At 47.9% G+C, this 144179-nt stretch overlaps 2 protein-coding genes across 10 annotated transcripts in view; both read right to left on the bottom strand.

Moving 5' to 3' along the window:
• Nucleotides 1–20416: 20416 nt before the first annotated feature.
• Nucleotides 20417–67001, bottom strand: pnkd (PNKD metallo-beta-lactamase domain containing). 4 transcript variants are annotated; one of them, XM_078204703.1, is made up of 10 exons: nt 66828–66990; nt 57520–57635; nt 54360–54472; nt 52021–52079; nt 50469–50561; nt 32177–32340; nt 29326–29412; nt 24043–24158; nt 22766–22913; nt 20417–22218 (listed from the first exon to the last, which is right to left on the bottom strand). In XM_078204703.1, exons 1-10 carry the CDS (start codon nt 66980–66982, stop codon nt 22040–22042), a joined length of 1230 nt encoding a protein of 409 aa, XP_078060829.1. In that variant the 5' UTR covers nt 66983–66990; the 3' UTR covers nt 20417–22039. The 4 variants fall into 4 exon arrangements, with proteins under 4 accessions (XP_078060829.1, XP_078060830.1, XP_078060832.1 ...); XM_078204704.1 differs by having other exon boundaries at nt 21309–22218; nt 22776–22913; nt 66828–67001; XM_078204706.1 differs by lacking the exon at nt 50469–50561 and having other exon boundaries at nt 21309–22218; nt 22776–22913; nt 66828–66983.
• A 21419-nt stretch (nt 67002–88420) lies between these two features.
• LOC144486705 (transmembrane protein 198-like) overlaps nt 88421–144179 on the bottom strand; it is a 251192-nt gene continuing 195433 nt past the window's right edge. For 3 of the 6 annotated variants that reach the window (XM_078204707.1, XM_078204711.1, XM_078204710.1), the window contains 6 exons: nt 139744–139816; nt 104649–104891; nt 102733–102968; nt 99853–100428; nt 96152–96309; nt 88421–89713 (listed from right to left, as the gene is read on the bottom strand). In XM_078204707.1, the coding sequence (XP_078060833.1) occupies nt 89564–89713; nt 96152–96309; nt 99853–100428; nt 102733–102895 (1047 nt within the window). In that variant the 5' untranslated portion in view covers nt 102896–102968; nt 104649–104891; nt 139744–139816 and the 3' untranslated portion in view covers nt 88421–89563. The remainder of the gene's footprint in view (nt 89714–96151; nt 96310–99852; nt 100429–102732; nt 102969–104648; nt 104892–139743; nt 139817–144179) is intronic. The other 3 variants (XM_078204708.1, XM_078204712.1, XM_078204709.1) reach the window with 3 other exon arrangements.

Consider the following 144179-nt stretch of genomic DNA (forward strand, 5'->3'; position numbering starts at 1 on the left):
TGGGATGAGCATTATGGAGTTGAGTAACTTCATTGGCTGTGATTGAACATAGAAATCATAGAAATCCTACAGAGCAGAAGGAGGCCATTCGGCCCATTGAGTCTGCACCGACCACAATCCCACCCAGGCCCTACCCCCATATCCCTACATATTTACCCGCTAATCCCTCTAACCTACACATCTCAGGACACTAAGGGGCAATTTTAGCATGGCCAATCAACCTAACCCGCACATCTTTGGACTGTGGGAGGAAACCGGAGCACCCAGAGGAAACCCACGCAGACACGAGGAGAATGTGCAAACCCCACACAGACAGTGACCCAAGCCGGGAATCGAACCCAGGTCCCTGGAGCTGTGAAGCAGCAGTGCTAACCACTGTGCTACCGTGCCGCCCATTGTGATTGGTTTCCGATGATATCATTGACTGAGTGCCAGAGAGCTTTCTGGAAGATTGGGAAAGTTTGGGGATAAGGTGGGGGGTGGGGGCTGGGGGGAGGGGGATGGGGGGGGGGGGGCGGGGGCGTTTCAGCCTTTGTCTCCAACGACGTGTGCCCTGAAGAACATCTTCACAGGAGACAACCACGAGGAAGAATCTACATCGGGAATGGACCTGGCCAGTTTGCTCAAAACCGGGGTAGTATTTGTTTTCAGTTAGAGTTAATGTTAAGAGTTGAAGTGTAAGAGTTAAAATGTTGCAACTGTTGTAAGTTTTAAGAGTTTGGTATCTCAGCGAAAGTTTGTTTAAGTGAATTTGTGTCAACCCCTGTCCTTTGGTCTGTTATACTAAACCTGGAAAGAAATTTAAGTTTACAGTCGGAAAACAGAGGCATAGCCTGATAGTTAGAACCAGACCACTGAGGGGTGATGTCAGGAAGCAAATCTTCATAGAAAGTGTGGCGGAAATCTGGAACTCTCTCCTCACAAAAGGCTGTTCAGGCTGGGATCAATTGAAGATTTCAAAACTGACAGATTTGTGTTAGGCAAAGATATAAAAAGATTTGGAACCAAGGTGAGTAGATGGAGTACAAATACAGACCAGCCATGGAGGGGCTGAATGACAACCTCCTGTTCCTATATACACAAGCATTTTTCCTCATTCTGAGGATGCTGATGGTTGCTGGGGTAGTGTTGTACAGGTACTGGCAATCTCAGTCACTTTGCCCTACTTCCTGTTCATTAAACAGACAGTGGGTGTGGAACCATCATAGAAACACAGAAACTAGAAGCAGGAGTAGACCATTCGGCCCTTTGAGTCTGCTCTGCCATTCATTGTGATCATGGCTGATCATCAAATTCAATATCCTGATTCCCCCCTCCTCCCCCGCCATATCCCTTAATCCCTTTAGCCCCAAGAGTTAATCTAATTTCTTCTCGAAATCAGACAATGTTTTGGCCTCAACTACTTTCTATGGCAGTGAATTCCAAAATTCATCACAGGGTGATAAAAGGCTGTCTTTATCCACAGTCTGTGTATATGCATGTGGCTTCCAGCAGCAAATAAAAGACTTACACTCATAGAATCATTGGACCTTACAATATAGAATGAGAACATCATGCCTGTGCGTGAAGGAGCTATCTAATTAGTCTCACTCTCCTGCTCTTTCCCCTCAGCCTTGCAAACTTTCCCCATTTAAATATTTATCCAGATCCCCTTCTGAAAGTGTTTTGATCCCAGACCAGACTCCCCAATTTTTGTTACGATCCCAGAGAAGACCCCAATCTTGTTATGATCTCGCTCCCATTAAATCTGTTACAGTCCTGGAGGAGGCCCCTAAAACTCTGTTCCAATCCCGTTAGTGACCAATAAATTTTGTTGTTAGAATAGACAAAATTTGAAATCAATGTTAGTCAGTTAGAGAATAGAGCCACAATATACCATGGTTTTAAACAAACAGAAGGAATTTTACTGTGGAAGAGTCACCAAAGCAAACAGTTGATATTATTTATTTTATACTCTAACGTACAGAATTAACATGAGGTAAACCGGAATTAAAAGGCAATCTGTGATTGAATACACCACAGGCTGCACATTAAATGACAGACACCAACAAGATTCGTCCCCAAATACCTTCAGTAACCCACCCAGACGTCAGTTATCACTGAGTCACAAAAATTCTTTAAAGTGTCTGGGCCATAGCTTTTTGTTATGATCCCAGCTGATGTTACTACTGGGCAATCAGATCCCAGAGTGGAACCTTGGCTCGGTAGATGGTAACATTTATTTCTTGTTCAATGATGTGGATAAGAGTGGGGGCTCAGTTGAGTCAGGTCAGGCCTGCAGAATGATCTGAGGTTGTGGGGGGAGGAGGGGGGGTGGGAGGAGGGGGGGTGGGGAGGGGGGGGGGCGTGGTTTACGCAGGGCAGAAATGCTTGGAGGGAGGGGTCAGGGTGTTGGGGAATACCATGACAGATGTAGTAGTTGGGGGGGTAGGGAGTCCAGTGGGAGGGTTTGGGCATGTCCTCTGGGGATCAGGCTGGGTGTTTATAATAATTATCCAGAAGCATCTATCAGGAGAGAAACAGGGTTAACGTTTTGAATCCTTTGACTCTTTATCAGACCTGAATGTTAGAGCAAAATAAACTGGAACAAAAAGTTTCGCCTTGTTGTTGCAGTTTCTTTTGCACTAACATTGTCCCGCCTTTCAATTCCAATGAAGGGTCCAGACTCGAAACATTAACTGTGTTTCCCTCCTGATCGATGCTGGCAAACCTGCTGAGTTTTTCCGGCTTCCTCTGTAAAATGTATCAAGCCTTGGTACATTCCATACCCGAACCGTTCCAGTCTCCAGCCAACCATGGGTCATTCCCCATATGTGGGAAATTACAAAACACACACCATAAAACTCAAAAAGATATTAATTTCCCATACAAAAGTTATTATTGAATCTGTTTCCGCAGCCTTTTCAGACAGAACATTCCAGATCATTACAGTGCTATTCATCTCCCACCAATAAGGGCGGCACAGTGGTTAGCACTGTTGCCTCACAACTCCAGGGACCTGGGTCCGATTCCCAGCTTGGGTCACTGTGTGGAGTTTGCACATTCTCCCCATGTCTGTGTGGGTTTCCTCCGGGTGCTCCAGTTTCCTCCCACAGTCCAAAGATGTGCGGGTTAGGTGCATTGGCCATGCTAAATTGCCCCCTAGTGTCCCAGGGCGTGTAGGTTAGAGAGATTAGCAGGGTAAATATGTGGAGTTATGGGGATAAAGCTTAGGTGGAATTGTTGTTATGCAGACTCGATGGGCCAATGGCCTCCTTCTGCAAAGAACAAAGAAAGTTACAGCACAGGAACAGGCCCTTCGGCCCTCCAAGCCTGCACCGATCATGCTGCCCGACTGAACTAAAACCCCCTACCCTTCCGGGAACTGTATCCCTCTATTCCCATCTTATTCGTGTATTTGTCAAGACACCCCTTAAAAGTCACTATCGTATCTGCTCCACTACCTTCCCCGGCAGCGAGTTCCAGGCACCCACCACCTTCTGTGTAAAAAACTTGCATTGTACATCTCCTTTAAACCTTGCCCCTTGCACCTATGCCCCCTAGTAATTGACTCTTCCACCCTGGGAAAAAGCTTCTGACTATCCACTCTGTCCATGCCCCTCATAATCTTGTAGACTTCTATCAGGTCTCTCCTCAACTTCCATCGTTCCAGTGAGAACAAACCAAGTTTCTCCAACCTCTCCTCATAGCTAATGCCCTTCATACCAGGCAACATCCTGGTAAATCTTTTCTGTACCCTCTCCAAAGCCTCCACATCCTTCTGGTAGTGTGGTGACCAGAATTGAACACTATATTCCAAGTGCAGCCTAACTAAGGTTTCTGGGACGGTGTTGGGACCCTTGTTCTTCCTGATATATATTAATGACCTTAACTGTGGAGTACAGGACATGATTTCAAAATTTGTGGATGATACGAAAATTGGAAGCATTGTCAACTATGGTGGGGATTGTCTTCAAGCTCAAAAGAACATAGATATGTTGGTGGATTGGGCAGGCAAGTGGCAGAGAAGCTCAATGCAGAGAAGTGCATGGTGATTCATTTTGGCATGACGAATATGGAGAAACACTATAGAATAAAGGGAGAAACTCTAGAGGAGGTGCAGAAACAAAGGGATCTTGGTGCGTATGTACATAATTCATTGAAGGTGGCATGTAATGTTGAGAGAGCAGTTAATAAAGCATATAGTATTAATATTAATAGACTGTATTAATGGGCCATTGAGAATAAGAGTAAGGAGGTCACGTTGAACTTGTGTAAGATAATGGTCATACCTCATCTGGAGTACGGCATCCAGTTATTGGTGTCAGACATGAGGAAGGATGTGAAGGCATTGGAGAGAGTATTGAGGCGATTCACAAGAATTATTCTGGGATAAAGCACTATGAGGATAGATTGGAGAGATTGGGGCTGTTTTCCTTGGAGAAAAGTAGGCTGGGAGGAAATTTGATTGAGGTATTCAAGATTCTGAGGGGTACCGACAGGGTAAATTGTGCAAAACCGTTTCCTATTAAAAGTATATCAGGAACTGGAGGGATTCAGAATAATGAACAAAAGGAGTAGAAGTGATATGAGAAAAAGTTTTTTCACCCAGAGGGTGGTTGGAATCGGGAATAAACTTCCTGGGAGGTGGGTGAAGTCTGGAATGAGCTTCCTGAGAGGGTGATGGAGGCAGGATCAATCAAGGTATTCAAGAGAGAATTGGATTGCTATCAGAAAAGATGTGCAAGGTAACGGGGCTGAGGCAGAGGACTGGGACTAGATAGAATGTACATTCAGCGAGCCAGCGTAGACTCGATGGGCCGAAGAGTCCCCTTCTGCGTTGTAAAGATTCTGCAATTATTAGCCCAGGTCTTTATATTACTAGCCCAGTAACATAACTATCATGCGAACCATCATAAAGGCACAATACAATCTAAATTAACGCCTTTTTTTCCAAGAAAGTGAGAAGTGCGACACCATCTGCATGTTATGCACTGCTGGCAATCCAACAATCAAATTCATGCCTTCAATATGCTCCCTGCCACACAACAACCCGTAAAACTGAAGAATTAAGGGTGAGAGAGCAAGTGTACTGCAGCGGTTTTAAACAGCAGATGTGGCCTCGAGCTGTAATTACAATTGTTTCTGCACTCTCAGTGAGTGGGTGAGACCCCTAGGCTACACAAGTACAGTAATTACTGCAGCAGAAATAATTGTTTCAGATAGAGACATGCCTCAGAATCAGTGGCTGTCTTCCTGGTGTGTTCCTCTGAATATAAATTAAGCTGCAATGTCATTTTAACCTTTATTCTGCGATTAACACCTACTCTGGATGAAAGCTTTCAACTTCAGAGTTATCATTTCTACTTATTCCATCATGGGCCCAATTCTCCCAAAATTCTCCCAAGGAGGAAATGGCCGAGTGAGGGAACCGTGGTTCACAAAAGAGGTGGAATGTCTTGTGAAAAGGAAGAGGGAAGCTTATGTAGGGATGAGGAAACAAGGTTCGGATGGCTCGATTGAGGGTTACAAGTTAGCAAGGAATGAGCTGAAAAAGGGGCTGAGGAGAGCTAGGAGGGGACATGAGAAGTCCTTGGCAGGTCGGATCAAGGAAAACCCCAAGGCTTTTTACTCTTATGTGAGGAATAAAAGAATGACCAGGGTGAGGTTAGGGCCGGTCAAGGACAGTGGTGGGAACTTGTGTATGGAATCAGTAGAGATAGGCGAGGTGATGAATGAATACTTTTCTTCAGTGTTCACCAAGGAGAGGGGCCATGTTTTTGAGGAAGAGAAGGTGTTACAGGCTAATAGGCTGGAGGAAATAGATGTTCGGAGGGAGGATGTATTGGCAGTTTTGAATAAACTGAAGGTCGATAAGTCCCCTGGGCCTGATGAAATGTATCCTAGGATTCTTTGGGAGGCGAGGGATGAGATTGCAGAGCCTTTGGCTTTGATCTTTGGGTCCTCACTGTCCACGGGGATGGTGCCAGAGGACTGGAGAGTGGCAAATGTTGTTCCTCTGTTTAAGAAAGGGAATAGAAATGACCCTGGTAATTATAGACCGGTTAGTCTGACTTCGGTGGTTGGTAAATTGATGGAAAAGGTCCTTAGGGATGGGATTTACGACCATTTAGAAAGATACGGATTAATCCGGGATAGTCAGCACGGATTTGTGAAGGGCAAATTGTGCCTCACAAATTTGATAGAATTTTTTGAGGAGGTAACTAGGTGTGTTGATGAAGGTAGGGCGGTTGATGTCATATACATGGATTTTAGTAAGGCGTTTGATAAGGTCCCCCATGGTCGGCTTATGATGAAAGTAAGGAGGTGTGGGATAGAGGGAAAGTTGGCCGATTGGATAGGTAACTGGCTATCTGATCGAACACAGAGGGTGGTGGTGGATGGAAAATTTTCGGACTGGAGGCAGGTTGCTAGCGGAGTGCCGCAGGGATCGGTGCTTGGTCCTCTGCTCTTTGTGATTTTTATTAATGACTTAGAGGAGGGGGCTGAAGGGTGGATCAGTAAATTTGCTGATGACACCAAGATTGGTGGAGTAGTGGATGAGATGGAGGGGTGTTGTAGGCTGCAAAGAGACATAGATAGGATGCAAAGCTGGGCTGAAAAATGGCAAATGGAGTTTAACCCTGATAAATGTGAGGTGATTCATTTTGGTAGGACTAATTTAAATGTGGATTACAGGGTCAAAGGTAGGGTTCTGAAGACTGTGGAGGAACAGAGAGATCTTGGGGTCCATATCCACAGATCTCTAAAGGTTGCCATTCAAGTAGATAGAGCTGTGAAGAAGGCATATAGTGTGTTAGCTTTTATTAACAGGGGGTTGGAGTTTAAGAGCCGTGGGGTTATGCTGCAACTGTACAGGACCTTGGTGAGACCGCATTTGGAATATTGCGTGCAGTTCTGGTCACCTCACTATAAGAAGGATGTGGAAGCGCTGGAAAGAGTGCAGAGGAGATTTACCAGGATGCTGCCTGGTTTGGAGTGTCGGTCTTATGAGGAAAGGTTGAGGGAGCTGGGGCTGTTCTCTCTGGAGCGGAGGAGATTGAGGGGAGACTTAATAGAGGTTTATAAAATGATGAAGGGGATAGATCGAGTGAACGTTCAAAGACTATTTCCTCGGGTGGATGGAGCTATTACAAGGGGGCATAACTATAGGGTTCATGGTGGGAGATATAGGAAGGATATCAGAGGTAGGTTCTTCACGCAGAGAGTGGTTGGGGTGTGGAATGGACTGCCTGCAGTGATAGTGGAGTCAGACACTTTAGGAACATTTAAGCGGTTATTGGATAGGCACATGGAGCACACCAGGATGGTAGGGAGTGGGATAGCTTGATCTTGGTTTCAGATGAAGGTCGGCACAACATCGTGGGCCGAAGGGCCTGTTCTGTGCTGTACTGTTCTATAAAAAAAAAATCTATAATTCTAAGTGCTGAATTCGTGGGAAAACTGGTGTAACTGTTTTTTCAGTGGGAGTTCAGGCTCGAATCTGCCACACTCTGTGCAATGCAGTGGTCACAATCGTGAATATCATTAAAGGTTCGGGGGGCAGGGTCAAATCACACCAGAGTTTGACAGCTCCAGAACTCTGCGCGTGCGCAGTGGCCCTGTTCTGTCAACCTCATGTTTGCTGGACAGCTCGATCACTGGCCAGCCCGGGACCCCCTCAGTGCTGTCCCTCCAACCACCCCTGATCCCGGCCCCCACGACCATTCCCGGGCCAGGCCCAACTCCCCCCTCGCCGTCCCAGAGTGCCCTGATCTCCAGCATCCTCCCCCCCCCCCCCCCCCAGCAGTGACAAACCCCTCCCAAACCCCGGCAGACCCCCCACCCCGGTAGACACCCTCCATGGGAGGCAGACTCCTTCAGGATTCAGACCACCACCCCCAGCCTGCACTCATCACTGACCTCCCTCCAGCCCTGACCGATCCCCATGCAGAGTGGCAGCGGGACCTCTCACCCCACCGATCAGCCTAAGCCCTGCCCACAATAGGCCCCACCCCTTTGGCACTGCTCGATGGTGGGCAGGGCCAAGGTGTCCACTGGGCATGGGCGCAGTGCCATGGGAGCACAATCTGGCACTGTCAGGGTGCCCACCCCCCTCGCTGCCCGACCCTCTGGGGGGCCCCGATTGCCCCCCCTTCACTCCAGCGGGGTCTCCAGCTAATTCCCCGAATGCGGGGAGCTACTCTAAACCCCGCCGGAATGAAGGGCTCCTGGCGGGGTGGAAGATGCTATCGGGCCCGGAGAATTCAGTCCCGGGCCCGATAATCACATTAAAATTACATTAAAAATAGATTAAAATGACTTACCTGGTCTTCCCGCTGGTTTCCAGTGCAGTCCCGACTGCGCCTGCTCTCCAGCAGTGAGAGACCCACATGTGCCGGGAATGCATGTTCGAATCTCGCGAAATGGCCAACATGAGCATCTCCCAACCCGACACGCCAAACAATTAGCACGTCGCGATGGGAAAATCGGGCCCCATGTGTTTCATGACATCCCTGTCTTTTCATCTCTGCTGCTCTCCAACCTATCCCTGACCTTCCATTTTAGTCCACTTGCCCTTTTCTCCCCCCCAACATTTCTCAACAACATAAAACCCATCACATTTCTACCTCTCTCCAGTTCTGAAGAAGTCATATTGGATTCAGTATGAGGTCATCAATCCTCAAGCCTAGTCCGCCATTCAGTAAGTTCATGGCTTTTTAAAAAATTCATTCCTACATGTGGACATTACTGATTAAGCCAGCATTTGTTGCCCATCCTTCATTGCCCTTGAGAAGGTGGTGGTGAGCTGCCTTCTTGAACCGCTGCAGTCCATGTGGAGTAGGTACACACAGTAAGAGGTCTCACAACACCAGGCTAAAGTCCAACAGGTTTATTTGGTAGCAAAAGCCACAAGCTTTCGGAGCGCTGCTCCTTCGTCAGGTGAGTGGGAGTTCTGTTCACAAACAGGGCATATAAAGACACAAACTCAATTTACAAAATTGAGTACAAAATTGGTCTAATTTCTTGGAACCAGTCGTGGCCCATTAGATATAGTCCTTGCCCAGACACCATTATCAATGGAGGTTGGGCAGATGGCTGCCAATTTTGTAAATTGAGTTTGTGTCTTTATATTCCCTGTTTGTGAACAGAACTCCCACTTACCTGACGAAGGAGCAGCGCTCCGAAAGCTAGTGGCTTTTGCTATCAAATAAACCTGTTGGACTTTAACCTGGTGTTGTGAGACCTCTTACTGTGTTTACCCCAGTCCAACGCCGGCATCTCCATATCATGAGTAGGTACTCCCACAGTGCTGTTAGGGAGAGTTCTCAGACTTTGGCCCAGTGACAGTGAAGGAATGGCAATGCATTTCCAAGTCAGGATGGTGAGTGACTCAAAGGGGACCTTGCAGATTGTGGTGTTCCCGTAGATCTACAGTCTTGTCCTTCTAAATGCTGGGGGTCATGGGTTTGAAATGTGCTGCTGAAGAAGCCTTGGTGAGTTCTTGCAGTGCACCTTGTAGGTGGTACACACTGCTGCGCCAGTGGTGGAGGGAGTGAATGTTTGTGTATCGGGTGCCAATCAAGCGGGGCTGCTTTGTCTTGGATGGTGTTGAGCTTCTTGAGCGTTGTTGGAGCTGCACCCATCCAGGCAAGTGGAGAGTATTCCGTCACACTCCTGACTTGTGTCTTGTAAAGGCTGAACGGGGTTTGGGGAGTCAGTAGGCAAGTTACTCGACACAGGATTCCTAGCTTCTGACCTGCTCTTGGAGCTACAATATTTATATGGCTAGTCCAGTTCAGTTTCTAGTTAATGTTAACTCCCAGGCTGTTGATAGTGGGGAAATTCAGTGATGTTAATGCCTTTGAATGTTACAGGGTAATGGTTAGATTCTCTCCTGTTGGGGATGGTCATTGCCTGGTGCTTACATGGCATGAATGTTACTTGCCAAGTATCAGCCCAAACCTGGATATTGTCCAGGTCTTGCTTCTATGGCAAGTGCGGTTGTGAATCTTATCTCAAATAGCTCCATCCATTTGGAGATGGGAATCTGCCAATAGTAGAAACATGGTGCCCAAATATAGTCCTATATAATCTATGTGGACTTACACCCATGGCTGATCTGGGTGTTTCTAGGGGCTGATTCCTCTGTTATTGCCCTCACTTTGTCCTCCATAAGATGCAATCCCTGGGCATCCACACGGTAGCCGAGGAAAGCTACTTTGCTGGCCTGGAAAGTACAATTTTCCCTTCTTAGGCGAAATCCCACTTCCTGAAATTTTCTCAGTTCTTCTTCTAGATTAGTCAAATGTTCCTCGTCGGTTGCATCAGGAATCAATGCATCATCAAATATACAATGACAAGTGGAAAGCCCTGTAGTAAACTTGCCATGGTTCTTTCAAAAGGCACAAGCTGACAAAGACACTGAAAGACAAGCATGTATAATCCATTATGGCTGTTAATAGTCACATAGCCTTTGAAAACATCATCTAACTCCAATTGTTGACAGGCATGACTCATAGCTAATTTCATATATGACTGTTCTCCAGCAGTTTTGCACATAAATCCTCTATTTTTGAGAATATTTGTCTAGCTTTGCAGCCTAGTTTAATGACAATTTTTGGTCTCCACAGATGGGGACTGTTTTATCTGATTTTTACCATGGGCACTATGGGTGCTGCCCATTCTGCAGACTGGACCAGCTGTATAATAATCAGTTCTTCCAGCTTTTTTAGTTTGGTTTCGACTTTCTCCAACAGAATGTCGGGCACAGGCCAAGCCTTGAAACATTTTGGGGTGGCTTCCGGGTCTATGTGAATTTCCAGCCTTTAATCTTTCCAGGTTCATCTTGAAAAACATCCTGGTACTTTTGGATTACCTCATGCAGGTCTCCTTCCTTTATTTGGAAAATATCCAACCAGTTGAGTCTAATTTCTTGGAACCAGTCGTGGCTCATTAGATATAGTCCTCGCCCAGACACCATTATCAATGGAGGTTGGGCAGATTGCTGCCAATAACTCACAGGGGCTTTGGTTGGAAACATAATCTTAATAGCAGGCCCCCGCCACCCCCCCCCCCCTCCCCCCACCACCCCTCCCCATGTATGTTGCCAGTCTTGTTGCGGTGTTCTTTAATTTCAGAGGCTGGACCCCTTCTCGCTGATATCCATCGGCCTGCTCCCCTACTACATGGTGGCAGAGGCTCCCAGGTTGACTTCCATTCTCAATGGTCTACGATTGGCTAATAGTACCACTCTGATGGGGGCTACCTTCTACATTACCTTTAACATTGCCTGCTTTTACATTAATGATAGGACATTCCTGTCACTTGCAAGATAATCTTCCACAATATGTACTGGTGCCGAGCTGTTCACCCTGCTGCGACTAGGCAGGCTCTGCTTACTCTTGCATCTGTGCCTCCTGTGGCACATGAAGCACTCGTGAATTTGCACATCTCTGGGGAGTGATTTCCCCCACACTCTGTCCGAACCTAGGCTGTTGATTCATTCTCATGAATCTTCTAAAACTACCAGTTTCTGTATTTTTTCTTGGTTTAAACTGACATCTTCTCTTTTGGTGTCACTGCTGCCTGCAGCTTCCCACCCTAACTGGTGGACCACACTATTCTGTGCACTCTGAAGTTCCTGGGCAGCCTTCTCAGTGCTCTCCATCACTAACACTATATCCAGCACCTTTTAAAATTTAATCTCAGCTTCTGCCAGCAACGTCCTCTGTATAGCCTCATCATTTACTCCACAGACCAACTGATCTCTCAGCATGTCATTTAGTGCTGTTCCAAAGTCACAATGCCCTGCAGTCTGAGCCTTGCTATGTATGCTGCAATGGTCTTCCCTGGGGCTCTCCCTGTGGAATTGAATTTAAATCGTTGCACGATCACAGCGGGCTTTGGATGGTAGTGCCCCTTTACCAAATCCACAATTTCTGCATTGGGCACATTTGGGGACATTAGACTACGGATCAACTTATAGGTTTGGGTCCCATGCGCACTTAATAACATCGCCTTCTTCTTTCCCTCATCTTCTATTCTGTTTGCTTTGAAGAAATATTTTAATCACTCAACATACTGTACCCACTCTTCAGTGGACATGTTGAAGGGATCCAATCTACCAAATACAGGCATCCCTGCAGCTCAGATCTACTTTGCAAGCTTGATTTCAACTGGACCAGGTTCTGTGCTGATGATCTTGTAATCGCATGTGCTGATTTGTACCTTGTCGTCAAATGTAATAACTTGGCTCCATCAGTTCAGAACAAACTATAAATGTTTATTCATGACAAAATCTATTTACAGAGTGAATCAGATTCAATGCTTCTAGACATGACCCCAGGATCTAACTGCTGGGACAAGCCCAGACAAGTTGGAGTGAAGCCCCAACTCGGTTCCTAATTGATCCCTCGGTGTACCCAAACAGGCGCCAGAGTGTGGCGACTAGGGCATTTTCACAGTAACTTCATTGCAGTGTTAATGTAAGCCCACTTGTGACTAATAAATAAATAATAAAAATCATGTGATCCTTTCAGAAGACCACCCCTTAAAGGGGCCAGACATCACACCCTTCAAGGCATATTACAACAGTTTTTTTCACTGTCACTGGATCAAAATCCTGGAAGCCCCTTCCTAAAAGAACTGTGGGTGTACCTACTTCTCATGGACTGCAGCAGTTCAAGAAGGCGGCTCACCACCTATGTCCGAAGGACAATTGTTCCTCTCTGTTTCCTACCAGGAGATTTGTAAAGTAAAGTTTATTTATTAGTCACAAGTAAGGCTTACATTAACACTGCAATGAAGTTACTGTGAAATTCCATTGACTCTGTCTACATTTCCCGCTGCCTCGCCAAAGCAGCCAACTTAATTAAGGATCCCACACACCCCGAACATTCTCCCTTCCACCTTCTTCCTTCGGGAAAAGGATACAAAAGCCTGAGGTCACGTACCAGCCGACTCAAGAACAGCTTCTTCCCTGCTGCTGTCAGACTTTTGAATGGACCTACCTCGCACTAAGCTGATCTTTCTCTACAGCCTAGTTATGACTGTAACACTACATTCTGCACCCTCTCCTTTCCTTCTCTATGAACGGTATGTTTTGTATGTATAGCGCACAAGAAACAATACTTTTCACTGTATGTTAATACATGTGACAATAATAAATCAAATCAAAAATTCCCCTAGTCGCCACAGTCCAGCGCCTGTTTGGGTCAATGCACCTAACCAGCACATCTTCCAGCCTGTGGGAGGAAACCAGAGCACCCGAAGGAAACCCACGCAGACACGGGGAGAACATGCAAACTCTACACAGACAGTGACCCAAGCCGGGAATCGAACCTGGGTCCCTGGCACTGTGAAGCAGCAGTGCTAACCACTGTGCCACCAATTGCTGTTACGGTATGTCACACTTGTCTGTCTTACACCATCCTCGTGGGAATTAGGGATGGGTAATAAATGCTGGGCTCTTCAGCAATACCCACAATCCCATGAAACAATAAAATAGAAGAGGACTGGCCATTTCAGGTAAGGTGAAGGAAGGAAGCCGGCACAGATGGTACCAGACCCCAGGGGAGTGACTGTCACTGGGAGAGCAAGAGGGAGGGTTAGGCAATGGGCTGTCTGGCGCCTTCGAGCTGGTGGGCAAGCTGAAAGGGAACATCCCCATCTCACTGCGAACAGAGCCCTTTGCATTGCCAAAGGCCAACTGCTGACCCCTTTGATAGACAACCCAATGGGCTGGGTCAAGGCGTTTGATGAACAGCAAATCCAACCAATGGGCTTGGTCAAGACGTTTGATGAACAGCAAATCCAGCCAATGGGCTTGGTCAAGACGTTTGATGGACAGCAAATCCAACCAATGGGCTTGGTCAAGACGTTTGATGGACAGCAAATCCAACCAATGGGCTTGGTCAAGGCGTTTGATGGACAGTAAATCCAACCAATGGGCTGGGTTAAGACGTTTGATGGACAGCAAATCCAACCAATGGGTTTGGTCAAGGGGTTTGATGGACAGTAAATCCAACCAATGGGTTTGGTCAAGGGGTTTGATGGACAGTAAATCCAACTAATGGGTTGGGTCAAGACGTTTGATGGACAGCAGATCCAACCAATGGGCTTGGTTAACGTGCTTTATGGACAGGCAAAATGGGCTGGGTCAAGCCCAATCCAACCAATCAGATGACAGATGTGGATCACTACCCCACCCCGCCTTTCCTATTCAGCCAATCCGCGTGCCGCAGGGGATTAATGGACAGCTCCGGCAGCCAATCAGCAGACGGGTCCGGTCGCCGGGACAACCGGAGTGACCAATCGACAGTGAGATGTCGGGCCGGTAAACAAGACAGGGTGACAGGAGGAGTGGGTGAGTTTTAATTTAAGGGTTGAGATTAAATGTCAGGACAGGCGGGTGGGGATGAGGGGATGGGAATCGGATCCCGTATTCCGGTAAATTTAACTGTAAAGTTCCTCACCGCCGCTTCGCTGAGGGGGTTTGCGCTGCCGCTGCGGGCGATCGGCTCCGAGGCGCTCGAGCTGCTCCACGCGCTGCCGGCTGCGGTCACCATGGAGACAGTTACCATGGAGACGATCACCACGGAGACGGCAACGTCCCCGCCCGCTCTCCCGTAGGACCCCGGCTTTCACACAGCTGTCTACCTCCACTGCCTGCTGTCACCATAGCAACCAGGGCCCTTCGGACAGGCAGGCCATTCAGCCCATCTAGCCTCAGGCCTGCCCAACTGTGATTCCGTGTCAGCAAAATACTGCGGATGCTGGAGATCTGGAATAGAAACAGAAAGTGAATGATGAACTCAGCAGGTCCGTTTGCATCTGTGGAGGGAGAAAACCCTGAACAGGAATCATGTGGACTCACAATGTTTCTCCCTCCACTGTTGCTGTCACAGCTGCTGAGTTTTTGCAGCATTTTGCACTTTATTTACGATGAAAAGGTATCACAGATAGGCAGGAAAGAGGCCCTTCAGTCCATCGTGTCCATGCTGGCCATCAAGCACCTATCAATTCTAATCCCATTCTTTTCTTTAATTAATTCATGGGACATGGATGTCGCCGGCATTTATTGCCCATCCCGAGGGGCGGCTCGGTGATACAGTGGTTAGCGCTGCTGCCTCACAGCAAGAAGTCTCACAACACCAGGTTAAAGTCCAACAGGTTTATTTGGTAGCAAATACCATAAGCTTTCGGAGCGCTGCTCCTTCGTCAGATGGAGTGGAAATGTGTTTCCACTCCATCTGACGAAGGAGCAGCGCTCCGAAAGCTTATGGTATTTGCTACCAAATAAACCTGTTGGACTTTAACCTGGTGTTGTGAGACTTCTTACTGTGTTCACCCCAGTCCAACGCCGGCATCCACATCATGACTACCATCGACGCCTCACAGCGCCAGGGACCCGGGTTTGATTCCAGCCTCAGGGCACTGTCTGTGTGGACTCTGCATGTTCTCCCCGTGTCTGCATGGGTTTCCTCCGGGTGCTCCAGTTTCCTCCCACAGTCTGAAAGACGTGCTGGTTGGGGTGCATTGGCCATTCTAAATTCTCCCTCAGTGTACCCGAACAGGGACCGGAGTGTGGCGACTAGGGGATTTTCACAGTAACTTCATTGCAGTGTTAATGTAAGCTGACTTGTGACTAATAAATAAACTTTTTAAAAAAACTTTTTTTGCCCGAGGGCAGTTGAAGATCAACCACATTTCTGTGGCTCTGCAGTCACAGGTAGTTCAGACCGGGGAAGAACAAAAGCAAATTACAGCAGATGCTGGAATCTGAAACTAAAACAGAAAATGCTGGAAAATCTCAGCAGGTCTGACAGCATCTGTGGAGACAGAATAGAGCCAGCATTTCGAGTCTGGATGATCCTTCATCAGAGCAAGTTTTCCTTCCCTAAACAACATTAGTGAACTAGATGGGTTTTTCCAATAATCAACAATGGTTTCATGGTCATCAGTAGATTATTAAATCCAGATATGTTTTATTGAATTTAAATTCCATCATCTGCCGTGGCCGGATTCAAATCCCGGTTCCCAGAACAGTAGCTGAGTTTCTGGATTAATAGTCTACGATAATACCACTACGCCATCGCCTCCCCGTTTTCAGTACTCAATCTGTAGCCTTGTATGCTATAGCATTTCAAGTACACATCTAAATGCTTCATAAATATTGTGAGGATTCCCACCTCTACCACCCTTTCAGGCAACGAGTTCCAGAATCCTATCACCTTCTTGGGTGAAAAGGTTTTTCCTAACATGTCCTATATACCTCCTGCTCCTGAATTTAAATCTATAACCCCTTGATTATTGCCCCTTTGCTGAGGGGGAAACTTCCTTCCTATCCACCCTATCAATGCCCCTCACAATTTTGTATATCTCAAGCAGGTCGCCCCTTAGCCTTCTCTGCTCTAAGGAAAGCAATCCCAGCCCAGCCAGCCTCTCTTCATAGCTAAAGCACTCCAGTCCAGGCAACATCCTGGTGAATCTCCTATGCATCCTCTCTAGTGCAATCATTTCCTTCCTATTGTGTGGCGACCAGAACTACACGCACTACTCCAGCTGTGGACTAGTGAGCATTTTATACAGCTCCATCATAACCTCCTTGCTCTTATATTCAATGTTTCAGTTAATAAAGGCAAGTATCCCATTTGCCTTCTGAACTACCTCATCTACCTGTCCTGCTGTCTTCAGGGATCTATGGACATGTACCCCAAGGTCCCTCTGATCTTTTGCACTTCATATGGTCCAACCATTCATTGTATATTCCCTTGCCTTGTCAGTCCTCCCAAAATGCATCACCGCACACTTTTCTGGGTTAAGTTCCATTTGGCGCTGTTCTGCCCATCTAACCAGCCCATCTATATCATCCTGTAATCTAAGGCTTTGCTTCTCACTGTTCACCAAACCACCATTTTTTGTGTCATCTGCGAACTTACTTATCATACCTCCTACATTCACATCCAGATCATTAATGTACACCATAAACAACAAGGGACCCAGCACCGATCCCTGCGGAATACCACTGGACACAGGCTCCCAGTCACAAAAATAGCCTTCAACCATCACTCTCTGCCTCCTGCCACAAAGACAATTTTGGATCCAGTTTGCTAAATTGCCCTGGATCCCATGGGCTCTTAGCTTCTTCATCAGCCTCCCATGGTGGGACCTTGTCAAATGCCTTACTGAAGTCCATGTAGACTACATCAATGGCACTACCCTCATCTATACACCTAGTCACTTCCTTGAAAAATTCAATGTAGTAAATCATGTTCTCCCTTTGACAAAACCATGCTGATTATCCTTGATTAATCCTTGCCTCCCCAGATGGAGATTAATTCTGTCCCTCAGAATGTTTTCCAATAATTTCCCTACCGCTGATGTTAGACCCACTGGCCTGTAATTTCCTGGTGTTTTCTTGAATAATGGTACCACATTAGCTGACCTCCAGTCCTCTGGCACCTCTCCAGTGGCCAAAATTATTGTCAGAACCACTGCAATCTCCTCCCTTGCCTCCCACCCTATAGCCTGGAATACATTTCATCTGGGCCTGGGGATTTATCCACTTTTAGGCCTGTTAAAACCATGAATACCACCTTCTTCTCAATGTTAAGTTGTTCAAGTTACTCACAGTGCCCCGCCCTGGGGTAGGTGAGAGCCCAGCAGAGGTTTGACAAAGATGTCATGGACATAAGACAAAGAGAGTATTATTAACGGCAGTGTTAAAGACTAAAGCAGGTGCTAATAGTGGCATAAAGATCAGATAGCAGAATGTGTTCATTGCAGAACAGAGGTCAGCATTCTCTGAATGCAAAACATAATAACAAGTTATAGGCATATAAAAACACAAACGCCAGCCATTATTTGGACAAAGAGAGTATTATTAACGGCAGTGTTAAAGACTAAAGCAGGTGCTAATAGTGGCATAAAGATCAGATAGCAGAATGTGTTCATAGCAGAACAGAGGTCAGCATTCTCTGAATGCAAAACATAAGAACAAGTTATAGGGTATATAAAAACACAAACTCCAGCCATTATTTTGTAAATTGAGTTTGTGTCTTTGTGCCCTGTTTGTGAACAGAACTCCCACTCACCTGATGAAGGGGCAGTGCTCCGAAAACTTGTGGCTTATGCTACCAAATAAACCTGTTGGACTTTAACCTGATGTTGTGAGACTTCATACTGTCTTTTTCAGTCAGCAGGCCCACAACAGGTGAAATGATCTTCTGTGCCATTAAATGATTTGTCTCTGGATGTCTGCCTCTTTTTAATCATTGCTGAAACAAGTCTTTTTTTTGTCAAAGTTTTTCATCTTGCACTCATCCTGACAATCCACAAGAATACCAAATGTAAAGGGAACAACAACTTATACTTCATGAGAAGAATGCTGATTGGTAAAACATTGCCATGGAGAATGCACTAGTTGATGATGACAATTAACTGCCAAGCAATCTTTGAAATTCAAAACAAGGCAGCTTGACTCTGATTGGTCAAGGCACCTCTCTGAGGAATGAACCAGCGAATGGCTGATATCTATTTTGTTTAGCTGTAACAAATGTAATGTGTGTACATGTTATTTTTGCAAAGAACAGGGCACTGTATATTAACATGTATAGCTTCTGGTACATGTGAATGTGTCACACTGGGTCCCTTGAAGAGGAAACCCTAGGCTGAAAGACAATCCACTTCTGACCCCCATGAATTCCACCGACACTAGCATGGAGTGTGTGCCACCGGAGGTGAAGGCAAGGTCAGTGTTACTTAGATCAACTCCCTCGCTTGGTCTGGTACCACCACCCCCCCGCCCCCTGCCTTCTCTGGCAATCAGGAATTGGGACTCAGACTGTCTTTTTAACTATGTTTCTGAAGCAAAATGGCAAAACACATGGTTTAATTGGTTAACTCTGCCACTTGATACTTTTTAATAATTACTTAATAATCAATTTATTACTTAAATTTATTTACAGAAAAATCAATGTTATGTTTAACGTTTGCTCATCAGTCCCTCGAGTGTGAAACCCAACACCCCACCCGTCAGCCTGGTGAAAGGTTGGATATTCCTGGTGTAAAGCTTATCATATTAGTACGGGTGGAGGATTGGTTCACTAACAAGAAACAGCAAGTAGGGATCAATGGGTCATTTTCGTGCTGGCAAGCTGTAATTAATTTTAAAAATTCATTCATGGGATATGGGCATCGCTGGCCGGGCCAGCATTTGTTGCCCATCCCTAATTGCCCGAGCTGGCCATTGCAGAGGGCATTTAAGAGTCATCCACATTGTTGTGGATCTAGAGTCACATATAGGCCAGAGCAGTACAAGGGAAAAGAAAAATAGGCAAGAAATGCTGGCCTTGCTAATGACACAGTAAAGAAGTCTCACAACACCAGGTTAAAGTCCAACAGGTTTATTTAACCTGGTGTTGAGAGACTTATTACTATGTTTACGCCAGTCCAACGCCAGCATCTCCACATCCTTGCCAATGACACCCATATCCCAAGACTATTTTCTTCTTAAATATAGCTAGTTAATTTCTTCGGGTGGTGTCAGTCAGGGGATGAATACTGGCGATCACACAGCAAGGATTCCCTGCTCTTCTTCACATAGAAACAGTGAAATGCCAAGTTAAAGTCCAACAGGTATATTAGGAATCGCGAGCTTTCAGAGCGTGGCTCCTTCCTCAGGTGAGTGAGGGAGGAGCAGTGCTCTGAAAGCTCGTGATTCCAAATAAACCTGTTGGACTTTAACCTGGTGTTATGACACTTCTTACTATGTTCACCCCAGTCCAAAGTCGACATCTCCACATAAAAACATGTTGTTTCTATCTAGATGCTCTGGAATCAGAGCAAGCCTAATGTCTCACCAGAACGCTCGCACTCCTGACACACTACTCCAAACCAGCCCTGAACTGCAGTAGGATAGTGTCTGGAACCCTAGCACCGAAGAATTAAAACGCCAATTATAAAACTACATTTAAATATTCTGGTAAGAATTTGGTACCAGAAAATTACCACAAAAACCTGAAAATTGCTATTAAAAAAAAATCACATCTTTCAAATGAATGGCATAGAACTGAACCCTACTCAGTCGACCTTATTACAAACACAAGTGATTCCACAGCATTCTTCCCAAGAACAGGTGAGTTTTCCCTTGTCAATATTTATTCCTCAACTGGAGTCAATGTAACAGAAATGATGATTATCTCCTGTGTTGTGCGGGAGCTTGCAGTGTGCAAATTGGCTGTCGTTTCCATAATCACAACTGTGACCACGCCACCAAAAGTGCTTCATTGGTTGCAGTATTTCAGGATATTCTGGGGTTATACATGGTACTGTATAAATCCAATTACTTCTTTCTTTGCCAAGGTGCAGTTGTGGTTTGTCTCAAGTTGTGTGGTGGAAATCCCAGAATCAATTAAAGACAGATTGATTTGTTGGTAGTACAGAACTTTAATATCACTGAAGAAGAGACATGTTCCTGAAGCTTCTCCTCTTGCACTCATCAGGACAAACTCAAGAACGTCAAATTTCAGATCACAACAGTTTACACAAAAGGAGAAAAGGGTATTGATCAGTTGGCAAGTCAACTCTCACTGACTGAGGCACTGCCATGGAGAAAGCAATGGGGAGCTAAACGTCTTGCTAGATGTGATTCCACAATTGGACAGCACTTGTTGAACAACCCGGAGTGTGCTAATAGCTACACTAACAGCCAATTTAAGATAATCAGTCCAACTTGTAACACGGCTCATTTACTCTTGCTTGAAGCAACATCCTTCCTCCGGTTTCCCCTCATAATCTGAAAGACATGCTGGTTAGGGTGCATTGACCCAAACAGGTGCCGGAGTGTGGTGACTAGGGGAATTTCACAGTAACTTCATTGCAGTGTTAATATAAGCCTTACTTGTGACTAATAAACAAACTTTACTTTTACTTTATACATTCACATGCAATGACCTATTTTCTGCAAACAAAAAGAATACGTTCAAGCCTTGCACCTTTTTTGAATTACCCAGGAGCTTGGGGAGCTGAAAAGGTCCTTATTGCTATCTCCATGGCAATACCTCAGCCAGTATCGGCTTGCAAGCTGATGAGCACCCCTTTCCCCTGAAGTACAAATTGTGATTGTTTGAAATTAGGCACTCTGACATTTGTCCTCATTTCAAGCCCTAAAGCTTTGGCAACCCATCTCTCTTTTCAACAGCATTCAAGATCAATTTCTATTGCTGTGTGACAGAGGCTAGAAACATTTCCCCTTTCCTGTCACTGTGAAACAATTGACTTTCTTTTTCTTAACATACTGGACATCATAAAATAGCACTGAGGAAGGCTATATACAAGATTTTTTTAATAGAAATTTGATAGTACAGTATCACTGGAGCACATTAAAAGATATGACATTCAAAGTAAAATTCAAAATCTCTACATCTGAATTTGCAGCATTATGTTCAGTTCCAGTGAAGTAAATAAAATTCAGATTTCATACCTAGAGGCCTCCATTGTGATTCCAAGACCAACTTACTGCTGAGTGGAAGAACAGGCCCTGTTAATATCTTGCTGTTTCAGGGTAACTATCGAGAGAACCATCCTGAGACAGAGGGCATAACATGGCACACAGCACTGCCTTCCTGCCTCTGAAGTGCAAGTGAAGTATGAAACCAGGGACCCTATGCTGGGAGAAGTCCCATCCTCACACACAAAATGCAATCCAACGCATGCTACATTTCGCTTTACATGTCCGTGCAAGTGAGCGAGGGGTGTTCGTGCTGGGCATGGAATGATTTCCATTTCAGGCACCCAGTGTCTCGAACACTCCCAGGGCAGGTACAGCACATGTTGAATATGGAGTCAAGCTCCCTTCCACATTGTCCCACACTCCTGGGAGAGGTACAGCATGGGGGGAGGAACGGTACAGCACAGGTTAGGTACAGAGTAAAGCTTCCTCTATTCTGCTCCAAACATCAATTCCATGCCAAACAAGCAACGACATGGTGCTATGACCTGCAGAAACTGAGAAATTCATGTTAGTTCGAACCTAACAGCAAACAGGTGAGATTTTTTACAAATTAATTTTACTTGATTTTGCCTCTACACCCATTCCAACTTGACTACAAAAAAAAAACACAGAAACAGTGGCAAGCACATCATGTATTTGAGTTTCTAGTGGTAAAGGCTTCATGTAAAATATACTTTGGACATTCCTCGTACCTTCACGGAAGTTTGTTTGTTTTTGGTGATCTATAAATAAAGGGAGAACATCTTTTACATCAGCGTGATTCATTTTTGGTAAATGAAGTTCTGAACAGCTACAGTGATAAAGATACAGCTTTTACACATCTGATCTTACAGTACATCACATAAAAAATAGATAGAATTGATATTTACACTATAGAGGGAATGATATGCCAGCAAAAGTTCCCTGATTTGATCAATCAACAAGGTTAATTGATCGCAGAAGTACTAGAACAGTGCTGATAGAGTGAGTGGTTCCCGGTTTCATGCAACCTCCTGGATTTGTCTTTGCTCAAGTTTCCATTTGATTCTTGGTTGCACGTTGATAAAGTTTCCTGTACAAAGATAGAGGGGCATGGAAGACCAAAAGTGAGCAAGAAAAAGGAAGGGGTTGGGGAGGGGGAGGGAGAAGAGAGGGGGAAAGAGGAGAGGGGGAGAGAGAAGAGATGGGGAGGAGAGAGACAGAGAGGGGGTGGGGGGGGGGGGGGGGGTGGAGAGAGGGGGAAAATAGGAGTCTCTTCCAAATGCTATCTATAATTGAAAATATCTTTACGCTTGCGGACCTCCTCCAGGACCCTGGATCTGAAGGAAGTCAAGTCTTCGTCAAGATCTCGCTCGATCTCAAGAGCATCGTGTAAATCGCTGGAGTGAGTTCGCAAAAACGGATTGTACTCTTTCTCTTCCCCGATTGTCGATGGGCACTACACAACAAGACAAAGAATGGAACAGTTTCACATTGCTTTTCGTATTCCAGCTGAGAAAAAGAACACACATGCGAACACCAAGGACAGAATTGGACCAAAGTGCAATGTCTTCTGTGGTCGAGTGTCTCCACAATTTTTAGTCTCATGCATTTAGTGACATGGCGTCATACTGGAGAGTGACCATGAAACAACAGAGGCAGCATTTCAAGCAAGAGGACAGGGCATACATAGCTGGGTACAGCGCATGGCTGGGTGGAACGCAGGGAAGACTGGAACAGAAAGAGACGTCAGGACAGGTGACTAAAAACCTGTTCAAAGAGGTGGGTTTTAAGGAGCATCTTAAAAAGGAGAGAGAGGTAGATTGTTGGAGAGGTTTATAGAGGGAATTCCAGAGTTTGGGGCTGGACAGCTGAAGCCATGGTCGCCAGTGGTGGAGCAATTAAAAATCAGGATGTGCAAGAGGCCAGAATTAGAGGAGCACAGAGATCTGGGATGGGTGGAAGGGTGGGTGAGGTTACAGAGATAGGGAAGTCAGTCAGCAGCTGGACGAGGAAAGGCAGCTTTGATGTTTCTGGCGTACAGCCTGCACAGGGCAGGAGTCAACTTCCAGCTCAGTCATTAGCTTCTTGCCTCAAATCAGAAGCTGCAGAGCTCAATCCTGGGAACCAGGGATCAGGCTCCAAGTTCCGATTTCACATTCCAGTGGAATACATGAACTATGTAGCTATGGGTGGCAGTCACCATCCCTGCAGACACACCTGCCCCCCTCCCTCCCATTTCCACTCCCCCCCCCCCCCCGCCACCCCCCCAATCCAGCTCTAAACTTGTTTGCCCAGATACAGGGAAGCTGGATAAACGCACGAGGGAGAAAGGAATAGAAGGATCAGTCGGGTGGGAGGCTCGAACACAACATAAACATTGACAGAGTAGCTGGGGCTGGATAAACAGTAAGAAGTTTAACAACACCAGGTTAAAGTCCAACAGGTTTATTTGGCAGCAAATGCCACTAGCTTTCAGAGCGCTGCCCCTTGGTCAGGTGGAGTGGAGAGCTGTGTTTACCCCAGTCCAACGCCGGTATCTCCACATCTGGATAAACAGGTCAATGTAAAGATATCCCTTTACTCACGGTGCAATGCTTATCGTGCCTCTGGTGCAGAACCCAGTCGAGTTTGTTGAAGATAGCAGGATTGTTTGGTTCAACTGAAGCAGCAAACATCAGGTTATCTTGTGCATATTCATGACCTGGAGATGTGTGGACAAACAATTCTCAATCACATGGGGGATAATCTAGCACTCTCCCAGACAAACTACATCCTTCCAACGCAGTGGCAAAACCATCTCTATTTCAGATTACAGATTCACCCCAACTTGCTCGGATTTCATTGCAAAGGGCAGACAGCTTTTATCTCACCGGTGGATAAATCCTGATTTTGAATGTGGAGAATGATCACTATAAAAGGTATAAAAGGTAGGCTGCAGTATACAGCGGGCAGCGTCGGGAGTGGGCTGTGGAGTGAGTGGGAAGCAGAGTGCGAGCTATAAGGGCTTTGGCTCACAGGGCTTAGGCAGAAAGGGCAAGCAGGGGTGAGTTTAATTCATTTTTGCTGTTTCTACCTGGTACTGGCAAGGTATCCAGAGGGGATGGGTGTGCAGGCAGTGCAAAGTTCCTCTTGCACTATTTTTGAGGTGAGGGACTCCGTCAGTGTCCCTGCTGATTACACCTGTGGGAAGTGCACCCATCTGCAGCTCCTCCAAAACCGTGTTAGGGAACTGGAGCTGGAGTTGGATGAACTTAGGATCATTAGGGACGCAGAGGTGGCCATAGGCAGAAGCTTTAGGGATACAGTTACTCCGAGGAATGAAAACAGATGGGTGATGGTGAGAGGGGCTGGGAGGAAGCAGTCCGTGCAGGGATCCCCTGTGGTCGTTCCCCTTAGCAACAAGTATTCCACTATGGATACGGTTGAGGGGGACGACATACCAGTGGTGAGCCGCAGTGAGAGGATCTCCAGCACTGTGTCCGTCTCTGTGGCTCGGGAGGGTAAGGGGCAGAGCGGGAGGGCAATAGTTATTGGGGACTCGTTAGTTAGAGGGATCGATAGGAGGTTCTGTGGCAGCAAAAGAGACTCACGGATGGTATGTTGCCTAACGGATGCCAAGGTCCGTGACGTCTCGGACCGTGTTTTCCGGATTCTTAAGGGGGAGGGGAAACAGTCACAAGTCGTGGTACACATCGGTACCAACGACATAGGTAAGAGAAGGGACGGGGATTTAAAATAGGAATTTCGGGAGCTGGGCTGGAAGCTGAGAGCCAAGACAAAACATGTGGTCATCTCTGGTACGTTGCCGGTGCCACGTGATAGCGAGTTGAGGAACAGGGAGAGAGTGCAGTTAAACATGTGGTTGCAGGGATGGTGTAGGAGGGAGGGTTTCAGATACGTGGATAATTGGAACACATTCTGGGGAAGGTGGGACCTGTACAAACAGGACGGGGTGCACCTGAACCAAAGGGGCACCAATATCCTGGGAGGGAAATTTGATACGGCTCTTCAGGGGGGTTTAAACTAATTTGTCAGGGGAGTGGGAAAAAGAGTTGTAGTCCGGAAGTCAGTGTTGAGGGTGGTGAGGTATTGGGGAAGGTATCAGGGTCAAGGGTGGGTACCGGTAGACAGGAAAGTGGGTTGAACTGTGTCTACTTCAATGCAAGGAGCATCCGGAACAAGGTAGATGAACTTGGGACTACGATGTTGTGGCCATTACGGAGACGTGGGTAGAACAAGGACAGGAATGGTTGTTGCACGTTCCGGGGTATAGATGTTTCAGTAAGTGTAGGGAAGCTGGTAAAAGAGGTGGAGGAGTAGCATTGTTAATCAAGGATAGTTTAACGGCTGCGGAAAGGCACTTCGAGGGGGATCTGCACACTGAGGTAATATGGGCTGAGGTTAGAAATAGGAAAGGAGCGGTCACGTTGTTAGGAGTTTACTATAGGCCCCCAAATAGTAATAGAGATGTGGAGGAAGAAATTGCTAAGCAGATTATGGATATGTGTGGGGGTCACAGGGTAGTTGTCATGGGGGACTTTAACTTTCCAAATATTGATTGGAACCTTTGTAGGTCAAATAGTTCGGATGGGGCAGTTTTTGTGCAGTGTGTGCAGGAGGGTTTCTTGACGCAATATGTGGATAGGCCGACAAGAGGTGAGGCCACATTGGATTTGGTACTGGGAAATGAACCGGGCCAAGTGTTAGATTTGGTTGTGGGAGAGCACTTTGGAGATAGTGACCACAATTCGGTGTCTTTTGTTATTGCAATGGAGAGGGATAGGGCCGTACGGCAGGGCAAGGTTTACAATTGGGGGAGAGGTAATTATGATGCGATTAGGCAAGAATTAGGGGGCATAAGTTGGGAACAGAAACTGTCAGGGAAAGGCACTAATGAAAAGTGGAACTTTTTCAAGGAACAAATACTGGGTGTCCTTGATAGGTATGTCCCTGTCGGGCAGGGAGGAAATGGCCGAGTGAGGGAACCATGGTTCACGAAAGAGGTGGAATATCTTGTGAAAAGGAAGAGGGAAGCTTATGTAGGGATGAGGAAACAAGGTTCAGATGGCTCGATTGAGGGTTACAAGTTAGCAAGGAACGAGCTGAAAAAGGGGCTTAGGAGAGCTAGGAGGGGACATGAGAAGTCCTTGGCGGGTCGGATCAAGGAAAACCCCAAGGCTTTTTACTCTTATGTGAGGAATAAAAGAATGACCAGGGTGGGGTTAGGGCCGGTCAAGGACAGTAGTGGGAACTTGTGTATGGAGTCAGTAGAGATAGGCGAGGTGATGAATGAATACTTTTCTTCAGTGTTCACCAAGGAGAGGGGCCATGTTTTTGAGGAAGAGAAGGTGTTACAGGCTTATAGGCTGGAGGAAATAGATGTTCGGAGGGAGGATATCCTGGCGGTTTTGAATAAACTGAAGGTCGATAAGTCCCCTGGGCCTGATGAAATATATCCCGGGATTCTTTGGGAGGCAAGGGATGAGATTGCAAAGCCTTTGGCTTTGATCTTTGGGTCCTCGCTGTCCACGGGGATGGTGCCAGAGGACTGGAGAATGGCGAATGTTGTTCCTCTGTTTAAGAAAGGGAATAGAAATGACCCTGGTAATTATAGACCGGTTAGTCTTACTTCGGTGGTTGGTAAATTGATGGAAAAGGTCTTTAGGGATGGGATTTACGACCATTTAGAAAGATGCGGATTAATCCGGGATAGTCAGCACGGATTCGTGAAGGGCAAGTCGTGCCTCACAAATTTGATAGAATTTTTTGAGGAGGTAACTAAGTGTGTTGATGAAGGTAGGGCAGTTGATGTCATATACATGGATTTTAGTAAGGCGTTTGATAAGGTCCCCCATGGTTGGCTCATGATGAAAGTGAGGAGGTGTGGGATAGAGGGAAAGTTAGCCGATTGGATAGGTAACTGGCTGTCTGATCGAAGACAGAGGGTGGTGGTGGATGGAAAATTTTCGGATTGGAGGCAGGTCGCTAGCGGAGTGCCACAGGGATCAGTGCTTGGTCCTCTGCTCTTTGTGATTTTTATTAATGACTTAGAGGAGGGGGCTGAAGGGTGGATCAGTAAATTTGCTGATGACACCAAGATTGGTGGAGTAGTGGATGAGGTGGAGGGCTGTTGTAGGCTGCAAAGAGACATAGATAGGATGCAAAGCTGGGCTGAAAAATGGCAAATGGAGTTTAACCCTGATAAATGTGAGGTGATTCATTTTGGTAGGACTAATTTAAATGTGGATTACCGGGTCAAAGGTAGGTTTCTGAAGACTGTGGAGGAACAGAGAGATCTTGGGGTCCATATCCACAGATCTCTAAAGGTTGCCACTCAAGTGGATAGAGCTGTGAAGAAGGCCTATAGTGTGTTAGCCTTTATTCACCGGGAGTTGGAGTTTAAGAGCCGTGGGGTTATCCTGCAACTGTACAGGACCTTGGTGAGACCACATTTGGAACATTGTGTGCAGTTCTGGTCACCTCACTATAAGAAGGATGTGGAAGTGCTGGAAAGAGTGCAGAGGAGATTTACCAGGATGCTGCCTGGTTTAGAGGGTAGGTCTTATGAGGAAAGGTTGAGGGAGCTAGGGCTGTTCTCTCTGGAGCGGAGGAGGCTGAGGGAGACTTAATAGAGGTTTATAAAATGATGAGGGGGATAGATAGAGTGAATGTTCAAAGACTATTTCCTCGGGTGGATGGAGCTATTACAAGGGGGCATAACTATAGGGTTCATGGTGGGAGATATAGGAAGGATATCAGAGGTAGGTTCTTTACGCAGAGAGTGGTTGGGGTGTGGAATGGACTGCCTGCAGTGATAGTGGAGTCAGACACTTTAGGAACATTTAAGTGATTATTGGATAGGCACATGGAGCACACCAGGATGATAGGGAGTGGGATAGCTTGATCTTAGTTTCAGATAAAGCTTGGCACAACATCGTGGGCCGAAGGGCCTGTTCTGTGCTGTACTGTTCTATGTTCTATCCGTGAGACTTCAGCTAATTAATAACACAAGACATCAAGGGCTCAGTCAATGAGCCGTGGAAGCAAACTGAGACATGACTGCACAAATGTTTTTCCTCTACTATATTCAAAAATAATTTATGTACTGATTTTCAGCACAGTGTGTTTGATGGGGTCAGTGCAGAGGGAGCTTTACTCTGTATCTAACCCCGTGCTGTACCTGTCCTGGGAGTGTTGATGGGGACAGTGTAGAGAGAGCTTTACTCTGTATCTAACCCTGTGCTGTACCTGTCCCAGGAGTGTTCATTTATTAGTGTCACAAGTAGGCTTACATTAACACTGCAATGAAGTTACTGTAAAAATCCCCTAGTCGCCACACTCCGGCACCTGTTCGGGTACACTGAGGGAGAATTTAGCATGGCCAATGCACCTAACCAGCACATCTTTGGACTGTGGGAGGAAACCGGAGCACCCAGAGGAAACCCACGCAGACACGGGGAGAACGTGCAGACTCTGCATGGATAGCCACCCAAGCCAGGAATCGAACTCGGGTCCCTGATGCTGTGAGGCAGCAGTGCTAACCACTGTGTCACTGTGCAGTGTTACAAGGATAGAAAAAGAGACACTTACGCTAAATGAAACTGACAATTAAGCATACAGCTCAAAGACATTTAAAAACCAAAAGCTCTATTAAGTATACATCTGTTGTTTCGGTTAGGCAATGTTCCCCAAGTGTTTAGTTTTGGCTGATAACACTCCTCTGAAACCTTGCTGCATTATAGGCACTACATAGATCCAAGTTGTGGTCACTGCAGGCTGACCTTACCCCGACCATCAACACAGTCCTCGATTAAAACCAGCAAACCCAGAGGAGTCCCATTGCATCCAGTGCTTCTAATACCAATTACCTGGCCATAGCAGCGTCTCGTCACTGAGTGAGGCCACAGTGTCCAGCGAGGACAACATCAACGAGGAGCTCCCCTCAAAAATCCGACCTACATTTACAGAAAGCACATAACAGCAAATGGGCTTCACAAGAAGACAGCAGCAGAGATGATGACGGCACACATACATGACCTTGCTCAGCCCCTGTTGAACAACAGTATCCAGCTGTCAGTCTCTTCACATCATGGGTCATACGGAGGCCCTGGGAGCAGTGCTAATGTGCAGCACTGAATTATTTCCCAGCATAAACTATCATGATTATCAAGATAGACTGGAAGAACTGCGTCTCGATACGCTTCAGAGAAGCGTGCACTTACAGGGTGATTTGAAGAAGGTTTACACGATTATAAACAACCAGAATAGATCATGTTTGAGATAGTAGTTAGTTCCAATTAGTCAGGGAGGGCACATATTTAATTTACACAATGCTGGATTAGTTTGAATTGCCCAGTGGGATTAAAGAAGAATTTTCCAGATTTCCATCTCTCCGCTCCTCTGGATTTTCATCCAGGTTTTTGCCTCTTCCAGTATTTGCTTATTAACGGAATTGGAAATTGGATTCAGGCAGTGAGTATTAACCGGGGCTTCACTTGTGCTCTGATATATAGGACTGAAATGCGGACCGTTGGGTTTGGACTGCATGCTTGTAACGTGTGTTGCTGTAAATAAAAGCTCATAAAAATATCTAACGACTGGCTCCATCTCTATCTACACTATCCCTCTCAATCACTCCCTGTGATAGTGACTTCCACAATCTCTGGCTCCAGTTCTATCCTTCATTTCCGTGTCTACACGGAATAGAACATCCAGGAGATCACTTGGTATTGGGTGGGGTGGAGAGTGCACAAGGATGTCCTGATTGTGTGGGACAGGCTGTGTGGAGTACTGAATCTTTTTCTGTCAGTATTGTTGGTGCACTGTAGCGCAGGTTTGGCTGCCAAATCAATGTGTTTAATGTTGCTGACTGCTACTAATCTGTAAATTGTCCAGCACACACTTTTTTTTCTTCCATTATTTATTCTCAGGATGCGAGTGTTGCTGACAAAGCCAGCGTTTGTTGCGCCATCTCATACTGCCATTGAACTGAACATTTCAGAGGGCAATTCAGAGCCAACCACATTGCTGAGGGCCTGGAGTCACATGTCGGCCAGACCAGGCAAGGACAGCAGATTTCCTTCCCTAAAGGACATTAGTGAACCAGATGCGTTTTTACAACAATCAACGATAGTTGCTATGGTCACATTCATTTGTATTCCAAATTTAGAAATTGAACTTAAATTCCACCAGCTGCTGTGGTGGGATTTGAACTCCGGACCCTAGATAATTAGCCTGGGCTTCTTGATAACTAGTCCAGTGACGTTACCAGTCAGTCACCATTACGCTCATCCCTCCTCAACCCCCCCAGACTTTCGACAAGGGGAACACACCCCTCCAGTTGCGAATTGACAACAGTTACTGGGCGATTTGCGTCACTCTGCTGTTAGCTTGGCAACAATGGCAGCCCGTCCTCAACCTTCCCAGGAGCTGCTGCATTTGTGCTTCCATTACAACAATGTGCAGCAGGAATTCTGGTCAAGTCCCCAAACCATCTTCCCTCACTACCTCCCCAAAACTCCCATCCCACCTAACCAGCAGTCTGTCAAGGCATCAGCTAACTCGGCAAAGTCCGTAGATGAAATCTGGGGCTCCCTGCAGCAACACTATATCAGGTCGCGCCTGTGATTACTGAAAGAGTTACAAAGGATGAAACTGGCATCATGATTTTATAACCAGACAGGGCTAGGGGTGACTTGATAGATTGCGAAGTGGTTTTACACAGTGGACAAGGAGCTACAAAATGTCGTGAATGTAGCCCAATCCATCACGCTATCAGCCTCCCATCCATTGACTCTGTCTACACTTCCCGCTGCCTCGGCAAAGCATAATTAAGGACCCCACGCACCCCGGACATTCTCTCTTCCACCTTCTTCCGTCAGGAAAAAGATACAAAAGTCTGAGGTCACGTACCAACCGACTCAAGGACAGCTTCTTCCCTGCTGCCATCAAATTTTTGAATGGACCTACCATGCATTAAGTTGATCTTTCTCTACACCCTAGCTATGACTGTAACACTACATTCTGCACTTTCTCCTTTCCTTCTCTATGAATGGTATATTTTGTCTGTACAGCGCGCAAGAAACAATACTTTTCACTGTATGTTAATACCTGTGACAATAATAAATCAAATCAAAACATAAGGATGTTTCCACTTGCGGGATTGTCCAAAACTAAAGGCCATAAACAGAAGATAATCACTAATAAATCCAATAGGGAATTCATAAGGAATTTCTTTACCCAGAGATTGTGGAACTCACTGTCACAGGGAGTGAATAATAAAGATAGATTAAAGGGGACACTGGATAAACACACAAGGGAAAAAGGAATAGAAGGAATCGGGTGAGCTGAAGAGGGGTGGATGTAGCAGAAACACTAGTATGAACCTGGTGAGGTAAACTTTTTGTGCTGTGAAATTCTATTGGCGGGCTTCTCCAGCCTTTTCCAAGGGCAGGGCCAACCGGTCCAGCTGAAGGAGACCCCCTGCGATGTGTTCCCCGGCGGTTGAGTGGGGCAAGCCACGCAAAATGCCGTAGACATCAGCTGGACTGGAAGATCCCACCGGCGGCTAATGGTGGACCTCCACCACCGCTGGAAAACATGCCATTGGGGAGCTGGAAAATCCCCATTCATGTAATTAATTCAATTTTATTTTTAAACAAAAAGAACTCCCATGCTGACATTGCGTGCTCGAACGCACCTCATGGAACTTGTACTCACCACAGCCGGAGAGGAAGATCAGGTCTCCGGAGAAGAGGCAGGCGGGACTGTCAGGAGGGTTCCCCGCCAGGACATAGATCACATGACCCACGGTGTGGCCTGGGGTCAAGAAGGCCTGAAACCGCAGGTTCCCCACTTTGATTGTCTCTTTATCCAGAATGGGGCTGATCAGGAGGAAAAGCATCAGGGGTTAATCTCAAGCTGCAGTGCAACACCGTCACCCACACCCCTTAAACTGGTCTCGTGTTCCTATTGCCTCGAGTGAGGGGGCAGTGAAAAACAGAGGCCTAGAATCTTAAGTTCAGAGCCAGGCCATTCAGGAATGATGTCAGGGCTGCACACAAAGGCTAGAGGAAATCTGGAACTTTCTCCCCCCCAAAAAACTGCTGAGGCTGAAAGCTTCAAAACCAAGACTGATTGATTTTCTCTTCGGCAATGCAGGTCGGCACAGTGGGTTAGCACTGCTGCCTCACAGCGCCCAGCACTGCTGCCTCACCGCGCCTAGCACTGCTGCCTCACAGCGCCCAGCACTGCTGCCTCACAGCGCCCAGCACTGCTGCCTCACAGCGCCTAGCACTGCTGCCTCACAGCGCCTAGCACTGCTGCCTCACAGCGCCCAGCACTGCTGCCTCACAGCGCCTAGCACTGCTGCCTCACAGCGCCCAGCACTGCTGCCTCACAGCGCCTAGCACTGCTGCCTCACAGCGTCCAGCACTGCTGCCTCACAGCGTCCAGCACTGCTGCCTCACAGCGTCCAGCACTGCTGCCTCACAGCGTCCAGCACTGCTGCCTCACCGCGCCCAGCACTGCTGCCTCACAGCGCCTAGCACTGCTGCCTCACAGCGTCCAGCACTGCTGCCTCACAGCGCCGAGCACTGCTGCCTCACAGCGTCCAGCACTGCTGCCTCACAGCGTCCAGCACTGCTGCCTCACAGCGTCCAGCACTGCTGCCTCACAGCGTCCAGCACTGCTGCCTCACCGCGCCCAGCACTGCTGCCTCACAGCGCCTAGCACTGCTGCCTCACAGCGTCCAGCACTGCTGCCTCACAGTGCCCAGCACTGCTGCCTCACAGCGCCTAGCACTGCTGCCTCACAGTGCCCAGCACTGCTGCCTCACAGCGCCTAGCACTGCTGCCTCACAGCGTCCAGCACTGCTGCCTCACAGCGTCCAGCACTGCTGCCTCACAGCGTCCAGCACTGCTGCCTCACGGCGCCTAGCACTGCTGCCTCACGGCGCCCAGCACTGCTGCCTCACGGCGTCCAGCACTGCTGCCTCACGGCGTCCAGCACTGCTGCCTCACAGCGCCTAGCACTGCTGCCTCACAGCGCCTAGCACTGCTGCCTCACAGCGCCCAGCACTGCTGCCTCACAGTGCCTAGCACTGCTGCCTCACGGCGTCCAGCACTGCTGCCTCACTGCGCCCAGCACTGCTGCCTCACAGCGCCTAGCACTGCTGCCTCACAGCGCCTAGCACTGCTGCCTCACAGCGCCAAGCACTGCTGCCTCACAGCGCCTAGCACTGCTGCCTCACAGTGCCCAGCACTGCTGCCTCACAGCGTCCAGCACTGCTGCCTCACAGCGTCCAGCACTGCTGCCTCACAGCGTCCAGCACTGCTGCCTCACAGCGTCCAGCACTGCTGCCTCACAGCGCCCAGCACTGCTGCCTCACAGCGCCCAGCACTGCTGCCTCACAGCGCCTAGCACTGCTGCCTCACAGTGCCCAGCACTGCTGCCTCACAGCGTCCAGCACTGCTGCCTCACAGCGTCCAGCACTGCTGCCTCACAGCGTCCAGCACTGCTGCCTCACAGCGCCTAGCACTGCTGCCTCACAGCGCCTAGCACTGCTGCCTCACAGCGCCCAGCACTGCTGCCTCACAGCGTCCAGCACTGCTGCCTCACTGCGCCTAGCACTGCTGCCTCACTGCGCCTAGCACTGCTGCCTCACTGCGCCCAGCACTGCTGCCTCACTGCGCCAGCACTGCTGCCTCACAGCCCCTAGCACTGCTGCCTCACAGCGCCCAGCACTGCTGCCTCACAGCCCCTAGCACTGCTGCCTCACTGTGCCCAGCACTGCTGCCTCACTGCGCCGAGCACTGCTGCCTCACAGCCCCTAGCACTGCTGCCTCACAGCGCCCAGCACTGCTGCCTCACTGCGCCGAGCACTGCTGCCTCACAGCCCCTAGCACTGCTGCCTCACTGCGCCTAGCACTGCTGCCTCACTGCGCCTAGCACTGCTGCCTCACTGCGCCTAGCACTGCTGCCTCACTGCGCCTAGCACTGCTGCCTCACTGCGCCTAGCACTGCTGCCTCACTGCGCCCAGCACTGCTGCCTCACTGCGCCCAGCACTGCTGCCTCACTGCGCCCAGCACTGCTGCCTCACTGCGCCTAGCACTGCTGCCTCACTGCGCCCAGCACTGCTGCCTCACTGCGCCCAGCACTGCTGCCTCACTGCGCCCAGCACTGCTGCCTCACTGCGCCTAGCACTGCTGCCTCACTGCGCCCAGCACTGCTGCCTCACTGCGCCCAGCACTGCTGCCTCACTGCGCCCAGCACTGCTGCCTCACAGCGCCCAGCACTGCTGCCTCACTGCGCCCAGCACTGCTGCCTCACTGCGCCTAGCACTGCTGCCTCACTGCGCCTAGCACTGCTGCCTCACTGCGCCCAGCACTGCTGCCTCACTGCGCCGAGCACTGCTGCCTCACAGCCCCTAGCACTGCTGCCTCACAGCGCCCAGCACTGCTGCCTCACAGCCCCTAGCACTGCTGCCTCACTGTGCCCAGCACTGCTGCCTCACTGCGCCGAGCACTGCTGCCTCACAGCCCCTAGCACTGCTGCCTCACAGCGCCCAGCACTGCTGCCTCACTGCGCCGAGCACTGCTGCCTCACAGCCCCTAGCACTGCTGCCTCACTGCGCCTAGCACTGCTGCCTCACTGCGCCTAGCACTGCTGCCTCACTGCGCCTAGCACTGCTGCCTCACTGCGCCTAGCACTGCTGCCTCACTGCGCCTAGCACTGCTGCCTCACTGCGCCCAGCACTGCTGCCTCACTGCGCCCAGCACTGCTGCCTCACTGCGCCCAGCACTGCTGCCTCACTGCGCCTAGCACTGCTGCCTCACTGCGCCCAGCACTGCTGCCTCACTGCGCCCAGCACTGCTGCCTCACTGCGCCCAGCACTGCTGCCTCACTGCGCCTAGCACTGCTGCCTCACTGCGCCCAGCACTGCTGCCTCACTGCGCCCAGCACTGCTGCCTCACAGCGCCCAGCACTGCTGCCTCACTGCGCCCAGCACTGCTGCCTCACTGCGCCTAGCACTGCTGCCTCACTGCGCCTAGCACTGCTGCCTCACTGCGCCTAGCACTGCTGCCTCACTGCGCCTAGCACTGCTGCCTCACTGCGCCTAGCACTGCTGCCTCACTGCGCCTAGCACTGCTGCCTCACAGCGCCTAGCACTGCTGCCTCACAGCGCCCAGCACTGCTGCCTCACAGCGCCTAGCACTGCTGCCTCACAGTGCCCAGCACTGCTGCCTCACAGCGTCCAGCACTGCTGCCTCACTGCGCCCAGCACTGCTGCCTCACAGTGCCTAGCACTGCTGCCTCACAGTGCCCAGCACTGCTGCCTCACTGCGCCCAGCACTGCTGCCTCACAGTGCCTAGCACTGCTGCCTCACAGCGCCCAGCACTGCTGCCTCACTGCGCCTAGCACTGCTGCCTCACTGCGCCTAGCACTGCTGCCTCACTGCGCCTAGCACTGCTGCCTCACAGTGCCTAGCACTGCTGCCTCACAGCGCCCAGCACTGCTGCCTCACTGCGCCCAGCACTGCTGCCTCACCGCGCCTAGCACTGCTGCCTCACAGCGCCCAGCACTGCTGCCTCACTGCGCCCAGCACTGCTGCCTCACCGCGCCCAGCACTGCTGCCTCACTGCGCCCAGCACTGCTGCCTCACTGCGCCCAGCACTGCTGCCTCACTGCGCCTAGCACTGCTGCCTCACTGCGCCTAGCACTGCTGCCTCACTGCGCCTAGCACTGCTGCCTCACAGCGCCCAGCACTGCTGCCTCACAGCGCCCAGCACTGCTGCCTCACTGCGCCCAGCACTGCTGCCTCACTGCGCCTAGCACTGCTGCCTCACTGCGCCCAGCACTGCTGCCTCACTGCGCCCAGCACTGCTGCCTCACTGCGCCCAGCACTGCTGCCTCACTGCGCCCAGCACTGCTGCCTCACTGCGCCTAGCACTGCTGCCTCACTGCGCCTAGCACTGCTGCCTCACTGTGCCCAGCACTGCTGCCTCACAGCGCCCAGCACTGCTGCCTCACAGCGCCCAGCACTGCTGCCTCACTGCGCCCAGCACTGCTGCCTCACTGCGCCCAGCACTGCTGCCTCACTGCGCCTAGCACTGCTGCCTCACTGCGCCCAGCACTGCTGCCTCACTGCGCCCAGCACTGCTGCCTCACTGCGCCTAGCACTGCTGCCTCACTGTGCCCAGCACTGCTGCCTCACAGTGCCCAGCACTGCTGCCTCACAGTGCCCAGCACTGCTGCCTCACAGTGCCTAGCACTGCTGCCTCACAGTGCCCAGCACTGCTGCCTCACAGTGCCCAGCACTGCTGCCTCACAGCGCCTAGCACTGCTGCCTCACAGCGCCTAGCACTGCTGCCTCACAGTGCCTAGCACTGCTGCCTCACTGCGCCCAGCACTGCTGCCTCACTGCGCCCAGCACTGCTGCCTCACAGCGCCCAGCACTGCTGCCTCACAGCGCCTAGCACTGCTGCCTCACTGCGCCCAGCACTGCTGCCTCACAGCGCCCAGCACTGCTGCCTCACAGCGCCCAGCACTGCTGCCTCACAGTGCCCAGCACTGCTGCCTCACAGCGTCCAGCACTGCTGCCTCACAGCGTCCAGCACTGCTGCCTCACTGCGCCTAGCACTGCTGCCTCACAGTGCCTAGCACTGCTGCCTCACAGTGCCCAGCACTGCTGCCTCACAGTGCCCAGCACTGCTGCCTCACAGCGCCGAGCACTGCTGCCTCACTGCGCCCAGCACTGCTGCCTCACTGCGCCCAGCACTGCTGCCTCACAGCGCCTAGCACTGCTGCCTCACAGTGCCTAGCACTGCTGCCTCACAGCCCCCAGCACTGCTGCCTCACAGTGCCTAGCACTGCTGCCTCACAGTGCCCAGCACTGCTGCCTCACAGTGCCCAGCACTGCTGCCTCACAGTGCCCAGCACTGCTGCCTCACAGTGCCCAGCACTGCTGCCTCACAGTGCCCAGCACTGCTGCCTCACAGCCCCCAGCACTGCTGCCTCACAGCCCCCAGCACTGCTGCCTCACAGTGCCCAGCACTGCTGCCTCACAGCGCCCAGCACTGCTGCCTCACAGTGCCCAGCACTGCTGCCTCACAGTGCCTAGCACTGCTGCCTCACAGTGCCCAGCACTGCTGCCTCACTGCGCCTAGCACTGCTGCCTCACAGCGCCTAGCACTGCTGCCTCACTGCGCCTAGCACTGCTGCCTCACAGTGCCCAGCACTGCTGCCTCACTGCGCCTAGCACTGCTGCCTCACAGTGCCCAGCACTGCTGCCTCACCGCGCCAGCACTGCTGCCTCACAGCGCCAGCACTGCTGCCTCACAGTGCCTAGCACTGCTGCCTCACAGCGCCCAGCACTGCTGCCTCACAGCGCCAGGGACCTGGGTTCAATTCCGGCCTTGGGTCACTATGTGAAGTTTGCACATTCTCTCCGTGTCTGCGTGGGTTTCCTCCCACAGCCCAAAGATGTGCGGGTTAGTTTGACTGGCCATGCGAAATTGCCCCGAGTGTAGGGGGATCAGCAGGGTAAATATGTGGGGCTATGGGAATAAGGCCCGTGTGGGATTGTGGTCGGCGCAGACTCGATGGGCCAATGGCCTCCTTCTGCACTGTAAGGATTCTATGATTCTAGGTCAGCATGGTTTCATTCCATGGGCAGACGAGTTCAGAGAGTTAATTTTTCAAAAAAATAATTTACAGGATGTGGGCTTTGTTGGTCCAATCAAATGATTTGCTCATTCGGAATGGCCGTCGAGAAGGTGGTGGTGAGCTGTCTTCTTGAACAGCTGCAGTCCACGTAGTGCAGGGACACCCATAGTGCTGTTAGGGAGGGAGTTTCAGCGACAGTGAAGGAACGGCAAGATATTTCCAAGTCAGGATGGCGTGCAGCTTGGAGGGGAACCTCCAGGCGGTGGTGTTCCCAGATATCTCCTGCCCTAAATCTCTCAAGGCGGGAGCAGTCATGGGTTTGGAAGATGCAGCCGAAGAAGCCTGTGTGAGTTACTGCAGTGCATCTTGTAGATGGTACACACGGCTGCCACTGTACATCGGTTGTGGAGAGAGTTAATAGCCAGGGTGTGGAGATGCTGGGATTGGACTGGGGTGGGCACAGTAAGAAGTCTCACAACACCAGGTTAAAGTCCAACAGGTTTATTTGGAATCATGAGTTTTTGGAGTGCTGCTCCTTCATCAGGTGAGTGGAGGTTAGTTCACAAACACGGCCAACCTCCACTCACCTGAGGAAGGAGCGGCGCTCCGAAAGCTCGTGATTCCAAATAAACCTGTTGGACTTTAACCTGGTGTTGTGAGACTTGTTACTGAGAGGGTAATGTTTGTGAATGGAGTGCCAGTCAAGTGGGCTGTTTTGTCCTGGATGATGTTGAGCTTCTTGAGTGTTGTTGGAGCTGCACTCGTCTAGGCGAGTGGAGAATATTCCATCACACTCCTGACTTGTGCCTTGTAGCTGGTGGACAGGTGTTGGGGAGTCAGGAGGTGAGTTACTCAGTGTTTCTGACCAGCTCTTGCAGCCACAGTATTTATCAGGATCGGCCAGTTCAGTTTCTGATCAATGGTAACTCCAGTATGTTGATAGAGATTCAGTGATGGTAATGCCATTGAAGGTCAAGGGCGATGGTTACATTCTCTCTTGTTGGAGATGCTCACTGCCTGACATTTCAAAGTTACTTGCCACTTGTCAGCCCAAGCCTGAATATTGTCCAGGTCTTGCTTCACTTGGACCTGGACTGCTCTCCTGCTGTCCCTATACTCATGACCAACATCACTGACTCGCATCTCTTATGGGCTATTCTGTATCTAACCCCATGCTGTACCTGTCCTGGGAGTGTTTGATGGGGACAGTGTAGAGGGAGTTTTACTCTGTATCTAACCCCATGCTGTACCTGTCCTGGGTGTGTTTGATGGGGAGAGTGTAGAGGGAGCATTACTCTGTATCTAACCCCGTGCTGTACCTGTCCTGGGTGTGTTTGATGGGGAGAGTGTAGAGGGAGCATTACTCTGTATCTAACCCCGTGCTGTACCTGTCCTGAGAGTGTTTGATGGGGACGGTGTAGAGGGAGCTTTACTCTGTATCTAACCCCGTGTTGTACCTGTCCTGGGTGTGTTTGATGGGGACAGTGTAGAGGGAGCTTTACTCTGTATCTAACCCCATGTTGTACCTGTCCTGGGTGTGTTTGATGGGGACAGTGTAGGGGGAGCTTTACTCTGTATCTAACCCCGTGCTGGACCTGTCCTGGGTGTGTTTGATGGGGACAGTGTAGAGGGAGCTTTACTCTGTATCTAACCCCGTGCTGGACCTGTCCTGGGTGTGTTTGATGGGGACAGTGTAGAGGGAGCTTTACTCTGTATCTAACCCCGTGCTGGACCTGTCCTGGGTGTGTTTGATGGGGACAGTGTAGAGGGAGCTTTACTCTGTATCTAACCCCATGCTGGACCTGTCCTGGGAATGTTTAGGAGACTGTTCCACTCTATCCCCTGTGCTGAGCAAATATTTTAGGACAAAAATTAACTTGAAAGAAACTGCAAAGAGATTTACATCTCCAAATTCATAACTATTGGTACATTCTAGATGGGGAGAAGGAAAGCTGTCGGCACAGATCAGTCTGGTTATGAACAAAGTGCACATTTCTGCATGGCTGCTGGTCCTCGTCCTCACAGAAATCCCTCACATCCTGTGGGGCCACAAAGGGGCTCCCTGAGCAAACAACATCACAGTTGCAGCGTGAATGATAGTTTTATGGGACCCTGAGATTTACAAGGCATTTAATGCAGGGGCACAGGAAATGTTTGTTTCCATCCCAATAATTCCTCACAGATCTCAAAAATGCCCTGATTTAGCCAAAACTGATGTACGACGTGAGGGATCAGGGAAAGAGGGATCGGACAGAGACACACACAAAGAGAGAGGGAGAAAGAGAGAGAGAATAAAGAGGGATCGGAAAGCGTTTGACAAAGTACCTCATGGTAGGTTGGTGAAAAAGGTTGGATTTCATGGGATAAAGGGGGAGGTGGCTAGATGGGTGGAGAACTGGCTTGGTCACAGAAAACAGAGGGTGATAGTGGAAGGGTCTTTTTCCGGCTGGATGCCTGTGACTAGTGGTGTTCCGCAGGGCTCTGTATTGGGACCTCTGCTGTTTGTGATTTACATAAACGATCTGGAAGAAGGTGTAACTGGGGTGATCAGTAAGTTTGCAGACAACACGAAATTGGCTGGACTTGCAGATAGGGAGGAACATTGTCAGAGGCTACAGATGGATATAGATAGGCTAGAAATTTGGGCAAAGAAATGGCAGATGGGAGTTCAATCCAGATAACTGCGAGGTGATGCATTTTGGTAGAAATAATGTAGGGGGGAGCTATACGATAAATGGCAGAACCATAAAGGGTGTAGATACGCAGAGGGACCTGGGTGTGCAAGTCCACAGATCCTTGAAGGTGACGTCACAGGTGCAGAAGGTGGTGAAGAAGGCATATGGCATGCTTGCCTTTATAGGACGGGGCATAGAGTATAAAAGTTGGGGTCTGATGTTGCAGATGTATAGAACGTTGGTTCGGCCGCATTTGGAATACTGCGTCCAGTTCTGGTCGCCACACTACCAGAAGGATGTGGAGGCTTTGGAGAGAGTGCAGAGGAGGTTTACCAGGATGTTGCCTGGTATGGAGGGGCTTAGTTATGAGGAGAGATTGGGTAAACTGGGGTTGTTCTCACTGGAAAGACGGAGGATGAGGGGAGACTTAATAGAGGTGTATAAAATTATGAAAGGCATAGATAGGGTGGACGGTGGGAAGCTTTTTCCCAGGTCGGTGGTGACGTTCACGAGGGGTCATAGGTTCAAGGTGAGGGGGGGTAGGTTTAACACAGATATCAGAAGACATATTTTACACAGAGGGTGGTGGGGGCCTGGAATGTGCTGCCAGGCAAGATGGTGGAGGCGGACATACCGGGAACGTTTAAGACTCATCTAGATAGCCACATGAACAGAGTGGGAATGGAGGGATCCAAAAGAATGGTCTAGTTTGGACCAGGGAGCAGCGCGGGCTTGGTGGGCCGAAGGGCCTGTTCCTGTGCTGTATTGTTCTTTGTTCTTGTTGTTGGAGGGAGAAAAGAGGGATCGGAAAGAGGAGGGAAAAAGAAGGGATTAGAGAGAAGCGGGGAGAAAGGAGGGATCAAAGGAAGGGTGAGAGAGTCAGAAGTTTACAGCATGGAAACAGGCCCTTTGGCCCAACTTGTCCATACCGCCCTTTTTTAAAAAAAAATCTCCAAGCTAATCCCAATTGCCCGCATTTGGCCCATGTCCCTCTATACCCATTTTATCCATGTAACTGTCCAAATGCTTTTTAAAAGACAAAATTGTACCCGCCTCTACTATTACCACCTCTGGCAGCTTGTTCCAGACACTCACCACCCTCTGAAAAAATTGCCCCTCTGAACCCTTTTGCATCTCTCCCCTCTCATCTTAAACCTATGCCCTCTAGTTTTAGACTCCCCTACCTTTGGGAAAAGATATTGACTATCTAGCTGATCTGTGCCCCTCATTATTTTATAGACCTTTTTATAGAGTGGGGAGAAAAGATGGCAGGGGAGAGAGGGGGAAAGAAAGAGAGAGGAGATATGAGGGAGAAAGAGTTGGAGACAGGAGAGAAGTGAAAGGGGGATGAGAGGACAGCGAGGGGCTGGAGTGACAGAAGAGATTTGAATATTATTACTGGATGGTTCAGAAGTATTCCTGACCTGAAAGGCAGTGGAAATCTGGAACTATGAGGATTTAGGTACAAGGAGGTGAAGTTCAGCTGGAAGATCAGCACATTGGTTAGCACAGCTGCTCCACAGCACCAGGGACTCAAGTTCAATTCCAGCCTTGGGTCACTGTGTGTGGAGTTTGCACATTCTCCTCGTGTCTGCATGGGTTTCCTGTGGGCGCTCCAGTTTCCTCCCACAGTCCAAAGATGTGGTTAGTTGGATTGGCCATGCTAAATTGACCCTAGTGTCAGGGGGATTAGCAAGGTGTGGGGTTATGGGGATAGGGCCTGGGTGGGATTATGGTTGGTGCAGACTCGATGGGCTGAATAGCCTCCTTCTGCACTGTAGGGATTCTATGATTCTACGAAAAGACTGCAGATGCAGGCGATTAATTGAAATTTTCAAGGTTGAGATCATGGATTTTATTTTAGCATGAATATCAAGACAACTAAGCAAAGGTAGGTAAATGAAGTTGGGATACAGATCAGTCTTGATCTAATGGGGACAGCACAGAAGGCAGGAGGGGGCTGAGTGGCCTCTTCCTGATCCTATGAACGGATTCCAGTTTCACGCAACGAGAAGACCTCAATCAGAGTCTGTGGTCAGAGGAAGACGCGGTCCCGCGTGCGGAACAATGGGGGTGGTCTACGTCGTCGCCAGTGGCTCACAAGCTGGAGGATGTTGCGGCCTCATCCCGGAGAGGTGTCAAGAATCAAAGGAGCAGAGGGGAATGTTGGAGGCCATTGGGCCCATCGCGCTGGCTCTTTGAGAATGGTGTCAAATTAATCCCACTTCCCTACACTCTCCTGCAATTTGCACCCCTGCATTGCAATCAACACGGTATTTATTGAATCTGCTGCCACTGTCCTGTTGGGCAGCACATTCCAGTTCACAACAGTCTGACTCGAAAATAAATCGTTCCACATCTCCCCTCTGGCTCTTTCGCCAATAATCTGAATCCGCGTCCCTCCTTCCTGTGGAAACAATTTCTCCGAAATACTCTCAAAACCCTTCATGATTTTGAACACCTCGATTAAATCTTCCCTTAACCTGCTCTGCTGTAATAAAAATGGTAAGAAGTCTAACAACACCAGGTTAAAGTCCAACAGGTTTATTTGGTAGCAAAAGCCACTAGCTTTCGGAACAGGCTGTTCCTTCGTCAGGTGGAGTGGGAGTTCTGATCACAAACAAGGCACGAAGACACAAACTCAATTTACAGAATAATGATTGGAATGTGAGTCTTTACAGCTAATCAAGTCTTAAAGGTACAAACAATGTGAGTGGAGGGAGCATTAAGCACAGGTTAAAGAGATGTGTATTGTCTCCAGACAGGACAGCTTGAGAGATTTTGCACATCTAGGCAGGCTGTGGGGGTTACAGATAGTGTGACATGAACCCAAGATCCCGGTTGGGGATCCGGCTTCTCTCGACTCCCAGGTAACTGTCATCTCACGTCACTGGTTCCATCCATTAAATTTTGCCTGTGCCCTCTCCAAGCCCTTCCTCAAATGTGGTGCGTAGAAATGCTCACAATACTTCTCTTTTTAATTCATTTGTGGGACATGGGCGTCGCTGGCCGGCCAGTTATTTATTGCCCATCCCTAGTTGCCCTTGTTCAGAAGGCAGTTGAGAGTCAACCACATTGCTGTGGCTCTGGAGTCACATGTAGGCCAGACCGGGTAAGGATGGCAGATTTTCTTCCCTATTTTGATTTGATTTATTGTCACATGTATTAACATAGTGAAAAGTATTGTTTCTTGTGCGCTATACAGAGAAAGCATACCGTTCAGAGAAGGAAAGGAGAGAGTGCAGAATGTAGTGTTACAGTCATAGCTAGGGTGTAGAAAAAGATCAACTTAATGCGAGGTAGGTCCATTCAAAGGCCTGACAGCAGCAGGGAAGAAGCTGTTCTTGGAGTCGGTTGGTACGTGACCTCAGACTTTTGTATTTTTTAGCCGCCAGAAGGAGGACATTAGTGAACCAAACGGGGTTTTTCTGACAATCGACAATGGTTTCATGGTCATCATGAGATTCTTAATTCCAGATATTTTTTATTCAATTCAAATTCCACCAGCTGCCGTGGCAAGATTCGTACCCGAGTCCCCAGAACATTAGCTGAGTTTCTGGGTTAATAATCTCGGGATAATGCCACTCGGCCATCGCCTCCCCTTCTGCTGGGGGAAGGGGGAGGGGGGGGCTAACCAAATTCTTCACTGAATGCTTTGATAATTGATACAGATCCGAAATAGGTCACAGCCACAAGGGAATGCCCAGAATTGGGTGTATGGATCACCAATTCGAGGGGGAAGCTGCAGCAAATACAATATCGAACCGCCACCTTTTGCTGGATTTCGGCCTCCATCCCTGGGAGCGAGTCTCCAGGAATTAAATTTTGACTTTGCATGGCCCAAGGAAAGTTGCTTGGGTGTGTCCATACCTGCAGCAAAGATGGGAACAAAGGCCGTGGGAAGGTGCATTTGACATATCTGTCTGCCAGAATCAGGGTGGGGATTCTGGAGAGCTTAATTTCTATTCATGGCGAGCCCAGCATTTATTACTCATCCCTAATTGCCCTCCATTCAATCACGGTCGTGGTGAACTACCTTCTTGACTGCAACTGAATGGCTTGCTCGGCCTTTTCAGAGGGCAGTTGCTGTCAGCCTGGGAGTCACATGTAGGCCAGACCGGGTCAGGGCAGCAGATTTCCATCCCTAAAAGGGCATTAGTGAATCAGATGGTTTTTATGGCATCCAAAATGACATCTTCCCCCCCCACACCAAAACCTCCAACTTTCCCCAGTCTCGTAACAAACCCCAAGTTTGACATCTCCTAACCTCTGAAGTAACTTTGTTTGTCCTCTTCCTGAGCGCAGTGTTTGCCTCGGTTTCTCAGTATAGGATTAATTTTAAAAATTATTTATTGTGTGGAAACCAGATAGGTAGGTTCAATAAGGCATGTGGGAGTCAGTTTTTAAAATGATTAATCACAGGAGAATCAAACACCCAATTTACAACAATGCTGGGAGGGTAACACACAGATTGAAACTTTGGCAACAAACAAAACAAGAGTTGATGATAAAACACGTTTTTGGACACATTACAACTCCCTCCCAAACACCAGGTTAAAAATGCCCAGGGCTTGAAAGTAGAATCATAGAATCCCTACAGTACAGGAGGTCGCCATTCGGCCCACCAACCACAATCCCATCCAGGTCCTATTCCCATAACCCCACACATTTACCCTGCTAATCCCCCAGGCACAAGAGTCAATTTAGCACGGCCAATCCACCTAACCCACACATCTTAAAGTAAAGTTTACTTATTGTCACAAGTAGACTTACATTAACACTGCAATGAAGTTATTGTGAGAATCCTTTAATCGCCACACTCCGGCACCTGTTCGGGTACACCGAGGGAGAGTTTAGCACGGCCAATGCACCGAACCAGCACGTCTTTTGGACTGTGGGAGGAAACCGGAGCACCTGGAGGAAACCCAGGCAGACATGGGGAGAACGTGCAGACTCTACACAGACAGTGACCCAAGCCGGGAACCGAACCTGGGTCCCTGGCACTGTAAGGCAGCAGTGCTAGCCACCATGCCGCCCTTTGGGATAGAAGGGAGAGGTTCAAGTCTCCTCACGTCACAGAGCGCTTCATGTATCCCACCCCAGCCTCAGGGCAGTCAGCCTAGACAAAAGACCAACTTTATTGAGGAATTGAAATGCCTGAGCCAGAACACCAATCCCAGTTAAGATCTCGGGTACATTATCTGAACGGGCAAATATTAAAAACACACAAAATCCTGTCAGAGCCCAAAAGGTAACAGCCAGATTTGAGGTAGGGGAATCAGCCAGGGCTCAATGAATCGAAAGGTCGTGGATTGAAGATCCACACTAGGATTTGAACATGTAATCTATAGGCCGACATACCTCCAGTGCTATTACTGGGGGAGTGCTGCAGTGTCACAGGCTGGTACGAGTCATTAAACCAAGCCACTCTTCACCCTCTAGGGTGGGCACGAGTCCTACAACCACTAGAAGAGTTAAGGCGAGTTTCCCTCTCATGTTCTGGGATAACATTTATCCCTCATCCAACATCTACAAAGGGTTGTTTGGTCATTTATTTCATTATGGTTTGTGGGAGCTTAGTGCATGCAGGTTAGGTTTCCCTACATTATAACTGTGACTATACTTCAAAAGTACACCACTGCCTGTGAAACGTTTCTGAGATGTTCGGAGGCGGTAAATGGCACTGTAGAAATTCAGGTTTTCCTTTCTAACCTCTCATCAAAAGGGAGTTTCGAAACCGTGTTGATGACAAAGAATCTCCTTAGGTGGGGCCCACTCAATTTAACAACTCTGCCAAAGATCTGCACACCTGGCGCTCTGGGACTGGGCTGCTGAGGCAATCCTGCAGCCCCCACTCCCCCTCCCAGTAGGCTCTGCTTGGAGGGAGCAGAGCAAACTCAGACTCTTCACTTCCCCACACTCTGGAGACTAAGCTACAACTCCTTGGGGCGTTTTGTTCATTTTTCACTCTTCGCTTTCTGTTTAAGAAAAAGAACCTTGTAGCAACTCTCTGCCCTTTTCTGAACACTGAATTCCACTTCTCTTAGAACAGGACAGCACAGAACAGGCCCTTCGGCCCACGATGTTGTGCCGAGCTTTATCTGAAACCAAGATCAAGCTATCCCACTCCCTATCATCCTGGTGTGCTCCATGTGCCTATCCAATAACCGCTTAAATGTTCCTAAAGTGTCTGACTCCACGATCACTGCAGGCAGTCCATTCCACACCCCAACCACTCTCTGCGTAAAGAACCTACCTCTGATATCCTTCCTATATCTCCCACCACGAACCCTATCACTATCTCCAAAGTGCTCTCCCACAACCAAATCTAACACTTGGCCCGGTTCATTTCCCAGTACCAAATCCAATGTGGCCTCACCTCTTGTCGGCCTATCCACATATTGTGTCAGGAAACCCTCCTGCACACACTGCACAAAAACTGCACCATCCGAACTATTTGACCTACAAAGATTCCAATCAATATTTGGAAAGTTAAAGTCCCCCATGACAACTCTTGAAAGACAAAAATCCCAGCTCTTGCTTCTGAGGGTTATTTTCTCTCCATTATTTCTTTCTATATTTCTCTAAACTTGTGACTGTACCGGCCAATTCGGGTTTGCTCTGACTGTCCCTCAGGGTCTGGTAATATCCCAACATGGAAGAAGCCAGAGAGTGGTTGTGGAGGATTGCTTCTCTGAGTGGAGGCCTGTGACTAGTGGTGTGCCGCAGGGATTAGTGTTGGGTCCATTGTTGTTTGTCATCTATATCATCATAGAATCATAGAAACCCTACAGTGCAGAAGGAGGCCATTCGGCCCATCGAGTCTGCACCGACCACAATCCCACCCAGGCCCTACCCCCACATATTTTACCTGCTAACCCCTCTAACCTACGCATCCCAGGACTCTAAGGGGCAATTTTTTTTTTTTTTTAACCTGGCCAATCAACCTAACCCGCACATCTTTGGACTGTGGGAGGAAACCGGAGCACCCGGAGGAAACCCACGCAGACACGAGGAGAATGTGCAAACTCCACACAGACAGTGACCCGAGCCGGGAATCGAACCCGGGACCCTGGAGCTGTGAAGCAGCAGTGCTAACCACTGTGCTACCGTGCCGTCCAGATCATTGATAATGTGGTAAATTGGATCAGCAAGTTTGCTGATGATACAAAGATTGGAGGTGTAGTGGACAGTGAGGAAGGTTTTCAAAGCTTGCAGAGGGATTTGGACCAACTAGAAAAATGGGCTGAAAAATGGCAAATGGAATTGAACGCAGACAAGTGAGAGATATTGCACTTTGGAAGGACAAACCAAAGAAGAACGTACAGGGTAAATGGTAGGACTCTGAAGAGTGCAGTTGAAAAGAGGGATCTGGGAATACAGGTACAGAATTCCCTAAAAGTGACGTCACAGGTGGATAGGGTCGTAAAGAGTGCCTTTGGTACATTGGCCTTTATAAATCGGAGTATCGAGTATAAAAGTTGGAGTGTTATGGTAAGGTTATATAAGTCATGATGTGGAGATGCCGGCGTTGGACTGGGGTAAACACAGTAAGAAATAAACCTGTTGGACTTTAACCTGGTGTTGTTAAACTTCTTACAAGGTTATATAAGGCATTGGTGAGGCCGAATTTGGAGTATTGTGTACAGTTTTGGTCACCTAGTTACAGGAAGGATGTAAATAAGATTGAAAGAGTGCAGAGAAGGTTCACAAGGATGTTGCCGAGACTTGAGAAGCTGAGTTACAGAGAGAGATTGAATAGGTTGGGACTTTATTCCCTGGAGCGTAGAAGATTGAGGGGAGATTTGATAGAGGTGTATAAGATTTTGATGGGTATAGATAGAGTGAATGCAAGCAGGCTTTTTCCGCTGAGGCTAGGGAAGAAAAAAACCAGAGGGCATGGGTCAAGGGTGAAAGGAGAAAAGTTTAAAGGGAATATTAGGGGGGGCTTCTTCACGCAGAGAGTGGTGGGAGTGTGGAATGAGCTGCCGGATAAAGTGGTAAATGCGGGGTCACTTTTAACATTTAAGAAAAACTTGGACGGGTTCATGGATGAGAGGGATGTGGAGGGATATGGTCCAAGTGCAGGTCAGTGGGACTAGGCATAAAATGGTTCGGCACAGACAAGAAGGGCCAAAAGGCCTGTTTCTGAGCTGTAATTTTCTATGGTTCTATCTCACTCCTCACACCTCTCAAGCCACAGGCAGTGTCCTTGTAACCCACTTTATCCTCATCACCAGTGTAATGATGTTCGCTTGCAGATTTCGTTAGGAACACAAAGGGTATTTAAAGGCAAAACTGTAGAGGCTGGCCGCCCCCCAGCCCCTACATGTCTTCTGCCCAAGTGAGAGCTCCACCCCCTGAGGTGATTACCCCACTCTCAGTTCCAATTGGTCCCTCAAGCCAGGTGACTCTCTTCTGCTGTGCTGCCCTTAAAGGGACAATCACCACACTGATCATATAACAAACATTGGAAGGCATTCCACCCGAGGGAAAAGTCAGGTTGAGACTGATAGAGGAGTGGAAGCTTCCCCAAGAGTCAGTCCAATGGCTGAAGGAAGTTTGAAGTCGCAGAGGGATCTGTCGACAAGGATTTTCATTTCAATGTTTGGGGAGGAAAAGGAAAGATCAACAAAGGCTTGGCAAGATGGTCATAATGTGCAACACTGACTTGACAGTTTTAGATCAGTTGGGGGTGGGTTGGCAATTGGTTGAAGAACAGAGGAAGACCATTCGGCCTGTGGGGTCTGTGCCAGTCTCCTGCAAGAGCAACTCAGCTAAAAAGACCATAAGATGTAGGAGCAGAAATAGGCCATTCGGCCCATCAATCCAGCTCCACCATTCAATGAGGTCTGATGTGATAATCCTCAACTTCACTTTCCTGCCTTATCCGTATAACCCTGGATTCCTTTAATGATCCCACAATCCTGCCCTTTCCCTGTAATCCTGCAAATTATTCTTTAGGGAATGCCCAACAATGTGAAGGACAAATTGACTGATCTTGGCAAATGAGTAGGACATGTAGGGTTTTGATATCAGCACAGGGGTTGAACAGGATCACCCCAAGGCAGAATCTGTGGAGAGAAGCAGAATTAATGTTTCAGGTCAAGATGACCTTTTGAAGAAAAGGACAAAGACCGCAAACATAATTGTTTCTCTCTCCACAGATGCTGCATGGTAAGCTTTTCCAGCTTTTAGTTTTTATTTCAGATTTAAAGTTTTTTTTTTATTAGTGTCACAAGTAGGCTTACATTAACACTCCAATGAAGTTACTGTGAAAACCCCCTAGTCGCCACACTCCGGCGCCTGTTCGGGTACACTGAGGGAGAATTTAGCACGGCCAATGCACCTAACCAGCACGTCTTTCAGACCGTGGGAGGAAACCGGAGCACCCGGAGGAAACCCATGCAGACACGGGGAGAACGCGCAGACTCCACACAGACAGCAACCCAAGGCGGGAATTGAACCTGCATCCCTGGTGCTGTGAGGCAGCAGTGCTAACCCACTGTGCCACCCTGGATTTCCAGCATCTGCCATACTTTGCCTCTGTACAGAAAATAAGCTTCTTTTGTACTTGCGTTCCTGATCACAGAAGATCCCCCAACAACCCCACACACATCCCCCTCCCTCCACATGTACACACACCCCGAACACACACCCTCTACTTACTTTGTGAGTCCAGGAATGTTATCTCTGGAGGTACCATAAACCCTACACGATTTGTAGATTTTCTTCAATACCTTGTTCCCACCACTGTGATCCCTACAAAAGCAAAAAAGAGTGAGAGGGGGGGAGTGAGCTAGATCAAATATTAAAGTTAAAACTCAGTATGATGTTGGTTATCCAAAGCCTTTCAGGGATCTGGGGCAATGACGTGTTTACGGAGTTAGATTGTAGATCAACCGTGACCTCATCGAGGGACTGTACAACAATACAGAATGACAAGCAGAGTGGCAGAGAAGGGGAGAGAGGAAGGGAAGAAATAACCTAAAATACATTGGGCTCTGTAGGGCTGTTGGGGGCTGGGTGCAGTGGGGGGGGTAGCAGGGCTTTGGGAGCCATCACGGCGAGTGAAACCGATGGGGTGCTGTGTTGAGAGCCTGTACCTGCTCGGCGAGTGGGCTGGAGGAGCTGGAGAGCAAGGTTTTTTTAAACGATTGTCTTCCAGGCAATGTTTTTGGAAATGGTACTGGCCGATTCACAGAGACGAAATAAAAACCTGTGCGCGCAGATCATAGGGCCACTGAATGCATGCCAGGACTGTCTCCACTCCATTGCTGTCTCGGAGCTCGCACCCCTATTGCTCAGTCTGTGACCCCAGCAGGAATCACTACCCATTGCTCCAATGCGCTACAGTTATCAAGAACACCATCATATTCCAAGGTTTATCAGTACGAGTGTCTCACTACTCCAAAACGAAAAGGCAATACACACTGCCATGCAAACCCAAGCAGTCATATGATCCTGTATTTATCCTAGGTCACCAGATTGCAACCGGATCAGCACCAGCCAGCATAATTAAGGAGCCCACGCACCCCGGACATTCTCTCTTCCACCTTCTTCAGTCGGGAAAATGAGGTCACGTACCAACCGACTCAAGAACAGCTTCTTCCCTGCTGCTGTCAGACTTTTGAATCGACCTACCTCGCATTAAGTTGATCTTTCTCTACACCGTAGCTATAACTGTAACACTACATTCTGCTCCCTCTCATTTCCTCCTCTATGAACGGTATGCTTTGTCTGTAAAGCGTGCAAGAAAGAATACTTTTCACTGTATACTAATACATGTGACAATAAATCAAATCAAATCAAATCAGGATCAGCACCAGCGGTGAGGGGGCTAGGAGGGAATCTAACTGATATCCATACAGCAACCCTTCACTGGAAAAAAGTCTGTGTGGATGACACCTCAGGCTCAGTTGTGATGCCTCAACAGTCCAATATCCCACCAGCACAACCTGCCCAGGTTTGTGGATAAAGAATAACCCACTGTCGTTACTAAACTGCAGCTCAACACAAGTCATTACTTCAATCACAGAAAATACACTGACAATAAAAACCACTCACTCACCTGATGAAGGAGCAGTGCTCCGAAAGCTCGTGATTCCAAATAAACCTGTTGGACTTTAGCTGGGTGTTGAGAGACTTCTTACTGTGCCTATCCCAGTCCAACACCGGCATCTCCACATCAATAAAAACTAGAACGAAACTCAGAACTCACCAGTGCTTATGTGTCGTGAGGATAGCTTCCAGAGTCGCACCTTCCCGCTCAAGACATGCCTGAAGAATCAAAATGAAACAAGATTTTTTGGGAGCATATTTGTAGACTCAATGAAATGTGTGTAAGCAACCTCTCCATTTTCCCCAACCAGTACCGGCAAGTTAAATAAGTATTTCCTGTGCACTCTACACTGTCCCCATCAAACTCTCACCCACCTGATGAAGGGACAGCCTGTTCCGAAAGCTAGTGGCTTTTGCTACCAAATAAACCCATCAAACACTTCCAGGACAGGTACAGCACAGGATTAGATAGAGTAAAGCTCCCTCTACACTGTCCCCATCAAACACTCCCAGGATAGGTACAGCACAGGGTTAGATACAGAGTAAAGCTCCCTCTACACTGTCCCCCATCAAACACTCCCAGGACAGGTACAGCACGGGGTTAGATACAGAGTAAAGCTCCCTCTACACTGTCCCCATCAAACACTCCCAGGACAGGTACAGCACGGGGTTAGATACAGAGTAAAGCTCCCTCTACACTGTCCCCCATCAAACACTCCCAGGACAGGTACAGCATGGGGTTAGATACAGAGTAAAGCTCCCTCTACACTGTCCCCCATCAAACACTCCCAGGGCAGATACATCACGGGGTTAGATACAGAGTAAAGCTCCCTCTACACTGTCCCCCATCAAACACTCCCAGGACAGGTACAGCACGGGGTTAGATACAGAGTAAAGCTCCCTCTACACTGTCCCCCATCAAACACTCCCAGGACAGGTACAGCACGGGGTTAGATACAGAGTAAAGCTCCCTCTACACTGTCCCCATCAAACACTCCCAGGACAGGTACAGCACGGGGTTAGATACAGAGTAAAGCTCCCTCTACACTGTCCCCCATCAAACACTCCCAGGATAGGTACAGCACGGGGTTAGATACAGAGTAAAGCTCCCTCTACACTGTCCCCCATCAAACACTCCCAGGACAGGTACAGCACGGGGTTAGATACAGAGTAAAGCTCCCTCTACACTGTCCCCCATCAAACACTCCCAGGACAGGTACAGCACGGGGTTAGATACAGAGTAAAGCTCCCTCTACACTGTCCCCCATCAAACACTCCCAGGACAGGTACAGCACGGGGTTAGATACAGAGTAAAGCTCCCTCTACACTGTCCCCATCAAACACTCCCAGGACAGGTACAGCACGGGGTTAGATACAGAGTAAAGCTCCCTCTACACTGTCCCCATCAAACACTCCCAGGACAGGTACAGCACGGGGTTAGATACAGAGTAAAGCTCCCTCTACACTGTCCCCATCAAACACTCCCAGGACAGGTACAGCACGGGGTTAGATACAGAGTAAAGCTCCCTCTACACTGTCCCCCATCAAACACTCCCAGGACAGGTACAGCACGGGGTTAGATACAGAGTAAAGCTCCCTCTACACTGTCCCCATCAAACACTCCCAGGACAGGTACAGCACGGGGTTAGATACAGAGTAAAGCTCCCTCTACACTGTCCCCCATCAAACACTCCCAGGATAGGTACAGCACGGGGTTAGATACAGAGTAAAGCTCCCTCTACACTGTCCCCCATCAAACACTCCCAGGACAGGTACAGCACGGGGTTAGATACAGAGTAAAGCTCCCTCTACACTGTCCCCCAGCAAACACTCCCAGGACAGGTACAGCACGGGGTTAGATACAGAGTAAAGCTCCCTCTACACTGTCCCCCATCAAACACTCCCAGGACAGGTACAGCACGGGGTTAGATACAGAGTAAAGCTCCCTCTACACTGTCCCCATCAAACACTCCCAGGACAGGTACAGCACGGGGTTAGATACAGAGTAAAGCTCCCTCTACACTGTCCCCATCAAACACTCCCAGGACAGGTACAGCACGGGGTTAGATACAGAGTAAAGCTCCCTCTACACTGTCCCCATCAAACACTGCCAGGACAGGTACAGCACGGGGTCAGATATAGAATAAAGGCGAGTTTGGACAAACCTCCCCGACACACTTCGTACAGGAGATTTGGTCAGCAGATACTGGGAAACCATTTCACTGCATTGGCCCGGATTGTCTGACTTAATGCAACCCAATGTCCAGAGCCACTTTCTAACTATTGCATGTACAGGGAGCAGACAGCCAGCCACTTGTCCAGGTTCTGGGCAAAAGCTCACATAGTCCCGAGGACACACACCTCGCAGCAGGGCACCAGGGGCTCGAGCCTGCTGGCAGGTTATGATCCTGTGTGCTGTGCCATGCAGAGCGGGTGGCATGATGAAGGAAGGCAGGCAGGAGAAAACGGACATTTATCCAGGAAAGACCAGCAGCTTACCTGGACAATCAGTGGATCGGAAGGATCAACAGCGACAGCTACATTTGTGTCCAAGTCGATAATCAAGTAGCCATAATTGTCTGTCAGTATGGGGACTGGAAGAATTTTCACACCTAAAGGCAAAATGGACAGATCACCACATGGACAGAAATTGTGAAGCCTCTGTGGACACTTCCCAAATGACACACACTACAACAACCCTCACCAATCACCAGCACCCCCCAGTCTCTCCTGCGATGGCTGAATAGTCCAATCCTGGAGCTGCAGACATTGTAAGAAGTCTAACAACACCAGGTTAAAGTCCAACAGGTTTATTTGGTAGCAAAAGCCACACAAGCTTTCGGAGGGGCTTAGCGCTCCGAAAGCTTGTGTGGCTTTGCTACCAAATAAACCTGTTGGGACTTTAACCTGGTGTTGTTAGACTTCTTACTGTGTTTACCCTAGTCCAATGCCAGCATCATGGCTGCAGACATTGCCAGAGATGGGCAGGTGGTGTCTGGGGCGGCATGGTGACACAGTGGTTAGCACTGCTGCCTCAGAGCGCCAGGGACCCAGGTTCGATTCCCGGCCTCGGGCCACTGTCTGTGTGGAGTCTGCACATTCTCCCGGTGTCTGCATGGGTTTCCTCCGGTGCTCCGGTTTCCTCCCACTGTCCAGAAGACGTGCTGGTTAGGTGCATTGGCCGTGCCAAATTCTCCCTCAGTGTACCTGAACAGGCACCGGAGTGTGGCGAATAGGGGATTTTCACAGCAACTTCATTGCAGTGTTAATGTAAGCCTACTTGTGACACTAATAAACTAAAAACTTTATGTTTCATCAACTCCAACACTGGGGAAGAATAATGGTGGGACGGGTCTGTCACTATAACACTGGGGTACAGTACTGGTGGGACAGGTCTGTCACTATAACACTGGGGTACAGTGCTGGTGGGACAGGTCTGTCACTATAACACTGGGGTACAGTGCTGGTGGGACAGGTCTGTCACTATAACACTGGGGTACAGTGCTGGTGGGACAGGTCTGTCACTATAACACTGGGGTACAGTGCTGGTGGGACGGGTCTGTCACTATAACACTGGGGTACAGTGCTGGTGGGACGGGTCTGTCACTGTATAACACTGGGGTACAGTGCTGGTGGGACGGGTCTGTCACTGTATAACACTGGGGTACAGTACTGGTGGGACAGGTCTGTCACTGTATAACACTGGGGTACAGTGCTGGTGGGACAGGTCGGTCACTATATAACACTGGGGTACAGTACTGGTGGGGATGGGTCTGTCACTGTATAACACTGGGGTCCAGTACTGGTGGGGACGGGTCTGTCACTGTATAACACTGGGGTACAGTGCTGGTGGGACAGGTCTGTCACTATATAACACTGGGGTACAGTACTGGTGGGGATGGGTCTGTCACTGTATAACACTGGGGTACAGTACTGGTGGGGATGGGTCTGTCACTGTATAACACTGGGGTCCAGTACTGGTGGGGACGGGTCTGTCACTGTATAACACTGGGGTACAGTGCTGGTGGGACGGGTCTGTCACTGTATAACACTGGGGTACAGTACTGGTGGGACAGGTCTGTCACTGTATAACACTGGGGTCCAGTACTGGTGGGGACGGGTCTGTCACTGTATAACACTGGGGTACAGTACTGGTGGGGATGGGTCTGTCACTGTATAACACTGGGGTACAGTGCTGGTGGGGACGGGTCTGTCACTGTATAACACTGGGGTACAGTGCTGGTGGGGACGGGTCTGTCACTGTATAACACTGGGGTACAGTACTGGTGGGGATGGGTCTGTCACTGTATAACACTGGGGTACAGTACTGGTGGGGATGGGTCTGTCACTGTATAACACTGGGGTACAGTACTGGTGGGGATGGGTCTGTCACTGTATAACACTGGGGTACAGTACTGGTGGGACGGGTCTGTCACTGTATAACACTGGGGTACAGTACTGGTGGGGATGGGTCTGTCACTGTATAACACTGGGGTACAGTACTGGTGGGGATGGGTCTGTCACTGTATAACACTGGGGTACAGTACTGGTGGGGATGGGTCTGTCACTATGTAACGCTGGGATATCTTCTCTTCTCTCCTTTGGCAGTCCCTCAGGGTTGAGGATGATTTGCTTCCACTCTGGGGAGGGTGGGGTTGGTTAGTTTGGTGGCTCTGAGATAGTGAATAATCCAATCCTGAAGCCACAGACTGTGCCACAAAAGGGCGGGCAGTGCTTGATGAGGCGGGTGGGTAGGATGCTCTGGGTTCTGCCAGCTCTTTCCACTTGGCCTCTAAATTCTCCACCCGGTGACATTAGAGGTGATTGGTGCCTTCGGTAATGCTTCTTCAGGTTGTGTGTTCTTGGGGAAGCACACTCTGTTGTGTTAGGAGTGGGCTGGTCGAGTACCTTTGTTTTTCGGATGTTTTCTAGATGCTTCGTCTGAGGCCTGTTCTCTCGTGTGTGTCAGCGAATGCGCTGACGATGATTTATGACTCTGCCCCCGAGTGTGCAAACGCCTAGACATCATCTGCAGCTTGATGACAGAGGTTCGGGTGGTCTTGCTTCTGGCCTGGAAGTGTTGGAGGTTGAACAGCTTCCCCCGCTAGTCCTGTAGCTCCAGAGGGGAGCTTTACGGTGATGGGATGGAGTGCTGCAGCAAGGAGGATGCTGAAGAGCAGTGGTGCGATGACACAGCCCTGCTTGACCCAGTTTGCACTCGTCTTAGGTCTGTGATGGTTCTGTTGGTGAGAATCACGGCTTGCATGCTGTCGTGGAGTAAGCGGAGGATCGTGACTGCAATGTCCTAAATATGTTAGGGATTGTGGGCTTTAAGCAAAGAGATGTGGTTTACACGTGCTGATTCCAACCAACAACAACAGGTTTATTCTAGGAGCTCTTGCCCATACCGATTATGCGCTCAGGTCTTTGGATGGCACCTGAATCCATGGTCTTCTGTCCCCGATAGGAAATTGGTTCAATGGTAATAAAACTAGATCCATTGATTCCCCCAACTTCCAGTGTGTAAACTTCCCCGAACCCAACCGGCAAGGTTTTAAAAGAAAGCTGGAGGAGGAGGGCAGGGGTGGGGAGGAGGGGGTGGTTGGAATGAAGGGTGGCGTGGGGCCAACCTCTTCCTTTGATTGATCAGAGAACTTACCGTTAATAACCTTGGAACAGACAATGGAATGGCCGCTGGGATAATAATCTCGAGTCTTCTTCAATTGCTTCTTGTGAAAGATGTACCCTAGTCTGGTCCTTGTATACAGGGTGTATCTGAAAAGAGAACACTGGATATTAGCAGGTGGGGAGGGGAAGAGAAACAACGTGTCACACTTGAGTCACATTTATGGATTATCTTTGCACTAATTATGTACACAAGTCATCACTACTCAATTGGACGGATCGTTTTAGACCAGGGTTTGCAGTGGAGTTCCTCAGGGATCGATCCTCTCCCTGATATAAACAATCCAGATCTTGGCGGAAAGGGTATAATTTCAAAACTTGCGGATGATACAAAACTTGGGAAATGTTGAGAATCAAGAGGACCGTGTAGAACTTCAAAAAGACAGGTTGGTGGAATGGTCAGACACGCGGCAGATGCAATTTAACCCAGCCAAACGGGAGGTGACCTATTTTAGTACGAAGACTGAACAGAGACAATGCAACGCAGGAGCAGAGGAATGTGGGTATATATGTCACGAATGATTTAAGGAGGCAGGGCAAGTTGAGAAAGTGGGTAATAAAATGTCCAACACCTAGGGTTCATTCACAGGAGCACACAGTACAAAAACAAGAAAATTAGGTTAAACTTGTATAAAACACTGGATTGGCCTCAACTGGAGTACTGTGTCACTTCTGGGCACCACACTTTAGGCTGAATATGAGGGTTTTAGAGAGGGTACAGAAAAGATTCACAAGAAATGGTTCCATGGACAGTGGCAAATAGAATTTAACCCTGAAAAGTGGGAGGTAATGCATTTTGGGAGGACTAACAAGGCAAAAGAATGTACAATGAACGGTCTAGAAGTACAGAGGATTAAGGGAATCTTGATGTGCATATCCATAAATCTTGGAGAGCAGCACAGGTGGATAAGATGGTTAAGGCGACATATGGGATACTTACCTTTATTAGCCGAGGCACTGAGTACAAGAGCAGGGAGGTTATGATGGAGCTGTATAAAATGTGGATTTGATTTATCACATGTATTGGGATACAGTTAAAAGTATAGTTTCTTGCTATACAGACAACGCTTACCATACATAGGGAAGGAAAGGAGAGGGTGCAGAATGTAGTGTTACAGTCATAGCTAGGGAGTAGAGAAAGATCAACTTAATGCAAGGTAAGTCCATTCAAAAGTTTGACAGCAGCAGGGAAGAAGCTGTTCTTGAGTCAGTTGGTACGTGACCTCAGACTTTTGTATCTTTTTCCCCAAAGGAAGCTGGTGGAAGAGAGAATGTCTGGGGTGCGTGGGGTCCTTAATTATGCCGGCTGCTTTTTTGAAGCAGTGGGAAGTGTAGACAGTGTCAATGGACAGGAGGCTGGTTTGAGTGATGAACTGTGCTTTGTTCATGACCGTTTGTAGTTTGTGTTCTTGGACAGAGCAGGAGCCGTACCAAGCTGTGATACAACCTGAAGGAATGCTTCCTATGGTGCATCTGTAAAAGTTGGAGAGAGTTGTAGCCCACCAATGCCTCTACTTTCTCAGAAGACTAAGGAAATTTGGCATGTCAGCTACGACTCTCACCAACTTTTACAGATGCACCATAGAAAGCATTATTTCTGGTTGTATCACAGCTTGGTGTGGCTCCTGCTCTGCCCAAGACGGCAAGAAACTACAAAAGGTCGTGAATGTAGCCCAATCCATCATGCAAACCAGCCTCCCACCCATTGACTCTGTCTATACTTCTCGTTGCCTCGGCAAAGCAGCCAGCATAATTAAGGACCCCACGCACCCCAGACATTCTCTCTTCCACCTTCTTCCGTTGGGAAAAAGATACAAAATTCTGAGGTCACGTACCAACCGACTCAAGAACAGCTTCTTCCCTGCTGCTGTCAGACTTTTGAATGGACCTACCTTGCATTAATTTGATCTTTCTTTACACCCTAGCTATGACTGTAACAAACATTCTGCACTCACTGGTTTCCTTCTCTATGAACGATATGTTTTGTCTGTATAGCGCGCAAGAAACAATACTTTTCACTGCATGTTAATACATGTGACAAATAAATCCAAATCAAATCAACATTCCAAATTTCCTTAGTCTTCTGAGAAAGTAGAGGCGTTGATGGGCTTTCTTAACTATAGTGTCCACATGGGGGCTCCAGGACAGGTTGTTGGTGATCCAGACACCTTAAAACTTGAAGCTCTCGATCATTTCCACTTTATCCCCATTGATGTTGACAATCACTATGTTTTCTGAAGTCGACGACAATCTCCTTCGTTTTGTTGACATTGAGGGAGAGATTATTGTTGCCGCACCAGTTCACCAAATTCTCTATCTCATTCCTGTACTCTGTCTCGTCATTGTTTGAGATCCGACCCACTACGGTGGTGTCGTCAGCAAACTTGAAAATCAAGTTGGAGGGAAATTTGGCCACACAGTCACAGGTGTATAAGGAGTATAGTAGAGGGCGGAGGACAAAGACCTGTGGGGCATCAGTGTTGAGGATGATACTGGTGTTGCCCATCCTTACTGACTGCAGTCCGTGAGTTAGGAAGTCTAGGATCCAGTTGCAAAGGGAGGAGCCAAGCCCCAGGCTATGAAGTTTGGAGATGAGTCTCATGGGAATAATGGTGTTAAAGGCTGAGCTGTGTCTATAAATAGGAGTCTGACACAGGTGTTCTTGGGATGAGTGCCGGGCCAGGAAGATGGCGTCTGCTGTGGACCTGTTGCGGTGATAGGTAAACTGTAGTGGATCCAGGCAGTCCGGGAGGCTGGAATTGATTCGTACATGACTAGCCTTTCGAAGCACTTCATGATGATGGATGTCAGAGCCACCAGATGATAGTCATTAAGGCACGCTGCCTGGCTTTTCTTGGGTACCGGGATGATGGTTGTCTTCTTAAAACAGGTAGGGACCTCAGATTGGTGTAAAGAGAGGTTCATGATGCCTGTGAATACCCCCGCCAGCTGATCCGCACAGGACCCGAGTGCTCGTCTGGATACCCCATCAGGGCCAGTGGCTTTCTGTGGGTTGACTTTTGAGAAGGCGGCTCTGGCATCAGCAGTGGTGACCCCAGATATAGGTTCATTCGAGGCTCCCGGGGTGGAGGGCGTGCTCCCGCTGACCTCTTGCTCAAAATGGGCATAGAATGCGTTGATTTCGTCGGGGAGGGGATCGGAGCCAGCGATTTTACCTGCCTTCATCTTGTGGCTGCTGGGGCCACAGCTGGAGTCGTGTGTGCAGTTCTGGTCTCTACACTATATGAAGGAAGTGATAGCATTAGAGAGGGTGCAGAGGCGATTCACCAGGATGTTGCCTGGGCTGGAGCGTTTCAGCTACGAAGAGAGGCTGGTTAGACTGGGGTTGCTTTCCTTAGAGCAGAAAAGGCTGAAGGGGGACCTTATTGAGGTGAATAAAATTATGAGAGACAAAGATAGGAAGGAACTTTTCCTCTGGAAGAAGTGTCAATATGTGGAGCTGGTGTTGTTAAAACTGTTAGAAGTGTCAATAATCAGGGGGCACTGATTCAAGTCGAGGGGCAGGGGGTTTATAGGAGATGTGAGGAACATCATATCCCTCACAACATACAAGTAGTATTTAGATGAGCACTTGAAATGCCATAGCACACAGGGCTACAGACCAAGTGCTGGAAAATGGGATTAAAATAGATAGGTGTTTGATGACCAGTGCAGACACGATGGGCTGAAGACCATAAAACATAGGAGCAGAATTAGGCCGCTCGGCCCATCGAGTCTGCTCCGCCATTCAATCATGGCTGATATTTTTCTCATCCCCATAATACCTGACCCCCTTATTAATCAAGAACCTATCTATCTCGGTCTTAAAGACAGAGAATGACCTGGCCTCCACAGCCTTCTGCGGCAAAGAGTTCCACACATTCACCATACTCTGGCTGAAGAAATTCCTCCTCATCTCTGTTTTAAAGGATCGTCCCTTTAGCCTGAGGTTGTGCCCTCTGGTTCTAGTTTTTCCTACAAGTGGAAACATTCTCTCCACGTCCACTCTATCCAGGCCTCGCAGTATCCTGTAAGTTTCAATAAGATCCCCCCTCATCTTTCTAATCTCTTGAGTACAGACCCAGAGTCCTCAACTGTTCCTCATACGACAAGCTCTTCATTCCAGAGATCATTCTTGTGAACCTCCTCTGGACCCTTTCCAAGGCCAGCACATCCTTCCTTAGATATGGGGTCTAAAACTGCTCATAATACTTCAAATGGGGTCTGATCAGAGCGTTATACAGCCTCAGAAGTACATCCCTGCTCTTGTATTCCAGCCCTCTCGATATGAATGCTAACATTGCATTTGCCTTCCTCACTGCCGACTGAAGGGCCTCTTTGTGCTGTAAAACTCTATGACTCTAACTTCAGTCATTGAGAAAGACTGGAGAGGTTGGGACTGTTCTCCTTGGAGATGACAAGATTGAGGGGAAGTTTGATGGAAGTGTTCGAAGTCACAAAGTGCTTGGACAGAGAAGACAGGCCCCACTATCTTCAGCTGCTTCATCAAGGACCTTCGCTCTATCAAAAGGTAGGGATGTTCGCTGATGATTGCACAATGTTCAGCACCATTCACAACTCCTCAGATACTGAAGCAGCCCATGTTCAAATGCAAAAAGACCTGGACAACATTCAAGCTTGGGCTGATGTGTGGAATGAATGTTATTTGCCACTTAAGTGCCATCTCCAACAAGAGACAATCTAACCACCATTCCTTGCTATTAAATGGCATTACCATTATCAACATCCTGGGGTTACCAGTGACCAGAACTCGACCAGCCCCATCTGGGGCTACGAGAGCAGGTCAGAATTCTGTGCAGAGTAACTCACCTCCTGACTCCCCAAAGCCTGCCCACCATCAACTCAGGAGTGTGATGGAATACTCTCCACTTGCCTGGATGAGTGCAACTCCAACAACACAAGAAACTTGACATCCTCCAGGACAAAGAAGCCCCCACTTGATTATCACCCCTTCCACCACCTTAAGCATTTACCCCCACCACTACTGACCCACAGTATCAGCAGTGTGTACCATCTACAAGAGGCACTGCAGCAACTCACCAAGGCTCCTCAGGCAGCACCTTCCAAACGCATGACTGCTACCATCTGGAAGGACAAGGACAGCAGACACATGGGAACACCAGCACCTGCAAGTTTTCCTCCAAGTCACTCACCAACCTGACTTGGAAATCTATCGCCGTTCCTTCACTGTTGCTGGGTTAAAGTCCTGAAGATCCTCCCTAAAGCAGTGGGTGCATCTACACCAGATGGACTGCAGCGGTTCAAGAAGGCTGCTTCACCACCATCTTTTCAAGGCAATTAGGGATGGGCAACAAATGTTGACCTAGCCAGCGACGCCCACATCCAGTGAAAGAAAACCTTCTCATCAGTCGTAGGATCCTGAATCAGAGGACACACAGACTTGAGCAACTGGCCAAAGAAGCAATGGTGACACGAGATGAATTATTTTCACACAGTAGAGGGGTTAGGGCCTGGAATACACTGCCCGAGTGTGGTGGAGGGAAGGTCAACTGGGACTTTCAAAAGGGAAGTGGATCATCATCTGATGAGAAACAGTTTGCAGGGCTGCAGGAAAAAGGTGGTGTGGGAGGCGGCACTGGGTGAATTGCTGCTTCAGAAGACTACACAGACACAATGGGCCAAATGGCCTACTTCTTGCTGTAACCATTCTACAAATAGCTATTTGCCAGCATGCGGGGACAGGAACATTGCGGCAATGTTTTTGGACCAGTAATGCCGAGACTCAGAGTTTAAATCCACCATGACACCTGGGAAATTTAAATAATTAAAGTCTGCAAATGGCCGATAGTCTTGAGACTGCTGCAGCGAGGTTTAAAAACACCATCTGGTTCTAGTTGTGTCCTTTAAAAGGGAAGGAAATCTGTCGCCCTTATCCAGTCTGGTCTAGGTTACTCCAGACCCACAGCAGTGTTGGTTGAGTGCCCACTAAAACGGTCCTGCAAACCATTCTGCGGCATCTAAGAATGCATCTGTTCACCACATTCTCAAGGACAATGAGGCAGGGCAATAAATGCCAGCCTTCCGAACATCCCATGACTGGATAACAAAAAGAACCAAGTGTCCCTGTCAGGGTCAGCATGCAACACACACCGGAGTTCACTGCACTACATTGCAGCTCAACACCCCAGCACCAAACCAGACAGAGTTGAAATCCTAACCTGACCGAACAGCAGAGTATTTCCAGCTTTTAATTTCAGTTTCTAACATCTGTCATCCTTTAAAATAAATGTCCGTCGTTACGGCCAGAGGGTGTTAGTGCGCACTGCATCTAGCCAAAGGATCCAACCTAACACACAAGTTTAAAACAGCCAGACTCTAATTCACATTCCTACTGAATTAGGTTCCTGCCTTGATCATTTTCCATAATCACGAGACAGCAAACTGCTGTTCACAATAGCAAGGAAAAGGTCGTGAATGTAGCCCAGTCCATCGCGCAAACTAGTCCCCCATCCACTGATTCTGCCTACACTTCCCGCTGCCTCGGCAAAGCAGCCAGCATAATTAAGGACCCCACGCACCCCGGACATTCTCTCTTCCACCTTCTTCTGTCAGGAAAAAGATACAAAAGTTTGAGGTCACGTACCAATCGACTCAAGAACAACTTGTTCCCTGCTGCCATCAGACTTTTGAATGGACCTACCTCGCATTAAGTTGATCTTTCTCTACACCCTAGCTATGGCTGTAACACTACATTCTGCACCCTCTCCTCTCCTTCTCTATGAACGGTATGCTTTGTCTGTATAGCGCGCAAGAAACAATACTTTTCACTGTATGTTAATACATGTGACAATAATAAATCAAATCAAATCATCTCCTAATTCAGCTCTTCCGGTCCCAATTCAAACCACAAATCTCCTCTCGGTTTTGTTTCCCAGCCTCCCTCAATCTCCAGGCTTTGAACAGCTGGCTCTGACTGTGTGCAGGAACAGAGAACACACACCATTCTGTCTGTGTCACTGCACTGCGTGGACACACAGACAATACTCTGAATTGTTGGTTGGCACAGGTTTCTGCCAAATCCACCCAGCTGACAGAAAACAACCTGGGGCCATCACACGACTGCTTGAACGTCAGTGCAATGGCCTCTGAAACTGTCCCAAAGGGGTCCTGTCAGCAGAGTTAGAACCATGGAAAAGTTACACCCATCTTGTCCATGTCAGCCCGAGGACAGCAAGATGCCCTTTCTAATCCCACCTTCCTGCTGTTATATCTGGAGGATGTTGTGGGCTGTTCAGCTTCTGGGTATTAATCAATCCAACAACTTTGAGGATTCTTCTGATCAGTGCTAACTTCTAAGCTGAAAAGGTTTTTTTAAAAAAAAAAATTCATTCATCGGGTGTGTGCACCGCTGGCTAGGTCAGCACTTATTGCCCATCCTCAATTGCCCTCGGGAAGGTGATGGTGAGCTGACTTGTTGAACTGCTGCAGTCTCTGAGGTGTAGGTACACCCACAGTGCTGTTAGAGAGGGGAGGGGAGGGGTTTTAGGGCTTTGATACAGTGACAGTGAAGGAGGTCCGAGCTGGGTGGGGCCAGAAAATTAACATTACCTCGGCACAGTAGCACAGTGGTTAGCACTGCTGCTTCACAGCTCCAGGGACCTGGGTTCGATTCCCGGCTTGGGTCACTGTCTGTGTGGAGTTTGCACATTCTCCTCGTGTCTGCGTGGGTTTCCTCCGGGTGCTCCGGTTTCCTCCCACAGTCCAAAGATGTGCGGGTTAGGTTGATTGGCTATGCTAAAATTGCCCCTTAGTGTCCTGGGATGCGTGGGTTAGCGGGTAAGATATGGGGGTGGGATTGTGGTCGGTGCAGACTCGATGGGCCGAATGGCCTCTTTCTGTACTGTAGGGTTTCTATGATTGGTGCTGCAGGCCCAGTGTGAACACGATGGGCCGAAGGGCCTCTTCCCGTGCTGTAAAACTCTAACTAGGAGAATTGTGACATTCATTGTGAGATAAATACTGAAATCTAGTGTTGCTTCAGTTTACTATTACAGTAACAATTACTACCATAACTTGCATACCGCTGCAGTTGGCCAGACTGGCAGCACGGATCAGATTGGTGTCAAAAGCATGGGGTTCAATGCTTGTTCCAGCTTTGCTGGGTTTGGGCCCTGCCTCCTTGCTCTACCTGTAGTAACGGTTGCGGTGCTTTGGGTCAGACCTTCAGGGAGAGAATCGCAGAAGGGAAGAAATGCAAGGACGGGGAATGCACAAGATGTCAGAGTCAGAAGAATGGCGAGTTCAGGGGAGAGAGGGGTTATAAATCTGAAACAGACAAGGAGGGAGGGCCACAGTCACGTATAAATTTAAACACAAGGTCAGGGAGGCAAGTCTTCCCTTTCTTTCACAAGAATACAAGAGGAAGGAGGTTACATTGAACTTGTGTAAGACACTTATTCAGCCTCAGCTTGAGTACTGCGTCCAGTTCTGCATGCTGCACTTTAGGGAGGATGTGAAGACACTGGAGAAAGTGCAGGAAACTTGCACAAGAATGGTTCTAGGAGTGAGGAATTTCAGTTATGGAGATAAGACTGGAGAAGGAGAGAGTTCTCCTGGGAGAAAGTTGAAAGCAGGTATTCATTGACCAGGTATGGTGGCACAGTGGTTAGCGCCAGGAACCCAGGTTTAATTCCGGCCTTGGGTGACCGCATGGGAGTCTGCACGTTCTCCCCGTGTCTGCGTGGGTTTCCTCTGGGTGCTCTGGTTTCCTCTCTCAGTCTGAAAGACGTGCTGGTTAGGGTGCATTGGCTAAAGTCTCTCTGTGTACCCGAACAGGCGCCGGAGCGTGGCGACTAGGGGATTTTCACAGTAACTTCATTGCAGTGTTAATGTAAGCCTTCTCGTGGCACTAATAAAACAATAACATTTCTGTACTTGACCTGCAAAATGTTATGTCTAGAATACTCCCTGCATGAAGGAAGTAACTTCAAAGTTCTCCCCAAAGGAAAATAAAAGGTGCCATTTCCATAGCACCTTCCATAATCTCGGGGGGTGGGTGGAATATTTGCATTGGTTGCAAATCGTTGCGTTTGCAGCCCTGACTCGCGCGCTCCCTGGGAGTTTGATTGACAGCTCTCGTTTGATTGACAGCTCCTGCTTGATTGACAGCTCGTTGCCCCAGGCTCGCGCCTGCGCGCAGCAGCCGCCCGCTGCCCTCCTCCTCAGGACGCCCGCCATCACCAACCGCCCCCACCCCCCCCCCCGGCCGACCGGCCGGGCCCGACCCGACGTTACACTCACGCGATCCTGAAGAGCGGTTTCTCGGTGCGAGCCATCAGCCCGCTTCTAAAGCCCAGCCAGCGGCGTAAGGCAGCGCCCGGGCAGCCCAACGCCACAAACAGCAGCAGCCCGATTGCCAGCCCCACTAGGCCGCAAGTCAGTGCCAGACCCAGCATCGCCGCGCACGCACATCTTTCAGCCAAGGCCCCGCCCCTCCAGCAACCTTATATGGGAATGGGGGCGGGGCCCAGGTGATTGACACCGTCACAACAAATGACGGAACGGCACGCCCACTTCGTCGCCTAATAAGGAGCTGAGGAGGGCGGGGACAGCGCATGATTCAATGCGTGACGTAACAGGGCCCGATTTGAACAAGCCCCTTCTCCAAATAAGGACCTGCAGGCGGTGGGCGGAGTGGAGATGATTGACACCAGCGCTCCTCCCTCCCCGCTGGCACCTGAGGCTAACTGGTAAGGGGGCGGTCCTCCAGAGGGGATGATTGACAGGTCGGCTGATTTAGGGACCGTCGCAAATTCCTCACTTGACAGGGAATGAAAAAGGGTGAAATGTGAAAATGCTGGTAAGGAATATGGCTCTGGGTGATTTACAGTGGAACTGATGATGAGATGTTTATGCTGATGCCCTACTTGCATCAAGGAATCAAGGAATGGTTACAGCATAGAAGGAGGGCATTTGGCCCACCATGGGTGGCACGTTGGCACAGTGGTTAACACTGCTGCCTTACAGAGCCAGGGACTCGAGTTCCCAGCTTTCCCGGCTTGGGTCACTGTCCGTGCGGAGTGTTCACCCCGTGTCTGCGTGGGTTTCCTCCGGGTGTTCCGGTTTCCTCCCACAGTCCGAAAGACGTACTGGTTAGGGTGCATTAGCCGGAGTGTGACGACGAGGGGATTTTCACAGTAACTTCATTGCAGTGTTAATGTAAGCCTACTTGTGGCATTAATAAAATAAATGAATGAAACATGTTGGTGCCAGCTCTTTACAAGCTCCCATCCGTTCGCTATAATCTGGCAACTTTTTTTTCTCTTCACATAATAATCCGATTCCCTTTTGAAAGCCTCAACTGAACCTGCCTCCACCACACTCTCAGACAGTGCATTCCAGACCCTAACCACTCGCTGTGTGAATCTGTCTCCACCACACTCTCAGACAGTGCATTCCAGATCCTAACCACTCACTGTGTGAATCTGTCTCCACCACACTCTCAGACAGTGCATTCCAGATCCTAACCAATCGCTGTGTGAATCTGTCTCCACCACACTCTCAGACAGTGCATTCCAGATCCTAACCACTCGCTGTGTGAATCTGTCTCCACCACACTCTCAGACAGTGCATTCCAGATCCTAACCACTCGCTGTGTGAATCTGTCTCCACCACACTCTCAGACAGTACATTCCAGATCCTAATCACTTGCTGTGTGAATCTGTCTCCACCACACTCTCAGACAGTACATTCCAGATCCTAATCACTTGCTGCGTGGTAAGGTTTTTCCTCATGTTCCATTCCCTATTTTGCCAATTACCTTGAATCTGTGTAACTCTGGTTCTTGAGCCATCCACCAATGGGAATGGTTTCTCTCTATTCTGGTCAGATCGCTCATGCTTTTGAACACCTCTCTCAAGTTTCCTCTCAGCTTATCTTCTCTAAGGCAAACAGTCCCAACTTCTCCAATCTATTTATGTAACTGAAGTAATTTATTAGTCACAAGTAGGCTTACATTAACACTGCAATGAAGTTACTGTGAAAATCCTCTCGTCGCCACACTCCGGCACCTGTTCGGGTACACTGAGGGATAATTTAGCACGACCAATGCACCTAACCTAACCTAAGTTCCTCATCCCTGGAACTATTCTTGTGAATCTAATCTGTATTTTCTCCAAGGCATCCTTCCTAATGTGTGGTGTCAAGAACTGGATATAATACTCCACTTGAAGGTCAAACCAGTGTTTTAGAAATATCCATCATAACCTCCTGACTCCTGTACACTCTGACAATAAAGTAACACACTTTGCAAGTTAATATGCCCACATCTGGTTCAGAGGTTTACTCTGGGTGTCAATAACTCAGACGACCAAATTATTGTTTGCATGTAACATGCATATTCGGTACTCTAAAATCTAACACTCAATAAGACTTATATTCGTGTGCGAGGTCACCTGGGTTTGTCTGAGATCCGGAACGGAGCGAGTGACCAGTTCTTTCCTTCTGATCTCCAAATAGTTGATAAGCCTACTTCATCCTGAGCTAACTATCTATCATCTTGGGGCATAGTTTTTTACACCCCGTTCAGGACTGGCTGCCCTTGTGATTGATCCCCGATAAGCTGAACCCGCCTCCTCGTGGCACAGTGATTGACCAGTTGCCTTTTGGCCACCTCATCAAGTTTTGATCATCTTACATCCCAAGTCGATCCAACATCTTCCTTCATAACTTAAATGTTCCATCCCAGGCAGCATTCAGTGTTATGCCACTCATTGAATACTTCCTTGTCAAATTACTCCTTCCAAAGTGTATCAGACACCTCACATGTATCAGGGTTAAATTCCATCTGCCACTTATCTGCCTATTTGACCATCCCATCTATATCTTCCTGTAACCAAGACATTCAACCTCACTGTTAACCATCTGGCCAATCTTTGTGTCTTCCGCAAATTTACTAATCCAGTCACTAAAAGCAGCCTTCCTTCATCACCCTCTGTCTCCTACAGTTAAGCCCATTTGAATCCCCTCATCAGATCACCCTGTATCCCATGTGCATTTGCCTTCTTTAAACGTCTCCCATGTGGGACCTTGTCAAAGCCTTTGCTGAAATCCATATTGACTACAACAACTGCACGACCCTCATCTACACACCTGGTCACCTCCTCAAAAAATTTATTTGGCAGGACCCCCCTCTGACAAAAGCCATGCTGACTATCTCTGATCAACCCTTACCTCGCCAAGTGGATATAGATTCTCTCCTTCAGAATTTTCTCCAATAGTTTCCCTACCACTGATATGAGCTTCACTAGTGTGTAGTTCCCTGGCTTATCTCTACAACTCTTCTTCAATAACAGAACCACATTAACTGTCCTCCAGTCATAGAAACTAGAAGCAGGAGGAGGCCATTCGGCCCTTCGCGCCTGCTCCGCCATTCATTTTGATCATGGCTGATCATTGAATTCAATATCCTGATCCCCCCCTCCTTCCCCCCATATCCCTCGATCCCTTTAGCCCCAAGAGGTATATTTAATTTCTTCTTGAAATCAGACAATGTTTTGGCCTCAACTATATTCTGTGGGAGTGAATTCCACACATTCACCACCCTCTGGGTGAAGAAATTTCTCCTCACCTCAGTTCTAAAAGGTTTTCCCCTTATCCTCAAACTATGACCCCTAGTTCTGGACTCCTCCACCATCGGGAATATTCTTTCTGAATCTACCCTGTCTAATCCTGTTAGAATTTTATAAGTTTCTATGAGATCCCCTCTCACTCTTCTAAACTTCAATGAATTAGTCTCTCCTTATATGACAGACCTGCCATAGAATCATAGAATACCTACAGCGCAGAAGGAGGCCATTCAGCCCATCAAACCTGCACCGACAATACCCTCACCGAGACCCTATACTGTAACCCCGCGTATTTACCCTACTAATTCCTTGACACTAAGGAGCAATTTAACCTGGCCAATCAACCTAACCTGCACATTTTTGGATTGTGGGGGGAAACCGGGGCACCTGGAGGAAACCCACGCAGGCACAGGGAGAACGTGCAAACTCCACGCAGACAGTGATCCAAGGCGGGAATCGAACCAGGATCCCTGGTGCTGTGAGGCAGCAGTGCTAATCACTGTCCCACCATGTGCCATTCCAGGAATCAGTTTGGTAAACCTTCCCTGTACTCCCTCTGTGGGACATCCTTCCTCAGATGAGGACACCAAAAACTGCACAGAATACTCCAGATGTGGCCTCACCAATGCCCTATACAATTGCAGCAAAACATCCCTGTACTCAAATCCTCTCGCTATGAAGGCCAACATACCATATGCCTTCTTTATTCTGTGCTGTACCTGCACACTTACTTTCAGCGACTGATGCACGAGGACGCCAAGGTCTCGTTGAGTATCCACCTCGCTCAATTTACACCCATTCAGGTAATAATCTGAATTCCTATTATTGCTACCAAAGTAGATTACCTCACATTTACCCACATTATACTGCATCTGCCATGCAGACGCCCACTCACTCAGCCTGTCCTAATCACGCTGAAACATCTCTGCATCCTCCTCACAGCTCACCCTCCCACCCAACTTTGTATCATCTGCAAATTTGGAGATAATACATTCAGTTCCCTCTTCCAAATCATTAATATATAATGTGAACAGTTGGGGTCCGAGCCCAGATCTCTGCGGAACCCCACTAGGCACTGACTGCCAATCAGAAAAAGACCCATTTATGCCAACTCTTCCTTCCTATCTGCTAACCAGCTTTCTATCCATCTCAAGACATTACCCGCAATCCCATGTGCTTTAACTTTACACAGTAGTCTGTTATGTGAGACTTTGTCAAAAGCTTTCTGAAAGTCTAAATAAACCACATCCACTGGTTCTCCTCGGTCAACTCTACTAGTTACATCCTCAAACAATTCCAATAGATTCGTCAAGCATGATTTCCCTTTTGTAAATCCATGCTGACTTTGTCTGATTATACCGCTGCCTTCCATATGCCGAGTTATGAAATCCTTGATAATGGACTCGAGCAACTTCCCCAGTACCGACGTTAGGCTCACTGGTCTGTATTTGAATTGATTTGATTTGATTTATTATTGTCGCATGTATTAACATACAGTGAAAAGTATTGTTTCTTGCGGGCTATACAGGCAAAGCATACCGTTCATAGAGAAGGAAAGGAGAGAGTGCAGAATGTAGTGTTACAGTCATAGCTAGGGTGTAGAGAAAGATCAGCCTGGAAATATAGTTAGCGAATGTAAGCCCGCTATTCAAAAAGGGAGGTAGAGAGAAAACAGGGAACTATGCCCCCCCAAGCTGACACTATAGTTAAGAAAGCCCACCAACGCCTCTACTTTCTCAGAAGACTAAGGAAATTTGGCATGTCAGCTACGACTCTCACCAACTTTTACAGATGCCCCATAGAAAGCATTCCTTCTGGTTGTATCACAGCTTGGTATGGGCTCCTGCTCTGCCCAAGACCGCAAGAAACTACAAAAGGTCGTGAATGTAGCCCAATCCATCACGCAAACCAGCCTCCCATCCATTGACTCTGTCTACATTTCCCGCTGCCTCGGCAAAGCAGCCAGCATAATTAAGGACCCCACGCACCCCGGACATTCTCTCTCCCACCTTCTTCCGTCGGGAAAAAGATACAAAAGTCACGTACCAACCGACTCAAGAACAGCTTCTTCCCTGCTGCTGTCAGACTTTTGAATGGACTTACCTTGCATTAAGTTGATCTTTCTCTACACCCTAGCTATGACTGTAACACTACATTCTGCACTCTCTCCTTTCCTTCTCTATGAACGGTATGCTTTGTCTGTATAGCGTGCAAGAAACAATACTTTTCACTGTATGTTAATACATGTGACAACAATAAATCAAATCAAATCAAATCAGATGCTGTCTGAATCTGTCGAGTATTGCCAACATTTAGGAGATTCCAGCACCTGCAGTATTTCGCTTGTGTCTTGTTAACTCTGTGTTCCAATCAAAGGACAAGTGGAAAATGTTGAAGCTGACATTGATAGATTAATCCCAAGCAAACGTTAAGGAAACAAAATGGTTAGACGGAGTTCAGATGCAAACTCACCCACAATCTAATTGAGGGGCTGAAACGTACCAGGTAAAGCTATCAGACATCCAGTTAGTGGGAGGCAGTTGCATTCTGTCCTGTCAGGTAGGACTGACGTGCCCACCCGCTCCCCAGAATCTAAATGCACCCCCCTTAAAACTTGGGGAATTGATGCTGGTCTCACTGATACCTGCCATTCCTGGTCTCTCCACACGATGGCAGTGCTACCCTGGAAATCAATATTACCAGCACTACAGCCTTGACCAAGAAAAATAATTTCTTCCCCACTCACGCTTTATGTATCGACAGAGCATGGCCTCTTGGATTTGTCATTACTATGGAAATTATTGTGAAATGAAAGCTGTGATTGAAGCAACAACATGAAGTAAAATGTGAGCGGGAGCTTTACTCCGTATCTAACCCCGTGTTGTACCTGTCCTGGGAGTGTTTGATGGGGACAGTGTAGAGGGAGCTTTACTCTGTATCTAACCCCGTGCTGTACCTGTCCCGGGAATGTTTGATGGGGACAGTGTAGCGGGAGCTTTACTCTGTATCTAACCCCGTGCTGTACCTGTCCTGGGAGTGTTTGATGGGCATGATGTGGAGATGCCGGCGTTGGACTGGGGTAAACACAGTAAGAAGTCTCACAACACCAGGTTAAAGTCCAAAAGGTTTATTTGGTAGCAAACGCCACTAGCTTTCGGAGCGCTGCCCCTTCGTCAGGTGAGTGGGAGATCTGCTCATAAACAGCAAACAGGGCATATAAAGACACAAACTCAATTTACAGAATAATGAATAATGATTGGAATGCGAGACTTTACAGCTAATCAAGTCTTAAAGGTACAGACAATGTGAGTGGAGAGAGCATTAGCACAGGTTAAAGTGATGTGTATTGTCTCTAGACAGGACAGCCAGTGAGACTTTGCAAGTCCAGGCACATTGTGGGGGTTACAGATAGTGTGACATGAACCCAAGATCCCGGTTGAGGCCGTCCTCATGTGTGCGGAACTTGGCTATCAGTCTCTGCTCAGCAACTCTGTGCTGTCGTGTGTCGTGAAGGCCGCCTTGGAGAATGCTTACCCGAATATCAGAGGCCGCTGAAGTGCTCCCCAACAGGAAGAGAACAGTCTTGCCTGGTGATTGTCGAGCGGTGTTCATTCATCCATTGTCGTAGCGTCTGCATGGTTTTCCCCAATGTACCATGCCACGGGACATCCTTTCCTGCAGCGTATCAGGGTAGACAACGTTGGCCGAGTTGCAAGAGTATGTACTGTGTACCTGGTAGATGGTGTTCTCACGTGAGATGATGGCATCCGTGTCGATGATCCGGCACGTCTTGCAGAGGTTGCTGTGGCAGGGTTGTGTGGTGTCGTGGTCTCTGTTCTCCTGAAGGCTGGGTAGTTTGCTGCGGACAATGGTCTGTTTGAGGTTGTGCGGTTGTTTGAAGGCAAGAAGTGAGGGTGTGGGGATGGCCTTGGCGAGATGTTCGTCTTCATCAATGACATGTTGAAGGCTCCAGAGGAGATGCCGTAGCTTCTCCGCTCCGGGGAAGTACTGGACGACGAAGGGTACTCTGTCCACCGTGTCCCGTGTTTGTCTTCTGAGGAGGTCGGTGCGGTTTTTTGCTGTGGCGCGTCGAAGCGCCGTATCCTGTTCTTATGAGGGCATCTTTCAGTGTCTGGACGAAGGAACAGCGCTCCGAAAGCTAGTGGCGTTTGCTACCAAATAAACCTGTTGGACATTAACCTGGTGTTGTGAGACTCCTTACAATGTTTGATGGGGACAGTATAGAGGGAGCTTTACTCTGTACCTAACCCCGTGCTGTACCTGTCCTGGGAGTGGGACCCCACTCACCTGAAGAAGGGGCTTAGAGCTCCGAAAGCTTGTGTGGCTTTTGCTACCAAATAAACCTGTTGGACTTTAACCTGGTGTTGTTAAACTTCTTACTGTGTTTACCCCAGTCCAACGCCGGCATCTCCACATCGTGTTTGATGGAGACAGTTTAGAGGGAGCTTTACTCTATATCTAACCCCGTGCTGTACCTGTCCTGGGAGTGTTTGATGGGGGACAGTGTAGAGGGAGCTTTACTCTATATCTAACCCCGTGCTGTACCTGTCCTGGGAGTGTTTGATGGGGGACAGGGTAGAGGGAGCTTTACTCTGTATCTAACCCCGTGCTGTACCTGTCCTGGGAATGTTTGATGGGGGACAGTGTAGAGGGAGCTTTACTCTGTATCTAACCCCGTGCTGTACCTGTCCTGGGAGTGTTTGATGGGGGACAGTGTAGGGGGAGCTTTACTCTGTATCTCACCCCGTGCTGTACCTGTCCTGGGAATGTTTGATGGGGGACAGTGTAGGGGGAGCTTTACTCTGTATCTAACCCCGTGCTGTCCCTGTCCTGGGAGTGTTTGATGGGGACAGTGTAGAGGGAGCTTTACTCTGTATCTAACCCCGTGCTGTCCCTGTCCTGGGAGTGTTTGATGGGGACAGTGTAGAGGGAGATTCCGGCTATTGAGTTGACCCCTTTGGCCAGGGTGGCACAGTGGTTAGCACTGCTGCCTCACAGCACCAGGGACCCGGGTTCCATTCCCGACTTGGGTCTGTGCAGAGTCTGCACATTCTCCCCGTGTTAGCGTGGGTTTCCTCCGGGTGCTCCGGTTTCCTCCCGCAGTCCGAAAGATGTGCTGGTTAGGGTGCATTGGCCGTGCTAAATTCTCCCTCAGTGTCCCCGAACAGGTGCCAGAGTGTGGCGGCTCGGAGATTTTCACAGTAACTTCATTGCTGTGTTAATGTAAGCCTACTGGTGACAGTGATAAACAAACCTCATGCCAAACTCCTTGAACTTCTTGTTCGAGGTGAGGGTGACACAGAGAGGGGGGTTTCAGAAGATGGTTTGCACTGGAGACAAGAAACCAGAAGCTATCTTGTCATTCCAGAATGTTCCTGGAATAGTGAGCAGCTTTTTCAGGCAAGATAAGGACCCAATCATGTTTTAAGTGGCAGTGAATGACCAGTGTCTGCTATACTTTTCATGTTTAGACCCCTTAGACTTAAGGTGAAGATTGCAGCATAAGATAGAAAGGAGCAGAATTAGGCCATTCAGCCCATCGAACAGTGGGAAGCTTTTTCCCAGGTCGGAGGTGACGAACACAAGGGGTCACGAGTTCAAGGTGAGGGGGGCAAGGTTCAACACAGATGTCAGGGGGACGTCATTCAATCATGGCTGATACGTTTCTCAACCCCATTCTCCCTGCCTTTTCCCCATAACCTTTGATCCCCTTACCAATCAAGAACCTATCTATCTCTGTCTTAAATGCACTCAAATGACCCGGCCTCCGCAGCCTTCTGTGGCAATGAATTCCACAGATTCACCACCCTCTGGCTGAAGAAATTCCTCCTCATCTCGGTTCTAACTGGGGAACAGCCAGGTTGAGAGAGGGCAATGGTTAAAGGTGGAGGTCAGAGTTTACTCAATCAGAAATCCCATGGCGAGCCGGAGGGCAAAGGTGAGATATTGGGACTTTGAAAGTGCAGTTGAAGGTGACCTGGGGAGAGGGCTGGTTCCGGGGAGAATAACAGCAACAGCATGGGTTCAATCCTCCACACTGCCTGCCTCCTCACCCTGCCTGATGGTGAATATTGTGAACCATAACTCGCAATCTGTGGACAATGAGGATGTTACATGGAGAGAGAGAGAGAGGGTAGAAAAGGAAATGGGGTTAGGAGGTTGTGGGGGGGAAGATATGATCCAAGTTGACCTTATCCTTGACTGGGACCACATGAGATGAGTAAAACAGAGAGTGGCTACGAGTTGGGGAGTTTAAATGGTTGGGAATCTATATTTTAGTCGTGATTTCAGTATCTATTCTAGTGTCTGCAGACACTAAAATGTTCTTCATATATGTCTGGCCAGTCCTCCTAACGCCCAGTGGGGTGAATGTTCAGATGTCTGCTGCTGTGGTGCATCAAGATCCTTTGGAAATCCTGTACTGTGTACACACATGGAAATTGCCCAGGAAGTTTAAACTTCCAGTAAGCAGCGGTGCATTGCCCATACACTGGAAACATCTCCAACACACTGAGGCCCATTGCACAATGCTTAGCCTAAAACTTACCCTGATACTTAACCTGATATTAACTCTGATACTTACCCTGATACTAACTCTGATACTTACCCTAATACTAACCCTGATAATTACCCTGATACTTACCCTGATACTTACCCTGATATTAACTCTGATACTTACCCTGATACTTACCCTGATACTTACCCTGATACTAACTCTGATACTAACCCTGATACTAAACCTGATACTTACCCTGATACTTACCCTGATACTAACCCTGATACTAACCCTGATACTAACCCTGATACTAACCCTGATACTAACCCTGATACTTACCCTGATACTAACCCTGATACTAACCCTGATACTTACAAAGAACAAAGAACAAAACAGCACAGGAACAGGCCCTTCGGCCCTCCAAGCCTGTGCCGCTCATGTGCCCAACTAGACCATTCTTTTGTATCCCTCTATTCCCAGTCTGTTCATGTGGTTATTTAGATAAGCCTTAAACGATCCCAGCGTGTCCGCCTCAATCACCTTGCCCGGCAGTGCATTCCAGGCCCCCACCACCCTCTGTGTAAAATACGTCCCTCTGACATCTGTGTTGAACCTTGCCCCCCTCACCTTGAACCCGTGACCCCTTGTGTTCGTCACCTCTGACCTGGGGAAAAGCTTCCCACTGTTCACTCTATGCCCTTCATAATTTTATACACCTCTATTAGGTCGCCCCTCACCCTCCGTCTTTCCAGGGAGAACAACCCCAGTTTAGAACATAGAACATAGAAAGCCACAGCACAAACAGGCCCTTCGGCCCACAAGTTGCGCCGATCACATCCCCACCTCTAGGCCTATCTATAGCCCTCAATCCCATTAAATCCCATGTACTCATCCAGAAGTCTCTTAAAAGACCCCAACGAGTTTGCCTCCACCACCACCGACGTCAGCCGATTCCACTCACCCACCACCCTCTGAGTGAAAAACTTACCCCTGACATCTCCTCTGTACCTACCCCCCAGCACCTTAAACCTGTGTCCTCTCGTAGCAACCATTTCAGCCCTTGGAAATAGCCTCTGAGAGTCTACCCTATCCAGACCTCTCAACATCTTGTAAACCTCTATCAGGTCACCTCTCATCCTTCGTCTCTCCAGGGAGAAGAGACCAAGCTCCCTTAACCTATCCTCATAAGGCATGCCCCCCAATCCAGGCAACATCCTTGTAAATCTCCTCTGCACCTTTTCAATGGCTTCAACATCTTTCCTGTAATGACCAATCTCTCCTCATAGCTAAGACCCTCCATACCAGGCAATATCCTGGTAAACCTTCTCTGTACTCTCTCCAAAGCCTCCACGTCCTTCTGGTAGTGTGGCAACCAGAACTGGACGCAGTATTCCAAATGTGGCCTCACCATAATTCTATACAGCTGCAACACCATATGCCAACTTTTATATTCTATGCCCCGTCCAATAAAGGCAAGCATGCCATATGCCTTCTTCACCACCCTCTCCACCTGTGCTGCCACCTTTAAGGATCTGTGGACTTGTACACCCAGGTCCCTCTAGTGTGTCTATACTCCTGATGGTTCTGCCATTTATTGTATAGCTCCCCCTTACATTAGATCTACCGAAATGCATCACTTTGCATTTATCTGGATTAAATTCCATCTGCCATTTCTCTGCCAAATGTTCCAGCCTATCTATATCCTGCTGTATTCTCTGACAATGTTCATCACTATCCGCAACTCCAGCAATCTTCGTGTCGTCCGCAAACTTACTGATCACACCAGCTACATCTTCCTCCAAATCACTTATATATATCACAAACAGCAGAGGTCCCAGTACAGAGCCCTGCGGAACACCACTAGTCACAGACCTCCAACTGGAAAAAGACCCCTCCACTGCTACCCTTTGTCTTCTATGGCTAAGCCAGTTCTCCACCCATCTGGCTACTCACCATTTATCCCGTGAGATTTAACCTTTTGCACCAGCCTGCCATGAGGGACCTTGTCAAACGCTTTACTAAAATCCATATAGACGACATCCACGGCCCTTCCCTCGTCAATCGTTTTTGTCACCTCCTCAAAAAACTCAACCAAATTTGTGAGGCATGACCTCCCTTGTGCAAAACCATGCTGCCTATCGCTAATGAGATTATTCAGTTCTAAATGCGCATATATCCTATCTCTAAGAATCTTCTCCAACAACTTCCCTACCACGGACGTCAAGCTCACCGACCTATAATTACCCCGGTTATCCTTGCTACCCTTCTTAAATAACGGGACCACATTTTCTATCCTCCAATCCTCTGGGACCTCATCCAGAGGCCCAGCAATTGCATCTCTTGCCTCCCTGAGGAGTCTAGGATAGATGCCATCCGGCCCTGGGGATTTGTCTGTCTTAATGTTTCCTAAAAAACCTAACACTTCCTCCCTTGTAATTGAGATTTTTTCTAACGGGTCAACACATCTCTCGAAGACACTACCAGTCAACATGTCCCTCTCCTTTGTGAATACTGATGCAAAGTATTCGTTTAGGATCTCACCTACTTCCTTTGGTTCTAAGCATAATTCCCCTCCTTTGTCCCTGAGAGGTCCGATTCTTTCCCTAACAACCCTCTTATTCCTAACGAATGTATAAAATGCCTTAGGATTCTCCTTAATCCTGTCTGCCAAGGACATTTCGTGACCCCTTTTTGCCCTTCTAAGTCCCTGTTTGAGTTATTTTCTACTTTCGCTGTATTCCTCCAGTGCTCCATCTGTTTTTAGCTGCCTGGACCTCATGTATGCCTCTTTTTTCTTTTTGATTAGACCCACAATTTCACTGGTTATCCACGGCTCTCGAATCCTACCTTTCCTATCCTTCCTCTTTACGGGCACATGCCTGTCCTGCAGTCCTATCAACTGCTCCTTAAAAGACTCCCACATGCCAGATGTGGATTTACCCTCGAACAGCCTCGCCCAATCAACAGCCACCAAATCCTGCCTAATCCGGCTGTAGTTAGCCTTCCCCCAATTCAGCACCTTACCCATAGGACAACACTCATCTTTTTCCATTACTATCCTAAAGTTTACAGAATTGTGGTCACTATTTGCCATATGTTCCCCTACTGTAACTTTGATGACCTGACTGGGCTCATTCCCCAGTACTAGGTCCAGTATAGCCCCCTCTCTAGTTGGACTGTCAACATATTGTTCCAAAGAACCTTCCTGTACGCATTTTATAAATTCTTCCCCGTCCAGGCCCCCAGCCCTAAGCGATTTCCACTCTATGTGTGGGAAATTAAAGTCTACAACAACCCTATTTTTTCTGCACCTGTCCAGAATCTCCTTACATATCCGTTCCTCAACTTCCCGTGGGCTGTTGGGAGGCCTGTAGTATACCCCCAGCATAGTGACTGCGCCCTTCCTGTTTCTGAGCTCCACCCACAGTGACTCGTTACCTGACCCTTCCATATTGTCCACCCTCTGTACCGCTGTAATATGCTCCCTAACCAGCATTGCTACTCCCCCACCTCTCCTCGCCCCTCCTCTGTCTTGCCTAAAACACTTGTACCCCGGAATATTCAGCTGCCAGTCCTGTTCTTTTAACCAAGTCTCCGTCACTGCAACCACATCCAAGTTCCGCGCAAGCATTAAGGCTCTAAGCTCGTCTGTCTTGCCCGTGACGCTTCTTGCATTGAAGCAGATGGACTCCAGACCTCCAGGCCCACTGAGGTCATCCTCCCCCAGAATGCTCTTCCTCTTAGATAGCCTTGTCTTGGCCCCAACCTCGTCCCCAGCCTCTCTGCTTATTGACCTATTGTTCTGATCCCCACCCCCCTGCCACATTAGTTTAAACCCACCCGAACCACAGTAGCAAAACTCCCAGCTAGGATATTCGTACCCCTCCAGTTTAGGTGCAACCCGTCCTTCTTGTACAGGTGCCATCCTCTCTTGAAGACTTCCCAGTGATCTACGAATTCAAAACCCTCCCTCCTGCACCAGTCCTTTAGCCACGCGTTCAGCTGTACAATCTCCCTGTTCCTAGCCTCACTGTCACGTGACACTGGGAGTAGTCCAGAGATCGCTACCCTAGAGGCCCTGTTTTTTAGCCTACTACCCAACTCCCTGAATTGCTCTCGCAGGACCTCCCTGCTCTTTCTGCCGACGTCATTTGCACCAATGTGGACAATGACGTCTGTCTGGTTACCCGCCCCTTTTAGGATGCTTCCTACCCGCTCAGAGACATCCAGGACCCCGGCACCAGGGAGGCAGACTACCATCCTGGAGTCTCGTTCGCGCCCACAGAACCGCCTGTCTGTGCCTCTAACCATTTCATCCCCCACTACTATTGCTCTCCTGGTTCCCCTCTTTCCATTCTGAGCCACAGAGCCCGATTCCGTGCCAGTGACCTGGTCATCGTGGCTTACCCATGGAGGGTCATTCCCCCCCCACAGTATCCAAAACGGTATACTTATTTTGGAGGGGGACAACCACAGGGGATCCCATCACTGACTGCTCTCTCCCCTCCTCTCTCCCGTCTGTCACACATCCCTTACTGTTAAGGGGGACAACCACCAGGGTACTCTCTGGTACGTGACCTTTACCCTTCCTAACCGTGACGCACGTGTCTTCCTCCCGTGGCCCTGGTGTGACGACCTGCCTGTAACTTCTATCTATTAACTTCTCATTTTCCCTGACTAGACTAAGGTCATCGAGCCGCAGCTCCAGTTCCCTAACGCGGTCTCTCAGGAGCTGCAGTTCGACGCACCTGGCGCAGATATGGACTTCCGGGAGGCTCGGCGACTCCATGAACTCCCGCATCCGACACCGACAGCAAATGTCGACAGCACCCTGATACTTACCCTGATACTTACCCTGATACTAACCCTGATATTTACCCTGATACTTACCTGATACTTACCCTGATACTTACCCTGATATTAACTCTGATACTTACCCTGATACTTACCCTGATACTTACCTGATACTAACCCTGATATTTACCCTGATACTTACCCTGATACTTACCCTGATACTAACTCTGGATACTTACCCTGATACTTACCCTGATATTAACTCTGATACTTACCCTGATACTTACCCTGATACTAACCTGATACTAACCCTGATATTTACCCTGATACTTACCTGATACTTACCCTGATACTTACCCTGATATTAACTCTGATACTTAACCTGATACTAACCCTGATACTTACCCTGATAATAACTCTGATACTTAACCTGATACTAACCCTGATACTTACCCTGATAATAACTCTGATGCTAATCCCAATACTTACCCTAATACGAACACTGATACTAACCCTGATAATAACCCTGATACTTACCCTGATACTAACCCTGATATTACCCTGATACTAACCCTCATTACAGGAGGGATGTGGAAATGATTGAAAGGGTGCAGAGAAGATTTACAAGGATGTTGCCTGGATTGGTTGGCATGCCTTATGAGGATAGGTTGAGGGAGCTTGGTCTTTTCTCCTTGGAGAGACGAAGGATGAGAGGTGACCTGACAGAGGTGTACAAGATGTTGAGAGGTATAGATCGGGTGGATTCTCGGAGGCTTTTTCCCAGGGCTGAAATGGCTGCTACGAGAGGACACAGGTTTAAGGTGCTGGGGAGTAGGTACAGAGGAGATGTCAGGGGTAAGTTTTTCACTCAGAGGGTGGTGGGTGAGTGGAATCGGCTGCCGTCAGGGGGGTGGAGGCAAACTCAATAGGGTCTTTTAAGAGACTTCTGGATGAGTACATGGAACTTAATAGGATTGAGGGTTATAGGTAAGCCTATATATAAGCCTAGGTAGGTAGGGACATGACTGGTGCAACTTGTGGGCCAAAGGGCCTGTTCGTGCTGTATTTTTTCTATGTTCTATGTTCTATATTTACCCTGATACTAACCCTGATACTTACCCTGATACTTATCCTGATATTAACCCTGATATTTACCTTAATGCTAACCCTGATACTAACCCTGAAACTAACCCTGATAATAACCCTGATACTTACCCTGATATTGTCCCACTTTTTATTTCTGGTGGAGTTCGGTGATTAACAATGGAGGCCAACACACCTCAGACCCCCTGCATCCCACACACATCCCACCGCCTCCCCATCCACCCCGCCCCCCCCAACCCCCACCTCCCCACACTCAACTACCCAATATTTCACCACCCAGACTCCAACTACTCACCCACCCCCACCTCCAACCCCCCTCATCCCAACACCCACCTCCAACACCCACTCCCTCTAGCCCCTCCCAACACCACCCTCATCCCAACACCGACCCCCTTCACCCTCTGACCCCAACACTCACTCCCCTCCCCTAACACCCACACCCTCCCCCAATGCCCAACCCGTCCCCCAACACCCACCCCACTCAGCAACACCCCCCCCCCCGCCTACCCTCCCTCTCCCCAACACCCACCCCCCTCAGCAACACCCACCCCCCCCACCCTCCCTCTCCCCAACACCCACCCCCCTCAGCAACACCCACCCCCCCCCCACCCTCCCTCTCCCCAACACCCACCACCCCCCCCGCATCCCCTGCCAATGGGGACAACTGGAAGCAACCCTTCGGCGCACACCACAATAAGCACAGCAGAATTCAAATAAATATTTTTTTAATGAACATTTAGCTAACATTTTCTCACTAATTCCAATAATTTGGCACATCTGAAAGAAAAGGAAACTCGCAAGCACGTTTTGACAGGAGGGTAGGTCAATGTGTAAAAACAAACCCCAGAACAACACGCCTCTAACACGGAACATGCTGCTTGTACCATCAAGGTCACGGAGAGGTGGTGACGGGAGCCAAGCTCTCCGGGAAAACTGGAGCAGGACGGGGCGGAGATCCCAGGAACATTGGCCCACACCCTCAACCTGAGAGAACAAACCTTCTGAGTGTTGCACATCAACACATGAGCACTCTACCCTCACACGTGTGTACATTATGCACACAACGTGTGCACACACACGCATGCATAGTACACCATTCGGTTTGTAGACTGCTTCCCAGAAAGTTCCTGCTGCCAACTCCCCAAATTTCAGTTCCTTCTTCAGTGACTCCACCTCACTCCCAACCCTCAACATACCACGCTCTTCAAGGTGAAGTGTTGGGTAAAAAGATCCTTGAGTAAGGGGCTGTGAGAGAATCCTCACAAACTCCTGTACACCGCCACGATGACATGCACCATGACACCACATCATTCCCACAAACCCAGCCATGGGACACTGGAGCGGCGCTACCTCTCCCCCCACCCCCCCGCCCCCCCCGCGGCCCGCCCCAGTGAGGCACCTCATCCCATTAATCTGAAGCCGGCCGTGTAATCTCTTTCGCCTGCTCACAATTCTCCAACTGCAGCCCAGGTCACCAGAGAAAGAAAGGGGCTTCATAGAATCATAGAATCTACAGTGTAGAAGGAGGCCATTTGGCCCACCGACCACAATCCCACCCAGGCCCCATCTCCATAACCTCATGCATTTACCCTGCTAGTTCCCCTGATACTAAGGGTCAATTTATTATGGCCAATCCATCTAACCCGCACATCTTTGGACTGTGGGAGGAAACCGGAGCACCCGGAGGAAACCCACGCAGACATGGGGAGATTGTGCAAACTCCACACAGACTGTGACCCAAGCCGGGAATCGAACCCGGGTCCCTGGCGCTGTGAAGCAGCAATGCTAACCACTGTGCCGCCCTTGCATTTATATCGCGCCTTTCACTATCTCAGCATGCCCCAAAGCCAATGAAGTGCTTTTTCAAAGTGTAGTCACTTTTGCAATGTAGGCAGCCAAGTTGTGCACAAGAGGATCCCACAAACAGCAATGTGATAATGCCCAGAAAATCTGTTTGTTGTGATGTTGATGTTGAGTCATAAAAATTGTGCAGGACACCCGGAGAGAACTCTGTGTTCTCCTTCAGGGTAGTGTGATGGAACCTTTCACCCCCGCCCTGAGAGGGAGGCTGAATGTCTCACCCAAAAGATGGCACCACTGATAGTGCAGCACTCCCTCAACAGTAACCTCCTGCCAGTGCGGCACTCCCTCAACACTAACCTTCTGACAGTGCGACATTCCCTCAGCACTGACCCTCTGACAGTGCAGCACTCCCTCAATACTGACCCTCTGACAGTGCCGCACTCCCTCAGCACTGACCCTCTAATAGTGCGGCACTCCCTCAGTACTGTCCCTCTGACAGTGCGGCACTCCCTCGGTACTGACCCTCTGACAGTGCGGCACTCCCTCAGTACTGACCCTCTGACAGTGCGGCACTCCCTCAGTACTGACCCTCTGACATGCTGCACTCCCTCAGTACTGACCCTCTGACAGTGCCGCACTCCCTCAGTACTGACCCTCTGACAGTGCAGCGTTCCCTCAGTACTGACCCTCTGACAGTGCAGCACTCCCTCAGTACTGACCCTCTGACAGTGTGGCACTCCCTCAGTACTGACCCTCTGACAGTGCGGCACTCCCTCAGTACTGACCCTCTGACAGTGCAGCACTCCCTCAGTACTGACCCTCTGACAGTGTGGCACTCCCTCAGTACTGACCCTCTGACAGTGCAACATTGCCTCAACACAACACTGGTGTCAACTTGAAAAAAACACTTAGGTTGCCTTTGGGGAGATTTGAACCCGCGGCCATCTGACTCAGAGGCTGCTGTACGGTGGGGGAGGGAATGTGGATGGCAGGTGATGCTAGTGCCATGGTTACCAGGTCCAGGGTCTGTGTAGAGAATTATTACAGAGGAGTTACAACACAGAATCAGGCCATTCGGCCCAGTTGGTCCATGCTGGTATTTATGCTCCTCATAAGCCTCCTCCTCCCTCCTTCTCATCTCACCCCCATCAACATTCTCCATTCTTTCCTCCCTGATGTGTATGTGAACTTCCCTCAAATGCATTGATGCTAATCACCTCACCCGCTTCCTGTGGAAACCAGTTCCACCACTCTCTGGATAAAGAAGTTTCTCCTGCTTTCGCGACTGGATTTATTAGTGGCCGTCTTATATTACAGGACCCCAAATGATCTTATTCACAAGTGGAAACGTCTTCTCGCCATCCATCCTATCAAACCCTTCAGAATATTAAAGATCTCCATAAGTTGCCTCTCAGCCATCTCTTTTCCAGAGAAAAGGGCCCAGTCTGTTCAAGCTTTCCTGATAGTAATAACATCCCTGGCCTTGGATCATCTTTGTAAATTCTGGTGTATTTAATTTGCTGATTGTGTCCCTGCACCCTTGAGGGTTTATCTGAATATATTCTCATCTTGCCTGTCACTTTAGAACAATGATGTGGAGATGCCGGCGTTAGACTGGGGTAAACACAGTAAGGAGTCTAACAACACCGGGTTAAAGTCCAACAGGTTTATTTGGTAGCAAACGCCACTAGCTTTCGGAGCGCTGCTCATTCGTCAGGTGAGTGGGAGTTCTGTTCACAAACAGGGCATATAAAGACATATATATAGACATATACTGAGCATATATGCCCTGTTTGTGAACAGAACTCCCACTCACCTGACGAAGGAGCAGCGCTCCGAAAGCTAGTGGCGTTTGCTACCAAATAAACCTGTTGGACTTTAACCTGGTGTTGTGAGACTTATTACTAACTTTAGAACAAACCAACCCATGTGTTTACACCAAACATTTCCCAAGCTGGGGATTGTTAATCATAGAATCCCTACAGTACAGAAGGAGGCCATTCGGCCCATTGAGTCTGTATCGACCACAGTCCCACCCAGGCCCTATTCCCATAACCCCACACATTTACCCTGCTAATCCCCCTGACACTAAGGGGCGTTTTAGCATGGCCAATCAACCTACCTGCACATCTTTGGACTGTGGGAGGAAACCGGAGCATCCGGAGGAAACCCACGCAGATACGGAGAGAGCGTGCAAACTCCGCACAGACAGTGACCCAAGGCCGGAATTGAACCTGGGTCTCTGGCGCTGTGAGGCAGCAGCGCTAACCACTGTGCCACCGTGCCACCCATTTCTTTTAAACATTTCTTTTAAGAAGGTGTTTTTATTAATTTGCCGGATGTTCACATTGCCATCATTTATTGCCCATTCCTAATTGCCCTTGAGAAGGTGGTAGTGAGCTGCCTTCTTGAAACGCCGCTGTCCACGTAGTGTAGCTACATCCACAGTGCTGTTTGGGAGGGAGTTCCAGGATTTTGACCCAGCGACTGTGAAGGAACGACCGATATATTTCCAAGTCAGGATGGTGAGTGACTTGAAAAGGAAATTGCAGGTGGTGGTGTTCCCATGAAAATTCTGCTCTTGTCCTTCTAGATGGTAGAGGTCGCAGGTTTGGAAGGTACCGTGAAGGAGCCTTGGTGAGTTGCTACAGTGCATCTTGTAGATGGTACACACTGCTGTTACTGAGCATTGATGGTGGAGAGAGTGAGTGATGAATGTAGTTAATGGACTGCCATTCAAGTGGGCTGCTTTGTCCTGGATGGTGTTGAGCTTCTTGAGAGTGTTGTTGGAGCTGCACCCATCCAGGCAAGTGGAGGGTGTTTCATCACACTTGTGCCTTGTAGATGGTGGACAGACTTTGGGGAGTCGGGAGGTAAGTTACGCTCTGCAGGATTCCCAGCCTCTGACCTGCTCTGGTAGCCACAGTACTTATATGGCTGGTCCAGTTCATTTTCTGGTCAATGGTAACCCCCCAGGATGTGGATGATGGGGGATTTAGCGATGGTAATGCCATTGAATGTCAAGGGAAGGTAGCTGGATTGTCTCATGTTGGAAACGACCATTGTGTGTGTGTGTTCGAATCGCACCATGGTGGGATTCGAATCCAGGACCGCAATACCCTGGGTCTCTGGATTCCTGGTCCAGCGACAATACCACTGTGCCACTGCCTCCACAGTATCAGTTTGCCACTTGTCAGCCCAAGCCTGGACACTGTCCAGGTCTTGCTGCATTTGGACATGGACTGCTTCAGTATCTGAGGACTGGCGAATGTTGTTGAACATTGTGCGGTCATCAGTGAACATTCGCACTTTGGGATGGAAGGAAGGCCATTGATGAAGCAGCTGACGATGGTTAGGCTTCAGAATTGAAGAAGTTACAACAATGACGACACTAATGCCAATTCCTTCTTTATGACCCCTGTATTTGTCAGTGTGTCAGCTTAGCCGAATGATCGCGGCCACACCTCCTGGGTCTGAAGGTTATGTGCTTCAGCCCATTGCTGGTCTTGAGCAGATATTGGGTCTGACATTTCAAAGGTGCCTGGGGCTTGGCCTCTTTATTTCTCTAAGATACCTTTGTGTAAAGCCTGTGCAAAAATTATTTCAATAAATGAGCCCCCGGGCCCCTCCCTGGTTTAAGCAGCGACCTCACCATTGAGGAATTGCTGAGTGACTAGACTAAAACTCCAATCAAAATCAGGTGACCTGTGGGAGTGGGTGGCGGGGTAGCCAACCCATGATGGGTGTTTTGGAGGTGGAGCCATCACATGACCTTCCAAGTCTGACCGCCCTGCTTCCCACTGCTATTGGTCAACCCCCACAACCAATTGGAGACCAAGTAGATTTTTTTCAACCAATTGGACAATTCTGGACTGTCCTTAAAACATCTTCAAACCCCTCCTCTCTTCACCCCGCCCCCCCCCACTGCTGCCCCCCCCCCCCCCCCCCCCCCCACTGCCGCTCCCTCCCAACGCCAATGTCCAATTTGTTTCAGAACTAATATGCAAAATCAAAATGAGGAGAAAAAAAACGCCCAATATTTTTAAAAAAAAATCTCCCTAATGATTTTTTTTTCTCTCTCGTGGGTTTTGTTTTGTAAAACAGCTGCCCTGGAAATTAATCTTTAATTCCTGGAGACCCCAGGGTAATCCTGGATTATTTGTGACTCTGGGCAAAATCTTTGATCGTGGCTGGATGCAGTAACAGGAGGGATCATGCTGTCCTTCAGGTGGCTACAGGAACACAAAATCAGTATTTCTACAGAGGGGTTGAACACGACAGCAAAATCAGCACCTTCTCCCCCAGTGTCAGATCAGTACCAGTTTTCTTTAAAGGTTTACACAAAAAATAAAAGTCCCATGTACAATAGCTTCTATGTACAGGTACATCTCTCCCACGCACACACACACGCACACGCACGCACACACACACACGCACACACGCACACACACACACACACAGCCTGGTGACATGCAAAAAGAAACGGCATCTGCCAGCTGACAGTTATTGGGAATGTCCGTCTGAAGTCCATCCACTCCCTTTGGGTTAGGCGGAGAAGTGGGTTTTAGTATCAGAGGTGGTTCGCAGGTTGAATCAAGCGCCCACTGCTGTTGGGAGCCGTCACACCCTCCTCTCTCGCTGTGTACTTGTTCAATGTCATTCCCCCTTTCAGGGATGCGGAGCGAGGGTCAGGGTTACCACAGGGTATGGAGGAAAAAGAAAGGTTGCAGCGCCCGCGTCCCCACAATCTCTCTCTCGCTTGCTCTCCCTGCGAGTGTTTTACGCTCAACGTTGTTGCATTCCTTGCTTTGCTCTGCAAAATCTTTTCCCGTTTACACTGGATTATAACTCTGTCTAAAACAAGAAGGAAAAATCCATCTATGAGACCCATCAGCATTATTCCCAGCTCAGGAAGGAGGGATAGGCCTCGAAAAGCCTGCATAAATCTGCGTCTCTTTTCCAGGCAAGTCCAGAGAGAGTGTCAACAGGGGAATAGACAAAATCTCAGTCACCTTTAAGTCATGTCAGAGATGTATATATATATATATTATTTTTTTGTTAATAAATGGTCCACATCAATTGTGTTTTCACGGCATGAGTGATGTTTCTTTTTCCCCTCCTGCTGCACTCTTCATCCAGTGCCAAAAGCGAGAATCCTCCTTAGTATTTCCCTCCTTCTCTTCCCGGTTGCCTCACACGCGGACGGCAGGAGCAGAGGCCGTGAGGGGCACAGTGGAACCACAGTCGTAGTCTACGTCGATCATGGTGTGCCCACTCGTGCTGAATCCCCCAGAGGAAGATCCCCCCACTGTCTGACGCTCTCGGAAATTCTGAATGTAGCTCTGAGGGAAAATAAACAGAGAAGTGACAAAAAACCCCCCCACAAAAACACAAGAGAAAGTAGACCACTCAGCCCATCAAACCTGCTTCTACCATTCAATACCATCATGGCTGATCTTAGGTTTCAACTCCCATATCCCTTGATTCCCTGAAAGATTAAAAATCTGTTTTCAACGATGAACCAACTCTCTGGGACAGAGAATTTCAAAGATTTGTGGGGCGCGATCTTACCGCCCGTTCCCTCTCCCGCTGCAGCGAAGTTGGAGAAATTGGCGCCCTGCCAAAATTCCATTCATCGCAGCAAAATGGGAAAATCCCGCTAGCGTGAACGGCCGGAACATTCCGGACACAATCTTTGGGTGAAGAGATTTCTCCTCATCTCAGTCCTAAAAGATGGGCCCCTTATCCTGAGACTGTGGCCTCCATGTTTTAGATTCCCCGAATAGAGGAAACAATCTCTCAGCGTTATCAAGTGGAGGATCTTGCATTTTTATAGCATCTTTCGCGACCGCAGAATGTCACAAAGCACCTGACAGCCATTGAAGCACTTCTGAAGGGTAATCACTGGGAAATCGGAAATGTAACAGACAATCCCCCAACAGTAAACTCCCCCAATGTGGGGATGGCGATTTGGGGGTAATTGTCACTGAGCATAGAACAGTACAGCACAGGAACATTATGGACACGGGTTCAAATCCCACCATGGCAGCCGGTGGAATTTAAATTCAATTAATAAATCTGGAATTGAAAGCTAGTCTCAGTGATGGTGACCACGGTAACTATCACTGATTTTTGTTTTCAAACCCATCTGGTTCACTAATGCCCTTTCGCGAAGGAAATCTGCCGTCCTTACCTGGTCTGGCCTACATGTGACTCCAGAGCCACAGCAATGTGGTTGACTCTTAACTGCCCTCTGAAATGGCCGAGCGAGACACTCAGTTCAGGGGGCAATTAGGGATGGGCAACAAAGGCTGGCCCAGCCAGCAACACCCATATCCCGTGCGCATCAATTCAGATGGAGGTGGGTCTCAGGTTTCTGGAGTGGGACTTCTACCAACAAGCTGCTGACTCAGAGGTGAAGCTGCTGCCCACTGCGCCACAGCTGTCACACACTAGTGTTATCGTACCGTCCTACACATTAAACAGAGGAGGAATATCCACGCCCATTCTCCGAGGTGACTGGGTTTTAAAAGCTGTCATCTGCGCGCATTAGGGTAGGAAATGGTCGTTGGGCCATATCCATCGCCAGTCTTCCACCATTGCTGCAAGGGCCGAATGGTCTTCCGTGCTGTACCATTCACAGATTCATCGGCTCGACCAGTCAATCAGCCATTTTTCCATAGAGTCATAGAGGTTTACAGCATGGAAACAGGCCCTTCGGCCCAACTTGTCCATGCCGCCCAGTTTTAATCATTAAGCTGGTCCCAATTGCCCGCATTTGGCCCATATCCCTCTATACCCATCTTACCCATCTAACTGTCTAAATGCTTTTTAAAAGACAAAATTGTACCCGCCTCCACTACTGCCTCTGGCAGCTTGTTCCAGACAGTCACCACCCTCTGTGTAAATAAAAAGCCCCTCTGGACCCTTTTGTATCTCTCCCCTCTCACTTTAAACCGATGCCCTCTAGTTTTAGATTCCCCTACCTTTGGGAAAAGATATTGACTATCTGGCTGATCTGTGCCCCTCATTATTTTATAGACGTCTATAAGATCACCCCTCAGCCTCCTACGCTCCAGGGAAAAGAGTCCCAGTCTATCCAGCCTCTCCTTATAACTCAATCCATCAAGTCCCGGTAGCATCCTAGTAACTCTTTTCTGCACTCTCTCTAGTTTAATAATATTCTTTCTATAATAGGGTGACCAGAACTGCACGCAGTATTCCAAGTGTGGCCTTACCAATGTCTTGTACAACTTCAACAAGACGTCCCAACTCCTTTATTTAATGTTCTGACCAATGAAACCAAGCATGCTGAATGCCTTCTTCACCACTCTGTCCACCTGTGACTCCACTTTCAAAGAGCTATGAACATGTACCCCGAGATCTCTTTGTTCTGTAACTCTCCTCAACACCCTACCATTAACTGAGTAAGTCCTGCTCTGGTTTGATCTACCAAAATGCATCACCTTGCATTTATCTAAATTAAACTCCATCTGCCATTCGTCAGCCCACTGGCCCAATTGATCAAGTTCGCTTAGAAATCATAGAAACCCTACAGTGCAGAAGGAGGCCATTCGGCCCATCGAGTCTGCACCGACCACAATCCCACCCAGGCCCTACCCCCACATATTTACCCACTAATCCCTCTAACTACGCATCTCAGGGACAATTTTTAACCTGGCCAATCAACCTAACCCGCACATCTTTGGACTGTGGGAGGGAACCGGAGCACCCGGAGGAAACCCACGCAGACACAAGGAGAATGTGCAAACTCCACACAGACAGTGACCCGAGCCGGGAATCGAACCCGGGACCCTGGAGCTGTGAAGCAGCAGTGCTAACCACTATGCTACCGTGCCACCCGTTCCTGCTGCAATCCTGGATAACCTTCTTCACTGTCCACTGTGCCACCAATCTTGGTGTCAGCTGCAAACTTACTACCATGCCTCCTAAATTCTCATCCAAATCATTAATATAAATTACAAATAACAGTGGACCCAGCACTGATCCCTGAGGCACACCGCTGGTCACAGGCCTTCAGTTTGAAAAACAACCCTCGACAATCACCCTCTGTCTTCTGTCGTCAAGACAATTTTGTATCCAATTGGCTAACTCACATTGGATCCATGGAGATTTAACCTTATCCGAGGGGAGGTGAGCTGGTTGAAGAATACCTGCGATGTGTATTGTTGAGTTCAGTTGCACATCAATATATTTGGTGTGAGCACCATACAGGTGTGAGGTACCACACAGGTTAATGGCAAGAGCAGAGGTCTCTACGATCTTAGCCTGTGCTCCCCATTTGGTACTGGTCAGTTTACTGAGGCAGTTGTTGAAGGTTTTAATTTTTACCTGCGGTATTGAGGGGGGATTAAAAATAAATGGCGTACCTTTCATTTTCTTTGAATGCTTTCTCAGGCTAGTTAGGAAAAAGTGCTGGGAAGGGGGAAGAAATGGCTGGGAAACCAACAGTCAGGGCCTATCCGATTGGGTAACTTAGGGGTTTCTTCCATTTCCAATTGGCTGTGGGAATGGTGATGTGCCTGGAGATTGGACCAATGGCAGGCGTGTAGGGGTGGGCGGGTGCAGCAGCAGGTCATGTGATGCAACCTCCAGGAATCGATCCCACCAGGGTTGGGAACTCCTAGCCTGAGAGAAGGTCTGTGGCTTCTCTCTTGGGGAAGGCTAACCTCATGTGCAATAATGATATCGTATCCCTGAGGGAGTGTGTTAAACATTAAAGATGAGGCACAATTAGAGCTTAGATATGAATAAATCAACAGAGGACATTTTACTCTTGAACTCAGGAAGCCTGAGAATCTTGCAGCATGGAAGAGGACCACTCGTCCCATCATGTCTGTACTGGCTCTTTGAAAGACCGAGTCAATGAATCTGACTTAGATGTTCTTTCCCCAGAGAATTGCAAATCTCTCCTTTACAAGTATTTACCCGATTCACTTTTGAAAGTTACTATTGAACATGCAACTCGTATCCACTCACTGGGTGGTAAAGAAATATTTAAATTTTTTAAAGAGATTCAATTCCCCATTGCTGGTTCAAATATCCTTCCATTCAGCTCCCTGAATACTGCCAAAGTGCACATCACAGAGCTGGAAAAGTCAGTAACTGGTCTGAAAGTGTTCGATGGGACAGTGTGAAGGGAGCATTTATTGCCCATTTCTAACTGGCTTGCTAGGCTCTTTCAGAGGGCGGTTAAGAGTCAACCACATTGCTGTGGATCTGGAGTCACACGTAGGCCAGACCGGGAAGGACGGCAGATTTCGTTCCCTAAAAGACATTAGTGAACCAGATGGGTTTTTAACGGCGACAGGCAATAATAGTTTCATGGTCACCATTAATGAAATTAGTTTTCTGTTAGAAATTTTATGAATTGAATTTAAATTCCACCAGCTGCTAGGGATAGGATTTGAAACCCTGGTCCCCAGAGCAGTAACTGGGGCCTTCAGACTAGCAAGTCAGTGGTATTACCACTAAACGGGCGGCACGGTGGCACAGTGGTTAGCACTGCTGCTTCACAGCACCAGGGACCCGGGTTCCATTTGTGGCTTGGGTCACTGTCTGTGTGGAGTCTGCACATTCTCCCCGTGTCTGCGTGGGTTTCCTCCGGGTGCTCCGGTTTCCTCCCACAGTCCGAAAGAGGTGCTGGTCAGGTGCATTGGCCATGTTAAATTCTCCCTCAGTGTACCCGAACAGGTGCCAGAGTGTGGCGATGAGGGGATTTTCACAGTAACTTTATTGCACTGTTAATGTAAGCCTACTTGTGACCAATAAATAAACTGAAAAAAAACTTCAAATAAAGTTAAAAACCACTGCCTTCTCTTTACCTAAACATATTTACCTGTCCTAGGAGTGTTTGATGGGGACAGTGTTGAGGGAGCTTTACTCTGTGCCTAACCCCGTGCTGTAGCTGTCCTGGGAAGGTTTGATGGGGACAGTGTAGAGGGAGCTTTAATCTGTATCTAACCCCGTGCTGTACCTGTCCTGGGAGTGTTTGATGGGTACAGTGTAGAGGGAGCGTTACTCTGTATCTAACCCCGTGCTGTAGCTGTCCTGGGAGCGTTTGATGGGGACAGTGTAGAGGGAGCTTTACTCTGTATCTAACTCCGTGCTGTACCTGTCCTGGGAGTGTTTGGTGGGGACAGTGTAGAGAGAGCTTTACTCTGTATCTAACCCCGTGCTGTACCTGTCCTGGGAGCTTTAACCTGTGCTGCAGCTGTCCTGGGAATGTTTGATGGGGACAGTGTAAAGGGAGCTTTACTCTGTATGTAACCCCGTGCTGTACCTGTCCTGGGAGTATTTGATGGGTCAGTGTAATCCTGCACCTTCTCAAGATGAAGACTGGGGAAGCTGGTATAATTCCATTCTAGGCAGAGATGTGAGAGATTAGGGAAGATAAAGGGGTGGCACAGTGGTTAGCACTGCTGCCTCACAGTGCCAGGGACCCGGGTTTAATTCCTGGCTTGGGGTTACTGTCGTTGTGGAGTTTGCACGTTCTCCCCATGTCTGTGTGCGTTTCCTCTGGCTGCTCCGGTTTCCTTCCGAAAGACATGCTGGTTAGGGTGCATTGGCCATGCTAAATTCTCCCTCAGTGTACCTGGACAGGCGCCGGAGTGTGGCAACTAGGGGATTTTCACAGTAACTTCATTGCAGTGTTAATGTAAACCTACTTGTGACACTAATAAATAAAATTTAAACTTTAACTTTAAAGTTTAAAGAGTTGGAAATCCGGGAACTGCCCCATGGAATGGAGAATCTGCCATGTGTGGGAGTTTCTCTTGTAGGGCGCGCAGTGAGCTGGGAAACTTCCCAATAACCGCTACCCGCCTTGGGGGTGAGAATTGGAGCCTCGGAGTGAATGGTAACGACAGCCAAAGGGGAAGAGCTCAGATAGTTTACTGCGAACATTAGTAATCTTGAGCAAGTTAAATCAACAACAAGAATTTATATTTATACAGCCCCAGATGTCCTGAGTTATAAAACAAGATCCATGTAAAGTGATATCTTAGCTCAAATGATCAAAAGCTTGGTCAAAGATTGAAGTCTATAAAATGATGAGAGGCATAGATAGGGTGGACAGTCAGAATCTTTTTCCCAGAGTTGAAATGTCTAATACTAGGGGGCACGCACTGAAGGTGAAAGGAGGAAAGTTCAAAGGAGATGTGAGGGGCAAGTTTTATACACAGAGTGGTAGGTGTCTGGAACGCACTGCCAGGTGTTGTGGTGGAGGCAGGTGCAATAGGGGTGTTTAAGGGGCTTTTAGATAGGCACATGAATATGCAAGGGGTAGAGGAGTATGGACCAAGGGCAGGCAGGAAAGATTAGTTTAATTTGGTATCATGTTCAGCACAACATTGTGGGCCGAAGGGCCTGTTCCTGTGCTGTACTGTCCTATGTTCTAAAGAGGTTGATTTAAGGGATGTCTTCAAAGAAGCAAAAGCGAAAGAGGTTTAGGGAGGGAGGTGCAGAGCTTTGGGTCCAGGCAGCTGAAGGCACGGCCCCCAATGATGGAGTGATGAAAATGGGGATGTGGAAGAGGACAGGATTAGAGGAGTGTAGAGATCGCAGAGGGTTGTGCTGCTGGAGGAGATCACCGAGATCAGGATGGGGGAAGGCCATGGAGGAATTTGAAAACAAGGACGATAATTATAAAATGAGGATGTTGCCCTGACTGGGAGCCAATGTGGGTCTGCAAACACGATGGGTGCTAGGCGAAGAGGAATTGCTGCGAAATGTTACCAAGATCAGGAACGGTGACTCACCGGAGAGAGCACATCTCCGTCGTAGCGCCGGACTGGGTTGGGCTTTCTCCGGTACGCAGGCTCCTGGTGTTTCTTGTGATGCTTCCTCTTTTTCTTCTTGGTCTCCTTTTGTCGTATTCGCATCAGCTGAACCCGCCTCTGTCTCCTGCTGATGATTACTGGGGGAGGCGTCGGGGTGGGGATGGGAGGCGGAGGGGAGGGGTGAGGTGAGACACAAATGCGGGGATCAATCAGACTAGTTTTCTTGGTGACACATTTGCTGAGGTCACCGTTTCATTCAAACCGACACAACGTGACCAACAAGAGTCAACATTTCGCACAAGGATTTATTTCCCTCTCTCGATGAGGATGAAGGAAGGATGGCAATTGGTTCATTGAGTTTATGGAAATCAATGTTTTGATTGGCAGCATGTGCAATGTGTAAAAAAAAATAATTCCCAGGATGTGGGTGTCGCTGACAAGGCCATTCGTTACCCATCCCTAATTGCCCTTGAACTGGGTGTCTCACTTGGCCATTTCAGAGGGCAGTTAGGAGTCTGTGGTTCTGGAGTCACATGTAGGTCAGACAGGGTAAGGATGGCAGATTTCCTTCCCTAAAGGACATTAGTGAACCAGATGGGTTTTTATGGTCTTTATTGGACTTTTAATTCCTAATTTAAAAAAAAAACAATTCAGATTTCACCAACTGCCATGGTGGGATTTGAACCCATGTCCCCAAGGTATTAACCTAGGTCTTTAGATATTGCCACGACACCACTATCTCCCCAATCTGATGACAATCAGATGTTGTTTGAGCCAAAGCAAACCAGCAAAGGACCCACATGTGACCCGCTGCCCCAGAGCATTCAACAGGGACTCTGAATTACTTTCCAATGGTATTATCACTAGCTACCCGAGACCCATTCAGACACTGTGCTGAGGGAGTGCTGCACTGTTGGGGATGCCACCTCTCAAATAAGAAGTCAGGTGGACGTAAAGCAACCTATGGCATAATTTCTAAGATGGTTATCATAGAATCTCTACAGTGTAGAAGGAGGCCGTTCAGCCCACTGAGTCTCCACCGACAACAATCCCATCCAGGCCCTATCCCCATTACCCTGCTGGTCCCCCTGACACGGAGAGGTAATTTAGCATGGCGAATCCACCTAACCTGCATATCTTTGGACTGGGGAGGAAACCGGAGCACCTGGAGGAAACCCATGCAGACACGGGGAGAATGTGCAAACTCTGCACTGACAGTGACCCAAGCCAGGAATCGAAAGGCAGCAGTGCTAACAACTGTGCCACCATGCCGCCCAAGGTTTGGGGAGTTCTCCCTGGTGTCCAGGCAATTATTAATCTGTTAACCAATGACACTAAGAAGACAGATTATCTGGTCATTATCTTATTGTTGTTTGTGGGATCTTGCTGTGTGAGTTTCCTACAATAGAACATTAACGACATTTTGACAGCTATTTCATTGTCAGGAGTGTGATGGAATACTCTGCACTTGCCTGGATGAGCGCAGCTCCAACAACATTTGGCTCATTAGCACACAAAAACAGAATAATTTTTTTAAGGTGTGAAAATTGTAAATGTTGAGGCTAAGAGGGACTTGGGTCGCACAAAAACGTTTATTTATTAGTCACAAGTAAGGCTTACGTTAACACTGCAATGAAGTTACTGTGAAATTCCCCTAGTCGCCACACTCCGGCACCTGTTCGGGTCAATGCACCTAAGCAGCACATCTTTCAGACTGTGGGAGGAAACCGGAGCACTGGAGGAAACCCACGCAGACACGGGGAGAACGTGCAGACTCCACACAGACAGTGACCCAAGCCGGGAATCGAACTCGGGTCCCTGGCGCGGTGAGGCAGCAGTGCTAACCACTGTGCCGCCTAGGAATGCAGAGAGTTAGCATGCAGGGTACAGCAATCTCAGTCTCCATGTTTAAGGAAAGGCACCCTTGGATTGGAGCAGTAGGATGAAGGTTTGCTCGCTTGGTCTCTGGGTTGACCAACTGTCCTATGATGAGGCTGGAGTAAATTGGGTCAAAGTTCTCTGCAGCCTAGAAGAATTGAGAGGTGATCTCATTGAAGTGTACAAAATTCTGAGTGGGTTTGACAGGGTGGGCAATGAGAGATTTCCGATGGTTGGTGAATCTAAAACACCTGGAGCCAGTCTCAGGATAAGGGGCTGATCATTTAGGACTGGGATGAGGAGAAATCTCTTCACTCAAAGGGTTGTGAATCTTTGGAATTCTCTCCCCCAGAGGATTGTGGATACTCCATCGCTGAAGATTGAGGTCTACCTCAGTCGGTTTGTATAGGCCGGTTACCACCGGTGATGGGGCCTTCCTCCTGTGTGTGAGAAGCCGTCCGCTGTGACTTTGAACTGCACCAGGACACCAAGGGCAGTTTAAGGCTGTGACAGATTTTTGGTCTCTCAGGGAATTAAGGGGTATGGGGAGCGAGTGGGAAAGTCAAGTTGTAGCCAAAGATCAGCCACGAATAGCAGAGCAGATTCAATAGGCCACGTGGTCTACTCCTGCTCTTCTTTCTTATGTTCTTAATTTTCCAAGTACCTTAACACCATCTAGGACAAAGCAGCCCATTTGATTGTGCCTTTAAGAAATATATTTATATCATGTTTCTTATAAGTGGTATGTTTAAAATTCAGCTCTGTTTTGCAGGGTGCTAATTTGTCTAGGAAAACCTTTACATTGGTAGCTGGGAGAACAAGATAAGTATTAATTTTAGACATGGAGTGTCTGTTTAAGCAGGGTTAATGCATTTGTGTTTATCTCAGTTCCTCCGCGGTTTCAGAGTAGAGTTTTGATTAAGTTGATTGACAGAGATGGAGTCACATGATTAATGGGACGAGCTGAGATTGCAGGAAAGAAAGAGTTTCAGTTTCATTTTTAAATAATGGCAGTTGCTGCCTGGGCTGCCAGAAGAAAGCAGTGTCTCGCTCTGTCTCTCCAAAAGCTTTCTGAAAGCTCCAGGACTGGTAACCTAAGTCAAGGCAAGTATACCTGTGTTTTGCTAACTAATTATAAAGAGAACTTTAAGTCTATAAGAGAAATATTGCTTGATTGGACCTCACCGTGATAGGTTAGCAGTTAAGAATTGTATCTTGTCATGTTTAAGTATTGTCCCATTGTTAAATCCATTTGTTATAATTAATCTGTGTTATTAAATAAAGTTTGTTTTGATAAAAGTTTCCCAGAATGCCCTGGAGTTAAGCATCCAATCTTCACATTAATGCCAAAATAGAAAATTGTTGGGGTCTAATCTGACTTCAGAATATAGCTTGGGGTTTCTAATCTGGTACCCTAACAATTGACACCCTGTTCACCACCTTAAATACCCTCCACCACCGACGCACAGTGGCAGGCGTGTGGACCATCTACAAGATACACTGCAGCAACTCACCTCGGCTCCTTGGAAAGGACACCTGTTCCGATTCTTCAGGTTTTTATCACATTGTTCAATCTAGTTTCTTGGTCATTTCCAATGATTTTTAAGTCAAGTCACTGGTAGACCCAAAACCATGATTATTTTGCTGGTCAAATCCTGTTACCATTGTGTTAATAAGGTTACTGTGTCAATCTGTCAAAGAATTCTTCTTAAAACTCCCCCACCCCGCACCACCATCATCATTTCTGAGAGGTCTACCTCAGTCAGTTGTATAGGCCGGTTACCCCCGGCGATGGGGCCTACCTTCTGTGTGTGAGTAGCCTTCCGCTGTGACTTTGAACTGCACCAGGACACCAAGGGCAGTCAACACGGGCCAGACACCCAGGATGACCCAGCTGTACCAGCACACAGGCTGCACGGGAGACACCTTGATCCTCTCGTAGACGTACTGCACCAGCAGGAAGAGCTCGATGAAGTAATCCACTGTCACGGTGATGACGGCGCTCCCAAAGATGGCAGTGGAGACGACGGTGAAGAAGCGCTGCCACTGCAGGGTCAGCACCGCGAAGAACATCCCGGCGCCCAGCAGCAACCCGATGGGGACCCAGACGGTGCGGGGGTGGTAGAACTGCTCCAGCACCACCAGGGTCGCCACGGCAACCAGCAGGCCGAGCAGTAGGCCCACCATGAAGAGGCCGACACTCCTCACCAGCATGGTGACCAGGCCACAGAGGATACCAATACCCAGTCCGATTCCCACACTGGCCTCCATGCTGAGCTGCGTGTCCAGGACCCGCTCCTTGTAGCACAACATGAAGATGACGATTGAACCAAACATCAGGCCTGTCAGGAACATGATGGCTTTGAAGCAACGGTAGCCTGGAACATCAGAAGACAGAGCAACAATCAGCCAAACCGTCCTGTCATAAAAAGACAGCGGGCAGAACTTCCTCACAGAGTGAGACAGTGGGCCAGAAAAACGGTGTGGAAACCACCGGCCCCCCCAGAGCGACTTCCTCCGCGGGGTATTTAGGGACTCAATATAAAATATAGTGAAGGGGCAGATCTCACGACGTCACACTGGCAGGGCAGGCTCAGCCCAACAACTTAGCCTTAAGGGCTTGCTAAAACAAGAGAATTTAAAACAGAATCCCCCCCCCCCCCTCCAGCTCAGAACACCCACCCACACAACATCCCCCCCATCCCAATGGAACACCTCCCCCGCCCCCAGCATGTCAGTGCCATGGGGCAGTGGCTCGGCAGTGCCAGGGAGCAGAGCAATGCCAGGGGGCAATGCCATGGGGGCACCGCCCAGGTAGACCCTCTACCCCCTGGGGGAATGTACCCATCTGCACGCCTATGACAGATTCTGTTTGCCAGGTGCATGTCGTGGGCAACCTGTTGTAATTCATGTCGGCGTTCTCTCACGCCGAAGTGATTGGTCAAGAGGGCGGTGTGGGAGGAACCAATCGGATAATATATAAACGTATTGAAGTGGGTCAACTTCTGGATTCCTGTGACATCATCGTGGGAGAGGGGGTGGTGGGATGATCAAACCAGGGAATCCCATTAACATAAACCGCATTTTGGGAATCCCGTTGGACTTCCTGCTCCTGCTGTTAATCCAACTGCCCGAAAATAGCAGCGAAACCCTCCCCCTCTGTGTGTTAACCACTCCCTCTGTGGTGGTGTTTATGTAGGTAGCACTCTTTCCCCACCTGAGTGGGGTTCTAGAGACTTGAGCACAAAATCGAGGTTGAGACTGTCTGTGCCACTGAGCGAGTGCTGCACTGTCGGAGGCGCCATCGTTCAGGTGAGAAATTAAATTGAGGTCCCACCTGCCCTCTCGGGTGGATGGAAAAGATTCCATGGCCACTAAATAAGGAAGGTCAGGGGAAGTCTCCATGGTGTCATGATCAATATTTATCCCTCAGTCAACGTCACTGAAAATACAGACAGTTTGGTCAGAATCACTTTGCTAAGTGTGTGAGCTTGCTGTGCACAAAATGGTTGCTGCATTGCTTCCATTAGAGATCTGGGAGTACAGGTCCACACATCCTTAAAAGTGGCAGCACAGGTGGAAAAGCTGGTGAAGAAGGCATATGGCATGCTTTCTTCATTGGCCAGGGCATCGAGTATAAAAAATTGTTGGTTAGGCCACATTTGGAATACTGTGTCCAATTCTGGTCAAATCTGGTCCAGAAGGACGTGGAGGCTTTGGAGGGAGTACAGAAAAGGATGTTGCCTGGTATGGAGGATATTAATTATGAGGAGAGATTGTTCTCCCTGGAAACACAGAGGCTGAGGGGCGATCTGATAGAAGTTGATAAAATGATGAGGGGCACAGATAAGGTGAACAGTTGGAAGCTTTTTCCCAGGGCAGAAACGACAATTACAAGGGGGCACAAGTTCAAGGTAAGGAGGGGAAAGGTTCAGTGCGAGGGAAGTTTTTTATACAGCGGGTGGTGGGGGCCTGGAATGCACTGCCAAGTAAGATGGTTGAGGCAGATATGTTAGCCACATTTAAGACTTATCTGGATAGGCACATGAACAGGTGGGGTATAGAGGAACACAGGCGGCTGGTCTAGATAGGACAACGTAATTGGTGCAGGTTTGGTGGGCCAAAGGGCCTGTTCCTGTGTTGTACTGTTCTTTCTTTGTTCTTTCGTTCATTACAAAAGTGACTACACCTCAAAAAACGACCCCAGAGGATGTGAAGAACTTTGGGACATCCTGCGGTCATGAAATGTGAGTCTTTCTTTCTGTCTGAGAGGGTTTCATGTCATGAACTGTCTCTCTGTTCTTGGTGAGAGTCTTAGTTGTGGACGGTCTGAGCAGTGAGATCATGATTTCCAACAGTTTTGAACAGTTTTGGGTCCTCCAGGGTGGCCGTGGCATGAAGCAGCCAACACTCTGCACCAACATGGTGACCAGGCCGCAGGGGATGGCAACATCCGTTCAAGAAGGCGGCTCATCACTATCTTCTCAAACACTACTAGGGATGGGCAACAAATACTGGCCTTCCCATGACGGACTAAATAAATAACCTCCCAACATTCCAATGGTCACTTTGCTCATTCCAGGGAGGTGGGACAAGGACCCAAAGAGAAAAATACATTTAATAATATTCAAATCATTGTCCCCTCCCCTCCGCCTCTCCCCGAGACCGCACTATTCACTTACCAAAGAAGCAATAGATGATCCCAAAGAGGCAACACATGGCACAGACCACAGAGGGCACAATGTCATACTTCCGATCAATCTCCTGATCACAGGTGTGGATTGCATCCTGACCCGTGCCGTGAGTCAAGAGTTTAAAGTGCAAAGTTCGAAGTGTGGAGGTCATGGCTTTGTGAGTCTATAGCAGCAGCCAGTCAGAGCAGAGGTCAAAGGGTGGTTTCCATTCAACGTCAGAGAAGCTGGGAAATAAATAGAAGATGTCACAGAAGGGAAGACATTTTTAAATGGATCGTCGGAGGAGATGGTGGTGTAGTGGTAATGTCACTGGACTAGTAATTCAGAGGTCCAGGCTAAAGACCTGGGGGCACGGGTTCAAATCCCACCACTGCAACTGGTGGAATTTAAATTCAATTTATAAAAATAATTAAAACAAAATTAATAAAATTGGTAATACACAGCAATTATCACTGATTGTTGTAAAAACCCATCTGGGTCACTAATGTCCCAGGAAATCTGCCGTCCTTACCTGGTCTGGCCTACCTGTGACTCCAGAGCCACAGCAATGTGGTTGACTCTTAACTGCCCTCTGAAATGGCCGAGCGAGACACTCAGTTCAAAGAAAATTAGAGATGGGTAACACGTGCTGGCTCACCCATACCCCATGAAAGAAAAAGCACAGGGATTTGGAGAAACATCTTTATAATCTCTTCGAACGCTACAACCCTTTGGCATCTTGGCACTCCTTCAATTCTGGCCTCTTGAGCATACCCAATTTTAATTATTCCAACACTGGCAGCCGTGCCTTCAGCTGCCTGGGCTCCAAGCTCAGGAATTCCCTCCCTTAACCTCTCCACCTCGCTCCTCCTTTATGATGCTCCTTAAAATCTTCCTCTTTAACTGAGCTCTTGGTCACTCGCCTAACATCTTCGAATGTGGTTTGATCTCAAACTTTGTTTGATAATGTTCCTGTGAAACATCTTGAGGTGATTTGGTTTGTTAACGATGCTGTATAAATACAGTTTGCTGTGGTTATGTTTTCACCGATGGACGAGACAGAGAATCGGATGGATGATATCCCACACAAGGGGGTGACACTGAGTCTCGCGAACCCCTGATTTCCTTCGTTCTGCCTTTAGTGGCCATGCCTTTGCCAGCCTGGGGTCCAAAGCTCTGGAATTTCTCCCTTAACTTCTCTGCTTCCCTCTCTCTCTTTTTCTCATCCTTTATGACGTTCCTTAAAACCTCCTTAAGACCTGTTTGACTGACCCTTGGGTCACCTGCCCTAATATCTCCTTAGGTGGCTCACTGACAGATATTGTTTCTACATGAAAGCTGTTTTTAGAAACTCACGTACGAAATGGTGACGGGTTTTGCTAAAGTAGATGAAACTGTCCAAAGATTTCCCATCTCGCCCACCGCGGGAATCATCGTGGGCAGGACAGAAAATTAGGCGGATCGTTTAAAGGACCATTGAGCTCAGGAGGTAGTTTCCAGTCCTGGGGTGCACACCGCTGGAAAATCCTACCCAAAATTTCCAATGACAAGAGGGTCGGTAAACAGAGCGACACAGATTTATGCTAAGAACCAGAGGTCACATGAGGAGAAGTTATTTTTGAACACATTGAGTTGTTGTGATTGGGAAGGTGCTGCGTGAAAGGGCGGTGGAAGCAGATTCAAGAGGCAATCTCCAATGGAAATTGGATAAATACTTGAGGGGGAAGATCTGCTGGGGAATGGAGAAAAGAGCGGGAGAGTGGGACTAATTGGAAAACTCTTACAAAGAGCCGGCACAGGCACAATGGGCAGAATGGCCTCCTGCTGTGCTGTCAGATTCTATAATGGAGTTTCCTCATTGGGATTTGGTTTGAATTGAGGAGCCAGGGTAGGCCCAGGGGTAGTGAGCAGCAGTGAGCACTCACCTGCTCAACGCTTAAGTTGCTCCGCAGCCTTTCCCATCTTCCTCTGTGCGCGATGCTGCCACTGGGCATCTTACTGGCAGGGTGGGCACTGAGGGGTGTGCGAGAGAAGCCCTACCCTCTGCACTCTCAGTTGCTTCATTTGAAAGCCAGTGGCAGGGACGCTCCACACACTTCCTCGGTGACTTGCATGAGAGAAGACCAAAGCCCGTTGATCTGTCTGAGACGGTTCACAAACAACGTCCCCTAGGAAACAAAATCACATCTTCAGAAAACTCCAGAAAACTGCACAGGTGATTTCTCCACTGTGTTGAAGGTGGTGGTGGGGGTGAGAGGGGTTGGGGGGGCGGGGGCCGGGGGGGGGGGGGGGGGGGGGGGGTGGAGGGGGAGTGATTTGAGGGATCAGGCAATACTTTTACCAGACTGTGCCACACACCCTGTCAGAGTTTCTGACTCCCATCACCAGCTAGCGGGATTCTTACATTACCCCACTCATGCTTCCTACACTGGCACCTTGCTGGGTGTTATACTCTGTATCTAACCCTGTGCTGTACCTGTCCTGGGAGTGTCTGATGGGGCAGTGTAGAGGGAGCTTTACTCTGCATCTAACCCCGTGCTGTACCCGTCCTGGGAGTGTTTGATGGGGCAGTGTCGAGGGAACTTTACTCTGTATCTAACCCTGTGCTATACCTGTCCTGGGAGTGTTTGATGTGGACAGTGTAGAGGGAGCTTTACTCTGTATCTAACCCCATGCTGTACCTGTCCTGGGAGTGTTTGATGGGGATGGTGTAGAGGGAGCTTTACTCTGTATCTAACCCCATGCTGTACCTGTCCTGGGAGTGTTTGATGGGGATGGTGTAGAGGGAGCTTTACTCTGTATCTAACGCCCCGTGCTGTACCTGTCCTGGGAGTGTTTGATGGGGACGGTGTAGAGGGAGCTTTACTCTGTATCTAACGCCCCGTGCTGTACCTGTCCTGGGAGTGTTTGATGGGGACAGTGTAGAGGGAGCTTTACTCTGTATCTAACCCCGTGCTGTACCTGTCCTGGGAGTGTTTGATGGGGGACAGTGTAGAGGGAGCTTTACTCTGTATCTAACCCCGTGCTGTACCTGTCCTGGGAGTGTTTGATGGGGACAGTGTAGAGGGAGCTTTACTCTGTATCTAACACCGTGCTGTACCTGTCCTGGGAGTGTTTGATGGGACGATGTAGAAGTTACCCATTCTGGATGATAAATGCCGATGTCCAGAATGTGTTGTTGCCCCATTCCCATCTCCTGATGAGCAGAGCTCCATCTCAATGTGAGCCTCGGTTGTCCAGTGTAGTCTGGGAAACTCACCCTCGAGTAGCTTCTCCCATTAAAACCTCCAAGTTTAAATTACCAATTCCCAGTTCTGCTGCTTCTCCACAAAAAGCCAACATTGCCTATTTTGTGGTGAATCATGTGAGATCGCAGCCTCTGACTGATTAGATCTGCTCCCACTCTGTAATTAATTCAGCTTGCAATGTGTAAAATCCAACACTTGGGAAATCATTAATTTGTAGAAATTTGCATATATTTGCACAGGTTAATTAGGTATGATATTTATCAAATGAGGGCATTATGATGAAATGAGATCGGAGATTTGTTCCTTTCCGTTGGAGCTGCCTTGCTTCCCTCAGGATAATCTCTCGGAATTGTTTTGTTAAAAATGTAACTATTTCATGCCTCCAATCTTTGAAGAAGAACAGACTTGCAGTTCCATTGCACGTCCTCTCAAAGTTCCTTGCAATCATTGGCACTGAACAAGTGAACAAGGCAGCCATTTTGTCCACACAGGATGGGGTTGAAGAATCATTTTTTGGCTGACAGTCTGATGTTGGGACGATTTCCTGGCCTTCGTCGAATACTGACCCATCACCTTTGACACTGCTGAAGGAACAGGTGGGGACATAAGACCATAAGACATAGGAGCGGAAGTAAGGCCATTCGGCCCATCGAGTCCACTCCACCATTCAATCATGGTTGATTTCAACTCCATTTACCCGCTCTCTCCCCATAGCCCTTAATTCCTCGAGAAATCAAGAATTTATCAATTTCTGTCTTGAAGACGCTCAACGTCTCGGCCTCCACAGCCCTCTGTGGCAATGAATTCCACAGACCCACCACCCTCTGGCTGAAGAAATTTCTCCTCATCTCTGTTCTAAAGTGACTCCCTTTTATTCTAAGGCTGTGCCCCCACGTCCTAGTCTCCCCTGTTAATGGAAACAACTTCCCTACGTCCATCCTATCTAAGCCGTTCATTATCTTGTAAGTTTCTATCAGATCTCCCCTCAACCTCCTAAACTCCAACGAATACAATCCCACGATCCTCAGACGTTCATCGTATGTCAGGCCTACCATTCCTGGGATCATCCGTGTGAATCTCCGCTGGACCCGCTCCAGTGCCAGTATGTCCTTCCTGAGGTGTGGGGCCCAAAATTGCTCACAGTACTCCAAATGGGGCCTAACCAGTGCTTTATAAAGCCTCAGATGTACATCCCTGCTTTTGTATTCCAAGCCTCTTGAGATAAATGACAACATCACATCCCTAATTGCCCTTGAACTGAGTGTCCTGTGCAGCTATTTCAGAGGGTAGTTGAAGTCAACCACATGTTGGTGGTCTGGAGTCACATGTTGGCCAGACCGGGTATGGACAGCAGATTTCCTTCCCTAAAGGACAATTAGTGAAACCTTCATGATGGGTGGCACAGTGGGTTCGCTCTGCTGCCTCACAGCGCCAGGGACCCGGGTTTGATCCCTGGCTTGGGTTACTATCTGTGTGTAGTTTGCACGTTCTACCCGTGTCTGCTCCGGTTTCCTCCCACAGTCCGAAAGATGTACTGGTTAGGTGCATTGGCCATGCTAAATTCTCCCTCAGTGTACCCGAACAGGCGCTAGAGTGTGGCGACTTGAGGATTTTCACAATAACTTCATTGCAGTGTTAATGTAACACTAATAAATAAATGATGAGTTTCAGTTTGATCAAGGATTGTCATGATATTCTGTCCACAGGTGTTGTCTGACCCGCTGAGTATTTCCAGCGTTTTCTGTTTTTATTTATGATGCTATCTTTGATTGAGGTACTAATCACCGTCAATTGTGTCCTCTGTCTATCCATCGTTCCCTAATATCCTTTAGGGAAAGAAATTTGCCATCGTTACCTGGTCTGGCCTACATGTGACTCCAGACCCACAGCAATGTGGGTGACTCTTAACTGCCCTCTTAAATGGCCGAGCGAGACACTCAGTTCAAGGGTAATTAGGGATGTCCCCTCCTGTTCCTACAGCAGTACACCAGACGCTCACTAACTATTCAATCACAACCCTTCCTGCTTTTGAATGTCGTGATGTAATGTCCCCTTAACTTTCGCTGCTGTAAGGAGAACAAGCCCAGCATCTCCAGTCTATCGATGTGACTAAAATCCCTCACCCTGAGCCCATTTTAAATCACCTCTCTGTCATTTATGATAACAGCTCAGAGCTTCTTCATTGGCTGTAAAGCACGTTGAGACATGCACTGGCTGTAAAAGGCGCTACACAAATGCAGACCTATCGAATTTTTTTTCTAATTCTTAAATAAGCAGTTGACTTGTAAGACGCTGACTTGGGAAAATGCCAATGCCTGGAAGTTGCCATGGAAACTGATAGGTTCTGGGTCTTTGCGAAAAGGTTGTTTTCTATAAAATTAGTTGCCCTTAGAAACCCACCTCCCGACTCCCCAAAGCCTGTCCACAAGGCACAAGTCAGGAGTGTGATGGAATACTCTCCACTTGCCTGGATGAGTGCAGCTCCAACAAGAAACTCAACACCATCCAGGACAAAGCAGTCCCGCCTGATGGGCACCCCATCCACAAACATCTACTCCCTCCACCACTGACACACAGTGAGAGCAGTGTGTACCATCTATAGCACTGCAGCAACCCACCAAGGCTCCTTTAACAGCATGTGGGTTGGGGAAATGGCACATAAGTGGGATTGAGGGATTTCGGGAGAGATGAGAAACTGGGATTGAGGGATAGGAGGAGAAGGTGGATAGGTCGGGTCGAGGGATATGGGAAGAGGATATATAGTTGGGATTAATGGATATGGGGAGAAGGTAGGTAGGAGCGGATTGAGAGATATGAAGAGAAGGTGGATAGGTGGAGGTTGAGAGATATGGCGAGAAGGTGGGTGGTGGGGATTGAGGGATATGGGGAGAGGATATATAGTTGGGATTGAAGGATATGGGGAAAAGGTGGGTAGGTGGGATTGAGAGATATGGGAAGAAGATGGAAGCTGGGATTGGGGGATACGGGGAGAAGGTGGGTAGATGGGATTTAGGGATATGGGAAGAACATATGGGATAGGTGGGATTGAAGGATATGGAGAAATGGTGGGTAGATGGAATTTAGTATTAGAGGGTGAAGACTGATATGTGGGGTTAGAAGATATGGGGAGGATTGAAGGATATTGGCCCATCCTGAAAGATTAAAAATCTCTCCCACCAATGCACAATAGCAGCAGTGTGTACTGTATACAGGATGCACTGCAGGAACTCACCAAGTCTCCTTCAACAGCAACTTCCAAACCCATGACCATTACCATCTAGAAGGACAAGGGCAGCACCATCACCTGCATGTTCCTCTCCGAGCCACTCACCATCCTGACTTGGAAATATATCGTCGCTCCTTTACTGTCGCTGGGTCAAGATCCTAGAACTTGCTCTCTGAAAGCGTCTACCCCACAGGGCCTGCAGCAGTTCAAGTAGGCAGCTCATCACTACCTTCTCAAGGGGCAATTAAAGCTGCATCATAAATGGTACGGGACCTGCACTAATTACAGGAATGCCAGTTCAAAAAGCGCCGTTTAGTCTGAAACTTTGTTCTATATCTGGATAACCCTTTTAATTCAGAACCTTGTGGCTTCTGTGTTGAGTCTAATTCCATTGGCTAATTGCTTCTTCATTCATAAATCTTCCTTCTTTCCACTATTTACAGGATAACTATCACCTTCCCAAGGGCAATTAGAGATGGGTAATACATGTGTGGCCTTGTCAGTGACTCCCACATCCCAGGAATTAATTTTAAGAATGGGAAGAAGGTGGGTCTATAGAATCTACAAAATAAGTAGCAGTTTAAGGATCTTAATTGACTGATCCAGATTTAAAACCTCCTAATGGCTAAATCATTATCACAATTCTAAGGTCTTTAAACAGTGATGTTAACTTAGTTACTTCGCAATAGTGCAAAGATTTTTCTTCTTTATTCTTTCACAGGATGTGGGTGTCGCTGGGCTGGGCCAGCATTTGTTGCCCATCCCTAATTGCCCCTTGAACTGAGTGTCTCACTCGGCCATTTCAGATTCAACCAGCTTACTGTGGATCTGGAGTCACGTGTAGGCCAGACCGGGTAAGGACGGCAGATTTCCTTACCTAAAGGGCGTTAGTGAACCAGAGAGATTTTTACGCCAACAAATGATAGTTTCATGGTCACCATTGCTGAGACTAACTTTATATTCCAGATTTTATTAATTGAATTTAAAATCCACCAGGTGCCATGGTGGGATTTCAACCCGTGTCCTCCAGAGCATTAGACTTTGGATTACTAGTCAAGTGACGTCACCACTACGCCATCATTTCCCCATAATTTTGCCAACACGTCGAGTACACCCACCCTAATTTCAAGCAGTGTACTATCCACATGTAACCAGGAAACATATATCTTAACATATACCACATATATCAGAAATAACCAACAGCGTAGCTCCGGGAGAAGCAATGCACTTGGAAAAACAAGCAGAAAAATATCCAAATCCACAACGCAGAAGAGAGAAGCAGAGAGGAAGATTCTTTGGAGTTAAAGGGAGATTCCTAAAAATAGAATCACAGAATGATATGGCACAGAATTAGGCCATTCAGGCCATCATGCCAGCGCTTTGAATATGCTAGCCAATGACTCCTATTCCCTCCCTCCTTGCTCTTTCTCTCTGGTCCTGCCAACAAACAGGGAGACTGAAGATCTCTCAATCAAGGAGCAACTAGATTCACCAAAGAAGCCACAATGCTCTGCTGGACAGTCGGTGCAGACTCGATGGACCAAATGGCCTCTTCCTGCTTGGTTGGGATTCCATGTTCTGAATGAAAAGGGTTGGCCAGATATAGAATGAGCTTTCAAACTAAATTATGTCTTTTCACATTGACATTCCTGTAATTAGTGCAGGATTTATATTGCAGCTTTAATTAGAAATAAATAGGAGTGTGTAGCTGTTTCCTGTGGTGCGGGGGTTAGTAATAGTTTATTAAAAGAGCAAGGCATCATGAAAATCCCCTACAAATCCAAATTATCTCTCTCTTTTTTAAGTAGGTGAACATTTAGCTGTCAGCTGTAGTGCGGTGGGTAGCATTCCCACCTTTAGGTCAAAAGGTTCAAGTCTCACCCTGGAGAGCTGAGCGCTAAACTAAAAGCCAAAATACTGCAGATACTGGAAATTTGAAATAAAGACAGGGAAATGTTCAGCAGGTCAGGCAGCATCTGATGTAACAACCTTTCAGATTGATGACCCTTCATTTTGACTTCTGATGAAGGATCATTGAGATGGAATGTTAATGCTGGCTGGAGTTTTCCAGCCCCTCCCCCAACTCCATGACGGATCTTCCAGCAGCGGAGGCAGCTCGCCATTGGCTGTCAGTAGGATCTTCCAGTCCCGTCCAAGTCAATAGCAATTTGCATGGCTTGCCCATCCCGCTGCTAGGAACCTCAATCTGGGGTCGACTTTGACGAGACTGGAAGATCCCACCAGTGGGAATGGTTGGAAATGTAAAAAGTCACATATATAAATATGTAAAATATGGAAATATAAAAAAGACTACAAAAGGTCGTGAACGCAGCCCAGTCCATCATGCAAACCAGTCTCCCATCCATTGACTCTGTCTACACTTCCCCAGCTTTGGAAAAGCAGCCAACATAATTAAGGACCCCATGCACCCCGGACATTCTCTCTTCCACCTTCTTCCTTCGGGAAAAAGATATAAAAGTCTGAGGTCACGTACCAACCGACTCAAGAACAGCTTCTTCCCTGCTGCTGTCAGACATGTGATTGAACCTACCTCATATTAAGTTGATCTTTCTCCACACCCTAGCAATGACTGTAACACTACATTCTGCACTTTCTTGTTTCCTTCTCTATGAACAGTATGCTTTTTCTGTATAGTGCGCAAGAAATAATACTTTACACTATATACTAATACATGTGACAATAATAAATCAAATCAAATCAAAATATATTTCGTTTCACAGTTACTGAATTGCAGTATTGGAATTGGGCAAATTGAGAATCTCAAAGAGCTAGCACAGGCACAATAGACCAAATGGCCTCCTGTGTTGTGTGGTTCTAAGACTAGAAGAATTACTGTTCCTCAATGGATACCTAGACTGTGCTGAAAATGCAAAATGCCTCCCTCATCCAAATCCGCATCGTACATGCCAGAGTATTGATTCTGAGAATGGATTGTAATGAGGTTATGGAAATTACTGGATTATAAGAGTTTTAAATACACTTGGAGCCTGCTGCTATTGAATGCAATTAATTATTACTAATGATAATTTGGAGTGTAAGAGTCCTGGTCTAACTCAGCAGTGGGATTTCAGATGAACTCTAATGAATGAAGTAACCATGCCGAGTGTCTGGTTCTCACCTTCCTGCTCTGTGATGGATCCACTGTTAGTCATCGGTACCTTTGATTTGATTTATTATTGTCACATGTATTAGCCTACAGTGAAAAGTATTGTTTCTTGCACGCTACACAGACAAAGCATACCGTTCATAGAGAAGGAAACAAGAGAGAGTGCAGAATGCCGTGTTACAGTCATATCTAGGGTGTAGAGAAAGATCAACTTAATGCAAAGTAAGTCCATTCAAAGGTCTGCCAGCAGCAGGGAAGAAGCTATTCTTGAGTTGGTTGGTATGTGACCTCAGACTTTTGTATCTTTTTCCCGACGGAAGATGATGGAAGAGAGAATGTCCTGGGTGTGTGGGGTCCTTGATTATGCTGGCTGCTTTTCCAAGGCAGCAGGAAGTGTAGACAGAGTCTGTGGATGGGAGGCTGGTTTGTGTGATGGATTGGGCTACATTCACGACCTTTTGTAGCTCCTTGCGGTCTTGGGCAGAGCAGGAGCCCATACCAAGCTGTGATACAACCAGAAAGAATGCTTTCTATGGGGCATCTGTAAAAGTTGGTGAGAGTCGTAGCTGACATGCCAAATTTCCTTAGTCTTCTGAGAAAGTAGAGGCGCTGGTGGGCTTTCTTAACTATAGTGTCAGCATGGGGGGACCAGGGCAGGTTGTTGGTGATCTGGACACCTAAAAACTTGAAGCTCTCGACCCTTTCTACTTCGTCCCCGTTGATGTAGACAGGGGCATGTTCTCCTTCTCACGGCTAAATATTTTACTGAGGGCTCGACAAGCCCTGGAGACGGATCACTTTTTTAATGTGTTTGCCATTGATTTTTACACCAGTCAAAACGCATCCAGTCTCCCTCTGACTCTCCACACGAGGAGACAGGCATTCTCCCTGAAGCGATAAAGCACTTTGAAAGGAAGCTGACATTTATAGCTGATGCACCATTTGCTCAGATGTCCTGTGGGTGCCCAAGGCGTGAGAGTCTCCCCTCCCCCCATGCCAGTCACAGTTGTACGGAAACCACAAAAGAGTAAATACCTCTGTTCAATTTAAGGGTGTTTCAGCAACAATTACAGTTATTCTAAATGGAAATGTCAACACCCCTCAAAATGTCACCCCCTGAAATGTCACACTCGAGTGTGCGCTGTGATCTGATCATTATTGACATCTCTATCCAACATTACAACAGTCACGACACTTCAAAAACTACTTAACTGGCAGGAAATCGTTCTGGAAACACCCGAGGTTGTACAAGACCCTGACAGAAGGAGACCATTTGGTCCATCATGTCTGTGCTAACTCTAACTAATTAATCTCACTCCTCCCTGCAGGTCCAAAAGAGAGGAGAGGTACTAAAATAGTAAATAACATCCTCTCTTACTTCCTCCCCCCGCTGAGGATTTACAAATGTAAGGGAACAGTGTTTGTTATGTAGAGCCATACAGTACGGAATAGTCCCTTCAGCCCATCGAGTCTGCATTGATAAAATTACACTAAATTTACAATAATCTCACTATCAGCACTTGACCCGTAAGCTTAATGTTATGGCATTTCAAGTGCTCACCCATGTACTTTTTAAAGATTGTGAGGTTTCCCGCCTCGACTACTCTCCCAGGCAGCGCATTCAAGACTCCCACTACCCACCGGGTGAAAAGTTCTTTTCTCAAGTCCCCTCTACACCTCCTGCCCCTCACCTTAAATTTATGCCCCCTCATTACTGACCTTTCAGCTAAGGGGAACAGCTGCTCTCTGCTCACCCTGTCCATATCCCTCATAATCTTATACACCTCAATCATGTCCCCCCTCAGCCTTCTCGGCTCCAAATAAAACATCCTGGTGAATCTCCTCTGCACCCTCTCCCTCTATAGCAAGGACAGCCTTCCTCAGACAAGGACACCAAAACTGCACATAATACTCCAAGTGTGGGCCTCACCAACACCCTGTACAATTGCAGTAAACCATCCCTATCCCGATAGTCAAATCCTCTCGCTATGAAGGCCAACATACCATTTGCCTTCTTTACTGCCTGCTGTACCTGCGCGCTTACTTTCAGCAACTGATGCACGAGGACTCCAAGGTCTTGTTGAGTATCCACCTCTTTCAATTTACACCCATTCAAGTAATAATCTGTCTTCCAATTATTGTTACCAAAGTGGATAACCTCACATTTATCCACATTATACTGCATCTGCCATGCAGATGCCCACACACTCAGCCTGTCCAAATCACACTGAAACACCTTTGCATTCTCCTCACAGCTCACCCTCCCACCCAACTTTGTATCATCTGCAAATTTGGAGATAATACATTTAGTTAGAAATCATAGAAATCATAGAAACCCTACAGTACAGAAAGAGGCCATTCAGCCCATCGAGTCTGCACCGACCACAATCCCACCCAGGCCCTACCCCCATATCCCTACATATTTTGCCCACTAATCTCTCTAACCTATGCATCTCAGGACACTAAGGGGCAATTTTAGCATGGCCAATCAACCTAACCCGCACATCTTTGGACTGTGGGAGGAAACCGGAGCACCCAGAGGAAACCCACGCAGACATGAGGAGAATGTGCAAACTCCACACAGACGGTGACCCAAGCCAAGAATCAAAGTTCCCTCTTCCAATTCAATAATGTATAATGTGAACAGTTGGGGTCCGAGCACAGATCCCTGTGGTATCCAGCTAGTCACTGCCTGCCAATCAGAAAAAGACCCATTTATGCCAACTCTTTGCTTCCTATCTGCTAACCAGCTCTTCTATCCATCTCAAGACATTATCTGCAATCCCATGTGCTTTAACTTTACATAGTAGTCTGTTATGTGAGACCTTGTCGAAAGCCTTCTGGAAGTCTAAATAAACCACATCCACTGGCTCTCCTCAGTCAACTTTACCAGTTACATCCTCAAAGAATTCCAATAGATTCATCAAGCATGATTTCCACTCTGTCTTGAAGCTGTCAGAGAGAATTTATGGAGAGAGCAGCTTAGCTCTGTGTTTAAACTGGTCCCCAGCCAGACCATAAAGGCTGATTCTCTGCTACAGTTCTAGCTCCTCCCATTAATCACATCACATGACAACTGCATACGAAGATGATTGATGAGGGTAGGGCAGTGGATGTTGCCTACATGGACTTCAGTAAGGCCTTTGACAAGATCCCTCATGGCAGACTGGTGCAGAAGGTGAAGTCGCATGGGATCAGAGGTGAGCTGGCAAGGTGGATACAAAACTGGCTCGGTCAAAGACAACCAAGCAGTGGAAGGGTGCATTTCTGAATGGAGGGCAGTGACACGTGGTGTTCCTCAGGGATCAGTGCTGGGACCTTTGCTGTTTGTAATATATATAAATGATTTGGAGGAAAATGTAACTGGATTGATTAGTAAGTTTGCAGACGACACAAAGGTTGGTGGATTTGCGGATAGCGATGCGGACCATCAGAGGATACAGCAGGATATAGATCAGTTGGAGACTTAGGCGGAGAGATGGCAGATGGAGTTTAATCCAGACAAATGTGAGGTAATGCATTTTGGAAGGTCTAATACAGATAGGAAATATACAGTAAATGGCAGAACCCTTCGGAGTATTGATAGGCAAAGGGATCTGGGTGTACAGGTACACAGGCCACTGAAAGTGGCAATGCAGGTGGAGAAGGTAGTCAAGGAGGCATACGGCACGCTTGCCTTCATCGGCCGGGGTATTGAGTTTAAAAATATTGCCGCTTTATAGAACCTTAGTTAGGCCGCACTTGGAATATAGTGTTTAATTCTGGTCGCCACACTACCAGAAGGATGTGGAGGCTTTGGAGAGGGTACAGAAAAGATTTACCAGGATGTTGCCTGGTATGGAGGGCATTAGCTATGAGGAGAGGTTGGAGAAACTTGGTTTGTTCTCACTGGAGCGACGGAGGTTGAGGGGAGACCTGATAGAAGTCTACAAGATTATGAGAGGCATGGACAGAGTGGATAGTCAGAAGCTTTTTCCCAGGGTGGAAGAGTCAATTACTAGGGGGCATAGGTTTAAGGTTCGAGGGGCAAGTTTTAAAAGAGATGTACAAGGCAGATTTTTTACACAGAGAGTGGTGGGTGCCTGGAACTCGTTGCCAGGGGAGGTAGTGGAAGCGGATACGGTAGTGACTTTTAAAGGGTGTCTTGACAAGTACATGAATGAGATGGGAATAGAGGGATATGGTCCCCAGAAGCATAGGGGGTTTTAGTTAAGTCGGGCAGCATTGTCGGTGCAGGCTTGGAGGGCCGAAGGGCCTGTTCCTGTGCTGTAATTTTCTTTGTTCTTTGCATACCTGAACACACCTCCCATTCCTTTAATCAAAATCCCAGGGGAAATCTCCATCTATAAACAAGAGTCCATTAGCTCTATCATAAGTAAACACTACACGGCTAAAATGAGTAATTATCCTGCTCTCCCAGAAGCTGAGCTGAATGTTCACCAGACACACCGACTGCCTGCAGAGTAGAGCTGAATCTTTAAACATTCCCTTTAAACATAAATATATATCTATAGCAATAGCACACTATCATCACAAACGTAATTACAGAAGACATGGTTTCTGAATGCCATAGATTGGGACTTGAATATTAAAGGGTAAATGACATTTAGGAAGGACAGGAAGATAGGAAAAGGTGGAGGGGTGGCTCTGTTAATTAATGGTGGTATGAACACAATAGAGAGGGAAGACCTAAGTTCAGGAAACCAGGATGTTGAAGCAGTTTGGGTAGAGATGAGAAATAATAAAGGCAGTAAGTTATTTGTGGGAGTGGTGTACAGGCTCCTAACAATAACCTCATGGTAGGACAAAGGATAAAGAAAATGCTGGATAACGTTTTGAGTCTGTACGACTCTTCATATTGGACTTGAAACTTTGGACGCTATCTTACCACCCGTTTACGCCCACTCCTGCTGCAGCAAAGATGGAGAATTTTGCGACAAGCTAAATCTCCACTCACCGCAGCGGGATGGGAAAATCCCGCTGGTGTGAACATTCTGAAAATTCCGGCCTTTAACTCTGTTTCTCTATCCACAGATGCTGCCAGACCTGATGGGTTTATCCAGCAATTTCCTGGATATTTTTATTCCAAATATCTAACATCTGCAATATTTTGCTTTTATTTAAGAAATAATGGGAGCTTGTCAGAAAGGTACGGCAATAATCATGGGGGATTTTAATCGATGTATAGACCTGAAAAATTAGATGGGAAAATACCGAGATGAGGAATTCATTGTGCTTTACGGATAGTTCCCTAGAACAGCGTGTTCTGGAGCCAATCTGAGAGCAGATTATACTAAACCTGGTAGTGTGCAATGAGACAGGATTAATTAATGATCTCATCGTGAAGGCACCTCTACGTAATCATAATATGATTGAATTTTCAGTGTGAGGAAGAGAAGAAGGGTCTGGGACTAGTGTTTTAAACTTACATAAGGGTAATTATGAGGGCATGTAAGCAGAACTAGCTAAAGTGACCTGGCAAATGAGGTAAAGAGATAGGTCAATAGAAATGGAATGGTAAACATTTGAACGGATATTTCAGAAAATTGAGAATAGATGCATTCCAATAAGAAAGAAAAATTCCGAGGGGAGGACCCACCATTCTGATCAATGAAGTATGTTGAAGATCGTGTTAAACTTAAAGAAAAACTGTGGGGGCAATTCTCCAATGGAAATAGGCCCTGCCCACTGAATTTTAATGTGATTCAGGCTAGGGCATTCTGTGATGCAGAGTGTGGGAGATTCATTTTGAAAATCCTGCTGAAAAAAACCAACGGGATTTACTCCAGTTTTTGCGCGAATTCGGCACTTAGAATCCCACCACATATAATTGCACATGGGTGGGTAACAGGTCACAAGACTGGACAGAATATAAAGAAAAGCAAATAAAGACTAAGAGATTAATAAAGAGGGAAAAATAGAGTACAAGAGAAAAACAACTATTAATCTGAGGTGGAATTCTCCCATTTTGAGACTAAGTGCAGTGGGGGGATTGTACTGGTAGTGCCTGTCCTGTCGATAGAATAGCGGGATCTCATGCCAAATTTGGTGCTTGGAAGCTCATTAATTATGCACAAGAGAGTTCCTCTCTGATTTGTGTGGCGGACAGGCAGCTGATTCATCCACCTGCACTCAGCTGACGGGTTCAAACAGATATTTTGCATCCAACTTAACTGTAGTAAAATCCCAGAAATCGCTTTAAATCAGGAAAAGGAAGTTCGGGAGGAACAGTTAGCATGGTGGCACAGTGGTTAACACTGCTGCCTCACAGGGACCTGGGTTCAATTCTGGCCTTGGGTGACTGTGTGGAGTTTGCTCGTCATTCCCATGTCTGCGTGGGTTTCCTCCGGGTGCTGCAGTTTCCTCTCACAGTCCAAAGATATGAAGGATTGGCCATGCAAACTGCCCCTTAGTGTCCCAAAGTGTGTAGGTTAGGGGGATTAGCCACGGTAAATGTGTGGGGTTAGGGGATAGGCAAGATGCTCTGTCAGAGAGCCAGAGCAGGCTTGATGGGCCAAATGGCCTCCTTCTGCACTGTAGGGATTCTTTGAGCTCAGGAAAGTTACAATCACCAGTGAAATTGTACTGAGCAAATTGTTGGAGCTGCCCAGATCTGATTGGACTTCATTCTTGGGTCTTAAAAGAAGTGGCTAATGAGATAGCGGATGCATTGGTTTTAATTTTCCAAAATTCCGCAGGTCCCAATAGAATGGAAAACAGCAAATATAACTCCTTTATTCAAAAAGGAAGGTGTAATGACTTCAATCAGGCCATTGAGGTTGGCCTAATGGAGTATGAACTCCCTGATTAAAGAGCCAAATGATGGGCCAATCAGGGAGTCTTTTCCTTGTATCTAACCGGGAGTGTCAGTTCCTCTGGCACTCCCGAAGGTAGACTGCTGACTGCGAGCACTCCGTGTACTGCTGTTGGAATTGCAAATAAAGGGATTTTGATGAAGGGACGTCTGCCTCTGAAGACTTATTATAAGAGGGAGACAGAAAGCAGGAAACTACAGGCCAGTTAGCCTAACATCGATCCCAGGCAAAATGTTAGAAGCCATTATTAGAGACGTTATGACAGGGTGCTTGGCAAAATTCAAGGCATCAGGCTGTTTGAGAGAGAATTTCAGACGAGTTATCCCTCTCTACAGATTGTTTATATTCCAAACACAGAGCAAATCCTCATTCAGTCAGAGGCCCTTTTCCCTTTAGCACTGTGTAAACATGGTGAAGAATGGTAAGAAACACCTGTCACATAGGCTGCAGATGATATTAAAGAAGCATTTATACATCCCCACATTCACCAACCTCCAACCTCACCTGAGGCTGGGATTTCCCAGTCCCGCTGCTGTGAATGGAGATGTCGCTGAGCGCCAAATTCTCCGTTCTCACCGGCAGCAGCGGCAGGGTGTCCGACTTTGGGAAATTCCAGCCATAAACACATACAAAAGCAGGGTGAAACTACTCGGCCTGTCCTGTCTGTGTTTGAGAGACCCCCCTCCTCCCCCCTCCCACCGTGGATCTGATCTGTGTGACATAGGAAGGGGCTGTCTGCCCTGGGAACTTGTGATGTGGAGATGCCGGCGTTGGATGGGGTAAACACAGTAAGAAGTTTAACAACACCAGGTTAAAGTCCAACAGGTTTATTTGGTAGCAAAAGCCACACAAGCTTTCGGAGCCTTAAGCCCCTTCTTCAGGTGAGTGGGAATTCTGTTCACAAACAGGGCATATAAAGACACTCTCCACTCACATTATTTGTATCTTAAAGATTTGATTAGTTGTAAGTATTCGCATTCCAATCATTATTCAAGTAAATAGAGTTTGTGTCTTTATATGCCCTGTTTGTGAACAGAATTCCCATTCACCTGAAGAAGGGGCTTAAGGCTCCGAAAGCTTGTGTGGCTTTTGCTACCAAATAAACCTGTTGGACTTTAACCTGGTGTTGTTAAACTTCTTACTGGGAACTTGTCTCAGCCTTTGCACGCAGGTTTATTCTGGTTAATCCTGAGAATGCTACCTTGCTCTCAGAATCCAGTCTCAGTCTGGGAATGCTGTCTCAGTCTGGGACTTTCTCCCTCAGTCTGAGAATGCTGCTGGAGTCTGGGATCACTGCCTAAACCTCACTCTGGGAACGTTGTTGAATCTAACGTGGAGTGCTGTGTTTTCTGGGAAGCTCACCTCACCAATCAGCAAGCTGAGATAATCGCCCCAGCAACAGTTTTACAACCAATCCAAATGGGAGGCTCGAACCAGCTGTCAGATTTCAGCGGTCGGGTTTCAGTTGTCGAGCCAGGTGGATTATTTTAGTTTTTTTTAACCGTCTGAGCGCTGAACATCCAACTTTCTGCCGCCGTGTTTGTGATCAGAGGGGCGTGGGAAGTGTAGGAACCGCAGTTTAAGTCAAGCTAGGCTGATCCTCCAGTGTCAATGGGTAGCACCCTCACTCCTGATCCAGAAGGTTGATTTGATTTGATTTATTATTGTCACATGTATTAGTATACAGTGAAAAGTATTGTTTCTTGCGCGCTATACAGACAAAACATACCGTTCTTAGAGAAGGAAAGGAGAGAGTGCAGAACGTAGTGTTACAGTCATAGCTATTGTGGGGAGAAAGGTCAACTTTGTGCGAAGTAGGTCCATTCAAAAGTCTGACAGCAGCAGGGAAGAAGCTGTTCTTGAGTCGGTTGATACATGACCTCAGACCTCTGTATCTATGCACACTGCCTATGCTGATACTATCCGTGCAGTACTGAGGGAGTGCTATTTGTTAGAGGTGTCTCCTTTCGCCCTCCCGAGTGGATGTAAAAGATCCCATGGTGCTATTTCAAGGAAGAGCAGGGGGAGTTCTCCCCGTTGTCATGGGCCAATATTTACTCCTCAGTCTGAATCACTAAAATCAGAGGACCCAAGTCATTATTACATTGCCATTTGTGGGATCTTGCTGTGTGTAAATTGGCTTCTGCGTGTGGAAGAGTTGGGGCTGAGGCAGCAATTTAAAACAGCTTTGGGACATTGAGGTTGTGAAAGGTGCTATAGAAATTCAAGTACTTTGTGCCTAAACCTCTGACATTTGCCCCATGTTCCCCTATTTCTTGTTTTAGTCATTCCCAGGGTATGAGTATCACTGAGAAGCTATTGCCTCTTCCTCTGACCGAGAGGCTCGATAGGTTAATTCAGGGGACAGTGAAGGGTGAACATTGTCATTGAGGTGCCTTTAATAGTTATAGAAACTAGAAGGAGAAGGCCATTTGGCCCTTTGAGCCTGCCCTCCTATTCAACATGATCGTGGCTGACCCTCCATCTCAATGTCATACTCCCATGTTCTCCCCATGCTCCTTGATACCTTTCGAGACCAGAAATCTCTTTTGTCCTTAAATATATTCAGTGACTTGCCTCCACAGCCTACTGTGGTAGAGAATCCCACAGGTTCACTACCCTCTGAGCGAAGGTATTCCTCCTCATCCCGGTTGTAAATGACCTACTCCATATACTGAGACTGTTGTCCCCTTGCTCTGGACCCTCCAGCCTGAGGAAACATCATCCCAGCAACCAGTCTGTCCAGCCCTGTCAGAATTTTATATGTTTCAATTAGATCCCCTCTCTTCTTCTAAATTCCAGTGAATACAGGCCCAGTCGACTCAATCTCTCATGGTATGACAATCCTGTCATCCCAGGAATCAGTCTGGTGAACCTTCACTGCACTCATAGAGTAGAATCGTAGAATCCCTGCAGTGCAGAAGGAGGCCATTCGGCCCATCGAGTCTTCACCGACACTAATCCCATCTAGGTCCTATCCCTGCTTAGCTACCCTGCTAATCCCTCTAACCTATCACATCCCGGAACATTAAGGGTTAATTTAGCATGTCCAATCAACCTAACCCGCACATCTTTGGACTCATATCCTTTTTTGGAGAAGGAGACCAATACTGCACACAATGCATTGATACAGTCTCACCAAGTCCCTGTACCGCGGCAGAGAGACATCCTTGCTCTTGTACTCAAGTCTTCTTGCAGTGAAGGTAAACATACTTTTTGTCTTCCTAACTGTTTGCTGTACGTGCATGCTTGCTACCAGTGACTGGTGTACAAAGACACACAGGTTTCTCTGTACATCAACATTTCACAACCTATCACCACTTAAATAATACTCTGCCATCCTCTTTCACTATCCAAACTGGATAACTTCACAATATCCACTCATTATTGGACTAGTTAAACCAGAAGTTTGGACTAATGATTCAGAGACAAGAGTTCAAAACTCCATCATGGCCACTGAGGAATTTAAATTCCATTAATTAAATAAATCTAGAAGTAAAAAGTTCCAAGTACTATGGTGAGCATGAAACCACCCAACCACCCATCTGGTTCACTCATGTCCTTTAGGGAAGGCCTGGCCCACGTGTGACTCCAGACTCAGAGGTTGACTGTTTAACTGTGCACTAAAAAGACCCAGCAAGTCACCCAACTCTATTAAAGATGGTCTCACCACCACCTTCTCAAGGGCAATTAGAATGGTCAATAAAGGTTATATCTTCCCTCCCTGACGGACATTGGTAAACTCGTTGGGTTTGTGAGAACAGTTTGGCACCTTCACAGTCACTTTTAGCAACGGCATTTTAAGATTTATTTTCAGAGTTTTCTTTTAGGTGAATTAAAATATGGAGGGAGCCAGGAAGAGGGAATTGGAAGAGACAGGGAGCCAGAGAAATTGGATTGGAAAGTGCAATATTGATTTGGAGATGTTCCCTGAGGCTCAGTCGCAGTGGAATATTGATTTTGAGACACTCTCTGATACTTAGTCATAGTGGAATCTTGATTTAGAGACATTCCCTGATGCTCAGTCACAGTGAGGTATTGATTTAGAGACATTCCCTGATGCACAGTCACAGTGGAATCTTGATTTAGAGACGTTCCCTGATGTCAGTCACAGTGGGGTATTGATTTAGAGGCATTCCCTGATGCATAGCCACAGTGGGGTATTGATTTGGAGACGTTCCCTGATGCACAGTCACAGTGGGGTATTGATTTGGAGACATTCCCTAATGCAGTCACAATGGGGTGGTGATTTGGAGACATTCCCTGATCCTCAGTCACAGTGGAGTATTGATTTGGAAACGTTCCCTGATGCACAGTCACAGTGGATGATTGATTTAGAGACATTCCCTGATGTCAGTCACAGTGGGGTATTGATTTGGAGATGTTCCCTGATGCACAGTCACAATTGGGTATTGATTTGGAGACATTCCCTAATGCACAGTCACAGTGTAGTGTTGATTTGGAGACATTCCCTAATGCACAGTCACAGTGGGGTATTGATTTAGAGGCGTTCCCTGATGCATAGTCACCGTGGGCTATTGATTTGGAGATGTTTCTTGATACAGAGTCATAGTGGCGTATTGATTTAGAGACGTTCCCTGATGCACAGTCACAATGGGGTATTGATTTAGAGAAATTCCCTGATGTCAGTCACAGTGGGGTATTGATTTAGAGACATTCCCTGATGGACAGTCACAATTGGGTATTGATTTGGAGACATTCCCTAATGCAGTCACAATGGGGTGGTGATTTAGAGACATTCCCTGATGCAGTCACAATGGGGTATTGATTTGGAGATGTTCCCTGATGGACAGTCACAATTGGGTATTGATTTGGAGACATTCCCTAATGCACAGTCACAGTGGGATATTGATTTAGAGATGTTCCCTGATGGACAGTCACAATTGGGTATTGATTTGGAGACATTCCCTAATACACAGTCACAGTGGGGTATTGATTAGGAGACGTTCCCTAATGGACAGTCACAGTGGGATATTGATTTGGAAACGTTCCCTGATGCACAGTCATAGTGGGGTATTGATTTGGAGACGTTCCCTAGTACACTGTCACAATGGGGTATTGATTAGGAGACGTTCCCTAGTACACAGTCACAGTGGGGTATTGATTAGGAGACGTTCCCTAGTGCACAGTCACAATGGGGTATTGATTAGGAGACGTTCCCTAGTACACAGTCACAGTGGGGTATTGATTTGGTGACGTTCCCTAGTACACAGTCACAGTGGGGTATTGATTAGGAGACGTTCCCTAGTACACAGTCACAGTGGGGTATTGATTAGGAGACGTTCCCTAGTGCACAGTCACAATGGGGTATTGATTAGGAGACGTTCCCTCGTACACAGTCACAGTGGGGTATTGATTTGGTGACGTTCCCTGATGCACAGTCACAATGGGGTATTGATTTGGAGACGTTCCCTAGTACACAGTCACAATGGGGTATTGATTCTGTGATAAAAACATTGGCAATAACGGATTTTATGGCAAAACTGAAATTCCGACAGCTGCTTAAACTGTTACTGCTCCATATCTGATTCATGTTTAATTAAGCATTTTACAACCAAATTTATGCGGGTGGAATAATGAAGCCATTAATTAATAATGAGCCTCCATCTGAACAAATATCCTGACAATAACAGGTCCGTATTTCAGCCTGACAAACACTCAGTGATGTTTGCAACATTTCCCCTTGAAATCCTGTCAGAATTCTGGACAATTCCTGGAGAGCATTTCTGTACTTCCAGGGTCTCTCTGGAAGTCTGTCGGTATTTACTGCGCCATCCCTGGAAAGCGTAAGCCTCTGTCACAGTCAGTCTGTGCACAGCAAGATCCCACAATCAGAAATGCGATCAGGCAATGCCAGGTCAGGTGGAGCTTGGACAGGATTTAACAGCCCAGGCAGCTGAAGCCGGGGCTGCGAGTGAGGGAGCGAAGGAAATCCGGGATGAGCTGGGACCTCACTGGGGTGGGATCAACTTCAGGGCTACAGATATGGGGTGGGGCAATGAGAATGACTGGATTGGCCGTACAGAGTGCCAGCATTAACCTGATGGGCTGAACGGCCTCCTTCTGTGCCATAATGACTCAATGACAATCTGTTGACATTGGTTGAGAACTCAGTCTTGGCTCCGGACACAGACGAGAACTCCATTGTGCTTTCAGACTCTGCTGTGGAATCTTTTATATCCACCTTCTCAAGGGTGATCAGAGCTGAACAGCAAATGTTAGCCCTGCCACTGAGTGTGGGGAGCCTCGGGATTAGCACCTCATCCTGAAAGAAGGTGGTGGGAACCTCTGGAGTCTCTGTTGTTGCTAACTGGCCACCTTTGTGCTCTGCCCAAGAGCACAAGTTGAAAAGCCCCATTGAAGTCTGCCCACAGCACGTTGCCGTCTCGATGCAGATCGTGATTCAGGTGATTGGCAAAAGAAGCAATGGCGTCATAAGGAAAAAACACTTTTACGCAGCGACGGCTCAGGATCTGGGGGGCCATTCCTCCGGAAGATTTAAGCAGGGCTGGATTAGCATCCGGCCCCGAACACGTATCCCAGTGCTGGATTTCCAGCGTCATCAGCTCCGTGCTGGAAAAAGACACGGAACTGCATTACATACGCAGGACATCATTTTAATCAATTTTGAATGCAAATGGCGGGCCTGGAACTGAAGTCTCCGAGCCCGCTATCCTCTTCCCCTCCCCCTCCCCGGCCCCGCCAGGAGTGTTTCACTCCAGCGGGGATTAATGGAGGTCCCCACTTGCGGGGAGCTGGCGACCCGACCCCGCTGGAGTGAATTGGGGGGCAGTCAGGGCTCTCCGGAGGGTTGGGTGTGGGGAGCATTGGCACCTTGGCACCGCCAGCCTGGGTCCACGGCACTGCCCTGGGCCGAATGGGGACCGATTGGTGTGGATTGGGGGGGGGTCCTACTGCCACTCTGCAGTCAGGATCGATGGGGGAGGGAGGAAGGCCAGCGATTGGGGCTGGCCATCGGGGTGGGAGGTGGGGGGGGAACTGCCTGCTGAGAGAAGAGGGGGGGAGGCAGTAGGAGCTGCGGGGGGATGGTCGGGGCTGCCGGGGGTGGGGAGAGTTTGGCATTGCAGGGGAAGGGGGAGAAGAGGGACTATTGGTGGAGTGGGTCGGGGTGGGGGAGGGGGCCTGCTGGAGGGGGGGGGGGGAAGCATGTTGGCGCTGAGCCTGGGCATGTTTGGGGGGCCAGCGATCATGCCATGGGGGAGCAGAGGGCCGGGGGTTCTGGGGCTGGCCAGTGATTGGGAGGCTGGCAGTGCGGGTCTACTCCACATGCGCCAATCCCGGCGCTGACAGCTCGGCGCATGTGGAGTGGCGCACTCAGCACGGTGCTGCCGGCCTCTCCGGCAGGAATAGGTCCCACCCACTGATTTTTACCTGATTCACGCTGGTGGCTTCTGCAGTGCACAGGATGTGGGAGATTCTTCTCTGAACTCCCACTGAAAAAACCAGCGTGATTTACTCCAGTTTTCACGCGAATTTGACACTTAGAATTTTTTTGGGGGAGAATCCTGGCGCTGGAGTGCGCTCCCTGAGAGCGTGATGGACGCAGAAGCAATTGAGACTTTCAAAGGGGAATTAGATAATTATCGAAAAATTAAAATTGCAGGGCTACAGAAAAAATGGGAGCGTGGCACTAGCTGAGTTACTTTGGAGAAAACCAACATGGACAAAATGGGCCAAATGGTCACCTTCTGTGCTGTAACCATTCTACAATTAAGCCAATGGGTGGAATTTTGACAGACGTTGTAATATGTCTTTAAGGGATATCACCCTGACATCAGTCGGAGGGAAATGTATCATGTGATAAAAGCAAATTACTGCGGATGCTGGAATCTGAAACCAAAAGAGAAAACACTGGAAAATCTCAGCAGGTCTGGCAGCATCTGTAAGGAGAGAAAAGAGCTGACGTTTCGAGTCCAAATGACACTTTGTCAAAGCTAAAAAGCAAAGAAAGTGGGAGATATTTATACTGCAGGATAAGGGAATGAAAGATGAGTCATAGCCATAGAAACCAGGGGAAAAGACTGCTAATGGCTGTCCACAGAGAGAATAAAGGGTGTGAATGGCCAAACGGCAGAGAAGGCTGTAAGCTGTGACGAGATGTTGGGTGGGGGGGTGGAAATTGGACAGAGGTAGAATGTAGAAAAGGGTAAGCGGGGGGGGGGGGGGGGTAGAAAAGGGAAGGGAAGGGGGATGAAATAGGGGGAAGGAAAGAGTGGGGAGAAGAAAAATGAAGGAAGACCAGAAAGAAATAAAAGGTAGAGAACAGTAAAAAATTAAATAAAACAGAATGAAAACAAAGGGGGCTGAGGCAGGGTAGAGCAAATCATCTGAAGTTGTTAATCTTCATGTGATCTGGTCTTAGTGTCGCTTTTGCTTTGAGCAGAGCACACACTCAGCTCTGATGCCTTCAAACTTTATATCTAATGTATATCTGTTCTCCTGTGCCTAATCTTAATAAGTGAAACCACAACGTATTTACCAAATTCCTTAAGAGTAATTGGTGCCTTGTGTCTTGTACATTCAATAAGCCCAACATATTATGTTGTTTAAATAACATGCCAGCTCCCATGTACTGGATGGGGATGAAGGTAGCGCGATTCTTTCCAGTTTGTGACTTCTCAAGACCGCTTCTGACTGCCCTTGTCTGGGAATGATGGATCTCACACCTTCTAACCCTTCACCTGAATGGACAGTGTTTATGGGGAAGTTGATTATATCTGGACATTGCATGCAGCCTGTTCTTACAACACGGAAACTAGAAAGAGAACAGAGGAACTGGAAGAGACCATTTAGCCTTTCGAGTCTGCTCTGCCAGTCGATTTTAACTGTGCCGACCCGACTGGGTTCCGTAACCCTTAATAAACCTGACCCAACAAAAATCCACCAACTTCAGTTTGAAATTTTCAGCCTCTACTGCTTTTTTGGGGGAGGGAGCTGGAGATTCCCACTCCCCGTTGTGTGAAGAAGCAGTTTTGGCGTACTTATCTGAGGAAGGTTGTCCTCGCTATAGAGGGAGTGGAGCGAAGGTTTACCAGGCTGATTCCTGGGATGGCAGGTCTGTCAAATGAGGAGAGACTAAGTCAGTTAGGATTATATTCACTGGACTTTAGAAAAGTGAGAGGGGATCTCACGGCAACTTATAAAAGTCTAACAGGGTCAGACAGGGTAGATTCAGAAAGAATGTTCCCAATGATGGGGGAGTCCAGAACTAGGGGTCATAGTTTGAGGATAAGGAGTAAACCTTTCAGAACTGAGGTGAGGAGAAATTTATTCGACCACAGAATGCAGTCGAGGCCAAAACATTGTCTGATTTCAAGAAGAAATTAGATATAGCTCTTGGGGCTAAAGGGATCCAGGGATATGTGGGGGAAGGGGGGATCAGGATATTGAATTCGATGATCAGCCATGATCAAGATGAATGGCGGAGCAGACTGGACGGGCCGAATGGCCTGCTTCTCGTTTCTATGTTTCTGTGTAGCACACAATCTCCCACTTTCAAACCCTTGGTCTGAATGGCTGCGTTCATTAAAAAGCTGAATGTATTTGAACAATGCACCCAGCCTGTCCGCGCAAATGAAGAGACAGAGTTCAGCTGGCTCAGAATTCGAAACTATTCTGTTTCTCATCTGGCAGCTGTTAAGGGCTGATTTCTAATTACGCAGCATCTTCAGGGCTTGGCTGTCGCTGTCACGGTCACTGAAAGACTTTTGAAAGGTAGTTACTATTGAGTTGCGGAACACAGCAGCATATTTGCAAGCAGAGAATTAGGGGACATGATGGAGAGAATTACTGAATTGTTACGGTGCAAACTGAAGCCATTTGGCCCATCGTGTCTGTACTGGCTCTCCAAACAAGCATCACGACTTAGTGCCATTCCCCTGCCTTTTCCCCCATACCCTGCGTATTCATAGAATCCTACAGTGCAGAAAGAGGCCATTCGGCCCATCGAGTCTGCACCAACCACAATCCCACCCAGGCCCTATCCACATATCCCTACATATTTACCCACTAACCCCTCTGACCTATGCATCCCGGGACACTAAGGGGCAATTTATCATGGCCAATCAACCTAGCCCGCACATCTTTGGACTGTGGGAGGAAACCGGAGCACCCGGAGGAAACCCACGCAGACACGGGGAGAATGTGCAAACTCCACACAGACAGCGACCCGAGCCGGGATTCGAACCCAGGTCCCCGGAGCTGTGAAGCAGCAGTGCTAACCACTGCGCTACCGTGCTGCCATTTCTAACTGAAATGTCACTGGACTCAGTAAGACCCAGGTTGAGATGCTAGGGGCATGGGTTCAAATCCCACCCTAGCAACTGGTGGAATTTAAGTTCATAAATCTGGAATATAAAGCTTGTCTCAGTATCAAGACCATAATATATAGGAGCAGAATTAGGCCATTTGGCCCATCGAGTCTGCTCCACCATTCAATGAGATTATGACTGATCCAATATAATCCTCAACTCCACTTTCTCGCCTTATCCCCGTAACCCTGGATTACCCTACTGGTAAAAACCTGTCTATCTCAACCGTGAACATTCTTAACAACCTCTACATCCCTCTGCGGGAGAGAATTCCACAGATTCACTACTCTCTGAGAGAAGAAATTCCTCCTCATCTCTGTCCCCAATGGGCGGTCCCCTTACTCTGAGATTATTCCCTCTGGTCCTAGACTCTCCCACAATGGAAAACAACCTCTCAGCATCTACCCTGTCAAGCCCACTGGGAATCCGACATGTCTCAATGACATCTCCTCTCATTCTTCTAAACTCCAATGAGTACAGACCCAATTTACTCAACTTCTTAAAGGAAATTCCCTCCATACCTGGGATCTACCTAGTGTACCTTTTCTGGACTCCAGAGAAAATGCTCTGGCGGTTGGACAGGTCAGTTGTAGTCAGATAGTCTTCATTTCTGGGGGAGGCTGGAACCAAAGGTGATGAAAACAAGGTAGTCACCAATGAACCCATTAGGGGAACTCAGAGAGCAGTGAGAGTGTGGAACCCGCTCCCACAGGGAGTGGTTGGGATGAGCAGCTTTTAAGGGGAAGCTGGATATATCCATGAGAGAGTAAGGAATGGAAGGACTAGCTGATAGGAGATGAAGAGGAAGCGGGAGGAGGCTCATGCAGAACATTAACACCAGCGTGCAGGGCCGAATGGCCTGTTTGGGACGGCACGGTGGCACAATGGTTAGCACTAATGCCTCACAGAGCCAGGGACCCGGGTTCAATTCCCGGCTTGGGTCACTGTGTGGAGTTTGCACGTTCTCCCCGTGTCTACGTGGGTTTCCTCCGGTTTCCTCCCACACTCCAAAGATGTGCAGGTTAGGTGGATTGGCCATGCTTAAATTGCCCCTTAGTGTCCCGGGTTAGGCGGATTATCCATGGTAAGTGTGTGGGGTTACGAGGAGATAGCCTAGGTAAGATACTCTGTCAGAGAATCGATGCAGACTTGATGGGCTGAATAGCCTCCCTCTGCACTGTAAAGATTCTATGATTCTGTGCTGTAACCCACTCGAGCAGCTGTGTGTTGATGCCCTGTCACCCGGAGGCAGCCTGTGAATGAAGAGTCATTGCATTCAGCGAATGAGACCATCTCGATAGATGGGGAGCAACAACATTGCTGTTGCTTTAGCTCTTAGGGATGACACACTGCATCTGCCTGAACAGTGACAACTATCATTAGGTATGAAGAGAATAATAACAGCTTGAGACATTTTTTGCATTAGAAGCGCAGTTAAGCCGATGTAATTAATCACATTACACTGTGCATCTCCCATCATCCTCCCTCACAAGTGCCCAGAAATGAGAAGTGTAGCGTCTCTCTGCAGCCCCCACATGTTCCTGTTTGCCTCCTGACTCTCAGCCAGGGCGAGCTTTTATCTGACGTCCTACCTCATAGAAACTTGTGAACAGAGGGAGATTATTCAGATCTCCGAAAGATCTTTCCAATTAGTCTGCCTCCCACCCCCACATTTTCCTCATAATCCCTGCAAATAATTATTTTTACAAATATAACACCATAAGAAATAAGAACATAGAATTATAGAAACTAGAAGCAGGAGGAGGCCATTCGGCCCCTTGAGCCTGCTCCACCATTCATTATTATCATGGCTGATCATCGAATTCAATATCCTGATCCCTCCTTCCCCCCATATCCCTCGATCCCTTTAGCCCCAAGAGCGATATCTCATTTCTTCTTGAAATCAGACAACGTTTTGGCCTCAACTACTTTCTGTGGGAGTGAATTCCACACATTCACCACCCTCTGGGTGAAGAAATTTCTCCTCACCTCAGTCCTAAAAGGTTTACCCCTTAACCTCAAACTGTGACCCAGGAGTTGGCCATTCGGCCCCTTGAGCCTGCTCTACCATTCAATGGTATCATGGCTGATTCCCTGTTAAAGTTCCGATTGGACCTGCTTCTGCCGTCCTCCCAGATCAGAACAACTCGCTGTGTAAAAAAAATCTGTCTCACCCCTTAGTCCTTCAAGTCTCACTCCAGAGAGTTCAGCACTAGAATCACAGAATCCTACAGTGTAGAAGGAGACCATTTGGCCCATTGAGTCTGCACCGACCACAATCCCACCCGGGCCCTATCCCCACAACTCATAACCCCATGTATTTATCCTAGCTAGTCCCCCTGACACTAAGGGGGAATTTAGCATGGACAATCCACCCAACCTGCACATCTTTGGGCTGTGGGAGGGAACCAAAGCACCAAGAGGAAACCTGCGCAGACTCGGGGGAGAACATGCAGACTTCACACAAACAGTGACCGAAGTCGGGAATCGAACCTGGGTCCCTGGCGCTGTGAGGCAGCAGTGCTAACCACTGTGCCACCGTGCCGGCCCACTAGACTGGTCCTGCCCGCCAGTGCATTACTGAAGGAGTTCTGCACTGTCCGAGATCCCGCCCTTCATTTTAAAAAGTACTTAATTGGCTATAAAGCACTTGGGACGTCCTGAGAGCGTGAAAAGCACTATAGAAATTTAAGTCTCTCTGTACTGAGTCCCTATATTTTGTATTGAAGTTAGTTTTGAAATTGTGCTAATGACTCTAAGGATTTTTTTTGTACATCTTTCTGTTTGGGATGTGAGCTGTCCCAGCAAGGCTGCCTTCCTTGCACATCCCTAAGGAAAAAATACCTTCCCCTTGACTCCAGTTAGCATGCAATGGGGAGTTATGCCTCCTGGTGTTACAAAATCTCCTTGTGTGGGGAAAGAAAGGGTAAGGATTTTTAATGGTTTCAGAGCGGACCTCCCTTGGCCTTGAGTTGGAGGGTGCCTCAGAGATTTGCAGAAGGACCTTCCCAAGAGGAAGATGTTGGGACCAGGTAGGTAGGTTTTAAGGAGCATCTTAAAAGGAGAGATAGAGGTGGAGAGGTTTATGGAGGGAGTTCCAGAGCTTAGGGCCAGGCAGCTGAAGGGTATGGCCACCAATGACGGTGCAATGAAAATGGGAGAGGCCGGAATTTGGGAAGTGCAGAGATTTTGGAAATTTTAAAATAGAAATACTCGGGGACCGGGAGCCATTGTGGGCCATTGTGCAGCCACTGTCTGCTCTTCCCTGAGAAACCTGTTACCCTGCCAGATAGAAGACTCGCGAATTAGTCTCCAATTCCGGAGCTAGTTTCACACAGATCTGGGAACACACAGCAAGGCACAGACTCTGATCGCACAGATCCTCTCTCCACATCTCCCACACCACTGTCAGAATGTCTTTCCTCTTCCAAACTCGGGAGACAGAAGCTTACAATTAGCACTTTGATAGTTTGTGTGTAATTAATGGCTTTTCTTGTGGATGTGGTGTTTCTGAGAGCTCCGCAACACTTAAATACCTCCCCTGAAATCATGCGCTAATTAATTTTTAAACAGCCTCGGAGTCAAAGCAACACTACCCTGACTCTGTTACTTATATGGGCAGGTATTAAAGTATTAAAATAATTGCAGATAAACCAACAGACATTCAAGTAGGTTTTTTATTCATTCGTGGGACATGGGTGTCGCTGGCTGGGCCAGCATTTATTGCCCATCCCTAGTTGTCCCTGGAGGGCAGTTGAGAGTCAACCACGTTGCTGTGGCTCTGGAGTCACATGTAGGCCAGACTGGGTAAGGACGGCAGATTTCCTTCCCTGAAGGACATTAGTGAACTTGGTGGGTTTTTCCGACAATCGATCCTGACTTTATGCTCAGGTCTCTGGAGCGGGGACTTGAACCCACGATCGTCTGCCTTCAGGCCAGAGAGCGACAGAGTAAGTTTGTTCTTTCAGTCAGTTTGTCTTACTTTGTTTCTGTCTTTCTTTCAATTGCAATTATATAGAATGAGAGTAAACGGGGATGCAGCGATTGGGGGATATGCAGCAATCTGGGGGATATGCAACAATCTGGGGGATATGCAGCAATCTGGGGGATATGCAACAATCTGGGGGATATGCAGCAATCTGGGGGATATGCAGAAACCTGGTCGATTCTTAATTCCAGATATTTTTTATCAAATTCAAATTCCACCATCTCCCATGATGGGATTCGAGCCCTGATCCCCAGAACATTAGCTGAGTTTCTGGATTAATAGTCTAGTGATAATACCACTAGGCCATCCCCTCCCCATGACTGTCATAGAATGACTATGGATTGAAAACTAATTCCTAATTGTGTTCAATCATAATAGATCAAATTCACTTAGTTAAATTTCCACCGTGTAGAATCCTTACTTTTTTATTCTTCCATGGGATGTGGGCATCGCTGCCAAGGCCAGCATTTGGTGTTCATTCCTGATTCCCCTCTGAACTGAGTGGCTCGCTGGACCATTAATACACATTTCTCCTCTGAAATTACCTGTAAACCAGATCACGTAAGGATGGTAGATGTTCTTCCCGAAAGGACATTAACAGACCAGATGAGTTTTTACAATTCCAAATTTGTTAATTGGATTTAAATTCCACCAGCTGTTGTGGCTGGACTTGAACCCGTGTCCCCAGAGCATCAGCCTTGGCCTCTAGCCCAGTCACATCACCACAATGTTGCTGTCTCCACAGACCCTTGCATATCCCCCCACATCCCTGCATATTCCCCAGTTTTACTGCATATCCCCCCACATCCCTGCATATCCCCCAGTTTTACTGCATATCCCCCAGATTTCTATATATCCCCCCCAGATCGCTGCATATCCCCCCCAGATCATTGCATATCCCCCAGATTGCTGCATATCCCCCAGATTGCTGCATATCCCCCAGATTGCTGCATATCCCCCAGATTGCTGCATATCCCCCAGATTGCTGCATATCCCCCAGATTGCTGCATATCCCCCAGATTGCTGCATATCCCCAGATTGCTGCATATCCCCCAATCGCTGCATCCCCGTTTACTCTCATTCTACATAATTGCGATTGAAAGAAAGACAGAAACAAAGTTAGACAAACTGACTGAAAGAACAAACTTACTCTGTCGCTCTCTGGCCTAAAGGCAGACGGTCGTGGGTTCAAGTCCCCGCTCCAGAGACCTGAGCATAAAGTTAGGGTTGACTCCAGTGCAGAGCTGATGGAGGACAGATGGTCAAAGCGGGAGGTTTTAAGGGACATTTTAGGAGTCAAGAAAGGTGAAGAGGTTTAGGGAGGGAATTCCAGAGCTCAGGGATCGCATACATATACCTCGTCCTCCCCTCTCCTCTGAACTTGGGTATGGCAATCTAGCGGTTATGGTATAAGATCCGTAACCGGGAGGGAGTTAGTTCATAGCAAATTGGGAAAATGAATTCATTGGAGAGTTGTGGTCTGGTAATGAGGCAGGTACTGAGCAGAGGAGCAGCCTCAGAGTTGCTGTGATCGCCTGAGGGATTGGGGAGGGAGGGGTGGGGGGTGGTCAGACAGGAGCTTCCCATCTCTCTGTTCCTCACAGTTGGCCGGAGTTTTTAATCTGGTTTTTCAGCTCTGTCAGGGGTTCACACGGTCCTCGGTGGAGTGAGGAGTGTGTCTATACTGTGACACATGACCTGCCCACCATCTACAAGACACAAGTCAGGAGGGCAATGGAATACTCTCCACCTGTCTGGATGGGTGCAGCTACAACAACACTCAAGATGTGTTGTGCGGATCCACAAGAGATGGGTGAGATCCTAAATTAATATTTCTCATCAGTATTTACTGTTGAGAAAAGCATGGATGTTAGGGAACTTGGGGAAATAAATAGTGATGTATTGAGGAGTGTACATATTACAGAGAAGGGGGTGCTGGAAGTCTTAAAGCGAATCAAGGTAGCTAAATCCCCAGGATCTGATGAAGTGCATCCCAGGACATTGTGGGAGGCTGGGGAGGAAATTGCGGGTCCCCTAGCAGAGATATTTGAATCATTGATAGTCACAGGTGAGGTGCCTGAAGATTGGAGGGTGGCAAATGTTGTGCCTTTGTTTAACAAGGGCTGAAGGGAAAAGCCTGGGAACTACAGGCCAGTGAGCCTCACATCTGTGGTGGGTAAATTGTTGGAAGGTATTTTGAGAGACAGGATCTACAGGCATTTAGAGAAACAAGGGCTGATTAGGGACAGTCAGCATGGCTTTGTGAGTGGAAAATCATGTCTCACAAATTTGATTGAGTTTTTTGAAGGGGTAACCAGGAAGGTAGATGGAGGCAGTGCAGCTGATGTTGTCTACATGGACTTTAGCAAGGCCTTTGACAAGGTACTGCATGGTAGGTTGTTGCATGAGGTTAAATCTCACGGGATCCAGGGTGAGGTAGCCAAATGGATACAACATTGGCTTGAGACAGAAGACAGGGCGGTTGTAGAGGGTTGTTTTTCAAACTGGAGGCCTGTGACCAGCGGTGTGCCTCGGGGATCGGTGCTGGGTCCACTGTTATTTGTCATTTATATTAATGATTTGGATGAGAATTTAATAAGCATGGTTAGTAAATTTGCAGATGACACCAAAATTAGTGGCATAGTGGACAGTGAAGAAAGATTGCAACGGGATCCTGATCAATTGGGCCAGTGGGCTGATGAATGGCAGATGGAGTTTAACTTAGATAAATGCGAGGTGATGCATGTTCGTAGATCGAACCAGGGCAGGACTTATTCAGTTAATGGTAGGGCGCTGGGGAGAGTTATAGAACAAAGAGATCTAGGGATACAGGTTCATAGCTCCTTAAAAGTGGAGTCACAGGTGGACAGAGTGGTGAAGAAGGCATTCGGTATGCTTGGTTTCATCAGTCAGAACACTGAATACAGGAGTTGGGACGTCTTGTTGAAGTTGTACAAGACATTGGTAAGGCCACACTTGGAATACTGTGTGCAATTCTGGTCACCCTCTTATAGAAAGGATATTATTAAACTAGAAAGAATGCAGAAGAGATTTACTAGGATATTACCGGGACTTGATGGTTTGAGTTATAAGGAGAGGCTGGATAGACTGGGACTTTTTTCTCTGGAGTGTAGGAGGCTGAGGGGATGATCTTGTAGAGATCTATAAAATAATAAGGTGCATAGAGCAGCTGGATAGTCAATATCTTTTCCCAAAGGTAGGGGAGTCTAAAACTAGAGGGCATAGGTTTAAGGTGAGAGGGGAGAGATACAAAAGGGTCCAGAGGGGCAATTTTTTCACACAGAGGGTGGTGTGTCTGGAACAAGCTGTCAGAGGTAGTAGTAGAGGTGGGAACAATTTTGTCTTTTAAAGAGCATTTAGACAGTTACATGGATAAGATGGGTTTAGAGGGATATGGGCCAAACGTGGGCAATTGCTACTAACTTAGGAGTTAAAGAAGGGGCGGCGTGGACAGGTTGGGCCGAAGGATCTGTTTCCATGCTGTAAACCTCTATGACTCTAAGAAGTTTGACACCATCCAGGAGAAAGCAACCCTGCTTGATTGCCTTTCACCACCTTTAACACTCACTCCCTCCACCACTGGCACACAATGGCTGCAGTACAGACCATCTGTAAGATACACTGAAGTAACTCATCAAGGCTCCTTCGACAGCACTTTCCAAACCTGTGACTTTTACCACCTAAAAGGACAAGGGCAGCAGGTGCACGGGAACTCCACCATCTGCAAATACCCCTCCATGCCCACATACCACCCTGACTTGGAAATATATCACAGTTCCTTCAGTGCCACTGGATCAAAATTTTGGAACTCCCTCCCTAGCAGCACTGTGGGTGTACCTACACCACACAACTGCAGTGGTGGAGGAGTTCAAAACTAGGGGTCATAGTTTGAGGATAAAGGGTAAACGTTTTAGAATTGAGGTGAGGAGAATTATTTTCACCTGGAGAGTGGTAAATGTGTGGAATTCACTACCACAGAATGTAGTTGAGGCCAAAATGTCTGACTTCAAGAAGAAATTAGATATAGCTCTTGGGGATAAAGAGATCAATGGATATGGGAGGGCAAGGGGGGAATCAGGATGTTGAATTTGATGATCAGCCATGATCATAATGAATGGTGGAGCAGGTTCGAAGGGCCGAATGGCCTATTCCTGCTTTTAGTTTCTATGTTTCTAAGGTTCAAGAAGGCAGCTCACCACCATCTTCTCAAGGGCAATTAGGAATGGGCAACAAATGCTGGTCCTAGCCAGCGATGCCCACATCCTGTTAAAAAAAATACAAGGCTTCACTGTGATCTGGGTCAGGCTTGGTGGATCTTTTAGCTGTCCATTGTCATTTCTATGCCAGTAATTGGGCTAAAACTCCAACTGTTACCTCACCGTCCTTCAGGGAAAGAGGAAGATGTCATCTCTAACTGGCCCTGTCTACGGAACTCCAGTCTCTAACCACATGGCGACTCTTAATGCCCTCAAGACAACTAGGGCAGGGCAATAAAATGTTGGTCCTCCAAGTGTCATTCACCCCCCCACCCCCTCCTCCCCCCCCCAACCCCCATGACAAATAAATAAGAAAACAAATATGATTAGTAAAACACTACCCTGAAAAAATCCTTCAAGCTTTATTGGCAAGACATAATTCACTGTTGGAAGTCAGTTAGGATGATCTGGAATATGTTGCCTGAAAGGACAATGCAATTAGTTCATTAGTAATTTCCAGATGGAAGTTGGATGAATACTTGAAGGATAAATATTTGCAGGGCTTTGGGGAAGTGAGGAAGCTCTGGGCTCTCCCATCCATTGACTCTGTCTACACTTCCCGCTGCCTCGGCCAAGCAGCCAGCATAATTAAGGACCCCAAGCACCCCGGACATTCTCTCTTCCACCTTCTTCCTTCGGGAAAAAGATACAGAAGTCTGAGATCACGTACCAACCGACTCAAGAACAGCTTCTTCCCTGCTGCCATCAGACTTTTGAATGGACCTACCTCGCACCAAGTTGATCTTTCTCTACACCCTCGCTATGACTGTAACATTACATACTACCATACGGGTGGCACGGTAGCACAATGGTTAGCATGCTGCTTCACAGCGCCAGGGACCCGGCTTGGGTCACTGTCTGTGTGGAGTTTGCACGTTCTCCCTGTGTCTGCGTGGGTTTCCTCCGGGTGCTCTGGTTTCCTCCCACATTCTGAAAGATGTGCTGGTTAGGGTGCATTGACCCGAACAGGCGCCGGACTGTGGCGACTAGGGGAATTTCACAGTAACTTCATTGCAGTGTTAATGTAAGCCTTACTTGTGACTAATAAATAAATACAATTTCTGCACTCTCTCCTTTCCTTCTCTATGAATGGTATGCTTTATCTGTCTAGCAGCAAGAAACAATACTTTTCTCTGTATTCCAGTACATGTGACAATAATAAATCAAATCAAATCAAAGGAAAGAGACTGGGACTTTTTCAGAGGGCTGGCAGAGGCACAAAGGATCGAATGGCCTTTTTCTGTGAAGATTCTCCGATTCTTTGTTACATTTTGCACCAAAACCCAATTCCTTTTTGCTGAGCGATTTGATCATGGTCTGCCAGGCTGCTTGGCAAATGAGAAGCAGATTGATATTATTCACCTGGCAGCTTATCGCCTGGGATTTTGGCACACACTCTGTTTAGAAGACCCGGTGACTATCTAAACCTGTGGCCAAGAAAGAATGACAGCAAAGCAGGCCAGCTCTGAACCATTTCCCAGGCCTGGGCGCGAGCCAGGGCGAAGCTCACTCTATCGACTTTCCTTCCTGCCCTTTATTCTTCCAGCAGACGCTCCAGTCACTGATGTGACATACCCAATCCTGTTCTAAAACTCCAGCTCTAAGACTCTGGCAGAAAGCAAAGGGAGGCGATGGCCTAGTGGTATTATCGCTGGGTTATGAATCTAGAATCTCAGCTAATGACCTGGGTTCGAATCCCGTCATGGCAGATGGTAGAATTTGAATTCAATACAAAATATCTGGAATTAAGAATCTATTGATGACTGTGAAGCCATTGTCAAAAAAACCCCACCTGGTTTACTAATGCCCTTTAGGGAAGGAAATCTGCTGTCCTTACCTGGTCTGGCCAACATGTGACTTCAGAACTGCAGCAATGTGGTTGACTCTCAACTGCCCTCTGAACAATTGCAACTAGGGATGAGCAATAAATGCTAGCCCAGCCAGCGACGCCCGTGTCCCATAAATGATTAAAACAAAACGAACTCACCGAAAATTTGCCTTTTGCCTCGAATTAGATCATCACCCTTCAATGTCCCACGTCCCATCGGTACCCGTTCCTGCTGAAGAGAAGAGGGTTGAACAATAAAAATACTGTGCCACCCTGTACATCACACAGCTCAGTCCTAAACTTGTCGCCAGCTCTGTTGTGTTGGCCTTGGCTCAGCGGGTAACACTTTCCTCCTTGAGGTGGAAGGTCATAAGAACTAGGAGCAGGAGAAGGCCATCTGGCCCCTCGAGCCTGCTCCGCCATTCAATAAGATCATGGCTGGTCTTTTTGTGGACTCAGCTCCACTTACCCGCCCGCTCACCATAACCCTTAATTCCTTTACTGTTCAAAAATTTATCTATCCTTGCCTTAAAAACATTCAATGAGGTAGCCTCAACTGCTTCATTGGGCAGGGAATTCCACAGATTCACAACCCTTTGGGTGAAGAAGTTCCTCCTCAAATCAGTCCTAAATCTGCTCTTCCTTATTTTGAGGCCATGCCCCCTAGTTCTAGTTTCACCCGCCAGTGGAAACAACCTCCCAATCTTATCTATTCCCTTCACAATCTTGTATGTTTCTATAAGATCTCCCCTCATTCTTCTGAATTCCAATGAGTATAGCCCCAGTCTACTCAGTCTCTCCTCACAAGCCAACCCTCTCAACTCTGGAATCAACCTAGTGAATCTCCTCTGCACCCCCTCCAGTGCCAGTATATCCTTTCTCAAGTAAGGAGACTGAGGTCGTGGGTTGAAGTGCTGCTCCAGAGACATGAGCCCAGAAATTTGTGCCGAAACTCTCCATCCTCGTTCGTGGCTGGGATTCTCCGGTGCTGCTGAGGTAAATGGGATTTTATCTGGAACGCCAAATTCTCCACTCTCACTGGCAGCGGAGGGAGCATGGACGAGATCAGAGAATCCGGCCCCTGTGCTGACACTCTCAGCTCCTGGTACTGAGGGAGTGCTGCACTGTCCCGGTGCTGTCCCTTGGTGAGAAATATTAAATCATGGCTCTGCCTGCCTTCTTGGGTAGATACACAAGATCTTACAGCTAGAAGAGCAGGGTGGATCTTCCCGGTGTCCTGGGCCAATACTTATCCCTCAGTCGACAGCACTAGAAGTCCAAATATCTACTCATTATCACATGCCTCTTTGTGGGATCTTGCTGTGCACAAATTGTCTGCCATGTTTTCTGCATTACGACAATGAGTACACTTGATTAAAGAAAGTACTTCATTGGCTGTAAGGTCCTTTGAGCCTTCCTGAGGTTGTCAAAGGCGCTATAGAAATGGAATTCCTTCGTTCTTGCCTGCCCTGCCTAGGGTCCTTGTTTAAAACCTCCAATCTTAAAACACCTCCAACCTTTGCCAGTCATTGTGAAAGGTTAATGGCTTAAATCTGAAACGAGGGATAAGGGCGCAAAGTTGAAATTGAGGTGATAGATCAGCCATGATCTCACAAAATCATAGAATCCTACAGTGCAGAAGGAGGCCATTCAGCCCATCATGTTTGCACCAACCACAATCCCACTCAGGCCTTTTCCCCATAACCCCAGCTAGTCCCCCTGACATTAAGGGGCAATTTAGCATGGTCAATCCACCTTACCTAGTCTTTGGACTGTGGGAGGAAACCGGAGCGCCCGGAGGAAATGCATGGGGAGACACGGGGAGAACATGCAAACTCCACACAGACAGTGACCCAAGCCGGGAATCGAACCCGGGTCCCTGACTCTGTGGGGCAGCAGTGCTAACCACTGTGCCACCGAGCCGCCCATCTCATTAAATGTCAGCGCATTGGTGGGGGGATAATGGTGGCCTCGCAGGAATGTTACTGATTCTATTTGATTTATTATTGTCACATATATTGGGATACAGTGAAATGTATTGTTTCTTGCGCACTACACAGATAAAGCATACTGTTCATAGAGAAGGAAAGGAGAGAGTGCAGAATGTAGTGTTACAGTCACAGCCAGGGTGTAGAGAAAGATCAACTTAGCGTGAGGTAGGTCCATTCAAAAGTCCGATGGAAGCAGGGAAGAAGCTGTTCTTTAGTCGGTTGGCATGGGCTGGTAATACAGAGGCCCAGAATAATACTTTGGGGATATGGGTTCAAATCCCATCACGGCAACTGGTGGAATTTAAATTCAATTAATAAATCTGGAATATAAACCTCGTCTCAGTAACAGTGACCATGAAACTATCATTGATTGTCGGAAAAACCCATCTGGTTCACTAATGTGAACCGGGACTTGATGGATTGAGTTATAAGGAGAGGCTGGATAGATTGGGACTTTTTTCTCTGGAGCGTAGGAGGCTGAGGAGTGACCTTATAGAGGTCTATAAAATAATGAGGGGCAAAGACAAGGTAGATAGTCAATATCTTTTCTCAAAGGTAGGGGAGTCTAAAACTAGAGGGCATAGGTTTAAGGTGAGAGGGGAGAGATACAAAAGTGTCCAGAGGGGCAATTTTTTCACACAGAGAGTGATGGGTGTCTGGAACAAGCTGCCAGAGGTAGTAGTAGAGGCGGGTACAATTTTATCTTTTAAAAAGCATTTAGATAGTTACATGGGTACGATGGGTATAGAGGGATATGGGCCAAATGCGGGCAATTGGGATTTGCTTAGGGGTTTTAAACAAAAAGGGCGGCATGGACAAGTTGGGCCAAAGGGCCTGTTTCCATGCTGTAAACTTCTATGACTCTAATGTCCTTTAGGGAAGGAAATCTGCGATTCTTCCCTGGTCTGGCCTACCTGTGACTCCAGAGCCACAGCAATGTGGTCGACTCTTAACTGCCCTCTGAAATGGCCGAGCGAGACACTCAGTTCAGGGGCAATTAGGGAGGGACAATAAATATTCGCCCAGCCAGTGACACCCACAGCTCATGGAAAAAAGCTGCGGAGCTTTTCCAGGATTCCCTGTTTTTATTTCAGTGTTCTGTCTGGAGACAATACACATCTCTTTAACCTGTGTTGAATGCTCCCTCCACCCACATTGTCTGTACCTTTAAGACCTGGCTGGCTGTAGAGATTCGCATTTTAATTAGTATTCTGTAACTTGATTTCTGTGTCTCTGTGCACTGTTTGAGAGCAGATATCCACTCCATCTGACGAAGGAGCAGTGCTCCGAAAGCTTATGGTATTTGCTACCAAATAAACCTGTTGGACTTTAACCTGGTGTTGTGAGACTTCTTACTGTACTTTATTTCAGATTGCCAGCATCTCAGCATTTTGAGTCTGAGTCTAACATCTGGAATCTGTTAGCTCTGGTTAAAATGATGGGGAGAGTTTTATTCTGACGCTCACTCACAGAACTCTGTTCAGTCTCATCTGGCAACTCCAGATATAATCGGGGGAGTCACAAAGACACACATTTGTCTTCTGTAGAAAAGTCATAGGGGCTCGAAACATCCTCGCTCCACAGAGGCTGCCAGATCTGCTGAGATTTTCCAGCATTTCCTGGTTCTATACACTCACCTTTATTAGCCAGAGCATTGAATTTAGGAGCTTGGATGAGCTGCCATTGTATAAAACACTAGTTAGGCCACATCTAAAGTTTAAAGTTTATTTTATTAGTGTCACCAGTAGGCTTACATTAGCACTGCAATGAAGTTACTGTGAAAATCCCCCAGTTGCCACACTCAGGCACCTGTTCGGGTACACTGAGGGAGAATTTAGCATCGCCTAACCAGCACATCTTTCGGACTGTGGGAGGAAACTGGAGCACCCGGAGGAAACCCACGCAGACACGGGGAGAACGTGCAGACTCAGCACAGACAGTGACCCAAGCCGGAAATCAAACCCGGGTCCCTGGTGTTGTGAGGCGGCGGTGCTAACCACTGTGCCGCCATGCTGGAGTACTGTGGGCAGTTTTGGTTACGATACCAAAGGGACAATCCCAGAGAGAATACAGAGGAGAATTACCTGGATTGGAGAATTTTAGTTCCAAGGGAAGATAGGATAGGGTGGGATTGTTTTCTTTGTAACAGAGGAGGCTGAGAGGAGCTTTAATTGAAGTGGATAAAATTATCAAGATAGGAAGGTCCTTTTTCCCTTGGTTGAGGGGTCTATAACCAGAGGGCATAGGTTTATTGTGAGAGGGAGGAGGTATAGAGGAAGCTCAAGGGGAAATCTTTCCCGAGGGAAATGGATATCAGGAACTCACTGCCTGAAAAGGTGATAGAGACAGAAACCGTTGACTTTAAAAATAACTTGTATCATATATTTAAAAGGGTTGCAGGTTGCTTTAAGAGCTAATTACATGATTTGAAGGTGATGTCATGAGGTTGTTTGCAGAGGTTGCTGTTTTACTTTCAGTTTTGTATTTGGTGCAGTTCAGAGAGCAGCTCTTCAATAAAACCTGTTGTATGTTACTTTGAATCTACATGTGCAAACCAAGTCTTTTCTGTCTGTTTAAAACCCACAACCCCTCACAAAGGACCTT

This window comes from Mustelus asterias, unplaced genomic scaffold (assembly GCF_964213995.1).
Source record: "Mustelus asterias unplaced genomic scaffold, sMusAst1.hap1.1 HAP1_SCAFFOLD_432, whole genome shotgun sequence".
Taxonomy (NCBI): domain Eukaryota; kingdom Metazoa; phylum Chordata; class Chondrichthyes; order Carcharhiniformes; family Triakidae; genus Mustelus; species Mustelus asterias.

Coding starts and splice junctions, on each gene's coding strand:
- pnkd (XM_078204703.1), bottom strand. CDS start 66,982: ATGCTGGGTCTGGCACTGACTTGCGGCCTAGTGGGGCTGGCAATCGGG. Junction 32,341..50,468: donor AACATTCCTGGACTCACAAA/GTAAGTAGAGGG, acceptor CCTCCTGATCAG/CCCCATTCTGGATAAAGAGA. Junction 29,413..32,176: donor GATCTTCCTCTCCGGCTGTG/GTGAGTACAAGT, acceptor CTGTAAATGTAG/GTCGGATTTTTGAGGGGAGC.